The 144,179-nt window shown below is 47.6% G+C and overlaps 1 protein-coding gene across 1 annotated transcript; it reads right to left on the bottom strand.

Annotated features, from left to right (window-relative positions):
• Positions 1–37,329: 37,329 nt before the first annotated feature.
• On the bottom strand, positions 37,330–94,620 carry LOC142567981 (juvenile hormone acid O-methyltransferase-like). The gene is made up of 4 exons (XM_075678076.1): positions 94,562–94,620; positions 77,529–77,792; positions 37,871–38,237; positions 37,330–37,350 (listed from the first exon to the last, which is right to left on the bottom strand). The coding sequence occupies exons 1-4, from the start codon at positions 94,618–94,620 to the stop codon at positions 37,330–37,332; spliced, it is 711 nt and encodes a 236-aa protein (XP_075534191.1).
• Between the last annotated feature and the right edge of the window lie 49,559 nt (positions 94,621–144,179).

The following is a 144,179-nucleotide window of genomic DNA, read 5'->3' as shown; positions in this document are numbered from 1 at the left end:
TATAAGCCTGATGAAGTTTTCCTCCTTCATGACTCCCTTCTTGGTGGTAACGCGCTGGAGCAGTCTGCTGGCATTGGACGCCTTACCCACGATGCGGGTGATGGTGTCTTCGTTCCTGCCGAGCACTTCGATCGTCATGCCCAGGACTCGGATCTTGCTGACCGTCGGTATTGTGTTACCATCCCTGGTGCGGATCTTGATCTTTTCGTGTTTCCTTTGCTTCTTGATTCTGTGCGTTTTGATCGGTTGGTAAAGCAAGAGCTCCAACTTACTTGGGGAGCAACGCAGTCCCGTACCTTCCAAGCTTTCTTCGATCGTGTCGACTGCCGTCTGTGGCGTGGATTTTGTGCGGGCATCACTGCCCCCGTCCACCCACAGCGTAATGTCGTCCGCGTATATCGTGTGCTTCAGTCCTTCAAGCTGGCATAGTCTTTTGGCAACTTGAATCATAACAAGATTAAATAGCAAGGGTGAGATGACGGAGCCTTGGGAAGTGCCCTGGCTCCCTAATGTCTTCTCGTCCGTCTTCAGGTCGCCGGGTCTGAGCTGCGCCATCTGCCGGTGAGGAAGCCTTTCAATATTCGTACGACCTCTCGCCTAGGTTTAGATGCGATACCTGCGCGAGGATGGCAGAGTGCGTAACTTTGTCGAAGGCGCTTTCTACGTGGAGCCCGAGGACGGCTTTGGTGTCCCTGGTTTCGCCGTCGATGACCTGATGTTTGATAAGTAAAAAATATCAGTGCCCTCCCACTCTGTGGAGAAAGATGACCAGCAAAGCCGTGTATGTGGGCCCCTTAATGGCGAACGGCACCTCCGCCCTATGTCGGCACCGCGTAGCACTGTCTTCGGGATCGGCCCACGTATGGGGAGTGCTTAATGCGTGCTTCACCTCCGCCGCTGGTCGGCCTGGCATGGCGTTACATTCGGGATCAGCCCACGTATGGGGAGAGCTGAACGCTTGCTGCACCTCTGCTGCGGGTCAGGCCGGTATTACGCTATCTTCGGGATATTGCTCTATACGCGGACGCGATAGTGGGGAAAGTAGCCCTTAAGAGGAACCTTTAGCTCTGGTGGTCCTATATAAATACATGTAAAAGGAGAATTCGGTTTTCTCCACAACCACTGCATCAAATTTTACAAGGTTTGTTGCACTTAAAGGAAATACTTAAAATCTAGTGACTGTTGGTTTAGAATTTTTTATTTTGGTGATCATTTGTTTATATAAAATTGGCAAAAATAACAAATTTTCAGAGAACGAAACCACGTTTACAACTATGTCGTTCGGCAATCAAAACTGATATCACAATTCTGTACATTGCATCTAACAGCACATCTAAAGCGGACAAAATTGATATATTACGCATGAATCTAAAAAAATTTAGTAATGTGGAAATACAGCTTTTCCACAACCCTTGTTCACAACGTAACGACTTCACGTAAGATATAAATCGGCATATTGGATTTGTCCGCTTTGAATTGTCTAAAGGATTCTGTTTACATAACCGCGATATCAGTTCTTGATGCGGAGTTATTAATTTCTAAACTTCGTGCTTCTGTATTTTTCGCACTTTCGAATTTCTGAAAATCTTTTACCAGAATTCAAGCCCTAAATAGAAATTCCGCTTCTAATAGTCACTAGAGTTTACCTTTCTCTCCGGAATCCAGCAAATTTGATTAAAATCGGCCCAGGGGTTATCTCAGAAAATCGTTTCGGCGTTTTACATTTATGTGAATAGGCCACGTCGGAGTTGGACCCGAGTTAAAGCATCCTCTTAACGACTTCGCTGTAAAAAAAAGTAATAGAAGAAAAAAATCGCCTCAGCCGTCAATATCGCCGCCGCAGATTTTGTCATGATGGCACCGCCACCATCGCCACGGCTGCCTGAGCAGCTACCAAGCTGTTCACTTTCGTTATCTTCCTTCCCTCGGCGGCAGTGCACTGTCTTGATGCCGACGACACGCTAAATCTGCACCATCATTCCGTCATGCATCGCTTCTGTGACCAAGCAAGCTTTTGGCGGCACACGTTCACTGCCGTATTGACACTAAAACTTTAAAATGCTTGCCTTCGAGAAAGCAGCGTGAATAAAAATGGAACGCGACTACGTGACCATGGGGAACATGTTCACAGGGCCATACTATTGATAACAGCATCACAAAAGGCTAGATGTGGTCAGGTTGACTTTACAGGTTTGGAAGGAATGACTGACGGGCTAGTTGCTTCATTATCACATAAAGAACAGCGCTTAATGTTAGCGCAGTTTGTGTGTGGTTTCCCCTGTGTGCGTCCCGTCGTGAAGTGCTGTTCTTTCTTTGACTTTACAGATGTTCTTTTTCTGCGTCAGTTAAGTCTTCCAAGAGTGTTTACTTTGAAAATTTTTGTTCGCATTGCTCTTACAGAAACACATTTAGTCGAAATTTGTTCGCTTGGCTGCTTAATCTCGAGGACGGGCTCCAAACTGCTCATTTTCTTTAACCACGTAAAAACTATTACTGAAAATTTAATTAACGTAGCTTTGTTAATTACGCAAACAACTTCTCAACTTACTCCGCATCTAGAGGTTACCGATCTGAACACTTCAATGATAAAATGATGTTAACATTGTTTGCATCGTTCGAATAGTTTTGTTTCGTGCAGTTAAAAGCAGCCGGCATATTGATGGTGCTGTAGACTTCTTATAAAGTAAGTGTGAAAGTTTGGACATGTTATCTTGGCACAAATCAACTTCATGAGCTTAAGCACATGACCCAACCTTGCACGTCTGTCTTTACAACCGATTCTCATACATTATACAAGAAGCACCTCAGCGCTACGGTACATCCCACAAGGTGTGCGAGAACATTGTGCGCGCTCCCGATTAGGTTTCTGAGCGTTGGTGGCATCAGACTCGCATTCCTGGCATCATGAGGAATAAAAACAGCTTCCTGGAGGAAAGCATTGGGTACATTTTCGGCACTTTGTAACATATGGATCAGCACGGATATGTACGTTAGAACGAAAAGTACTGAAATATTAGGGTGAGGGTGTCGCTGCATGTATTTTGGCTGTCTAATGTTAAGATCTAAAGAAAAAATGCTTTGATTTTGTGAAAATAATGCTGACATGTAATATGAGCTCCGACACAGTACCCGTGGTAGAACTGGCCCCTGGAATACAGGGCTACATTAAACCACGATATGCTGGTTTGATAAATACCAGTAATTGTAAAGTGGTTCGCTCTTGAGTTTCCTGTATATCAATCGGCGCCGCTGTGCAGTGTTGGGGGCCCTTTTTATACCACCAGCACTATGTTTCAGCTAATATTGAAAGCAACTGTATTCTTTCTTTTAAGGGGGGGGGGGGGGCTTTTTTTAGCGTCTAACCACAGTTCCAAAGTTATCAGCTCAAGATGCGCCTGCATGTGTTTCTAATATCCAGTATGTTGGCACGGATTCAATAGCGAAAGAGCGCTATCTTATCAGATTGCGCGCGTGAAGCGTATGCTGGCGTACATTCTCCATCACATTTCCCGACCCGAGATTGCGCTGCGATGTACGAGCATTCCAATCTGACGAACCGACGCCTTGATCCGTAGATCAGAATCAGAGGAAGAACTTTGCGCGCAGCCATCGGTATCTTTGAGTGTTATTTTCTTTTCCAGCGCAAGCTCATCTTATAATGAGTAACATTCGTGACTGACTCTTTTGAAAGTGTTTTGTTCTTGACATCACTACAAAGTGAGAGTATAGAGGTGCTCCATCTTCTTTGAGTGAACACTGGGAAATGGACTAGGCCTTTTCTTGCGTCTGCGTTAACACATTTACCGCACCAATTTATTTTTCATAACCTTTTTTTTAAATTTAGGGCGCTGTAAAGCACAGCAACCTTTTATTACCAGGATGTTTTAATAACACAGAAAACTTAAATGCTTATTAGTCGGCTTTCACATCATGGTAAGGAATTTCAATAAAGAAATACTTATGATAATTAAAAGCCTATCCGTTTGACAACGTTTCATCTGAGTTCCCCTTTGCAAGGTGATACAGACTCGCAGATTGTTCGTATTGGGCACCCTCGACATATGTCCAACCGCCAAAGGATTATTCCGAATGTTTCATTTCAGGAAGGCGTGTTACCCTCCTGTCTTTCATTCCCGTTCGCAAACACGCATAAGACGAAAGTGCTGCGTGAAGAGCGTCATTAGTCCAAGCCAACTAGCTACCGTAACTCACCTCGCCTATATCGCTGTCATTTAGGCTTAGATAAGAAATATTATTTTAGACCGACGCATCACGAATCCAAAAAGGGCAGCGCGCGACCAGCCCAGCTAGGTTTCTTTCATTTCGTACATCGTCGTAGCGGCTAATAGTAGCTCACGAAGCAGAGCACTGAGTGTGGATATGGCAGAGAAGGTGTTCTATATAATGTCTCGTCACCCACCGAAAATTGCCCGCCGTGCTACTGGCCATTCCTAGAAAATTGTATATGTGACGCCCAGCCATTTGGAACACAGCCACTTTGTTTTGCGATGGGAGAGTCCAGGTGAGAGACAGTGTGGTTATGGAGATAAAGACACGCTATTTTCTGCAGTAACTTAGGCATGCATGGATGAATGCCTTTATTTATTGAGAAAAAGGAGGAGCAAGCCTCAGTGGAAGCACGTCTCAGCAGACTGGGAAAGAAGCGGGGGACAAAGAGGAAAAGCTGGGGCCTGGGTGGCAGGCGAAGTCGCAGCTTAGAGGCGAGAGAATATAAGCAAGAGTTGGCGAAACCAGTTGAATTCCAGTGTAGATGTGTGATGTGCCCAGTAAATGATTGGAGTCACCGCCCAGCATCCGTACTTTGCGGCAGTATAAGCTCCCACCGTTCTTGGTAACAAACCTTTACTGAAAACCAATCTTCGCAATAATTCATCAGCCATGCCTAGCCACGTATTCCTTAGTGGCAGGGTCTGTGGATTACATCTACGCTGTCCCGACAAGTTACGACCATAACGTGGCGCTTGCGGTTACTGATGCCATACTCGTGACTCTTACTATACTACTACTATACTGCGCGAATACTATAAACATGGGTTTACTGCAAAAGTTAGTGAACAGACATTTTAGAACCGCGTTTTTCGCCTTACTTAAGCCCAACTCAAGCACCATTGTAGCATGTTACGGTGTGAGTCCCTTCAAGACAGAGACGCGAACGCAAACATAAGAACGTGTTAGAAGACAGGGTCTTGGGCCTCGTGCCAAACATATCCAAGCCAACAATATGTTAACAATCATGCCGTCGTTTCTATGAAAAGAGGGTGTGTATTTAATCTTCTGGAGTGACAGTCCAATCCGCCACCTACGGGAGCGCGTGAAGCCGCCGGGGGCTACATTGTTAGAGGAAAAGGAGCGCGGCCACAGTAGGTGGCTGCGGTATACGCGCGACGCAACCTGTGCTTGCGGTTCTGCGATGAAAAAATAAAATTAAACCCCTTTAGGAAGTATATCAGTCCGGCATTTTGTGTTGCAGTTGTCAAAAATAAAATGTCATGGTGGTGGGTGCCTTGTGTTCTGTGTGCAATATTGTTACGAGGAGTTGCGAAGAAATGGTTTTATTTACAGGAGAATGGGACGATGATGGTAGCGTGATCGTAGCGCAGCCCGGCCTCTCTAACTCCTCGTTTTCTTCGTCCTCTCTTTCTTCTCTTCTTGTCCGTGCCTTTCGTATCTGTTACATTTCCCCGCAAGCAGACGAAGCCCGTGGGGCGAGTCAGGATGTACAAGCAGGGTAGAAAGGCTTCAGGCGAGCAATATGAGTCAGCTGAGTTCTGCTTGATCGCCAACCATTGCACGGGAGGCGAGCTATGACGTAAATGAGTTCGCTCAGGCGGTCCACAACTACAAATGGGCCTGAATATTGTGACAAGAACTTTTGGCGCAATCCACGCTTGCGTTGCGGTGTCCAAAGGAGGAATAAGTCACCTTTTTGCAGCGATACTTGTACGTGACAGTCGTTGTATCGCTCTTTCGAATGACTTTGCGAGGCCAGAGTATGAAGACGAGCTATTCGACGCGCTTCTTCGGCGAGACACAAAGTTTTCGATAGAGAATCATCACTGTGCAGAACGAAGGGTAAGAAAGTGTCCAGAGGGCTTCGCGGTAACCTTGGATACAGGAGATAAAATGGGCTATAGTTCGTGGTTTCGTGCTTCGCAGTGTTGTATGCATAAGTGATGAAGGGCAGCACGTCGTACCAGTTCTTATGATTGGAGGAGACGTACATAGCAAGCATGTTAGTCAGCGTTCTGTTTGTCCTTTCAACGAGGCCATTGGTCTGTGGATGATACGGCGTGGAATGACGGAACTGTGAAGCGCACAAACGAAGTAACTCTTCAATGGCATCAGCCGTGAACTGGCGACCACGGCCGCTGATGATGACACGTGGTGGGCCATGACGAAGGACCACGGAACGGAGCAGGAAGGCCGCCACGCAAGCAGCGGTGGAAGACGGTATGGCTGCAGTTTCTGCATACCGTGTAAGATGGTCTACGCAGACAATTATCCAGCGGTTCCTGTTGTTAGATGATGGGAATGGACCCAAAAGGTCAATGCCTACTTGCTCGAACGGCGTACTGGGCGGTGTCAATGGCCGAAGGGGACCCGGGGCTGCGGTGGTCGGTCGCTTGTGACGTTGGCACGTTTCACAACTAGCGACATAGCGCTTGGTTGTTTCGTACATCTTGGGCCAGTAAAAGCGCTCCTGCGTGCGGTGCAGCGTTCGTACGAAGCCGAAATGGCCGGATATCACATCGTCATGCATGACGCGTAGAACGTCGGAGCGGAGACTCTCGGGGACAAGAAGCAGAAAACGCGCTCTATGCCCGGAGTAATTAGTTTTGTACAGCAATTTATCACGGACCGTAAAGCGACCGCTGCCTTTAGAAGTACGGGCGGCGACAAAAAGCGGATCAAGTGTAACATCATCCCGTTGTTCTCGCTGAAAGTCTGCCGCGTCAGGGAACGTAGGAGCAACAGCAGCGAGACAGTCGTCAAAATTCTCAGCATCGCAGTCGGTAGTCGCAAGAGAGGCAGTCTGCGTCAGCGTGACGACGGCCACTCTTGTACGATACCACAAAGTGTATTCCTGGAGGCGCAGCGCCTAACGTGCGAGGCGACCAGAGGGATCACGCAAACCGACCAGCCAGCATAAAGAATGATGGTCGTTGATAATCTTGAATGGTCTACCGTAAAGATAACATCGAAACTTTTGTACGGCGAAAACGTCTGCCAGGCATTCCTGTTCCGTAACCGTATAATTGCGTTCATATTTGCTCAGACAACGCCTGGCATATGCGACAACATGTTCTGCGCCACTGTGACGTTGTACAAGCACCGCTCCTATCCCGATTCCACTCGCATCAGTGTGAACTTCAGTCGGGCAAGATGGATCGAAGTGACGCAAGAGGAGTGCTGACGTTAGTATAAACTTCAGTTGAGAGAATGATGCGTCACACTCTGGTGTCCGATTGAAGGATGCATTTTGTCGCAAAATACTTGTCAACGAGTAAACGATGTCGGCAAACCAGGGAAGAAAACGACGAAAATGCGAACATTGGCCAATGAATGAGCGGAGTTCTCGTGCTGACTGCGGTGGCTTGAAGGAGCTCACTGCTTCAATCTTACGAGCATAGAATCTGACGCCATCCTTGTCGACTAAGTGTCCCAGGACCAGTGTTTGACGTTCGCCGAACCGACACTTTTTTGAGTTTAGGACCAGCCCAGCTTTCTCAATGCAGTCGAGAGCGAGGCTGAGGCGTTCGTTATGTTCTTCAAACGTGCGGCCAAAGATTACAACATCATCGAGGTAACACATGCATATCTCCTACTTTAGACCACGCAGTACTGTGTCCATGAATCTTTCAAAGGTGGCAGGAGCATTGCAAAGGACAAAAGGCACAACATTAAATTCGAATAAGCCATCTGGAGTCACGAAAGCGATCTTTTCCTTGTCGGCAGGGTCCATAGGTATTTGCCAGTACCCCGATCGCAAATCAAGTGTTGAGAAGTAAGAAGCAGCCAATGACGTCATCGATTCGCGGTATTGGATAGACATCCTTCTTCGTCACTGCGTTTAGATGTCTGCAATCCACGCAGAATCTCCAGGAACCATCTTTTTTTCGGACCACGATTACTGAGGCTGCCCATGGACTAGATGACTCTTGAACGACACCTTTGTTCATCATCCCCTTGACTTGCTCGGCAATAACTTTGAGCTCGGACGATGACACTCGGTAGGGTTTCTGACGGATGGGGTGTGCTGAGCCGGTATCTATTCTGTGACGAGCGCGGGACGACGGTAAATGAAGGGGTGCATCTCCATGCGTGAAGTCGAATGCGGCCTCATGGCTGGCAAGGACTTGTACCAGTGCTTGCCGTTCCGATGTACCGAGAGCCTTGCTGATCATGCGAAGCATTAGGTCTTCAGAATGGCGATTATCGCAAGGAAAGCAAGCTGTAGAGACGTCCGTAGTTAGTGCCGCTATTGAACTACATGCGGCTTCATCGAAAAGAGCGATTTTCATACCGCGAGGAAGGACAACCGGCGTGGCGGAACAGTTCAGCGCCCACAATGTGGCGACTCCTTTCGTCATTCACACGACAGAGCAGGGCACAAGTATATTTTTTTAGCACAGTTTATGCGCAGAGGCCTAACTACAAGGTCAACACAATCAGCATCAACAGTAGTTGTAGAAACACGAACGGGCGTCAGGCACCACGATGGTACAGTCACTTCATCAAGAACACTGAGTGTGTCTGTGTCCCCGTCTTCACCACCCAAGCTTTGTTCGGAATGTGCTGATATAAATAACTTGTTCAATGAGATTTCACCATAACCACAGTCCACGGAAGCGCCGCACTGTTCAAGAAAATCGATACCAAGAATAACGTCGTGCGAACAACGAGAAAGAACAAGGAATTCCGACACAAACACTTTCCCAGCCAACAAAACACTCACAGCACAAACACCAAGGCGATGAAGCCACTCGCCGCCTACTCCACGAAAAGTAATACCGTCGTTCCATGAAAAAACTTTGCGGCCTAGCCGGTTTTTGAAAGTGAGGCTCATCCCAGACACAGTCGCCCCAGTATCAACTAACGCCATGGTCGGTATTCAGTCAATCGAGACATTCACTGTGTTTTTGAGCATCACAACAGGCAGAGGTATTTCTTGCAAAGACCGTCCGGTGACCACACATCCACTGGCCACGGATGCTGTTTCCCGGGGGCGGTGAGGAAGAACGGCGCTGAGGGGACGGAGAGTGACGGGGACGGCTATTTGGTGGCGTCAAACTCCGCTCAGATGTTGGCGAATCGCTGCGTCTGGTCTCGTGTGAGAAGTGATCTCTTGGAAGCAAATCGGTCGTCCGCAGGTCATATGAAGTACGGGTTCTGGGTGGCGAGAACATCGATGGTGTCCTACGTGATTGACGGGCTTGGCGACAATACCGAACTATATGGCCGGTGGAACCGCAGTTGTAGCACACGGGAGGGTCGCGGTTCACAGCGTCTTCCTCGAAACGAATGGTAGACGGCTGCGGGCGGCGAGAAAGTTCGTGATCATGTGGATGACGTGTCTCTGCTGCTTGCTGAAATCCGTTATATCTTTCTTAAGTCGCGTCGTTGTAGTAGGGTTGGTGCTGTTCTTGTCGTGGCCTGACAGAAGTCGCAGGGCCTCGGGGGTAAAAATGCGGCTGCTCTCGTTGTGGCCGAGCGTCATAAGTAGGGCCCCTGTCGTAGAGACGTGACTGCTGTCGGGGCGCGAGTTCATAATCCTCAGTGCCCCTTGCCGCAGGATACGGGGAGTAGGATGCCACGTTTGGCTCAAAATCTGGTGGTAGGCGGAAGCTATGAGTGCCTGGATGTGTCACTTGCGCGTGCAGGCTGAGTTCTTCCCGAGCTATTTGTCGGATCGTTGATTCAAGATCAAGGGGCTGGTTGCTGTCCACGCTTGCAACTGTTGTTACATTGGCTAGCCTGCCAAACTTCGGCGTTATGCGCCTCGTCTTTAGTTGCTCGAAAGTACGACAGTGCCGAATGATGTCAGCGGCGGAAGCCAGGCTGTCTTTTGCAATTAGGACATTGTAAACATCCTTGGCAATTCCTTTTAGGATGTGCCCGACTTTGTCTTCCTCGGACATTCCTGAGTCCACCATCCTACACAGCTTTATTACTGCCTCAATGTAGGTCGTGCAGGTTTCGCCTGGTACTTGCGCACGTCGCAGTAGCGTCTGTTCTGCCCTTTTCTTTTTCGTCGCGGAGTCGCCGAATCGCTCTTTGATTTCCGAAACAAATCTTCCCCATGTTGTGAATGTTTCCTCGTGGTTGTCGAACCACACCAACGCAGTATCCGTTAGAAAGAACACGACGTTCGAAAGCTGAGAAGCGCTGTTCCACCTGTTGGCGGCACTCACCCGGTGATAATGGATGAGCCATTCCTCGACGTCTTCGTCCGATCTTCAGGCTAAGGGACGCGCATCTCTCAGTTGCAGAACAGAACTTGCCGGGGCAGCAGTTGGAATGGGCCGTTGTTCTTCTGCGTCGTGGGCCATGTTCAGCTCCGGTGAATTCGGTGGGAGTCCAGCAAGGCGATGGCTCCGTCGAAGAACTTGTGGTTCAGCCTCCGTCTTCGGGTGTCGATTACGCATCACCTTTCACCACATTGTTACGAGAAGCTGCGGAGAAATGGTTTTATTTACAGGAGAATTGGACGATCACGGTAGCGTGATCGTAGCGCAGCCCGGCCTCTCTAACTCCTAGTTTTCTTCGCCCTCTCTTTCTTCTCTTCTTGTGCGTGCCTTTCGTATCTGTTACAATATGTTGCGAGAACTGAAAAACAGTCGCTTCCTGTTTTCTTCATTCAGTAACCTGCCGCGTGCATCGGCACTGTGATGCCCTTTCGTCGATACGTGGTGCCGGCCCGTACTGACACAACGACATGACCTCGAAATGTAGTATCCTTATGCCATTTCTTGAAAAGATCACTATTTGTGTAAATCAGCGTTTTTGGTTGAAAGCAAGAAAACAAGAAAAAATATTCAAGCGGTAGGTATCATTTTTGTCCGGCATTTGAGTTCTAGCTGAAAAGAGTCGGTGAAAGCAAATTTACAATAAAGCTAAGGCGACCCACAATCTGCACACAACCGCAAGCCTACATGCGCTCCAATGAGAATAACCTGCCAAAGTTAAGGTCATGTGTCAGCTGGCCGCTCAAGCAATCTTTTACTTTTTTTTTCGTTTCTGCATCCATTCTGCCTGCGTCTGCGGCAAAAACGTGAAGTGGGAGGGTGGTGGTGGTGAATTGTAGCAGCAGGCGCGTTTAGCTTGGCGAACAAGTCCGGCAATTGCTCCAGGCAGATAAAAAAATTATGGGGTTTTACGTGCCAAAACCACTTTCTGATTATGAGGCACGCCGTAGTGAGGGACTCCGGAAATTTAGACCACCTGGGGTTCTTTAACGTGCACCTAAATCTAAGTACACGGGTGTTTTCGCATTTCGCCCCCACCGAAATGCGGCCGCCGTGGCCGGGATTCGATCCTGCGACCTCGTGCTCAGCAGCCCAACACCACAGCCACTGAGCAACCACGGCGGGTCCAGGCAGATAGATAAACAGAAATTGGTGGAGGCAGGTGGTAGCGTAATGGTTAGCGTGCCCATTTCCCAAATGCAAGATGGAGCATTTTGGAGATGGGCTCGAATCTCGGTGGTTTGTTTGTGAAGACAGCTTTCTGTGCTCTCTGGTGACTGCGAAGCTCAGAATGATGCGGCATCCTGACGACAACGGTCGCCGTCGACGTAACAGAATAAGCGGGCGTGCAAGGTCACGCCTAAAGCCGAAAGCACATTCAGAGGAAATACACTATACTCTTGCCGACAAAAAAAAAACGTGATGAGTAACGAGTGGTGTTGTTGAGCGAGGCTGTAGATGGATAATGTCACCATAGACAGGACAACGCTCCAATCCCGGTGCTCAGCGGAAATATACGTCGACAGTGTGTCAACTAGCGTGTAATTGATACTTCATTAAGGTCGTTGCATGTTTGTGTTGTGTCTAGCAGGAGCGAGTAGCGTAAGAGATGACACTGGAGAGAAGGCGGTGAGCGAAGTCCGCGAAAAGTAATTGAGGATAGCCATATTGAACGTCGGCGCCATGTTGAATAAAGCCTGCGACTTCAGTTGCTCAGCCGCCAGAAAGGCTTGTGTCGTAGCATACAGCTGGGCGTATTTGGTAACCACAGCGATAAACACACATTTTGCGGAAGTAAACAGAGGAAAGGGACGTAGTGAGTTGGCCGCCGTTTTCGAGCTCTGGCTTAGTTTAAAAAATGAATGTGGCGAAGTATGACGCACAAAATAGTATATGCAAACCCAAACGAATCAGCGTGGTCATACTTGCGCGACATGCCATGGTGGCCTGCCACCAATACATCATGAACTTGCAGCGATGAGAATTTTCATTGCCTACTTGAGAATAAAAACGAGCACATCGGAGACGTCCGAGCGACATTTCTAGGGTACAAGAGTACGACGCCCCTCCCCCCCCCCAAAAAAAAATCACGAATATAAGCTTACGAATATGGGCGTCGTAAGATCGAGCACTACGGCGCTTGTTGATCTTGTTTAGGATCACGTCAGCATTTCATTCAGCGTTTATTTCTGAGAAAAAGAGTTGAAGGCGCCCGTTTATTTGCATCACAATGGCAGGCGTAATCAGGCAAACAAACATTGACAGCATTTCATTAGAGAGTGCCTGTCTACTCTGTGGAGATTACGCATGACAATGACAACAAACGCAGAAAGCTTTGCTTACATCGATTCGCGCATACATAGGATTCGCATAATTTTTTCACTCATTGAATACAGTGCATTCTTCGGTGTCATTCTTCGACAGATGTTACCGATTTTCGCGCAATGAGGATTGGAACAAATTGTCTCACCTTGCGGCTGTCACCTTCCTCCTACTGCCAACATTCCTTCCCCTCCGTAGTTGCTTAGCTTTTATTGGGTTCGGCTGCTAATCACGAGGTCTCGAGATCGACTGCCAACCACGGCAGCGGTATTTCAATGGGTGTGAAATGCGAAAACCCGCGTACTTAGGGTTAGGCACACGTTAAAAAATCCCAAGTGGTCTAAATTATTCTCGAATCGTCCACTACGGCGTGCCTCCTAATGAAATCGTGGTTTTGGCAAGTAAACGAGGGTTGCAATGTGGGCTTGTTGTAATGCATCTTCAAAGGGAGTATGGTAGCGCGATTCAAAGACAGGACAAGAGAAGACACAAAGGGACACACACAGCGCTGTGTGTGTCCCTTTGTGTATTCTCTTGTCCCGTCTTTGAATCGCGCTACCATACTCCCTTTGAATTTGGCAAGTAAAACCTCACAATGTGTTATGTAACAATCGTTAAGGATGTCCTGGGCAGTCGCACAACTTTTGAATACAATTAAGCGTCAGGAGTTGTGCGCGAGGTGTTTGAGTATGTGGATAGCCTTTATGGCGTTCGATAGCTGCTAGTCTACATTGCGGCTATATAATACGGCAACATGGTAGAGAATGTGGAGAACACACAAATCCCGCATATATTACTGCACAATAATTTTAAATATCGTACTTGCTTCACGCACGTGGATAACCGCCATAGGAGACTACTTTGGAAACTAACCGCAAGTACTGTATATGTCGTACCCAATGGTGTACCTGGCCTGGTGGCTGGTAAATGGAGACGTAATATTGCGAACAGCTTCGCCTATAGCATGCTAACGGACGACGACCCAAACTGAAGTGACTAGTGCAAGAGTGGACAGGGAACACTAAAGACGCTACAAGGACACGCGCCCAGTTGGATGTTTGCGCTTATCCTTGTCGCCTCTAGTGTCCCGTGTCCACTCTTGCGCTAGTCACTTTAACATGGAATACCAACTAGCCCGGTCTCACACCCTGCGACGACACAGAGACAGTTTGCTCAACTCTTGTATCGTGACTTTTGCGTTAAGGTGAAAAACCAACTTTTCCATGTATATGTATTTATGCTTAAGCACATCTAGATTTGCAGCTGCGGCGGTGGCCCATGAGTGCGCATTCCAATGTCGCTAGTGAAATAATTGTGTGAACCTTAACGAATTCGATAGGGGAAAATCAAAATCCGTCCATGACGGCATCTCTAGTAGACGCTGTGCGATGTTCGGACGTTAACAATGTGTGCCGACTGAAGAAAGGCTGCCCCGATGTACTTCTGACGATTAGGCTAGCTTCTTTACTCCGTAGAATGAAAAAAAAAGAAAAAGAAAAGGAAAAGAAAAAAGAAAAAAAAAGAACTGCATCAAAAGCCCAGAATCAACCATTGTTCGTCGCGACTAAACGCTCTTAGGATGACGAGTAATTTCTAGGCGACGAGCGAATACGCTTGATCAAGACCACTGATAACACCGGCGGGACAAGCATTGTGGCGAAGTTCAATGCGCAGTGATAGCTTTTTTTTTTTATTTTTTTGGTTGACGTCATCACGTGTCACCGCGGGAAGTTTGAAAAGTTTAAGGTTAGTACGCCACGTGGTGGCACTCACGCGAACTAAACCCTCATGTCCAGAAAAGCTGGATACGTTTGCACTTCGTGCGAAATTGCACTGGTAGCAGGCAAGTACTATATAAGTTACACGATACATCGCGAACACTACGTAATAGTGTATAAACCCTCATTGGCACGGGTGATGTTTTGTGCAGGAATGGTTACGCTCTTCCTTCGGGGCGTCGAAAGCAATGTTCTACGAATAGCCACGCGTTGCAGGAACTATTTCGTGCCCGTCACTTTAGGAGCAGTTCCCGAGGGAAAAAAACAATGCTTTTATGCAGGCTGCACACGCATTTTAAATCAACGAGTGCGTCGCGTTTAAACATTTAAGAACTGTTGCTTGTTCCGTGCCCAACCGATACAACATATGGCTATTCATATTGTCACGTAGTAGCGAAGGTAAAGAACACAGTAGCAATACTGTGATTGACGAAACCAACTTTTTTTTTGGGTGAACCTGTTCCCACAAAAACAGGCTGCACTTAAAGCACAACGATAGCTGCGAACCCATTCGGCGATCTTCGAAATCTGATCTGCGGGCCAAGCGCGTAGGCTGTGATACACTAGTCATAGAAGGTTCCAGAATAATCGCTGGTGCCCGCGTGACTTTGAGAAAGTTCTACACAATTCGCGTCACGCAAACATGCAGCGAGATTACACAAGGTCCGGTGACGACAGACAGCAGATACAACCATCGACAACGCTCGAGGAACTTCCGATACATGCAGGCGCGTGTTTCCATAGAAAAAGAAATTCAACAAGAGGGGACATTCGGCAAAAACTGGCAACAGGAAACACGTCACGCCTAACGTTAATCCCATCGAATAACTGACACGACTATCGTAAAAAAAAAGTGAAATGAACTTAGACAACGCTTTTTTTTCTTTCCCGCTAAAACTACAAAGTTTTGAGTATAACTGAACTTACACTTTGCGACTTACTTTTCTTGCATCACCTAGCAACAAGCTAGCAGCACGCCAGACGCGCTATATGCATGCGTCATGCGCGAGACACGCCATGAAGGGAGCGAGGCCGGCTCCGCTTGTGAAGTTTGCCTCTTCGGCGACCCATTTCTTTTGGACGTAGCTTGTTTGTCAAGGTCCTGGCGTATTTTTGCGTTCCTTGTTCATTTCGACATAGCGTCACTGCTCTATTAAGTGATAGCGTTAGAGCCCCGTGTTGCAGTACGAAAATATGCCGCCGGTGTCCCGCGTCTGGCGTCCAGCGTCGAACGTCGTTTCGGTAAAATGATTTTGTACCGCACATATCCAGACCCTCCATGTGGCGCAAGGAAGCTACTGCACTAATTGAATTTCTCAAGCTAAAATACGTAGAAAAATCGTAAAGTACAACTTGCACACAACCTACAGACATAATAGTGTTGGATCGTAATATGAATATACGAGAAAACATAATTCTGTTACGCGTAAACTGAAAGAAACCCCTTTTCCAGCGTTTCTACAATCCAGAGAAACGGTCACGGCGTCGGCCATGTACACGCGCCAGCGCATGAGTATCTTTGGGACCACGGCGTGGTGCGCCTGATTCCTTGCAATCTCTCCAGATGGCGCTCACCTCCGCCGCATCGCGGCGCACGCAAGGGGCCGCGTTTCTATTAAAAAGCCCACCTTCGTGCATGGCGTTCGCGGCAAGCATTCCGCGGTAAACATTACGGTTTCATACGCTCCAGTTGCCGGGAGGCGCGAGAAGCAGTCAGGGATTTTTGAATTCTACTGTGTTCCACTCTTAAAGGCGAAGCTTAAAGGCCCAACCACACGCAGCACGGGATACGCGTCTCGCTACGCGTACACGTAAGCGTACGCGGGTGATGAAGGGAAGGGCGTCCAGCCACACGATATGCGCTCACGTGCGCGCTTCGTTGCGCGTAGCACAGGGCTGACAGACCAGCGGACCAGCGATGGCGGAAACGTTTGTCTTTGGCCTAGAAAAAAGTTTATCCTTAATTACATTATGGCTAGCCTTTTTTATTTAATTTATCTATGTTACAGCTAGAACCATAGTTTTTCAGTTGAGAAATGTATGCCATTTGTATCTACACATCCTTATGGCAAGAAAAGCTACATCAATGATCAACATCACGCGCGATAGAGTCTGCTTGCCTACGACTGCAGCTGACACACACGACGTTGCTGCCGAGCTTTTGCTTAGCCGCTTGCTTCGCCGGCATCAGCGTTCTCTTCCCGCAATGTACCACATGAGAAAGAAGCTTTTGCTGCTGCTGCTCTTGCAAAGGCGGTGGAAGCGCAGAAAGCATCTGCGGCGACGTTGGTGGGTCCCGCCAGTCTTTCAACGGCGTAAAGAAGAAGGACTTTACGGCTGTGAGCAACTTCCTTCCTTTCGATGATCTACAGCGGTAGAACTAGGAGCCAGTGTTTGGACATGGGGTCTTATCTTCATCAGGACAGCAATTACTTATCAGCGTTTTTAAGTGCGCGCATATAGGAGCCATACGTGAAGGTTAATGTAGTAATGCGGGGATCTTACTCGCAGCGCGCGAACGCCCAATTCGCAGAAGAGCATCGCGTCGTCGTTACAAGGTTCGTCCAGGTTGACAGCACCGATCAAAACGATAACGTGACGTACGCGAACAGAGGGAACGACAAGAGCAGGGAGTAGTTCGGGAAGCGCGAAAGCATTGGAGAAGATCGGGCTGATTAGCCGCCGGAAGCACACAGATCGTATATTGGATATGTAGCGACGACACCTCACGACGTTTCAACAGCCGTCTGTCTAACCTGTGTAGGCACTACAACATACCATCACTGTTTCTTCGGCTTCAGAGGGGAAGAAGCACTTGATTCTATTTAACAGACGATATGTAATACTGATTTGGAACTTCCTTCATTATTAACAGTAGACAACACTGTTTATACAGAGCTTGTGTAGCACCCTCTTGCACCAAATTTGTAATAATTAAGTTTTGTAATAAATTTTCTGCTAGTCGCTATTTTGTTGGATGTTCAGGTTATTTTTTCTTCATTTAATTCTATATTCGATTCTAAATCTGCTTTTCGGTATTAGCACACCCCTACAGAAAGTTAAGGACTGCCAGTTATATTTGTGCCATGAGTATAGCACATAGATTGAAGAACACCTTTTTACACGTGTTGGTTGTCAAATATGAAGCTTGGGGACGAGATACGATTTCCTATATTTTCTGTGTCTCAGAAGTCTGACTGCAGAATATGAACTTTAATGTAATTAAATTGTGACCAGGCAGGTTAAAATGCTGTGCGACTAATTTCAGAGGTTTCTTGGTAGTGGCCGCACGATTTTTGTTTAATATACCGTTGACTGGCTCTCCTGTTTTGCCTACACAGTGTTTGTATTCAAGCATATAAACAAAGCAGGGGGTAAAGTTAATCATGGCTAGTGGCTATGCGTGTGTGTCAGTGAACAGTGTACAGCTCCCGATACCGGCGCGTGTATGTGGGCAGGGCATGGTCTTGCTGCCAGGTAATAATGCACCATTTTTACAGATGCAACGGATACGTCAGGATGACCACGGATTTTTCTACAAGTTCTTCCGCAAGACGCCGAAGCTCTTTGACAAGCTATTGAGCTTTGTCGCAGAGGACCTCAAACGGCAGCCCCACATTCGAGAAACCCTTGGAGCTTGGAGAACGACTTGCTGTAGAATTGAGGTTTGTAAAGGATAGTTGCCCTAGGGTAATATAGTGCGATGGGAGGAATACAGAAGAACACCGTTTCTTTGTCATTTAATGTATCATCTATATTATTTTATTTGCATAATACTGCCCACCGCCTTTTGGCAGCCAAATCAGGAAGGGGTCACAAAACATTGAAGCAAAACAAAAGAAAGAATGAAACAACTGACAATGAGCGTGCATAAAAATACTAATACATAATGTAGTTCATTATACACAACTAAATATTTATGAACTCATAACAAATAAAAAATGGGACACAAAGTGCTGATACGAACCAAGTGAAATAGTAATGAAGGTACTGACAATGCGTGTGAAAAGAAGTACCAGAAAAAATGATCACATGGAGACTGAAAGTTTCCACTTAGTGCATCACCAGTGCAGCAGTTATGGCTAACTTAATAAAAAAACTGCTATCGAATGGCATCGCACATAAGTTACCTCAGTGCTTTTGACCTTGCGCAACCTGTAAAACATGCAATGAGGAATGCTTGCACATGTAGCATAAATAAAGGTAGTAGCTAACCTACACAAATGAATTTTAATTGTATGTCACCCAAAGAGGGCCCCCACAGCCATGGAGATCATGGTAAAAAAAAGTGATGTCATCATAATTAGTATGCAAACAATTGAGACATGGGTACTAATTTTTTTTCAACTTGCATTCAAGCTACTTGGCAGCCGGGCAAGACATAAAAGACGTTGCCTTTGCTTACTGTGTGAGGACTGAGGCAGCTAGACTGTGTGCGAGTCGTATTGTGGCGATCGTTCCTGCAAAGTATTAAACTGCAGAACAGCACGACCAGCAGCAGAAATTCCTCACGTTTTTTTTTCAGCTTAAGAAATTTTTTAAAGCTCACATGCTGTTCACGGCTCCAGTCAGGTATCCCTGCTTCCTGCCAGAGAAGAAGGGTCGTACGTATAAATGCCTCATTTATGCACTGCCTTCAATGTACTATCGGCCAAAAAAGTAAACGGACCGCGGCTTAGGTGGCCGGAGCGGCTGCAGGGCCACACCGGGGCGCTGCTATCTCGCTCCGCGCGCTGACGGCGAGAGTGCTCCGAGTGACGCCAGACTTCGCCCTCACTCTCACGGGGGGTCTCATCACGCTTGATAAGTTTCTAGTGCGCCGTTCGGTTGCTGTGCTGCTGACGGTCGCGACGAAGGGGACCGTGCATCGCCAGTAATCCAGCACATGGCCCTGTCGTGCAGTAGCGGGTGGCCGCAGGGCATCCAACCGCGGCACTGAGAAGGAACGAAGACCCGTTGTGATTGCTGTTTTGCTTATATTCACCTTATCTTTCATATTAGTGCATGTCGCCGGCGTCAACCACTGCTCGATTTTAGGCAACATCGCGCAAGCAGCCGCAACGGCGGCTACGGTAACGCGCGCTCTTTCACATCGGCGTGATAGAGTGTGGGAAGCGCTGCACGCACGCACGGATGTCCGAAGCTATAGCGGCGGGGCTCTCGATGCCAAGGCGACTAAGCCAAGTAAGTCACCGCGGTCGGCGGCAACTTTTCATCGCACTGAGGACCCCTTCAGGCCATGGAATGCTTCCGTGAATAAACTTTCACGACTGGCTAGTTTTTCCGATTCGTCGTCCCAATCATCTCTTCCTGGCCATACTTTTGTAAAGTTTCATAATGGTCTATGTATTGTAGTAGCTAATTAAAGCAGTTTTCAGAGGAGTCGCTGATATAAACAATGAACGCACTGCTGGAGACAATGCCGGAAAAGTAATTTCGATAGAAAAGCCGTGCCCTCAGCAAAGCTTGGCACCTGCAACTTATCACACCGGCGTGAAAGAGCGCGCATCACCGTAGCCGCCGTTGTGGCTACTTGCGTTATGTTGCCTAAAATCGAGCAGCGGTGGACATCGGCGACATGCACTAATATGAAGGATACGGTGAATATAAGCAAAACAACAATCAGAACGGGCCTTTGTTCCTTCTCAATGCCGCGGTTTAATACCCGGCGGCCGTCCGTTACTGTGCGACAGCGCCATGTGCTGGATTACTGGCGATGCACGGTCCCCTTCGTCGCGACCGTCAGCACCTAACTAACCGAACGGCGCACTGGAAATTTATCAAGTATGGTAAGGCCCCGCGTGAGAGTGAGGGCGAAGTCTGGCGTCACTCGGGGCACTCTCGCCGTCAGCGCGCGCAGCGCGATAGCAGCGCCCCGGTGTGGTCCCGCAGCCGCTCCGGCCACCTAAGCCATGGTCCGTTTACTTTTTTGGCCGATAGTACACAAAGCGTACAAAGACTTTGAGTACAAAGACTTTGGCCAAACATCCAATGCAGAACATGCAAAACCAACTCTTGAACTGAGCCACGCAATACATACAAAAATATGCAAGAAATGTGGCTTGTGGACGATAGTTGTGGGAGGGGTAGAAGCATTTTTCAAAACAATTTCAAAAATGCTTGCGCTGCTAGAACGCCCCGATACGCTTTGCAACTTGCAGCATATAACCAAAATTTTCAATGGGGACTGTTTGAAGGTCCATTACATTTATTTTTCGTTACAGGCATGTACAGGCATCCATAGATGCATGCACGAACTCTACATGCACAGGTGGTGAACTCAAAAAGGTTCATTGCTGCAAGACAGGCTGAATGAGTAAGGACAGATGACAGCGATAAACATCTGTCTTGAAACAACAAACCTTTAGTTGCAAGTCAGTGCATGTTTCTCTATCGTAGGTGTGTTGCTAAAACATGTTCACACATCTCTACAGCAGCTATGGCCAACCAACCAGGCCCACAGATACCAACTTCATGAAATTCTTGAATAATAACGTACAAGTATACGAATACAACACAATGTAAAATAAGCAAAAAAGAAGAGCTTAGGGGCTTTGATGTGACAACAACAGACAAGGAAACGTAGTAAAGGATAAAGGAAAATAACTGTCGTTTTATTTGTAATGTTGCCATCACAAGGAGCAGGGATATGAAAGTGGACAAAATATAACTTGCCAGTAGTGGGAGATAAACCCAAAGCAAACTGAGGTACAGTGGAGGCTATTCCACCATCAATTTCCTAGAATGTTTATGTGTACTAGATTAGACTCTGGGGGTGTTCTTGCACGAGTAAACTGGCTAACACTACCAGGGCGAGATCTAGTACATGCACATACATGCTCAAAAAAGTTTGTAGAGGGATAGCCATTGCTGCAGCTCTACTGGTAAACCAATGCAAGCATAATTCAAAGGTTGTGGGTTCGTATCCCATCAGTGGGAAGGTACCTTTTCATATACTTTTATTTTCCTCCTTATTTCTCCATTCCAATATAAAGTAATTAAATTCATCCATCATTTCCTTTTGTTTCGTTGTCTTTTGACTTTGTTTTACAAAAGGTATACATTAAAAAGAATAATCTTTGAATTACTTTACTACTTGCATCAATTTCATTTTCATATCGAGATGCTTATCCTCACTGACCTCTCTCATGTGTTTGAGTAGAGAGACGACAAAAGTTTGAGGTCGTCCTGTGGTTTGCATCTTTTGATTGCACTTGAAACATTGCCTAATTTCTCTGATATTAACTGACTCTCATCTTTCTTTTTCCTTTTCCTCCCTCTTGACGTTGTCGCTTCAGAAGCAATGCTACGCAACGTATCCAGCCTGCGACAGCCTGCTCAAGCCAGCGATTCTTGTGACTGCGGCCTGCTGTGGTGTGCCTCAGAAGTCTCAGTAACCAGAAGTTCTTGAAGCATCGGTGATTCAAGAGATTTCAAAATGTCCTGAGACTCCACAGACTCGTGTGACGCCAAAGACAGAGTCGATGCTCGCACTTGCGACTCTTCACCTGACGGTGATGGCACTTCAAGTGTATCCAGATCGGAAAACTGGCACATTTTTCGTTAAGTTGTCTGCAGCGCTTACCTCCTCACTCGATGGGGGCACTGGTGTAAGGTTGGCAGACGTCCTGCATGTGCGCGTCATAACGTTTGCACATATTGTCAATGTGTAAATAATGTGCCAGTCTGAATGCAACAATATATGAAGGCTCAAGTCCGTCCACATTTGTTTTAAGGTGTCATTTTATTAGAGAATGCCGAAGCTCTGAATCAGTTCTGTAGGGACAAAAGTGACTTGCCTACACAACCAGAATGAACAGTTTCTGAATGCGCTTAAGTGTAGCTTTTGTATTTCTTTCTGTTATTGCTTCTGATGCATTTAGGCAGTTCTTATGAGATCTGCATGCCTAAAGCCTAGTGATACCTTCTACTCTAAACAGTGCATATTTGGAATGTTTCAGTTTCGAAATAATTAGCAGCAAGCATTCCACTACATTTAATCAGTAAAGCCACTTAATAAATTTAACGTTGAAAGACCTACGCTTGGACTTTCTAAACATAAAGTAGTATTATTGTTAGGTCTTGTTTTAGCATAAGGCTCTCTCCTGTTCCAGTTTTTCTACTTGAAACGTTCTTGGCTTGTAACTTTGTTTTCCTTTCATTCGTTTTTAAACTTCATCTCATTCTAAACTGTTTTTCTTAACTGAATGTATGTCTAAACACAGTGTGAAGCTGTGTACGTAGCAGTCAGTGTATCGGTTGTTTGTATTGAGGAAGTTACGTATAATCATGTTTATTATCTTGCGATCTGCCTTGTAAAGTGTGTTTTGGCCCAGTAAAGCTGATCTTAGCGAGCAAACTCTTCCAGAAGGTTTCTTAAAGCTAAACTTTTTTTGCCCCTTCTCTGGACTTACCCACTGCTGCTGCTACTGTCTTCCCAAATAGCTCTTACTGAATGCCTCATACTGATATCAATGTAGTCGTTGAACCGTTCTCATCCCAGCTGACTACTGGCTACTGTCTTGCACGAGCGACCAGTACCGGACATAGTGCAAATACCAAATATAATAATGTAACTAGATCGTGGTTTTGGCTTGTAAAATTTCAGTAATAATTTTTTGCACAGTGAAAATGTATTTAACTGAACCGTCTAGTCTTTCCTTGGAAATTTTGCTAAGCAGGAACAGCGTTCTCCACAAACATTGTGAAAGCTTCGCTTAAACCAGCAACCCCAGCACTTGGTATCTGCAGAATAACCGCAAGCTGATAATTAGTAAAGACACTGCTGAGCAGACACAAAAACAAGCATTACCAATTACACAGCTGACAATGTCGTCAGTACTATGGTGCATTTATTCCTACAGCATGATGGCACTGAATGAATCCTTAAGCAAGCTAGGTAAAATTTGAGGGTCTGTGATGAAGCAGAGATTTGCACACTGCTGGCAAGCAATAAAATGCAAAATTAAAGCTGTTCATTGTAGTGCCCAAGACACATGTGAATATGGCAACATTCAATACTCGGCTAAATACTGCTCATTGACTTGCATGCTCCCTTTTAGTATCAGTGCACCGAATCAAAGGAAACTACTTGCATCTTTTGTCCTTTGTTTTTGCGTGTGCATCATGCAAGTCCTTTTCTTTTTATTCATCCTGCTAGTTTGTATGTTATATTCTTTGTACTTCTATAATATGATCTATTGTTAGGTTTTCATGTGCTATTTTACTTATATTATACCTGTGTTTCTGCTTTCTCTGCTCCCCACTGCAAAGCCAAACTGGCTTTGTGGGTACCTAAATAAATAAATTACAAAGCAATCCTTGTACTGCCTATATGTCCCTTTACCGGATCAAATTTTACGAAATATGCGATAATCGGAGCAGCTATGCCGCATAAATCTATTATCGCCAATTAGACAAAGCTGAATATAATGCATACCGCGCGTCGATTTGCTTGTGTAAGCACAATTTTGAGTCGATCCCCATAAATGCGGCGCATTGCCAGCTATAATACAAACATGCGGCATCGCCGGTCGACGTGCTAAGGGAAAGCCCTAGCATCCCGTGTTTCATTTTTAACACGCCGGCCAAGATGGGAACTTCAAAATCACTTACGGCCTACACTCCATTGTGTAGCGCAGGAACGTCATCTGGTCGAAAAGCAGCCAGATGACGTCGTCTGGCACGGCGCGGCTCTTTTCTTTCTGAAGCGTCTTCCAAGGCGCCGAAATTTATTCGCCAAGGACTTCCATCACTTCTGCAGCGCTCTGATAACGTCATCTGCACAGATGAAACGCGTTTTCGACATCTGCGAGTCGGCTGATAAGAGAGGCAGCTTACACCGGTTCCACACAGGCTTCCGATCGCGATCGAGCGGGATCAAATTTCTCGATCATGACCGGTTCTACGCAGATTACGCAGTACAGGCAATCGTGATCACAAAATCCGATCCCGATCGGGCTCGATCGCGATTGAAACTGCTCCGGTATGACGCGCCCGTATAAAATTCCGAGCACTCACCAGTTAGGCAGCGTTGGGCATGACGATCCACGAGCACCTCGTCAAGTGCTTGTACTTGTGGCGCTTGCGTTTCGCCTGCCACCAAAGCGCAGGTCGAGCCTCAACGCAGGCGATCAGCGCTTCGTTGTTTATCGTCTCCATAGCCTCTGTGCTCTAGCGACACGAAACCAGCAGCGACTCCTGGCGTCTCCGCACGATTCTGAAACTTCAACAACCTTTCCGAACCGCCGGAAGTGAGCATGCGGCCCACGTGACGTCGGGGCACAAGCTTCCACTTCCGTCGCGTACGCTCAAAATGACGCCCAGGATCAAGACCTCCTTCACGCGCGCGATTCCTGCGCGTCTCCGCTCTAGACGCGTAGGAACGGCGCGCACAGCCTCGCAGACACGTGACGCATAGCCAGGCGCGCACGATTAACCGCGTGTGGTTGGGTTAGAAACGCGGCGCGCGCTTATTTCCTTAAGTGAGGACGCACCTTATTGCCGCCTACTCACGACTTTCGCACCTTTCATCTCTACGCGCAGTATTTCAAAAAGGTCTAAACATCGAAATTACACATGCTTGTAATTCTTTCAGCTGATGCCGTCCGGTGGAGCTTCGTAGGAAAACTACTGCTGCTTACCTGGTGCCACATCGTTGGATGAACGCACAAAAACCCGGAACGGGCATTCATATAGAGCACACTGAATGTTTGCTCATTTACAGGGTGCCTTGCGTCTGCGTTATGAAATTGCAGGTGGTACGGAATCGGTGGAGGCTTGTAAAGATCGTTCGCAATCATTTGTACTAAATGAAACGCGCGGTTGAGGAGCAAAAGGAAAAAAATAAAATAAATAAAAATGCCGCGCCGATTAGCTGAGCCCGCGACACGCGTGCAAGGTAGCGTTGCGTGCCTAAAACCATAGCCGGGAGATGTTAATACCATCAGCTTGGTGCGCTACAGCCAATTTGGCCGCTGGGCTCTGTGGGAATGGCGGCTCTTGTTGAATGTCTTTCTCTATGGCCCTCCGCAGAGCGATAACATTTCTGATACGGTGAAACGCGGTCATCCAATAAACACGTGTGAATGACTCCCTCCTAGAAAGCATCGTCTCGATGCTACCAACAAACATGAAAGCGAAAACAAAACCACGCACGATAAAAAGAAACAATAGTAAAATAATGGAGAAACGAAGCCCCTAAGTTCGTCAGCGGGCATAGAAAGCCTTCAGACGCACCACGTGGAAGACTTCAGGTCGTGTGCGGCACCGCTGTGATTGCGAAATGCCGTCCAGCACGCACTCATAGTCCAGTACTAATGCGCCGGATGATTTTATAGGGTGCCAAATAGCGGCGTCACAGTCTCTCGCTAAGCCCTCGACGGCGTATTGTAGTCCAGGCCCAAGCACGGTCACCGGGCTGGTACTCGACGTAGCGTCGTCGAAGATTGTAGTGTTGGCAGTCGGTCCTCTGCTGGTCCTTGATGCGGAGGTGGGCGAGCTGTCGGGCTTCTTCGGCGCGCTGGAGATAGGCGGCGACGTCGGCATTCTCTTCGTCGGTGACGTGCGGAAGCATGGCGTCGAGGGTCGTCGTAGAGTTGCTGCTGTAAACTAACTTGAACGGCGTGATCTGCGTTGTTTCTTGCACCGCCGTGTTGTAAGCGAAAGTCATGTACGGAAGGACGGCACCCACGTCTTGCGCTTGACGTCGACGTACATTACCAGCACCTCGGCGAAGGTCTTGTTTAGCCTCTCCGTACGACCATTCGTATGCGAGTGGTAGGCAGTTGTCCTCCTGCGGATTATCTGGCTGTATTGCAGAATGGCTTGCCTGAGCTCCGCTGTAAGAGCCGTTACTCGGTCGGTGATGAGCACTTCCGGGGCACCATTTCGTAGCAATATGTTCTCGATGAAAAAATTTGCTTTCCCTGCACTACCTTTAGGTAGGGCTTTTCTCGCGACGTAGCGTGTAAGGTAGTCGGTGACCGCGACGATCCACTTGTTTCCAGATATTCATGTCGAAAAGGTTCCAAATAATTGCGTCCCGATCAGCTGAAACAGTCGTCAAGGAGTCTCGATCGGTTACAGTAAACCCGCTGGCCTTGTCGGTGGTGTCTTGAGTCGCTAGCAGCCACTGCTTGTCTTGACGTAGCGGGCGACGTCAGCGGTCAGGTGCGGCCAGAAGTACTTCTTTTGTATTCTTACAAGCGTTACGCTAAAACACAAGGCGCCCGGCTGTCTGATCATCGTTCAGGGTGTGGAAGGCTTCTGACCTTGTACAACGAGAAGATAGTTTACGTGGCCTGGGGAGAAGTTCTTCTTTACGAGGACGTCGTTCCGCAAGCAAAACGGAGACAGTCCACGCCAAACTGCCATAGGGAGAACGTCGGTCTTGCCTTCCAAGTACTCCACAAGGCTACTTACGTCGGTGTGTATTTCCATCTCGGCGTCTACGTCGAACATTAAAGCACCGGCGTCGACCGTAGGCTTCGTTTCAGCTTCGCAAATGCGTCATCTTGCCATGTTTCCCATTTAAAAACGACGTCGGCTTTTGTAAGATTAGTTAACGGTCCCGCAATGCTTCAGAAGTCTCTTACAAAGCGACTGCAATAGGTACACAGGCCAAGACATCTGCTCGCTGTCTTTTTGTCGATGGGCCACGCAAACTTAGCTACAGCGACTGTATTCTGCGGGTCGGGATGGACTCCTGACTTACTGATGACGTGGCCTAGGAACAGAAGCTCTTCGTAAGCGAAGCGGCACTTTTCCGGCTGCAGAGTGAGCTCTGATGACTTGATGGCCTCTAGTACTGTCGCAAGCCGCCTAAGGTGATCGTCGAAATTTCCCGCGATGACGATAACGTCATCTAAGTAAACAAGACAGGTCTGCTACTTCAATTCTGCTAATACCACGTCCATCACACACTGGAACGTTGCAGGCACCGAGTACAGTCCGAATGGCACCGCCTTGAACTCGAAGAGGCTGTCTGGCGTGATAAACGTGGTTTCCTCTCGATACCTTTCGTCGACTTCAATTTGGCAGTAACCACTCTTGAGATCTATCAACGAAAATTGCTTAGTATTGCAGAGTCGGTGTAATGCGTCGTCTGTCCGTGGGAGAGAGTACACGTCCTTCTTCGGTGATCTTGTTGAAGCGGCGATAATCGACGCAGAAGTGCAGAATACAATCTTTCTTCACTAAGACCACAGGGGAGGACCGCGCGTTTTTCGATGGCTGGATGATGTCGCGCAGCATTTCGTCGACTTGTTGCCTTATAGCTTTTCATCGTCGCGTCGACCGCCGGAAGGGCCCTGGAAGAGTGGTCGAGTGTATTCTTTGGTTATTATGACATGCTTCGCCACTGGTCTTTGCCAAATCCTCGATGAGGTCGAAAAGCAGTTTTTGTATCGCTGGAGAAGACTTTCGAGCTGTTGTTGCTTACTCAAGGGGAGGCTTGGATTTATGTCGAATATTGGTTTGGAAGCTGTGGTCATCGAGGTAGATGCGGCAAAATCCGAATGTACAAACGTATTGGTCGTCTCCACAATTTCCTTGAGGTGTGCGATCATCGCGTCCTTGTTTATCTGCTTAAACTCTTGGCTGACATTTGTCAGCAAGATTTTCGCTTTTCCTCCTTACGGTCGAGCGATCCTTTTCACGAAGCAAATTTCACAGTCGAGTAGTAGACGTTGGTCACCCTCGATGACGCCTTCTAGGTCTGCAGGTGTTTCGGTGGCGAAGGAAATCACAACGCTGAAACGAGGCGGGATGCTGACCTGATCTTTGAGCACACTCAAGGCATGGTGACTACGAGAACTCTGCGGCGGTATCGTTTGGTTTTCGGATAGAGTTATCCACTTCGACTTCAGAGAGATGATTCCGCGGTGTTGGATCAGGAAGTCATTATCGAGAATGGCGTCTGGTAGACATTGTTGGAGGATAACGAATGTGGCAGGGTAGGTGCGGTCATGAAGGGTACTTCCAGTCGGCGTTATTAGGTATCCTCCAGCGGTCCGAATTTGAGGGCCTTCCCATGCAGTCTTAACTTTCTTCAACTGGCTGGCGACGGGTTCACTAATGACCGAGTAGTCGGCTCCTGTGTCCACTAAAGCGGTGACAAAGCGGTGAAGTTCCGTGGTTCTTTGGCATGCGTTGTAGTTTAGTCGTGGCGTCGGATCAAGCTGCGTCGTGTTGACCTGTGGCTGGAACCTCGAGTCGTCAGCTCTTCTTTTCTCGGCGTGTTCCTTGCTTCCAGGCTTCGTGGGGATGGCGGCGTGTTGTGGATATGTCATCGAGATAGTCTTGTCAGCGTCTTCGTTGGTGGCGAAGGATCTTCGTCAGTTCGACGAACAGCAACTGGACATCCATCGATTGCTTCGTTTAGTTTTCCGGATATGGCCTTACGGACCGGCTCCGGGCTGGACCAGCGTACGGTCGGTGCTGTGACAGTGAACATCGCGGTCATTGAGGACTCCACTGAGTGGCTACGATGTAATCGGCGATATAAGAGGGTGGTGGTGGTGGTGGTAAACTTTATTGAAAATGGGAAGGGGAAAGGGGGAAGTGGCTGAGGGATCGGGCTCAAGTAAAGCCCTGGGCCTGCTTGGCCTTCTCAGGTGGTCGTTCACCTTGCATCGGAGGAGGTGCGTTGATGGCAAACCCTCGTAGGCCCATCTCGCAGTATGGGCATCGGTGGTACACGCGGCCCGCTTTTCCGCAGCGATTGCAGAGCGGCCGGCGGTCAGGGCTGTAGCGGTGGCGTAGAGGTAGAACACCCGCCTCGCGTGCAAGAGATCCGTGGTTCGAATCCCGGTGCCGCGCAATTTTCCACCGGATTAAAAAAAAAGAACAAAGAATTCCGCGTGCTGACAAACAGGCCTGGAGTGTGGCCTGATCCCGGTGGCCAGAACCGGTAACGCACTCCCTCATCAGAGCAGGATTGGCCACCCTGGGGCAGTATTTGGCCATAACCTCCTATATGAACACAACAATCAAACCCCGGCCCTCAGTCCCTAGCAGCTGCGAAGCAACTGACCACGGCGGCGGTCAGACCAGCGACGCAACAGTGGGTGCTAAGAATCCCTGGCTCCGGACAGGCCGCCATTGGAATATGAACGTGGCAACGTTTAACGCCAGAGCGTTACCTAGTGAGGCGAGTCTAGCAGTGCTATTGGATGAATTAGAGGACAGTAAATGGGATGTAATAGGGCGCAGTGAAGTTAGTAGGCCAAAAGAAGCATATACAGTGCTGAAAAGCGGGCACGTCCTGTGCTACCGGGGCTTAGAGGAGAGACGAGAACTAGGAGTCGGATTCCTGAATAATAAGAATATAGCTGGCAACATACAGAAATTCTATAGCATTAACGAGAGGGTGGCAGGTCTTGTTGTGAAACTTAATAAGATGTACAAATTGAAGGTCGTACAGGTCTACGCCCCTACATCCAGTCATCATGACCAGGAAGTCGAAAGCTTCTATGAAGACGTGGAATCGGCGATGGATAAAGTCAAAACAATATACACTATACCGATTGGCGACTTCAATGCCAAGGTAGACAAAAAGCAGGCTGGAGACAAGGCAGTGGGGTAATATGGCATTGGCACTAGGAATAGCAGGGGAGAGTTATTAGTAGAGTTGGCAGAACAGAATAATCTGCGGATAATGAATACCTTCTTCCGCAAGCGGGATAGCCGAAAGTAGACGTGGAGGAGCCCGAACGGCGAGACTAGAAATGAAATAGACTTCATACTCTGCGCTAACCCTCGCATCATAAAAGATGTGGACGTGCTCGGCAAGGTGCGCTGCAGTGACCATAGGATGGTAAGAACTCGAATTAGCCTAGACCTGAGGAGGGAACGGAAGAAACTGGTACATAGAAAGCCGATCAATGAGTTAGCGGTAAGAGGAAAAATAGAGGAATTGCAGATCAAGCTACAGAACAGGTATTCGGCTTTAACTCAGGAAGAGGACCTTAGTGTTGAAGCAATGAACGACAATCTTGTGGGCATCATTAAGGAGTGTGCAATAGAAGTCGGTGGTAACTCCGTTAGACAGGATACCAGTAAGCTATCGCAGGAGACGAAAGATCTGATCAAGAAACGCCAATGTATGAAAGCCTCTAACCCTACAGCTAGAATATAGCTGGCAGAGCTTTCGAAGTTAATCAACAAGCGTAAGACAGCTGACATAAGGAAGTATAATATTGATAGAATTGAACACGCTCTCAGGAACGGAGGAAGCCTAAAAGCAGTGAAGAAGAAACTAGGAATTGGCAAGAATCGGATGTATGCGTTAAGAGACAAAGCTCGTAATATCATTACTAATATGGATGAGATAGTTCCAGTGGCTCAGGAGTTCTATAGAGATATTACAGTTCCAGTGGCACCCACGAGGATAATGGAAGAGAGAGTAGTCTAGAGGAATTCGAAATCCCACAGGTAGCGCCGGAAGAAGTAAAGACAGCATTGGGAGCTATGCAAAGGGGTAAGGCAGCTGGGGAGGATCAGGTAACAGCAGATTTGTTGAAGGATGGTGGGCAGATTGTTCTAGAGAAACTGGCCACCCTGTATACGCAATGCCTCATGACCTCGAGCGTACCGGAATCTTGGAAGAACGCTAACATAATCCTAATCCATAAGAAAGGGGACGCCAAAGACTTGAAAAATACGCACGAGACTGACCCGATTCGGGCTAGTTCGAAGCGCGGGCGGCCATCTTCTCCACGGGCAGGGTCACCGGCTGTCCGGCTCGTCACGTCGGTTTAGAGTGCGCGCCTGTTGGCGGAGGCTCCTGTGCAGCCGCCTTGGAGGAGTAGACGCGCCCTTTTTTAAAGTTGTACCCGACTATAGTATTATTGCTGGACGAAGTCAGCAAATTTTGTTTTTCATCACGATGTCGCTATAATGTCGATGACGGCTGGTCCGTGACTTCGGGACCAACTTTAGTAAAGAATTCAAATTATTCCTATAAGCGTTTTTCCAACCTTCATGCTAAGTCATCCATTTGGGCGTGATATGCCTGTTGTATAGAGTTCCTGTTGTATCAAAAACGTTTGCGAGTACTCTTCGTTTCTGTGGTAAACGCATCTAACGGAAAGAGACCTGATGACGCTGTAGAAATTGAAGTCTCCAACCTAAAGGGCGCTTGCAACAAAATTGTGGGAACGGATAAAAAAAAGTCTAGTTTAAGGCAGCGTAGGTATAGAGGAACCTACGTTCGAAACTTCACGTTTGAAATACGAACGGAAGTGTCACAAAATGCTCGCAAAATATAGCTGTTCTTGGAACTGAAAGAAAAGGCGCCGCCATTACCGCTCGCCAGAAGTGACAGACGATCCAGAACGCGTGGCTCTTGGACATGACCTTCGGGATGAGGCGGCGCCTTCGGCCGGTGTAGTAACGTCTGCTGCCGGGCTAGTCGGCACATGGCTCTAAGAAATGGTTTTAGGCGCAAAAAATAAGACGCGAGCAACAGCATAAAAGGCATGGACGTGCGCACAACGCACAATCTTTGACACGCGCTTGGCATGTCCCAAAGATGGTCTCACGCAACCGAACAGGTTCGCCACTTCCCCGGGAAGAAAGCCGTTATTTAGGCAGTACGAAATACTCCTTGCTCTGCATGACGTAGCAGCGATGACGGTTACAATAGTGCGCCTGTCTGTGTCTTTTATTCTGTTGTCCGCGTCTTATTTTTTGAGCCTAAATCCATTTCTAAAAGCCCTCGGCTGGCTGCTCGCGGCACGCCAAGAAATTTCGGAGGCGGCGTGCTTGGAAATCAGTTTATAGAATCTACCGCCAAGTCCATCCGTCCTCTAAGTGCTATTTAAAGGCTGCTAACAACTAGAAAAAAACTATAGAATTATCAGCCCTGCGGCTTTGCCAAGATTGCTTCAGCGCTGTATACAACTTGTTTGTATTAGATTTAGTCAGAAAATGATATTTCGTTGCACCTAGCCTTTAATCAGAGTTTTCGAGAGCGCACCGAACGCCTAGCTCACACTCTTGACATTTCGTTGCTGCTCCCAGAGATTAGGGCAATGCATCTTGTACGACGCACCATTCTGGTACATTTTCCTCAAGAACAAGGGACTGGAAGATTGCTTTCATTTTAAACCATGCTTCTGAACACGTTCGTGGGACACACACAAAAAAGTGAACTGTTTAGCTAGCATATTGTCATGATATCGCGCTCTGCTGTATCCGCAGCTATACGGCAGCTGACCGCATCAAGGAAGGACGGATGTGCACGTGAAAAGCCCTTTTGCACATTGACACAAGAAGAGTCGGCACACTTACGAAGCGGCGCTTTTATTTTGGATGCTTGGAAAATAGAAAGGCGTATGATTTCTATAGTAAGAGGGCAGTTTTGAAGAGGAAGACAGATCCGCTGAATTAAGAATTTCCACGTGAAAATTATGAAAAAAGTACAAGCAATTCTTTCATCTTGTTTTTCAGCTGGTAGACTTGTAGGCGTGAATGGCGAGCATTATCTGTGTTTCGTAAGTGTTGGTCCTGTGCTTGCGGAGAAAATCGACCATGAACTTCTTCAGTTCAGCTTTCTCACCTTCCTCTAACAGGGGATAGACCGGATTCAGCATGGTGAAGAAATCTGAAAAGCCAAAACACCATAGAATAAAAAGTGAAATTTCCATATGTGAAACACCAAACTTGCCGCTAGGCTAATTAAAATTCTGCATTTTAGCGAAATGTAAAGGTCCGAGGGCCTGAGTTACACCCAGGCAAACCGTGCTTGCTGGCGCTATCCTGCAGTGGTGCGAGCTATATACAATGTGCCACCTGAGTGCGCCGGTGTGCAGTTCGTCACATTCGACATCCTGTGCCACAGCTGTGCATTGCGAATAGGCCAGAAGCGTCGGCTGAGCGCCTAAAGGGCATTGCGCAGTTTGTATCGTTTTGCCGCACTGCACCTGTTGCAGTTATCTACGACAGCATTCGGGTGATCACGCAATTCAGCTTTGCTCACAGTGGTGCGCGCACTGCAAACATCATAATATGAAACTCTCGCAACAGCAAGAAAACCACAAAAGCTGTGTTTCCACGAACTCGGCAACTGCAGGTTGAGTCAGTTCGCTTGCCTGGTTTATGTAATACTCGCCAGTCGGCAGGGTGCGCATGCGCACGGGAAATCAGTCCTGCGGAATAGGGCCAGATGGAGACAAAGGTTCGTGAAATCAATGAATGAATTTTGGGATTTTACTAGCCAAAACGACGATTCGATTATAAGGCACGCCGTGGTGGGAGACTCCAGATTAATTTAGACCATCAGCGTATGTTTAACGGGACCCGGGTGTTTTTGCATTTCTTTTGCATTTCATGAAAGGGAAAAAGAATTGACATGCACCCGACTGTAGCAGGAAGCTAGAAAGAAAACCCATACGGGTTTCTCAGGCAGAAAAGCTTTGCAGTTCAGGAAAAATTCGTTGCTCACGTGCTCACTTGGCTATCTGTCTGTCTGTGCATCAGTCCACCCGCTTGTCTGTGTCGGAGTTGATTTGTGAAAGAAACGCACTGTACGTATCTCACGCAGTGTCGCCACCTCACATCGCACCGAAGATTCTGAAGCTAAAGGCATGTGAAAAAAAACACCCTGTAAACTTGTCTGTCAGCTCCAGTAAAGCAGTTCTCCTCTGTAGAGACCAGCAACCGGCTCAGACTAGACAGCCTTTGTTGAGGTAAAATGTGATGCGGCTTCCCGCGGAAAGTTTCCTCGGGCCTCGCGCACCTTGCTCACCACCACCTCATGCGAATGCGTACCAGATCTGTTGCGCCTGCGACTTTGAACCTGGAACCACTCGCGATTGTCCCCCCCACGTGCAACTTTAAACTTTCTCGAGAACGTTTTTTCAAAGGCACACTTTATTCCTACCAAATTTTAGCTTGGTGATAATACTAGTTCTGCAAGCGCACTATGTCCGAAAACTCGTACAGCTGAACAGCTCTATGAACAAAGGTAACTTTGCGCAATTCTTTTATTTAACCCACCCCCCTCCCCAACAAAGAACGTTGGCCTCGCGTCACCATTGACTTTTTCAGCATTGTGCCAGCTACATATTGGCTCCAATAGTTCTGTGAACACGATTTGCGCTGAGATTTTGTGCGAATATTCTACACCGCTTCTAGTTGCACTAACAGCTTTCCTATATAGTTCTGTGAGTAAGAAGGTAAACAGAAATACAGAAAACAATAGAAACGTCCGCCAAACGAATTACAATACGCCAATGATAATGCGATGGCGCAAGAATGGGCAGATGTGCTTATATCAAGTTGAAATTGCGCTAATTTTAAAAAAGCTTTAAAAAGAAAGGGCATTTCGTCCAAGTCGAACGCAATTTGCCAGACATTCTGAGCAGTGTATTTGCAATTCCCAGATAGCTTGTCCTTATGAGGGCTAGCTTCCCCTTTATCTGCCTTAAAACAAGGATGCACTAATGAGAAAAGTACCGCGAGGATCGCTGCGATGACCGCGTGACGACGGCGGCCTGACGACAGTGTGATTGCGACTGCGCGACGACCACGGCATCATGAGAAAGGCTTGATGAGGAGGACGTGAGGACGGCCGCCTGCCCACGATGGCATGGCGACGGCTATAGATGACGACGACGGCGCACGCATCGGTTGACGACGGAGAGCGGACCAATCCGGGGTGGCGTTTTTACAATTGCTAGTAGGTACAGCGGGGCGTGGCGCTTTTGACGGCGCTCGGCGTTTCTGCGCAGGCGCGACTAAGAGCGGGCGCGAGAGAGAAAATCTGGGGGCCTTTGCTCATTGAATATGTGACTCTGCCTAGGCACTACGGTGGAGAAGTTTCTTTGATCGTGTAGCGCGCGTTTGTGCCTAGGCGTGCCGTCATGGCAGGGGGGGGTCGAGTTTACGCTCCGCCGCTGACTGCCCGCGCGGTGAGGCAGTAGGCACGGACGCCCCATTTGGTGATCACTGTCTCTGAAGGGGCAAGGTTTTGACTGGTGTTGTATAAGACGCGGGTCGCTTTGTTAGTCGCCACGATAGATTGCATTTTTTACAAGCACTGCTCCAAGAGGGTACATGTAACCGGCAAACCGAGGCCTCAGGAGAGCACCCGAGGTTATATTAAAGCAAGGGGCGCAGGATCTCCGGGGCACCCAAGCGGTAGCGGGGGGATCAAAGCTGGAAGCAAGGCGGCCCGTGGGTTGAGGCCGCGGAGGCCGAAGCGTGCCAGGCGGTGTTCGCATAAAAAATTGGCTGTTCGCGATAGCGTACAGCCGATCTGATGCTCCCCTGGCAGGCGTAGGCCTATGCGAGCCCCGACCAACGGACCAGTCCGGCTTCTAGCTTTGATGTCCCCGTTGCCGCTTTGGTGTGCTGGAGGCGCCGCCAATAATGCGAAATAGTGATACGTTGTTTTAATTAGCAAACAACACGACTGAATAAATATAATTGCTTCGAGCCGCCTACTTGTGATGCTAGGTTGAGCACTACCGCGCCCCGCGACTTCTGCCGGTGCGCCTAGGGAAAAGCGCATAAAAAACGCACTAAGAAACTCCTCCGCAGAGTCGTATATTGAAGGAAGTCCCCACATTTCCTCTCTCGCACCCGCTCTTACTCGCGCATGCGCGCAAACGTCCGTCGTCTCCGCAAGTGCCACGCCCCGCTCTACATACTAGCCATTGGAAATGCGCAACCGGATGCGCCTATGATCCTATAGAGTTCCCCCCTCTCTCTCCTTTTTCCTCACTGTCGGCGCGCCGGTTGGCGGGAGAAAGAGCCGCTCAATAGCCTGATAAAGCTGAAGCCCGGTACGGTTATGTAGAATGCAACCGCGCGTCCGGCTGACCACTCTGCAACAGGGAGAGGGAATGAGGGAATAAAAGGAGAAGGCAAAAAGAGGCAGTTCACTCGCACAGTAATAAAGGCACGGTGTGTATAACTGTTTTCTCAGGTGCGCTGGTTTCAAATTGACTATTAGAGCACGCGTAGCTTCCCCGATCGATCATGCATACTTGATTGATAATTGCAGCTGCGATTGCCCCCAAACGTTTCCCGATGTGACAATGAACTGCTGTGGCGCCTACCACTGGGTATAACCTTTACAAATTCACACTTCTTTGAAATGGCTGACTCCCCCATGTGCGACCACTGTCGATGTGAGGAGACAATCAAGCCTCTCCTCTACCACAACCCGCTTTGACGCCCAGCGACAGTCTCTTCGGAGCGCGCTCAGCCGACTGGACGGTCGGCCCTTTAGACAGGCACAGTTCCTGAGCGGGTGATGGTCATAAGTGGGCGCCTGTTCCACTTACCTGGAGATTTTTTCGGGCTGAGTTTCATGATGGCCTTGGTTCGAATCACTTCGCCAGCAAGCAGAGTGAGGTTTGTAGCGCTCACAATGCTAGCCAGGTGCGAGCGCAGAGACATAACATCTTTCATTCCAGCAGTCTCTGGGATGTACGCTTTTAAAATCTGTTGGAAAAAAATAGGATTGAACATAACCTTTAAAGTTTCTGCAGGTGCAAGTTTATTTTGTGATATGTGCGTTCTGGCAAACGAACCCTGCAGTGCCGCAGTGCCAAAATTGCAACGTTTATGTCCTCAATCCATGTCAGGAGCGCTTATGAGGGTACGGATAAGAGAGGTCGTTCACGCGACAGATGAAAGCATAAAACAGTACTTTCTTAATGGTCCCGGAGAAGCCACTGAGAATTCTTGTTATAATAATGCTTCATGAATCCAGCCACCGAGTGCGGCTATCATATATCACCGAAAGCGGCCTGGATTTGCATATGCCCCGAGGCAAAATTCCAAAGCAATGAATCAATGTATGATCAATCGTTATTTAACGTTCCCAGTAACCACCCAAATGTTTGAACACTGACTGATTGGTACACTAACAGAAATTGTGCGGACAACTGCAAAGTAAGTAAGAACGAACGAAATGACAAACACAACAGTACATGTTTGGTAATAATAATAATAATAATAATAATAATAATAATAATAATAATAATAATAATAATAATAATAATATATGTAATATAATAATATTCTTTATTACAAATAATAATAAATAAATAATAATAATAATAATAATAATTTCAAGTAAAGCTTGAATCCCTTGCGTTCCTGCCTCGTAATATTGCGATGCCGGTTGCCGAAAGAATGAATACGGGATTCACTAAAAAAGTTACACTCAAAAGTTGCTTTTTCCCCGACTGCAGGGGCTTGATCAGACCTAAAAACTCGTCTGCGGGCCGTCCCTCCTCTCCGCAATGCAACTTCTCGAGTACTGACCTCTGAGTACTTCGACCAGCGCGGCTCAGTCATCATGGCCTTGAAGATGTCGAACAGCACTATGGTGTCCGAGAACACGAGGAAGCACTCGCCGCCAGGGGTCATTAGCGTCTCGATGTTCCGCATGGCGCGACGCTGGTCGGCCATCCAGTGTATCGTCAGGAACGAGTAGACCCTTTGGAAACGTCCCTGCTCGCGTACAAATCGAGCGACGTCTTCTTCTGCCGCCAGGTCCAGGGTTAGATACTCGATCCGCGGGTGAGCTCTGTGCTCTCGCGCGAACTCCAACATGGCCTCGGAGTTGTCGACCGCCACGAGCCTCTGGCACCGCGACGGCAGACGGGGCAGCAGCTGTTTAAGCGTGAAACTGCGTGAAGGCGCATTTTGTTAACCAGGCGTAAAGGGCCACTCCACGCTACACAGGAGTATGCGCGACGCTGTCTTCTGTCACACCTCATGTGTCACCATGAGGCGATTGGCACCTTTGAAATTTGTTAAAGCCTGATCCTTTCCGCTTAGTGAACACTCGGGAAAAGCGTGTACATGGTACGGACAGTTTTAATTAGGAGCTGGGTCACCACTAGATTTGACTTTAGGTAGGATAAATACTTATTTTACGATCAGAACGCCTATTGCTCCGTCAAAAAAAAAAGCAGAAGAGTGTCGTGCCATATCGTGTGCAACAAGAAAAATGTCACAGTTCAGCATTACATTCTAAAAACCAGGGAGGGTATCGCAGGAGTGAAGCGGCCGATCTACTCTACAAAGCCTGTTTTACTCTCGCAAAATGTCAAATGGAGTGAAATGCATTGTTCACTCCGTCCCCAAGGAGAGAGTGAAATGTGCTTTTCACTCTGTCCTCCTGAGAGAGAGTAGAATGCCCGTTCTACTCTTGCGGCAATAGACGACAAAACGTAGCGTAATATTCTGCTTCAACTGTAGGCAGTTGACCCCGCACATGGCAAAGTATCACTCACGCACGCTGAACAAAGAGCACACCGTTCTGCTTCTAAGAGAACAGGCAGCTACGGTTCAAAGGAACGCGGCGCGAGCGCTCTACTTTTTCACTCGGAGTTGCTCAACCGTGCGCGCACTCAACCTCGCGGAACAGCACAACACCGGAGAAAGTTGATCCGTCCAGCGAGCAGCAACGGAGGCCATCCAAGGGAGATCGTGCGAGCCATCTCGCGTCGCCGCGAAAATACGACAGTCGTTCGTCATTCGTTGGATATAACAACAAATCCTCCACGGTAAGTGAATTCTGACTTAGGTGCACATTCTGCGTAAATGACATGCTATCGCCAGGAAGTCGTCGCGGCGCTTAGCCTAGGCGATTGACAAGGGACTAGGCAAGCACGCCGTGTCTCGATGTCAATCGAAAAAGCCAGTCGTCGTGATAACTACATGTGAATTTATCACTTGCCACTATCCGTAAGTGCTTTGAAAATCGCAAACGCTGCGAGAACCATGGTATGTTCAATAAGACGTGAGGCGAAAGGACGCTTAAAATGGTTTGTTCACCAGCCCATGATTCCGAACCTATGCGGAGCGTGCTTAGCGTACGTTTTGTGTGTTTGAATGTATTCAGTTTGGCAGTCTACTGTGTACGGAAAGCTGTTGAAATAAGGAATCACATAACAGAACGCGCCATTTTGCTGGCGGCATGCTTTCGTTATAAATAAGCCACGTGCTTGACGGCGTCTCGCCCATTGGTAATCTGCGAGCACTGAAGTTATGTGCAGCACCAGTGCTACTTAGAAACTTTGCCGCAGGCATTCAGCTGCAAGGTGCAAGAGGTCAATCGGGCGCGTTAACTTGAGCTTACTGAAAATGCAAGAATGAGGAATCCATTTTTTATGCTGAATTAAGCATAAACCCCATCTAAGCGATCTTCCGCGCGACAGCTACAAGCGATACGATGGAGATGGCTGTCGCGTTCGCTCGTGGCCTACAAGTCTGCTCCGTCTGAGCGACGATTTTGAGCGACGCCTCCCCGGTGTTGCCGGTATGAGGGCTGCAAATACGCGTCGAAACTAGTGTGACACGTGCTTTAGTAATTAAGTTGATGTATTTTACTGTAAAAAGTAGCATAAAATATTTCCGAAGGTCTTGCAGTAGGTTCTTATCATTGCTCGTATAAAAATTCAATCTTTTGCTCGTTCCGCTCGACAATCGGTCGTATTTGAGCGATGTACATACATGCAGTTCCGGCTTTGCGCTATTGGCTAGTCCCTCATAACACTTCCGGGAGACGAGCGGCGATTTCTAGATTCCAGAACCGAGCGATGTGTTCAAGCGACCGCCCGTTTTGTCGGTCGTCGCCGTCACGCACTAAATCGCTGTCATGGTGTTTAGCCCTAAGACAACTGTTTTTGCTCATGTATTGAAATGGTGTGTTTATATGTCTCCTGTTGTGATTTTCGAGCCCTCTGCGAATTTGAAAGGGTGCTTATGTCTAGGAACTCGGTGAATTGTCAAGGCGCGAGTTGTGCATCGGCATCGAATATAACGGCTGCTGTGTGGAATTACAATTGCAGGGGCGCTTTGCATACGCTTATTGTTTTGGACATGCCTGTGCATTTGCTATTATGAGTTGGCGTTTCAGAGTTATATCATATGAACAGCTAAAGCACCCTCTTCCTCTTGGGGTTACAAGCGTTATGTGTGCCTGTTGCTACTGTATGGCAGATCAAACTGTTTACCGCTTTAATATATTTAGTACAGAAATAAAGTGTAAAAATAAAACGTTGCTTTAATTCCGTGTTACCAGTCGTCTGTCGTACACAAAACGAAGAGTTGGTCTAATAAACTAATAACTGCGGTCTAACTGCAACTTTTACATGCCTTGAAGAATGTAAAATGCTAGATTTCAAACTGCAGCAGTAGTCGAGTCTGTCAAAAATGAACTCGACTACGCACCTCATAAATGAAAGTAAGCTCATGCCTTTGTGTAAGCTTAGATCCAGGCCGCAGTGAACTTTCTTGTTATCATTGAATTGTGGGTAAGCTTGCCATAACAAGCCAGGTTGCCCTTTATTATAGGCACATCCAGTCATAACCATTGAACTGGAAGACCATATTTTCATCCCTACTGAACATCATGTTTGCAGATATGATCCTCAAATTATGGCTTGAGCAGTGACAAACCAGAGATGGTGCGGGGGGCACACTGGGCACGTGCTGAGGATGCGTCACAAGTGGTCTTTGCGACACACCAGACTAATGACAGACCTATGACATCTGACAATGACCAATATTCTGTTTATAAGCAAGATGATTTTAACATTGATGCCGAACGAGGACGAACTTTCGGTTATTTATTTTTTGTTTAAATCTAAAAATGGAAGTTAGTTCAGCCGTTGACGGTTGCAGTGATCTAAATGTTTCGCATGCGTTTCAATAGGGAGACTAAGAGCTACGACTTTCTTTTATTGACATGATTTTGACTGTCTTGATGTTGTTTTACTTTATGTCCTCGTGTTGACTTTTTCACACGATCTTTTTCAGGCACCCGCTTTATATAACGCAAGAAGGCAGCTGCAAGAACACAAGGATGTCAAAAAGCCAGCCATCGCGACTTCACGTAGTGCAGAGGAGGGCACGCCAAAGAATCAAAATACATTGCCATGCAGTTTGGACAAGAAAACTAGAATGTGGGTATATTGGGTGTACCGTTTGACTAAATGTCAACAAAATCAAAAAAGAGTATGCCACACCAAGATGAAAATTCTCATGTGCAGTCATCTTAACATGATATACCTATGTAATGTCTCCAATGGGAAAGTCAGAATCAAGTATGCTCTCTGGAGACAAACATATAGGAGCAAGTGTCATTGAAAAGTTAGAAATGTGTTTAAACAAAGCTGATTAGTTGTGAGAAGTGACTGCTTTTTGCCTTGCCTATCAACGGATATATTCACGTGATAAAAGAATAGTGGCACAATGAAATTTCATATTTGCTTAGTGACATGACACATACTTGCAATGAACCTGGTGCGGTGTGTTCACTATAAAAAGCAACATCTAATGCTTCCCTAGGTGCTTACATACATTTACCAGCTTTAATAGCTTGCATTTAACAGCACGTGAATGCAAGGGTGCAAATACAAACCACTGATTCTCTATTTTAAATGCTGACATGAAGCAGACAAATTTTCATGTCTTCCTTTTTATCTATTTTACGCCTAATTTTAGAATTATGGCTTACTTTTAGGTTCCAGAAAGGGGAAGCATTGGGGGCAGAGAATCCGATGTTTAAGAAGTCTATCGTTTACGTGCATGCTCACGAAACCAGGTCATTAGAACCGCTCGTGCCTCCCGAAGTGAAAGCAAGGAGCAATTAGGACCTTTAACAGTGTACACCATGGTGCAAACCTTACGTCTTAGAAGATGGAGAGTCACTTGGAAATGAAAATTATTTTAAAAATGTAAAATTGTGGTTTCTCCAATCTACTTGCCAGCCAAGTATGCTAGTGGAGGTAGAGATGCATACAATGCAAAGAACTGAGAGCATCTGAGTAGAAGACTTGTTCATCAATTGGCGGATGTGAACATATAGTGTTAAGCAAAAGCACCTTAGTTTCATGGCTTCTGTAGACATTATTCTTCTGGACTTAAGATAGAGTGCCACAGTGAAGCGACGTATTAATCTTCCTAGACAGATATGTACCTATTTTGATAAGACGATTCTGTGAAGTGCAATAATTTTTCTTTAATGCATCTTAACCACATGAGTAGGAAAAAAGCTTTGGTTTCAGGTAGTTGGTTCATTGTGAAAGTATATGCATTGTCGCATGCAAAATCCATGTGCATGTAAGGGATATGTGAAACAGGATGGTGCTATTCTCAATGTATGTTTGGCTTCTTTGTTTATCTTTTTCGCGCACTCTCCTGCCTGTACTTATGCTTATCTCACCTTTGATGCATCATATTCATCACATCTGATTTTTGGTTCACATCTGAAGCCATGCTATACTTAAGTTAGAATGCATATTCAAAGAGTCACAATAATTGATTATGTAATTATGAAAGGTGCTCCTCAGAAGCGTGGCATTCTTACCTTAATGGGAACGAAAAGCTACCATATATCACAGGAAATTTGATGCGCAAGATTTTGATGCCAGTGATCCTTGCAGTTTTATACTCATTTGCTACACACTAGATAATATTGTAAATTTAATTTTATTTCTTTGTGAGAAAGTGTAACGAATGAATCCCAACAGCACCGGAAAACTACTTTCGTGAGGAGGCCAACCAAATAAGAAATAGAATATGTATCTGTACCAGTTTGAGACCGGGCAGGAAATTGCTGCAGAACCACGACAAGACACACTTATCAACAATGGGGTGCAGCCCATACATGAATAACTTTATGTGAAATATTAGCAAACCGAGCTAGACCTGCAGCCTCATGAGAATATACAACACATTTCTAAATGCACTTTACTCTCGGACAGGAACATCCATACGATGTACAGGACGTTATCAAATGAGCTGCTGCCTTAGAATATGGCACACAAAGGTTTCTTGCACTATTTATCTACATTACCAGCCCCATGCTTAGCATTTCAACTGGTAATCTGCCGCATAAGTGCATGCGTTTTGTGCCAGAAATGCGTTTGCTGGCCAGTAATGTGGCGCATATTTCTCTTCAATCATAGTGTCAATACTTTGTGAGTTTGCACATGTTTGTTCTATGTTTAACTCCCCCCCCCATTGTATGCTTTATTTTTGAAAAGAAGGATCCAATTTAAATTAAAGGATATTTCTACACTGTACTACTGATGAAACTTTTGAGAATATAAGTATGTTTCCTTACAAGATTTGTTCTAAACTCATGGGCATCATTGTAATCTGATTTTATGTTTGTGAGTATGTTTCTCAAATTATTATTCAGTTTGTCTTGTGATTGATCAATAATGATTTTTATCATTAAGAGAAAATGTTTCATTTGAGTAACTCGGCGACTACACATTACATCCCATTCACCAAGCATAAGTGCAGGAGCGGCTTATGAAGGAATCAAATATTCCCCACATGTATGTATTGCGAATCCCTTCAAAGGTGACCATGGATCTAAATCGTGCGTCCACACTATTGGGAAGAGTACTAGCACTCTGTTCTGAAGGAGTACAAGCACTCTGTTTGGGGGAGTAGAAACATTTGGCTTGGAGGCGTAGTACTCGGTTTGGAGGAGTAGAAGCACTCGGTCTGGGGGAGTACTTTTACGCCTGTGGGGAGAGTATTAGCACTCTGCGGAAGAGTACCAGCACTCCCTGTGGGCAGAGTATTAGCACTCTGCGGAAGAGTACTTGCACTCTCTTGCGATGGTGTAACTAAACTCTCTCGGGAGGAGCTGTCCTACTCTCTCTCAACGAGGGTCGATCTACTATGGGACAAGCAGGTACTCCTTAAAAGAGAGTGCCCGGAACTCTCTTTGTTTTTAGAGTAGATATCGATAAAGGAGCGTTAAAAGGACACTTAAGCAAAACACTAAATCAGTTAAAACGGATAAAGCGATCATTTTAAACACGGTTATCGTTAACTTAGAACTAACGGGTTCATTATTGTAAGAGAAAATAAAGGTCAAAGTATCACTTTAAGAATTTAGCGCAGAATCCCTAAGGCCGGTACGTTTCTGGGACGTCAAACATTCCAAAGTATATTTTTTTTCGTATTTAGGCCTCGTTAGCCCAGCAAAAGTTCCCGAAACTCGCCATGTTGAATCTTTGGCCCATTTAGAACACAGTGTAGTTTACGTTTATCGCTAAAGAATTAGCTGGGCCGTAGGAGACGCTGTAAAAATTCATCATGTCACAGCAAGCTCGTGCGGGAACTTAAAGAAGGCGTCGCCGCTTGTCTTTCGCGCTTTTTCTCGCTTAACAAGCGTCTTACCGTGGTAAGGGTGGCTTTTCGATTTGAAAGAAGGAAATTTACTGATACAGAAGAAATCATTTTCTCCTTGTAGTGTTCCTTTAATGTATTTAACAACACGGTTATTGAAACCTAGATAGGGCATGTCATATTGTTGCGTCTTCAGGATGCGAGAGGATGCATTAATGATGACCAGTGAAGGCGGCTTGGTTAAGTTCACGATTGCTATTGTTAAATAGAGGTGATTCACGGCAAATGTGTAAAGTCTTGCGCGACACGTGCTAGCAGAAATTACGTTCAAGAAGGAATAGAAAGGAATAAAAAAAATCACCAACCGTTCCCCTACCGGAAAATGGGGCTAAGCGAAGCATTTCCTGCGTGCACCTGACCTTCGTCACGGTTAAGTAACCCATGAGTAACGCTAAAGCATTGCCTCGGCCTCCCGTTCTCTGAGCTCGAGATGGTCTTCTCGTTGCTATCGGATTGCCTAGGCTCGGGCGGCTCTACCGCCTGGTCGGCGCGCCGACGGCGATCCCTTTCACGGGAGAGTTCTCACCGCCGCTCGTCAAAGGCTGCCCGTTACTCGGCGGAACGCACAACGCGTAGCCATCCGCTCTGTTTTCCAAGACTGAACTCAACAGAAACGAAGCTGGCGCAGCGCGCGCGAAGCGCCTCTAACAGCGCGCAGACAGCGAGCCCATTCACGAACGAGTTCTCGCCGCTCCTCGTAGAAGGCTGCGTGTTTCTCGGGGGAACGCACAACGCGTGGCGGTTCCATTCTTTTTCCCAAACTGAAGTGATCCGAAACGAACCCGGCGCAATGTACGTGAAAACTTTACTGCCCATTTCCCTCCCCGACAGAAGTGAAACAGCACTGACTGGTTGCCCGCGTGGCGTGGCGCGTCCCTATGCAGCTGAAATCCTTGCTAATTACTCATACTTCCGCGCCAGCGAAGCGGTTAACTCATCAAACCGCCTTTTTTCGCAGCTCACCTGCCCTGGTAGCAACTGTTTTATTTTGCTTCGCCACGACGCCACCGAAACTTGTGAGCCAATACAAGCTTCGCTTGAAAAGGAATGCAAAAGATTGGCCGAAAACTGTGAATGAAGTGTAGGGCCAAATGTAATACTGCGTTGGTACAGCTTACCGTCGAGGAGAAACGGCTCTCCAGAGGGAACGATCGCACACACTTGTTTGGATCTAGCAGTGGGCCGGTACTACACATGCCGGTTACTGCTTGATACGTTGCGAGCGTATGCTGATTTAAAGGGCAACTCCATTGATTTCTGACCATGTCCAGATAATCAAATATTTAGGTTCCTGAGACCCCTGTTACGTATCAATGCGGCGATGAGCATTCTTTAGACTCCTACCACAAGGCAACGCGCTGTTGCGCCCCGAATTGGCAGTGCGCACTCTTGGGGTGCTTCCCCCAAGGCAGCCCCCTACAGCGGCGCCCGCTTACCTGGCGACGGGGCCCGACACCGTGAGTGAGGGGCAAACAAGCGGCTCACTTGTGAGCGACCGCATCCGCCGCCTTCCGTGGAAGAGGTAACGAGCGCGAAGAGCAACCTCCCGACTCTGACAAGGTGATCACCATGGAGAGAAATGAACGCAGTCGACGACTTCCGCAGAGTGAGAGTGAGCTGTTTCGTGGAAGGAGCGCGAACAAAATCTGTATTCAGATTGCCTCGCCCTTGCTTCGAAGGTTGGATATCAGAGACCCAGGTCTGTGAACTACACGATCCCTCTTATTGGCCGCAACAACGTCATCGAATTCCCTGTGTAGGGAACTAGGGAATAACGTTTTAAAGCGGACCTTTGGTGCCGTGAGTGCATTGATGAGGAGTCCTCACCTCTGCAGACACGTGTGAGATCTGACTATAATCTGACAACTTGTTTCCATATGTGAATAATGCAAAATAAACCCCCTAGCTTTCACTCCTACTGCCGGACGTGCTCATCCATCATACCTTGGTGGTAAAGCAGCGCACTGACAAGGAGAAGGCAAATATACACAAGACTTGTCCGTGTCAGTGCGCTGCTTCACCCTCAAGGTATGATGATTAATCACCAACCCGCCCAACTTTCCACATTACTGTACTCATCTATGTGGCTCAAAGAATTCCTTGCCTGCACGCAACCCTGAGTCTCAACACCCCCGATTCATCAGCGCCTATCCAAATGTCGACGCAGTGTTAATGTCTACTGTTGACAAGTCATCAAAAGACCCCTCTACCTGAATCTGACAACTTGAACTAACTGATGAAAGGGCCAACGTCGAAGGCTACCGTGGGAATTGCTTGGACCTCGGATTCCCAGATTCCTACGCGCTTGCGCCTTATGCCTGAGCGAAAGTGCAACACTGGAGGCGGAGTTCGGAGGAACGGTGCCATATCATGGGCGGGATTTTGTGACCAAGATTGGCCGCGATACAGTAATCAGATTTCCTAGTCTAGACGACTGGGGAAGACGAGGGTATTAAAATTGGAGACATTTGGTGTAGAGGGGTGTGCTGAAGTGTTGTCATGTGAACTGAGACGTTTAATATGCTACTACATGAGTGGGCTTCCGTATGAGGAGCCAGTGTAAATAATGTAAAACTAACCCCTTTTTGTTCATTCTTACTGCCAGACATACTCGTCAGCGGGCTTGGTAGATTTCTGGCCCAAGCGCTACATCGAGCCTCAACATCCCCTCATGCGTTTGATAGCTGAATTGTTTCGCAAATTCGAATACAATTTTTAAATAAGCAAGATAGCGCGGAAGCGCAACCTAAACCTGACCGAGCAGCCGACTGAGCCTCTTCGTGTGACTTCATGAGAGGCACAACAGAGGGGAAGGCGCTCAAGGCATGCCGGTCTCGCCCGCAAGGCGACCGAAAGCGACGAAAAGCAGACGCTCAGCTGATTCATAATCACGCCGGACATTAGGGTGACAATATCAGCGGCACCAGCTCTTCGTATCTGTGAAAAAATGAGAGTTGCGATTCCTAGGAACGCAATAGCCACGAATCTTCGTTCGAATTCGACCAGCCACCACGAAAGCCAATGGACAATGCGCAACATATCGTGCTGCAACATGAAGGCCAATAGTAGCCCTAAGCACTGACTTTATAGGCGCTACTTGATTTCTGCCCATTGCTCTAAATGTCAACGTGACGAAATGGAGGAAGGTACGGGTAAACAACAGGAGTGCCTATGACTCCCTTGAGGTGCGGCTAGAGCAGTACGGCTTTGCACTGTCCGGTGTGCTTCACCTGGCATGGACCAGGGGAATCCGACTCTGCAATTAAAGCAAAGCATTGCGAGGGCCGTTGATCATGGCTAGAGCAGTGCGGCTTTGCGCTCTCCGGTGTGCTTCTACTGGCATGAACCGAGGGAATCCGACTGTCAAAAAAGAGCATTGCGTTGGCCGTTGATCATGCAGAAGCAATGTGATTTCTGCCCAGTGCTCTAAATGTCAACGTGAGGAAATGCAAAAAGGTATGGGTAAACTACAGAAGTGACTATGACTCCCATGAGGTGCGGCTAGAGCAGTGCGGCTTTGCACTGTCCGGTGTGCTTCACCTGGCATGGACCAGGGGAATCCGACTCTCCAATTAAAAAAAAGCATTGCGAGGGCCGTTGACCATGGCTAGAGCAGTGCAGCTTTGCGCTCTGTGTGCTTCTACTGGCATGAACCGAGGGAATCCGACTGTCTAAAAGCAGAGCATTGCGTTTGCCGTTGATAATGCTGACGCAATGTGATTTCTGCCCAGTGCTCTAAATGTCAACGCGAGGAAATGCAACAAGGTACTGGTAAACTACAGGATTTGTAAGGTCGCTCTGATTGTTCGTGCACTTAGTGTCGCGAACCGGCCACGTGCTTTGTGCATAGAGTGGGGGTTCACTCCCCCCGCCCCCATGTCAGCGGGGCAACCGTTTCTGTGTTATGAGGGGTCACAGGGACCGCGCGGTGTTGGGTGACGCGTAGCGGCAGCCGCCAGGAGGGCGATTGGCGATTCCGGGAAGTCGGTATTGTGCGCACGGTGTTGGCAGTCCGCTGATGGTCACACGAGTCCACACAGACCAGCCTGGAAGGGGACCGCTGTACGCGGTATTGTGGTTCTGGTTCCCGAATACCTGACTAATTGGAGGCGCCGCCGAGGTTAAGAAGGGATTAGCAACCTTGACCGCGTGCCGCATATACGGAGCGGGGATCTATTCTTCCACGCGTCCTGAAGGCAATCGGCAGCCTTGGGTGTTGGGTGCGATTGCTTGTGTAGTGTCGAAAGCCAGCTTACAGTTTACCCTGTAGAGATGCGGTGCGCATGTGAGGAGTGCATTCGGACGGCGGCGTCTTGTAAACACGCACTCGGAGAACTTTGTCCTGTAGAAAATAAGTTTGAAGGACAAGGACGGTCATCAGTCTCCCACGCGGACAAACCTTGAGTGCAGCTGCACTACGTGGTGTCGATGCCCCTGCTTCCAAGACATTTGCGGCCTAGAAACGCCCGTGGGGTTTGAGGCGGCCTAGCGATAACTTGTTCGGGCCTGGCGTGTTTTGCTGAGCCCGTCACTAACTACGTAGAAATGAGAGGGCAACGGAGTTTTAGGGAAGAAGGAAAAGACCTTTGTTTTCCAATATGTTAATTTTTAAGAGTAAGCCCAACCCTTTGGGTTGTGGCTTAAAGAAACGGTTGACTCTGATTGGCAACTGAACCTGTGGGACGGGCCAACGGACCTACCGCCTTTTTTTTCTTTGTATATTTGGGCTATAAAAATCGGGACGACATGCTGTCCCTCAGACTTGGCTGAAATCAGGATTACTGATAGATCAGTGAGGCTCCGTACCATGTACGTTAGACTTGGCTGAGATCAGAATTGCTGATAGATCAGTGAGCTTCCATACTATGTACGTTAAAACGAGTCTGGGCTCTAACAGTCATTGAGACAGTCGAAGAGCGAGACTTTGTTTCTCAATTGTACAAGTTTGTAAGGTATTTGTTTTACCTGCCATGTATATAGAAAAGTTCAACTATAAATATTTCTTGTACATCTGATCTCCATCGCTTCCTGTCTGCATTTGATCACCAACTGCCTATCATCGTCCGAGAAGCTGCATAATAATAATATTTGGGGTTTTACGTGCCAAAACCACTTTCTGATTATGAGGCACGCCGTAGTGGAAGACTCCAGAAATTTTGACCACCTGGGGTTCTTTAACGTGCACCTAAATCTAAGCACACGGGTGTTTCCGCATTTCGCCCCCATCGAAATGCGGCCACCGTGGCCGGGATTCGATCCCGCGACCTCGTGCTCAGCAGCCCAACACCATAGCCACTGCGCAACCACGGCGGGTCGAGAAGCTTCAAGTACCAACGGAGAAGCGAGGACAACAACGAACGAACGAAACTTTACGGGCGCAGCGCGACAGGATCGGCGAGCCCGACAACGAGCAGCGAGCCCGGCGCAAGGCATCAGAGGGCCACCAGCCAATTCCGCAAGGGTTGCAATTCAACTGGACGAGGACTGCAGGCGGCGCCCCCAGCAGCAACGGGTGAGCGGGATTCCTTGCGTTTTGTCTAGGTTGGCATAGCTGTTGTTCAGTGAGGTTGATGGTGTTCACGCGCAGAACAGCAAACGCGATTGAGGCTAACGTAAACATTGATACTGCATCTGAACAAACAGAGGGTCAGAGACGGCAGGAACTGCAACGCGTCGGAGAGACCGAGTCTGAGACGTCGGATACTGAAATGGATAGTGAGATGCAAGGCGCTGCGCAGGCTCCGAGCACGACAGATCCAGAGGCCATGGCGGTGAGACGCATGGAGCTAGAGCTGGAAAAGGTGCGCCTGCAGCTAGAGTGCGAGCGCATTGCTCTACGGAGAGTGGAGCTTGAGCAGTCGGGCAGGCCGCCTTCGGTGTCGGAAGGAAGCTATCTCCGCCGTGCCAGCACGGATGGAATGTCACAATGTGCTAAAGTGCTTAAGGCATACCGGTTGCCGTGTGACGCTGACGTTCCGATATGGTTTGATGAGGTTGAAAAGTTATTTTCATCTTTTGAAGTACCAGAACACAGCCGTGTACATTTGATAATGCCTGCGCTGACGGAGCGGGTCCGTTATCTGTTGCGTAGCCTCAATGATGAGGAATGTAGAGATTACGAGAATGTAAAGAAGGCGGTATTAGATGAACTTAAGCTCACGCCAGCTGAATACTTGGGGAGGTATGAAAAAGCATCTAAACGAAAGGAGGAAACTTGGGCTCAGTTCGCGTCCCGCGCTAGAACTTATTTGGCCTATTACCTTCAATCTCGCAATGCAAACTCAAAAGAAGCTATGACGGAGCTTATGGTCGCTGACCGTATGAGAGAAGCTCAGAAGCTCTTGTATATGTTCTTTTGCGGGAGGGCGAAGATTGGTTTAAGCCAGTGGAGGTGGCGAAAGTGCTGGAGACTTTCGAGCAAGCTAAAGGGAAAGGACGAGCAACTAAGCCAGCCGCAACAGCCTCATTGACGCAGCAAGCAAAACTAGCTAGCCCGCAGAGGACAAATTTATATTCCACGAGTGTCATATACAGGGACACCTAGCCAGAGACTGCCCAAAAGCTTCAAATAAAGAACAGCAGGGGAAGGCACCGACTGTGCAAAAACAAAGGGTACAGAAGGTTGCTGTTGTAAGTGAAGAACCTCCACCAGAGCAAGAAAGGGTGCTTAGCGCTAGAGTAGAAATCAAAGCTCAAAATGCTAGCTCAGGGAGGTCAAAGTTGGACCTTATCCCTATCATGTGCGGGGATATAGCAACGGAAGCTGTGTTGGACACAGGTAGTGAGATAACGGTCGTCCGTAAAAGCATGTTGCCCGTCTTTTTACAGGAGCCATCACGAACAGTAAGACTTGAGTCGGCATTCGGAAACACCATTCGAGCTAACCTAGCTACGCTGCCCGTAGGTATGCATCGCCCGGGGGCTGTGATACAACCGCAGAGGATCGATCTGGTGTGCGCGGCTACAGACGAACTTGCAAAGGGGATTGACTGCCTGTTGTCAAAGGAAGATTGGGAACTACTACAGGCGCAGGAAAAAGACGAGTTTGGACGAGAAAATATTCCGCGGGTAGCCAATTCCGTGGGAGTTTGATCAGTCGAAATAGTAGATAACACTGAGCCAGACTGTGGTCTAGGTTGCGAAGCAACGACAGACGAAATCCCTGTATTGCAAGAGAATAGTTTGATACAAGATGTCACTGGGGTGCCCAGTCAGCGGGAGGAATTTCGAGCTGTTCAGCTTGCCGATGGAAGCCTGAAAAAGGCCTGGAATGATTCAAGAAACGGTAAATCTGGCATGTTCGTGTCAGACGGACTTTTGTACCATTGGGATTCCTTAGTGGGAATCAAGGTCAGACAACTGGTCCTACCAGAAGAAAAGCGCAATGAGGTATTGCAGCTTGCGCATGAGTCATTGTGGGGTGGACACTTAGGGCCGAAAAAGACAAAGCTCCAGATAAAGTACAGTTTCTTCTCGCCAGGAATGGAGAAGGAAATCGCTGGGCATTGTCAGACGTGCCACCAGTGTCAAACGCGTTCAGATAGCCGTCAGAGCGATGAAGTGCCCATCACGCCGCTTACGCGACCGGAGCATCCATTTCAGGTGGTCAATGTAGACGTCATTGGGCCTTTTGAGGTGCCATCTGCGAGGGGTCACAAATATGCTTTGTGCCTTGTCGATCTTTGCACGAGATGGCCTGAGGTAGTGCCGCTCCGATCCCTGACAGCGAGGGCCACATGCGAGGCTCTCCTGGAAATTTTCAGTCGTACTGGAGTGCCGGAAAAGATCTGTTCAGACCAAGGTACGAATTTTAAAGCTTAACTGACACAGTTAATGTTAGAAAAACTGGGTTGTTCACCCAGGTTCTCCACTGCCGAACACCCTGAGAGCAATGAATTGGTTGAGAGATGGAACAGAGTCCTCAAAAATATGTTGTATCATGTAATGGAACGGGACCGAAGAAACTGGGACAAGCTCATCCCATTTGTTCTGTGGGCTTATCGCGAGGTGCCGCATGATACCACTGGGGTGGCGCCGTTCAGACCATTGTACGGTAGAAACCCAAATGGGCCCCTATCAATATTGCAGCAAACATGGACGGGGGAGATCATGGTGCCCCAAGTCTGAGAGAGAAACCTACCAAGTATTTGCAGCAGCTGCGGGAGCAACTAGAACTAGCCGCGAGTGTAGCTGAGTTGGCAAGCACCGAGCGCCAGAGGAAATATGCTGAAGTTTACAATAGGAGGGCGGGGATTAAAGAATTTAAGGTCGGGGACCAAGTACTCCTCTTCGATACAGATCGGGCAACCAAGATGGCTGCCAGGTGGTTGGGTACTTTCACAGTTATTGGGAAAGAGAGGGAACAGTCATATCCGCTATTTGGGACACATAGTTGGCTCTGGAACTCATGCACCAGACCCTGAGAAGACAGCTGCCATAGAAGGCCTTGTGCCACTTCACATAAAGAAAGAGTTGCGAAGTCTATTGGGGCTTTGCGGGTATTATCGGGACTATGTCTCAAACTACGCCGACGTGGCGAGCCCGCTTACAGCTTTGACAAGGCGAGGGGTTCCTAATTCAATTCCATGGTCGGAAGATGCGCAGTGCACGTTCGAAAGTCTAAAATTAGCTGTCTGTCAGGCTGTCGCCATGAACGTTCTGAGCCTCATCAGCCGTACTGGCTATTCACTGATGCGTCGGCGACGGCTACCGGTGCCTGTTTAGCTCAAATGTCAGCGGACGGAAAAGAAAAGCCGATCGCCTTTGCTAGCCATCGCTTTAACCCGACACAGGCGCGCTGGTCGACTATAGAGAGAGAAGCCTTTGCTATTATTTGGGCACTCAAGAAATTTGACTACTGTCTTTTCGGAGCAGTGATGAACGTTGGCTCTGATCATAACCCATTGCCATATTTGACAACATGCACCCCGCAGGGGGCCAAGTTAGCAAGATGGGCGCTTTCACTACAGCGCTACAATGTAACGGTGCCTCACCGGAAAGGAACATGTAAAGCCAATGCTGATGCATTCTCAAGGCTCTCTAATCGTTCATGGGAGCCAATCGAGTAAAGAGCAGAAAAGAAAGGATAGACAGAAACAGCCATGCCAGCTGGGACAGGCGTGAATGTTCCCGTTCACCCGAAGGATGTGTGCGTGGGACAGTTCAGCCTTGGTGGAACTTTCTGTGGCTGTTGTCGTCCATGTGTGTGAGGGTTATAAGACTGTGGACATACTATGTATAGAACCTGCATATGTCACTTTTCTGCTGTTGTGCTGTGTATTCCGTTGGAAAGTGTTCCTGTACATTCATGAGTATTTTTTTTGCATGCTCACTGCCATGAATGTGCTGAGCTTTCGCCCTTTTCTTTTATCGGTGTGAGAAAATTGCATTTCTTTTGTCGTCCTTTCAGTTCATTTCTCTGTTCCTTGCGGGCTTCGCAGCACCCGTGTTGGGCAGCGTATGTCAATTTTCTTTGACGGCAACTTCAGAGCCTAAATTCTAGGATACAGCGCCCTTTGGCTCTTGTAGTATAGCTGGGCACATTGTGAGCCCAGTATACTCTTTAGTAGGGACGTGTAAGATCACTCTGATTGTTCGTGTTCTTAAGTGTCGCGAATCGGCCACGTGCTTTGTGCATAGAGAGGGGGTTCACTCCCCCCCCATGTCAGCGGGGCAACCGTTTCTGTGTTTTGAGGGGTCACAGGGACCGCGCGGTGTTGGGTGACGCGTCGCGGCTGGCGCCAGGAGGGCGAGTGGCGATTCCGGGAAGTCGGTATTGTGCGCACGGTGTTGGCAGTCCGCCGACGGCCACACGAGTCCACACAGACCAGCCTGGAAGGGGACCGCTGTACGCGGTATTGTAGTTCTGGTTCCCGAATACCTGACTAATTGGAGGCGCCGCCGAGGTTAAGAAGGGATTAGCAACCTTGACCACGTGCCGCATATACGGAGCGGGGATCTATTCTTCCACGCGTCCGGAAGGCAATCGGCAGCCTTGGATGTTGGGTGCGATTGCCTGTGTGATGTCGAAGGCCAGCTTACAGTTTACGCTATAGAGACGCGGTGCGCACGTGAGGAGTGCATTCGGACGGCGGCGTCTTGTAAACACGCACTAGGAGAACTTTGTCCTGTAGAAAATAAGTTTGAAGGACAAGGACGGTCATCAGTCTCCCACGCGGACAAACCTTGAGTGCAGCTGCACTACGTGGTGTCGATGCCCCTGCTTCCAAGACATTTGCGGCCTAGAGACGCCCGTGGGGTTTGAGGAGGCCTAGCGATAACTTGTTCGGGCCTGACGTGTTTTGCTGAGCCCGTCACTAACTACGTACAAATGAGAGGGCAACGGAGTTTTAGGGAAGAAGGAAAAGACCTTTGTTTTCCAATATGTTAATCTTTAAGAGTAAGCCACAACCTTTGGGTTGTGGCTTAAAGAAACGGTTGACTCTGATTGGCAACTGAACCTGTGGGATGGGGCAACGGAGCGACCGCCTTTTTTTCTTTGTATATTTGGGCTATAAGAATCAGGACGACATGCTGTCCCTCAGACTTGGCTGAAATCAGGATTACTGATAGATCAGTGAGGCTCCGTACCATGTACGTTAGACTTGGCTGAGATCAGAATTGCTGATAGATCAGTGAGCCTCCATACTATGTACGTTAAAACGAGTCTGGGCTCTAACAGTCATTGAGACAGTCGAAGAGTAAGACTTTGTTTCTCAATTGTTAAAGATTGTAATGTATTTGTTTTACCTGCCATGTATATAGAAAAGTTCAAGTATAAAATATTTCTTGTACATCTGATCTCCATCGCTTACTGTCTGCATTTGATCAAGAACTGCCGATCATCGTCCGAGAAGGTTCAAGTTCCAACGGAGAAGCGAGAAGAACAGAGAACGAACGAAACTTTACTGGAGTGACTATGACTCCCTTGAGGTGCGGCTAGTGCCGGCGGTTTTGCACTGTCCGGTGTGCTTCAACTCGCATGGACCGGGGGAATCTGACTCTCCAATTAAAACAAAGCATTGCGAGGGCCGTTGACCATGGCTAGAGCAGTGCGGCTTTGCGCTCTCCGGTGTGCTTCTACTGGCATGGACCGGGGGAATCCGACTGTCTAAACAAAAAAGAGCATTGCGTTGACCGTTGATCATGCAGAAGCAATGTGATTTCTGCCCAGTTCTCTAAATTTCAACGTGAGGAAATGCACAATGCACGGGTAAACGACAGGAGTAACTATGACTATGGTGATTTACCTTTTATCATGGTAGTCCTTCGCATGTGGAGCATGACTTACATCATTTGTACCCCTTAAGAACGCCTCTGACAGCTGAAAGCGCCCATCGGTCCATTTGTTTACATTATCAGATACAGCAACCGCTCGTAGTTCGATTGCGATATAATGCTAGCCACTTATCAGTGACATCAAATAATATAAGGACATACCATAACACACAGATTTTTTGTATGTAGGCACCGTTGTATAACTTTGAGTGGCGCTGATATGAACGACCACGCTACATAGAAAACAGCGAGCGGGAAACTGCTATAGTACTGGAGCGTTGTTATGCTGCCTACTAATCATTCTTCGTATTCTCTCATGCACACACTTAACGCGTTCTCTAAAGTGGAGATAGATTAGGACATCGCGCTTATAAGCGTTCATTTATAGAACGCCCAGTTTTCTCCAGGAAACGTCGATGCCAGTATTGACACGTTTGGCAGCTGAACGAGGCAGTTGTTTACGCTGCTGTATCCAAGGGGCCTCCGCTTGCTGTCCATTTGGGATGCGAGGCAAACAGTACACCTCGGATGCTAAATAATGAGTCAGCATAATAATACGTACGGATGCACACATGTACGTGGTAGTCACATACAATCCAGGTACGTGCGAGCGGCAGCATTCGAGAACAGCCAAACACTAGCTGAATCCTCGGCCCTGTCATCTGCCATTCATTATCAGCATGTTCTGCGTATACCTCCTTTTACGTCATAACACAATGTGGCCAGTAGCTGAATAGCAGGCAAGGCAGGTGGTTCGGAGGAATGAACGCAATTTTTTTTGTAAATCATCTGCGCAGCTCTCAAGCCTGATGTTTTCATGAAACGACCGAAGGGTGCAGAAGAATGCGTTCAGCAAATTTCGTTCATATACGTTGATCTTGATATATTACCGGAGTTGCCCTCTAAAGGCATGAACGCCACAGTGGATATGTTTATATAGCAGTGAAACGCACAGAAGCCTATTGACCTAATCGACAAGTTTCAGAGGCTCTGTGGGTAATAAGGAATGCAAAATTAATGATGCTTAAAGTTAGCTGGAAGCTCCTCCCACTGAAAGCAACCGGCATGTCAATGCGCCAGCTTGTGACTTCACAAAGCACCTATTTTCCCCCTTCCCCTCCCAAGTGTTGCGTAGCCAACCGGGCACGTCCTTGGTTAACCTCCCTATACCTTTCTCTTTTTATTTCTCGTTCTCTCAAGCGTGGCCTTCCGACACATCGTCTGCAATATGCATGGCCACTAGGTTGTGAGAAACTGTTGACACGCTATAAAACAGTGATCAGAAGTGTGCATTATTACTTAGTCTGCAGAAGATCCTGGTGCTTCTCGCCATATAAGAGAATATGGCACCAATGCCGACACAAAGCAGACGTCAGTGATTGGCCGATCTAGAGTCAGCCTCATCGAAATACCAGCTTCTGCTTCTGCGTCGGCAATCACGGGAACAGGGCTGATAAGGCGAAGTCTCTCGTGGGTTTTTATGCGTGCCTACGACATCCACAAATTGAATGTGCGCACTGTCGTCGCGGACCTCAGCAAATCGGCCGCTCAGGGAAGCCTTCACACAACGTGAACATTTCCTGGTTGCAGCTCCAATTGTACTAGCATCCTTTGTGCTCCAAACAAATGGAAACAAACTTCTGAAGCTCCAAAATATAGACTCCAGAATTTGCACGTCACAGCATGACTGAGATTTTTCTGATGTCGCCACTGCACGTTGCTTATAGCCTCTGAATTATGCTCTGACTTTAATCGTTCACGCCCTATGAATTTTACTAGCCGTGCTGTGGCTTCTGCGCACAGCTTAGGCAAATGAACTGGAACTGGTGAAGACAACTTCTTTTGAAGATTACTTATTCATAATGATGAAAAAAATAGTAATTGCCCATACTGGTCAAAATAAACCATTTTTATTTCACACTAAGTGCGTAAGCAAGGGCGGCCTGTTTACGTGCTGTCAACATTCACATTATAGCCGTCGTCGTATCTGACCGGTTGCACTCCGCGGTAATTATCCGAGTGGCATATGGAGGGGGGAGGCGAGTGCTGAGTTGACGCGCTACTAACGGCGAATTCGGCAAATGGCACCGGTGCTCGCCGGGGCGCCCCAATGCGCTGATTCATCCAATCATCGTCGCCCCAGGGTGATTCGCCGAATTTGCCATTAATTTTGGCAGATCAGGGTTTCTGTTTCTTAACAAGCGAATGCAGTTAAATAAGCGGGAACAGCGACAGACGCCACGAAGATAAAGGGACGTGCTTTATGAGATGTCGGTGGCTGATAACCTACGACAGTTGCCGGAGTATCAAGACACTCAGAGAAAATGAAAATATGTAATTAATAAAATTATTAGCATAATGAGCAGGCGGTGTTGCAAAGCGCCAGGGCAATATCGTCACCGGTGGTTTCATTTTCAGCGCAGTTATGCTGGCGCATAATGCATTCCATTTGCTTACCGAAAAATTAAATTCCGGGGCGTTTAAGCCTCCCCATTAAGAGTGGAACGAGATAGCGTTCAAAGATCCCCGACTGCTTCTCAAGCTTCCCGGCAAGGGCAGCTTCTGTAACCGTGATGTTTACCGGGAAGCGCTGGCAGCAAACGCTATGCACGAAGGCGACCTTTATGGTAGAAACGTGGCCTCTTGCGCGAGACGATCTCGTCCCGCCCAAGAGAAACGGCACGTTAAAGAAACAGCTGCGTCAAAACAGAAAAAAAAAACATTATTTTTAAGTTTCTGTTATCGTTTCGCACTTACTAGTATTTAAGCTTCAGAAGATTTAACATAAAAGGCACGCGCTCTCGGTGTTTTATGTCACGACATTTGCTGGTGGGCTGTCATTGACTTTGCAGTGGCGAAGACGTGGTGCGAAAAACTCCTGAAGCTCTCTTTTGCCTTTCTACAGATTACGTTCTGCGCCGCTACGCAGAACACCCCGAAGGAATCGCGGAGCAGAGCGCACGCCACCACTTGCTTCCGTCGCCGATACGCCCTAGGAAAAAAAAGAGAGAAATAATCCTAGCCATTTCACTCTGCGCAGGTGCGAAACCAGTAAAGCTGTCTACAGGGTGTCCCAGCTAACTTTAGCCAGAGTTAAAAAATAGGCGAATGCCACGTAAGTGGACACAGAACCGAGGTAACTTTGTTTCCCGTCGCTTGGAGATACTCAGATTATTTGTTTATTTCTATCTAACTACGTAAGTAGTCCCAATTAATTAATAAACTTATCAAATACTATACTTGGATGAAAAGTGTCAGTGCGAAAATTCCAGAATGACATGAAAAACTGCCGATAGAGCTTTCTGTTCTTCAATACATGGAAGCTCTAGGGAGTAGGCCAGGCGGGCAGAGGACGGGGGACTAAGAAGCACCTCCACCACTTCGTACGTCACAGTAAGGGTCGACTTTTATTAAGCCCGAGAGACGCGGCGAAGGACCCTCGGCCCAGTCTACTATGATGACGCGCCGGTCGTGAAGACTGCTTTTGGTCTCGTCAACCCCAGTTGTTGTACATGCTACCTACAAGAAGCTGAAGTAAAGCATTCACTCATTCATTCATTCATTCATTCATTCATTCATTCATTCATTCATTCATTCATTCATTCATTCATTCATTCATTCAAATTCCGAGGAATAACTCTGTAAAGAATGTAAGACCAGGTATGAGCAACGTCCTTGACAGAATGGTGTGGCAATACAACCCGCAAATACTGCATGTCATAAAGCAAGGTGTGGCGTATCATCATCATCAGCCTAGTTACGCCCACTGCAGGGCAAAGGCCTCTCCCATACTTCTCCAACTACCCCGGTCATGTACTAATTGTGGCCATGTTGTCCCTGCAGACGTCTTAATGTCATCCGCCCACCTAACTTTCTGCCGCCCCCTGCTACGCATCCCTTCCCTTGGAATCCAGTCCGTAACCCTTAGTGACCATCGGTTATCTTCCCTCCTCATTACATGTCCGGCCCATGCCCATTTCTTTTTCTTGATTTCAACTAAGATGTCGTTTACCCGCGTTTGTTGCCTCACCCAATCTGCTCTTTTCTTATCCCTTAATGTCACACCCATCATTCTTCTTTCCATAGCTCGTTGCGTCGTCTTCAATTTCAGCAGAACCCTTTTCGTAAGTCTCCAGGTTTCTGCCCCATATGTGAGTACTGGTAACACACAGCTGTTATACACTTTCCTTTTGAGGGATAGTGGCATCCTGCTGTTCATGATTTGAGAATGCCTGCCAAACGCACCCCAGCCCATTCTTATTCTTCTGGTTATTTCAGCCTCATGATCCGGATCCGTGGTCACTACCTGCCCTAAGTAGATGTAGTCCCTTACCCCTTCCAGTGCTTCGCTACCTATCGTAAACTGCTGTTCTCTTCCGAGCCTGTTAAACATTACTTTAGTTTTCTGCAGATTAATTTTCAGACCCACCCTTCTGCTTTGCCTCTCCAGGTCAGTGAGCATGCATTGCAATTGGTCTCCTGAGTTACTAAGCAAGGCAATATCATCAGCGAATCGCAAGTTGCTAAGGTATTCCCCATCAACTTTTATCCCCAATTCTTCCCACTCCAGGCCTCTGAATACCTCCTGTAAACATGCTGTGAATAACATTGGAGATATCGTATCTCCCTGTCTGACGCCTTTCTTTATAGGGATTTTGTTGCTTTCTTTGTGGAGGACTACGGTGGCTGTGGAGCCGCTATAGATATCTTCCAGTATCTTTACATATGGCTCATCTACACCCTGATTCCGTAATGCCTCCATGACTGCTGAGGTTTCGACTGAATCAAACGCTTTCTCGTAATCAATGAAAGCTATATATAACGGTTGGTTATATTCTGCACATTTCTCTATCACTTGATTGATAGTGTGAATATGGTCTATTGTTGAGTAGCCTTTACGGAATCCTGCCTCGTCCTTTGGTTGACAGAAGTCTAAGGAGGGCGCGTAGTGCCTCTCTCCCCATGTCTACGCCGGCGCGACCCGTCGCCACGTGCGAACGGGACGCCGCGGGTACGCGGGAGGAAATGGAGGCGGGTGCTCCCCACAACAGAAGTCTAAGGTGTTCCTGATTTTATTTGCGATTACCTTAGTAAATATTTTCTAAGCAACGGACAGTAAGCTGATCGGTCTATAATTTTTCAAGTCTTTGGCGTCCCCTTTCTTATGGATTAGGATTATGTTAGCGTTCTTCCAAGATTCCGGTACGCTCGAGGTTATGAGGCATTGCGTATACAGGGTGGCCAGTTTCTCTAGAACAATCTGACCACCATCCTTCAACAAATCTGCTGTTACCTGATCCTCCCCAGCTGCCTTCCCCCTTTGCATAGCTCCTAAGGCTTTCTTTACTTCTTCTGGCGTTACCTGTGGGATTTCGAATTCCTCTAGGCTATTCTCTCTTCCACTATCGTCGTGGGTGCCACTGGTACTGTATAAATCTCTATAGAACTCCTCAGCCACTTGAACTATCTCATCCATATTAGTAACGATATTGCCGGCTTTGTCTCTTAACGCACACATCTGATTCTTGCCAATTCCTAGTTTCTTCTTCACTGTTTTTAGGCTTCGTCCGTTCCTGAGAGCCTGTTCAATTCTATCCATATTATAGTTCCTGATGTCCGCTGTCTTACGCTTGTTGATTAACTTAGAAAGTTCTGCCAGTTCTATTCTAGCTGTAGGGTTAGAGGCTTTCATACATTGGCGTTTCTTGATCAGATCTTTCGTCTCCTGCGATAGCTTACTGGTTTCCTGTCTAACAGAGTTACCACCGACTTCTATTGCGCACTCCTTAATGGTTCCCATGAGATAGTCGTTCATTGCTTCAACACTAAGGTCCTCTTCCTGAGTTAAAGCCGAATACCTGTTCTGTAGCTTGATCCGGAATTCCTCTAGTTTCCCTCTTACCGCTAACTCATTGATTGGCTTCTTGTGTACCAGTTTCTTCCGTTCCCTCCTCAAGTCTAGGCTAATTCGAGTTCTTACCATCCTATGGTCACTGCAGCGTACCTTGCCGAGTACGTCTACATCTTGTATGATGGGTTCGCGCAGAGTATGAAGTCGATTTCATTTCTAGTCTCACCATTCGGGCTCCTCCACGTCCACTTTCGACTAACCCGCTTGCGGAAAAAGGTGTTCATTATCCGCATATTATTCTGTTCTGCAAACTCTACTAATAATTCTCCTCTGCTATTCCTAGAGCCTATGCCATATTCCCCCACTGACTTGTCTCCAGCCTGCTTCTTGCCTACCCTGGCATTGAAGTCGCCCATCAGTATAGTGTATTTTGTTTTGACTTTACCCATCGCCGATTCCACGTCTTCATAAAAGCTTTCGACTTCCTGGTCATCATGACTGCATGTAGGGGCATAGAATTGTACCACCTTCAATTTGTACCTCTTATTAAGTTTCACAACAAGACCTGCCACCCTCTCGTTAATGCTATAGGATTCCTGTATGTTACCAGCTATTTCCTTATTAATCAGGAATCCGACTCCTAGTTCTCGTCTCTCCGCTAAGCCCCGGTAACACAGTACATGCCCGCTTTTTAGCACTGTATATGCTTCTTTTGTCCTCCTAACCTCACTGAGCCCTATTATATCCCATTTACTACCCTCTAATTCCTCCAATAACACTGCTAGACTCGCCTCACTAGATAGCGTTCTAACGTTAAACGTTGCCAGGTTCAGATTCCAATGGCGGCCTGTCCGGAGCCAGGTATTCTTAGCACCCTCTGCAGCGTTACAGATCTGACCGCCGCCGTGGTCAGTTGCTTCGCGGCTGCTGGGGACTGAGGGCCGGGGTTTGATTGTTGTATTCATATAGGAGGTTGTGGCCAAGTACTGCACCAGGGTGGCCAATCCTGCTCTGGTGAGAGAGTGCGTTACCGGTTCTGGTCACCGGGATCAGGCCGCACTCCAGGCCTGTTTGTGCAATTTTCTCAACACACGGTTTTTTTTTGTATTTCCCGGTGGAGAATTGCGCGGCACCGGGATTTGAATCACGGTCCTCTTGCACTGGAGACGGATACTCTACCGTCCCCGCAGGAGTTAAATTAAAAATTGAATTATGGTGTTTTGCGTGGCAAAACCACTTTCTGATTCTGCACGCCGTAGTGGAGGACTCCGAAAATTTCGACCACCTGGGGTTCTTTAACGTGCACCTAATTCTAAGTACACGGGTGTTTTCGCATTTCGCCCCCATCGAAATGCGGCCGCCGTGGCCGGGGTCCGATCCCGCGACCTCGTGCTCAGCAGTCTAACACCATGACCACTGAGCAACCACGGCGGGTCCCGCAGGAGTTGTACGCCTCATTTAACCTACAGTGGTGCCATATTTGATCAGTCAAGGTGGACCAATCTGAGCTCGGTTATACCGCATGGATGGCACTCGGCTAGAGAACCTGGTATTTATGACCTGCACATGTGTGGCCACACATAATTGAGGATATATAATTTTTTTTTTAGGAGGGTTTCCGTACAGTGATAAAAGGAAGGAAAATACACTTAAAAAAAACAGGAACATAACATGTGATTTGAACTCGTGATCCTTCAATGTTGCCCGGAAAGGTAGTTCAGTCGGTTGGTTCGTCAAGCCAACGGTTACTTTCAAGCGCCAAAGCTCCTGCTCCGAGCCTCATACTTATGTGGAAAGGGACTGATGTTGTCCGCGGCAGTCGAATTCGAAGTCGAAAATAGAGAAGAAAAAGAAAAGGCTCAGAAGGCTATACTACGAGAGCTATGACTGATACTTTTCTATATATATGTATTCATCTCATCTATGGGATCGCATGCGTGCGCTGTTGGTTTTAAAGCGCAACCGTGGTAGGGAAACGGAAGGCGATATAGGCATGCGTGTCCATGATACGCACACGACAAACTGCCTTACAATATTTAGAATTGATATATATATACACACACAAAAGCCAATATAGGCTGCTCGACACTATCTCGCGCGTTTTTATAGCGAAGTACATCAGAACCGACTCGTCGTTCCACAACAACCATTTCCTGAGTGATCGCCAGATATATGCCGAATAACTTCCTGTCATTCAATAAGAATGTCTCTCTTTCATGCAGCCTACCAATTCGCGCTGTTTCGGTTTAGACAAGACAATTTATCATTCGAGGCGCACTTGCCAAGTTTGCCTCCAATTAAAACTGCCTGCGATGCCTATAGTGCAGCTCTTATCTCGCTCAACATACACAGTTCTATATACGTGCATCCGGTGCAATGCTTTCCGTTGTATCAGCAATTTCAATGTCATGGCCGATCATGTAAGCAAAAGTAGCTGTTTACTATTTACAATATCCAGAATTGATCAAACGTGAAGTTGTCACCGGCATTCTGAGTGGTTGGAAGGCATAATTTCTTGGAAAAATGGCCGCCAGAGGAGCAGCGTGAACTCGAGCGGCTTTATAGACTAGGAAAACTGCCTTAAAATATTTAGACTTGAGGGGAAGCTTCGTTAACAAACTATAACACGGCAATCAGCACTCGTATACGACGAGAGAAATTATTGAGACGTGGGAAATTCCCTTGAAATAAATCTGGTTTGCGAGACAAATGCTTGTATGTATTGAATCTCTTAAAAGATGAGGGGGGAAATATGCGCTCACCGAGAGGGCATCTTCAGCACGAGACCACCGCGAGGCACCTTACTGAGATGTAGAGAGCTTCGCGGCCGGAACGAAATCTCCCCTCTCCGCCGGCCCAGGGTGGAAAACGCGCTTTCCGATCGCTCAAGGTTGCGCGGATATTGTATAGCTCTAGCGTCTAGGAAAAAGCTTAAACAGGTGCGGGGGCGGCACGCATAGCGTGGGAAGCTAGCCGCCGGAATAGCTATCTCAAGTACTGCTGCTGGCGAGGGCGAAATACCTTCGTGTAATTATAATAACCCTAATAGGACTTCTTTCAAAGAAAAATAGAGAAGAAAAAGAAAAGGGAAACGGCTCAGAAGGCTATTCTACGAGAGCTATGACTGATACTTTTCTATATATATGTATTCATCTCATCTATGGGATCGCATGCGCGCGCTGTTGGTTTTAAAGCGCAACCGTGGTAGGGAAACGGAAGGCGATATAGGCATGCGTGTCCATGATACGCACACGACAAACTGCCTTACAATATTTAGAATTGATATATATATACACACACAAAAGCCAATATAGGCTGCTCGACACTATCTCGCGCGTTTTTATAGCGAAGTACATCAGAACCGACTCGTCGTTCCACAACAACCATTTCCTGAGTGATCGCCAGATATATGCCGAATAACTTCCTGTCATTCAATAAGAATGTCTCTCTTTCATGCAGCCTACCAATTCGCGCTGTTTCGGTTTAGACAAGACAATTTATCATTCGAGGCGCACTTGCCAAGTTTGCCTCCAATTAAAACTGCCTGCGATGCCTATAGTGCAGCTCTTATCTCGCTCAACATACACAGTTCTATATACGTGCATCCGGTGCAATGCTTTCCGTTGTATCAGCAATTTCAATGTCATGGCCGATCATGTAAGCAAAAGTAGCTGTTTACTATTTACAATATACGTATACATATACATATACATACATATACATACGTATACATATACCGAAATGTATACAGAAATGTTCGCTCACGGAGAACTCCGCCGACGTTGACACCGGTGCCGACACCGGACTTTCTGCGCCACGGGGCGCTTAACGCTGTCGCGTTAAAACTAACCTGTAAAAGACGGACTCCCAAACTGTGGGGCGTCAACGCGTCAACGTTAGCTTCAGCGGAATGCGACAACTTTGCACCCAGAGCAGCAATCTTACAAATGCCGAGCTTCATCTCTGTGTTGTGTTGCTGAACGAGGACAAAAAAAAAAGAATAGTGTCGCTAGTTGCAAGGTGGCCTAGCAATGCAAAACCTGCCGTGTCAGCGGCTTTCTGCGCATCGAAAACGATGTTTAGAAATTCCGCTTCGAAATCTAAGACTGCGTTTATGCAGTGCTGTTATACCTCACTTCAAGAAACGGTATCAGGATGTGGTCACAGGAACGTGTGCCGAGCCATTTATAATTTCCTCTGTGACTAAAAAAATTCCTTATTAACATTTCACATTTCCCACGATATATTTATTTCTCCTTCAATAAATTATGCATTTGAAAACTCACAAAGTAAAAACAAATTCACACTTACGATATTATTAATACTATTCAAAATTTAACTTCCTCGTTTTGACGTCTACCTTTTACTTTATGTTTTATTAATAAGTTCGTGTCACTATTGCTATCTAGGCAATGCTGACTACCTTGTGATACACTACTAATTTCATTGACTGTCAGTTTATTTCTCATCTTCGATTATTCATTCAATTTCCTTTCATATTACTCATTTAATTGTTAACTAATTTATTTCATTTTTCAGTCATACTACCACCCGATTCGTGGTGTATCCACCACAGTGGGTTTGCGCCATTAACTGAGTCTTCTTCATCATCATCATCACCTGCCGGCAAATAACCGGCCCGAGCACCAGTTCCAAATATGGTAGGGTCTGTCACCTATCCTAATAGATACAGGGAGCACTAATGTTGCAGAAGACGGTTGAACCGGGTCGCAAGAGGCTGCGCACCATCCATCCCGCCTCACTCTGCTAGGCCGCTAGCGTCACTCACCATTCACTTTCCAGGTAAGCGTCCCAGAGGAATCCAAATGCTTCCCTCCTGAGTACCAAAATTCGTCGACAGTACACAACGTCCCTTTCTCCTATGTGCGGTGCCGCTATACGCTTCAGTCCATTTAGTGTGCTTTGCGCTATGTGTCAAATGTAGGGCACCCTTTGAAATAATAATCCGTGTCGCCAAGGTGTTGTGCATGCGACGATGACCTGTTACTTCCTATCGCTGACCCTGTCTCGATGCGACAACGACTGGCGGCACCAGCAGAGCCGTTGCATATTGCTGTCTGACCCGCGGTAGAAACATTACCAGGCTACGCGGAAACGCTAAGACATATGTTTGTTTGCTCTTTCTTTCTGTATTAATTATCATAAGGCTTTCCTTACGCGGAAGGCGCCGGGCACCGGTCGGTGCAGCTGCGCCACAACCCATAGAAATTTACAGAGGAGCTCACAGCGCTGTATTTTCAGGGTGGTGGCGTCACTGCCCTCGTAAGGTTACATTTATTTTTTCGCGTGCGAAAACTTTACTTTGTGTAAACATTGTCGCTGAGAAAGGCAGAAATTGAAATGCGTTTTACCCGAGGAAAAACAGCTCGGTCCATGGTAATGGTCCTCTAGGCTCCTATTCTCGAAGCGGCACTCGACTTAGAAGAAAAAAAGAGGAATAGAAGTGGTTGGCATACGCGCAAATTCATGCCCGGAGGACCCGTTTGTAGCCGCAAATCTAAGGCTTGACGCACTAATGTATTTCACCAGCTTGACAATACCTACTTTCAGTGTAGTTTAAAAAAGAAGCGTCCAGTTCGCCAAAAGTGTTCGAGATTCATCCACTGCAGCTTCCTACATGGCAAGGATGTAGCCTTGGTATGTGGAATCATATACACATTAAAAAAACAAAGTGTTTCGGGAACTCTCTTTGAGGGAGTATCTGCTTGTCCCACATTTAACTCCCTTTTCCAGAGTAGATCGAACCCTTCTGTGAGAGAGCAGAGTAACTCTCCCCGACAGAAGTTTAGTACTGCACCGCTAGTCATAGCTAGTACTCTTCCACAGAGTGCTAATACTCTCTCCCCACAAGAGTAGTCGCACTCCCCCCGAACAGTGTTTGTACTCCCCCAGACCGAGCGCTTCTACTCCTCCAAACCGAGTGTTTTTACTCTCGCATACAGAGCGCTTGTACGCCGCCTAACAGAGAGATTGTACTCCTTCAGAACAGAGTGCTAGTACTCTCCACAATAGTGTGAAAGCACTCGAAATGTAGAGCCATTGTTATGTTAGAACGTATGCGCAATACATACATGTCGGGAATACAGTTTAAACTCAATTTAACGAAGTGATAACCCCGCTCGAATTTTTTCGGTAAATCGAGAAATAAGTAAAATCGAGGAAATTTTTCGGTCCTTTGAAATCTAAAATTGTAACGTAGCGACACGCCAAGGTTATCGCGGCATTCAATTTGCCTCTAGTCCAGCCATCTGCCGCATAAAGCATGAAATAACGAAAGCAACCACCACCACCGCCCTTGCCGAGGTAGTGTTGAGTCAGTGGTTCCGTGCATGGGCGCGGTGTGCAACCTCGTTAAAATAAAGCTATGGATGAGACCATGGCGCCTAGGTGGTATAACACGATAGCTTTAGAGCGCACGCTCGAAGAACAACCCGTCTGTGTCAAAATTAAAAATAAATCACCACTATTTTTACTGATTTATTTCAGGAAATACTTTGTTAAATCGAGTTCCGCCAGGTTTCTTTTGTTCATTCGGGTTGATGATAACATTGAACCCTATGGATGCCTGCCGGGGGATGTAAATTTCTTCGTTAGATCAGGAACTTCGTAAAATGGGGTTTCGTTAGACCGAGTTTTAACTGTATTTGCTTCCTTCATAAGCAGCTCCTGCACTAATGCTTGGTGACTCAGATTTTATCTGTAGTCGCCTAGTCCCTCAAATGAAAAATTTTTTCTCTTAAGAGGTCAAAATCTTTATTGACCAGTCACAAGACAAACTGAATAACATTTCAAGAAACATAACGATACACACATAAAATCATACTACAATTATGTCCGTGATCTTCACAGCACATATTGCAATAAAACATACATTTTCTCTAAAGTTTCATCTCTAATGCGGTGTAGAAATACCTTGTATCTTCAATAGGCGCCATTTTTTTTTCAAAAATGATGGATACATTGGAAACTTGGAATAAACGTGCGCAAACTCACAAAGTATTGGTACTACGATTGAAGAGAAACTTGCGCCACATTACTGGCCAGCAAACTCATTTATCGCCCGAGACGCATACACTTATATGGCAGAGGTTGCCAGTTGAGCTGCTAAGCATGAGGCTGGTAATGTAGATAAATTACTTATTTTCGTGCCATATTGTAAGACAGCAGATCATTTGATAACGCCCTGCACAACGTATAGATGTTCCTGACTGGGAGTATTGTGCATTTAGAAATTTGTCGATTCTCATGTGAGGCCGCAGCTATAGTTTCACATAAATATTTCACATAAAGTTATTCATGTATGGGCTGGACCCCCGTGCTTCTAAGTGTATGTCTAGTCATGGTTGTGCAGCAATATCCCGCCCAGTTTTAAAAGCGATGCAGAGGCGTATCATGTCTTCTATTTCTCGCGTCCTCACAAAAGTAGTTTCCTGCTGTTGTCAGGATTTCGCCATTGCACTTTCAGCCAAATAACTAAAATTAAATTTACAATATTATCTCGTATGTAGCAAAATGATTATAAAACTGCAAGGAGCATTGGCGATAAAATCTTGTGCATCAAAATTCATATCAGATTTTTGATAGCTTTTCAGTCCATATTACGGGATGAACGCCATACTTATCAGGAGCAACTTGCACAATTACATGATAATTTAGTGCGACTAGTAGAAAATACAATCTATCTGAAGTGCAGCATGGCTTCAGACGTCAAACAAAAATCAGATGTATGAATGTGATGTGTCAATGACGACATAAGCATATGCACAGGCAGAGCGATGCACGAAAAAGACTAACCAAGAAGCAAATCATAAATCGGGATAGGTACCATCCTGTTTTATATATCCCTTCCATGCCCGTGGCTTTCGCATGCGGCTATGCATATATTTGAGCAATGAGCCAACTGCCTGAAACCAAGGCTTTTTTCTTACCGAAGTAGTTAACGGTACACTAAAGCCAAATACTAAGTCAACGTGGACTGTTTAAATACCGTTCCAGAAACCTCGCAACGCTTGTTTCGTGCCAAGAAAAGACTAAGCTTACGAGAAAATTGTATCTGAAGGGCCCGAATACCTTTTTCAAAATTCAAATCTCCCGCCATTCAACCGGGGTGAGTGGTGACGTTGCATACGCCATCACCGCCTTTTGCTGCCGTCGGTTAGTAAAACGGCGCCCGACAGACGGCGGCACCGAGCCAAGGCAGAGCGGCGGATTCGCCGCTGCAGCTTCTTTTTCAATTGCCGCAGACCGTTAAGGCAATCCGGCGACATCACATGGAAGTTTAATTCTCTCCTACTTGCAGTTTGTGCGAGTTTAGCGAGCCAGCAAAACAAGCGCAGCACTACGCGATCAGGAAAGTACTGAAACGCGAAAGCGTTGACGGCGCAGAGTCGAGCGAAAACGAAAGCTTTCAACCGCCCGCGTCGTTGTCAATGGTAATTTCAATGAGTTATTTTTTCTAAACATGAAATGGAGCTAGACAAATAGCATTTTATTTCATTTTATATTACAATACGAAGATGCTATTTGCAACGAGTAGCTGAGTATTAGTGACAGAATTTAACTGAGAAGTGCTTTTGTCATCGGGCAAGTGCTTGAATGTCCCCGGGGGGTTTCTAATCATGTCCTGCATTTACCTCAATTTCTCGATTATTAAGGCCCTATTCGCGATAATATTGATGCCTAAGAGATTCTCGAGCACTAATCAATCACTTTAGTTTGACTTAGTATTTCCTTTTAGGGTTCCTTTAAGCCGCACTAAAACAACAAAAATTATCGCACCTCACAGAATCTTGTCTTTGCCTCAAAACAAGTACATTTGTGACTGGGAAGACTTATACAGTGCCCAAAGCTACAATGGTTGTCAAAATGTGGCTATGCACTGGAAAAATCAGTTCTTAAGTAGTATTTTGTGCAATTTCTCTCCTTTGACAAGTGAAAAACCTGATTCTCATCTGACATTTATTATAAAACACAGAATGACTTTCTCACATTTTCCGTGCATTGTCTTGAATGCTCACTGCAGTTTCTTTTGACAGCATGGTCACATCGTCATTTAAATGTCCACAGCACTGTGACATGACTGCTGTATGACAATCACAGTGAACTTTGCAGAAGAAACTGGCATCATTCATCCCATTGAGACCACGCTGCCTTTTTTGCGCAATTTAACTAATTTTACTTTGTAACACCAGGAAATGTAGTTTTTCAGGTACAGATCAAGTTGGACCTTCATGCCATGGTTAATGGGATTTTGCATCTGTCAACGTCAATCTCTCGGCTATATTGAATATGACCGAGATCACAATAGGGAGCACGTCACACACAACGAAGGCCTTACACTTCTGTATTAGACACCTTTTTTAAACAATACAAGAAAGTAGACATTCCAGTTTATTCGTTCAGCTCACCCTTCTTTCTGCGATACTAGCATAAGTTGTAAGCTATGCACAGATTCTTGGGAACACAAGAATTTTACAGTGAGCGTGGAATTATACTTTGCGATGTCAGAATTAGTTCTTCCAGTGGTCGTTTAAGACTTCTAAAATGCTCAACAAGTGTTCGGTTCAATCATGAAAATGCAGCTTAAGAGGTCTCGAGTCTACACACACACACACACACACACACACACACACACACACACACACACATATATATATATATATATATATATATATATATATATATATATATATATATATATATATATATATATATATATATATATAGAGAGAGAGAGAGAGAGAGAGAGAGAGAGAGAGAGACCAACAAACAAGGACGCCAAGGACAACATAGGGGAAATTAGTTGTACTTACAGATAGAATTACAGAAACAATAAATTACTGACAATGAAGGTGGATGAAAAACCGACTTGCCACAGGTGGGGAACAATCCTCACGTGGTCGCATCACGCGTGCGTTGCTGATATATATATATATATATATATATATATATATATATATATATATATATATATATATATATATATATAATCTCCGTAAAGGCATGGTGTACGTTTAACCAGTCACAGGAAATCAACCAAACAAGATAGAAATGGGAACTCGTTCTGGAATAAAAAAAAACTCTGGAAGTTTGTTACCTGTTCAGTGCAGTTCGATGCGGCCTCCATTTGTTGCCCTACACACATCTAGACCATGTTCAAGTTCTTCCCACACACGGTTAAGGACGTCTGCTTAAATGAGTGAATAATGTGTGCGATTCTCTGTTCTAAGTGATTAAATGGTGGCGCTTCGTTGAACACGCAACGATATTCACGTTGCACTTTGGTAACGGATTCGAATATAGCAAGCCACAGAACATTCTGAACTTTCCTCTGTACTGTCCACACCTCAGTTGGTGTGGCTGCGCAGTTCGGGGTGCTGCGCCCTCTACTGTGTGTGCACACCCTTGCACGTAGTACTACGGAAACTTGGAGAGTGCTCCTTTTATTTCGTGGAGATTAAACATTGCTATCTTGTTCTGTAGCTTTTCTGTTACCGGTCAAAATTGCACCATCACTTTACGGACACGCTATATATATACATACATATATATATATATATATATATATATATATATATATATATATATATATATATATATATATATATATATATATATATATATATATATATATATATATATAGGGGTTTTCTTCAAAGTTCAGCACGCAGGACCCGACGTAACATACACAGGAAAGAGACGACGAACTTTTTGGGAGACTTCTTTTACTTAACGTTTTCGGCTGGTGGACCAGCCTTCGTCAGAGTACAGTGCTCTGTACACTGTACTCTGACGAAGGCTGGTCCACCAGCCGAAAACGTTAAGTAAAAGAAGTCTCCCAAAAAGTTCGTCGTCTCTTTCCTGTGTATATATATATATATATATATATATATATATATATATATATATATATATATATATGTGTGTGTGTGACTCATATTAGCAGCCATGCGAGTCGGAGTCCATAAGACTTGGCCACGAATTGGTTGAGAATAAGGGCGGCACCGCTCTCCCACCTAATGGGAAACACTCTTTGCATTGTTTCTCACCTCACTCTGCACTCTATCTTAAGTGCGGAAATTTGCTATGCGGGGGAAATGCTTTAATTTTATTTTGCCACATAAAAATTTTGCCCACATAAGCCATCAGTCTAACGCGTTTTTCTTTTTGCTTGATTAACATTATATGTTCACATCCACCAATTGTTCAAGTGTTCCACGCTGATATTCTCACAGTTCTTTAAATGGAACACATACCTGCCTCCACTAGCATACATGGCTGGCGAGTAGATTGAGTCACCCTAATCAAAATCTCAAATACATGCCAGAAGCACACATATGACTATACTACAGGAGAAACCACAGTTTTACATGCGCCAAATTATTTTTTCAGTTGCAAGCGACTCTGTGGCTTCTAATTAACACGTAGGGTGCACACCACGGTGTACGCTGCTGTTGAAGGCCTTGCTCCTTGCTCGTGCTTCTTGAGCCGCGAGCGGTTCTAATGAACTGGTCCCGTGAGCATGTACCTAAACGATAATGCCTTCTTAAACCTGCGGTACTCTGCCCCCAATGCTTCCCTTACTGGAACATAGGAGGAAGCGATAATTCTCAAATTAGGTGTAAAAATAGACACAAGAAAAGAAAAAAATGTGTCTCCTTCATGCTAGCGTTTAAAATAATGAATGGCAGTAGTTTTCGTTTACACCCTTGCATTTTCGTGCTGTTAAATGATGTCAGCAGCTAGCCAAGCATAAGTTATTGCTTTTTATAGTCAACACAGGCACCGTGCTCATTGCAAGTATAATGTTACTAAGCAAATCTACAATCTGATTGTAGCACTCTTTTTGTAACACGAATATATCTGTTGCGAGGCAAGACAAAGAGGGGTCACTTAATTGTCACAAAACTAAGCAGGTATTATTTAAAATGTATTTCTAAGTTTTCAGTGACACTTATTCCTATGTGTATAGTTCCAGAGAGGATACTTAATTTTGACTTTCCCATCAGGTATATTACAAAAAATGCTACGACAAGGTGACGTCAGGAACAAGGTGACGTCAGAGCACGGCAGGATTTTCATCTTGGTTTAGCATACTGCCTTTTGAAAGTTTTGCTGTAATTTATTCACATGGTACACCCAATATACCCACATTCTAGTTTTCTCATCCAAATTGCAGGGCAATACATTTTGATGCTTTGAAGTGCGCTCCTCTGAGCCATGTAGTCCTGCTAGGCTAGCTCCTTGACGTCCTCGTGTCCTTGCAGCTGGCTCCTTGCGTTATATAAGGCGGGTGCATGAAAACTATCGTGTGCAGAAGTCAACACGAGCACATGCTGTAAAACGATATCAAGACAGGCAAGAAAAAACCTAATTCTACTAAAGGAAGTCTGCGCTCTTAGTATTCCTACTGAAATGCATGTGAAACATCTAAATTACTGTAATAGTCAGGGAAAGCATATTTAGCGCCAGCGAACAGGGACAGAAGGGAGATGATACTACAATGCGCTAACTTCAACTTGATTTTCAGGAAACACCCACCTTTTTAACCCGTGCACAGTGGCGCGACCTCATGCAAATTTTAACCATCCAAAAATGCCGTCTCCTTATCTAACAAGTCGACCCAAGGGGCACTAACACGCGTATCACTATTGCCACAGATAGCCTGAGCCTCAATAATCTCTCGCACACCTTTATCTATGTGCCTCGCAAGAGCCCGGCAGGACCCGTACACCGGCGTACAGCCGCATTCTTGACAGTGAGTTGACAGATGACTGTATTGCTTATTTCTCACGTCTAGACTATGTTCTCTTAACCAGTCATTAAGACACCTTCCTGTCTGTCTTCCTGCTTGTGAGCTATCCTACACAGGTGCCCAGTGTGCCCCTCACGCCATCTCTTATTGCGCCACTGCGAAAGCCATAATTTAAGGATCATATCTGCAAACATGATGCTCAGTAGAGGTGAAAATAGGGTCCTCAAGTTCAATGAATATTACAAGTCGTGCATGTAAGCATGGGCAACAAGGCTTGTTGTTGTGGCAAACTTGCCCAAATTTGAAGACTAAGAAGAAGCAGTTGACTGCAGCCTGCATCTAAGGTTTCGAAAAGGCATGAACTTATTTTAACTTATAAATTACGCAGTGGAGTTCATTTCTGACACACTGGACTCTTGCTGCACTGTGAAATCTAGAATTTACATTCTTGAAAGCATGTAAATTTGCAGTTATACAACAGTTATTAGTTTATTAGACCTACTCTTTGTTTTGTGTATGACAGACAACTGGTAACACGCAAGGCAACGTCTTATTTTGACACTTTTTTTATCCACTAAAAATGTTAAAGCGCTACACACCTGTTGATCTGCCATGCAAGAGCAAAATTCACAGATTCCGCTTGTAATACCCACGGGAAGGGCGATTTAACTGTTCATACGACATAACTCTGAAGCGACAACTCATATCAGCGCATGCGCACTCGCGTCCAAAACAGGAAATGTATTAAAACGCCCCTGCAACTGCAAGTCCACGCATCAGCCGTTATATTGGATTCCGGTGCATAACTTGCCGTTTGACATGTCACCCAGTTCGTAGACATAAGCACCTTTTCACATTAACACCGTGCTAGAAAACCGCAACAGACATGAAATCAGACATATAATCACACCACTTGAATACATGAGAAAAAACAGCTGTGTCTTATTCAGCCCAGAATATATATTTCTAAAGTGTTTCCAGTAAGTTCACGATTACGCGCCTAACTGAGCTCACGCAGTGCAGCTGAATGCCTGCGGCAAATTTCTAACTAGCATTGGTGCTGCACGTAACTTCAGTGGTCGCTGATTACCCATGGGGGAAAAGCACTGTCAAGCGCGCGCCTTAATAAAACGAAAGCATGCCGCCAACAAAATGATGTCTTCTGTTTGTGACTCCTTATTTCAACAGCGTTCCGTACATAGTAGACTGCCAAACTGAATAAATTCACACACACAAAACGCACGCTAAGCACGCTCTGCATAGGCTCGGAATAATGGACTAGTAAACCAACCATTGTAAGTGTCCCCTTGCATCAGGTATTATTGAACATGCAATGGTTCCGCCAGCGTTTGCGATTTTCAAAGCTCTTACGGATAGTGGCAAGTGATAAAATCACATGCAGTTATCACGACGACTGGCTTTTTCGATTGACATCGAGATACGACACGCTTGCCTAGTCCGTTGTCCATCGCGGTGGCTAATCGCCGCGGCGACTTCCTGGCGAAAGCATGTCATATGCGCAGAATGCGCACGTAAGTGGAACTTCGCTTACATGGAGGATTTGTTGTTATATCCAACGGATAACGAACGACTGTCCTGTTTTCGCGGCGGCGTAAGATGGCTGACACAAGTTCTCCCTTGTATGGTCTTGTTTCCTTACCCGCTGTACGGATGGTCTTTCTCCGGTGCTGTGCTGTTCCGCGAAGCTGTGTGCGCGCGTGGTGGGAACTCCGAGTGAAAAAATAGAGCGCCGGCTCAGCTTCCGTTTGCACTGCGGTTACCTGCTCTCTTACAAGAAAAGTGGTGCGCTCTTTGATCTGCGACCGTGAGGGATACATCGGTACTTTCGAGTACAGGCATTCTGCAGTTGCAGCCAGAGCTTACGCTACGTTTTGTTCTCTACTGCCGCAAGAGTAGAAGGAGCATTCTACTCTCTCTCAGACGAGTAGAGTGAAAAGCACATTTCACTCCCTCCTTGCTGACGGAGTGATCAGTTTACTTCACTCCACTCGATATTTTGCGAGAGTAAAAAAATGATTTGAAGAGTAAATCGGCACCTTTACTCTTGCAATACTATCCCTTCTCTTTCGAGTGCATCCACTTGACATGACGCGAAGAAGCCTGAAGTCAAGATGTGTTATCGGAACCGTTCTGGATCTCACTTTGGGTTACAGGCAAATTATGTGAAAACTTGAGAAGAAAACGCGTTGGGAAAAAGGGAGGGGCTTGTGAAAAATTTATTTCGAATATTTTAAGTGCCTTTTGTTTCAACACGAAGTCACGCGCCTTTGCAAGCAGTATGTGATTATAATGCGCTATATTGAGAAAAAAAAGCGACTGCCGAAACTGAACCATTTCGTTGTTTGAACGCTACTTTACCATGACACATCAGTATTAAATGCGGGAACATACTGCGGTTATATTGAGTGGGTTTTATATTCCTATAGGCTGCACTTTGGACTATGCATGAGTGACGCCGTGGAGGACTCTGGAATAATTTTTTGTGCACCTGTGGTTCGTTAACTTTCGCGCAATACTAAGCACACAGGTGTCACTCTTTTTTGGGGGGGCGGTGCAGCATTGCGCAACTGTCTTAATGCGGCCGCCACAGCCGAGATTCTAGCCAGCAACCTCGTTCTCAGTCGCATCACGGCAAAGCAACTGCGCCGACGGGTCGTCCACGGGTCCACCATGCTCCTTATTGTAGGGTCCGTGTAATTAAGACAGATATCTGCTGCAAACTGTACAGTGGCGCGCGCTCGCTGTAGAAAAGCTATTTCTGAGGAGGCCTCGAGTTACAATATAACTAGGGAAACGTACGCAGGAAAAATGCGGCAAAGCATGCGTCGTACCTTCCGGGTCCGCAGCCAACGTCGATGAATTGGCATCTATGTTGCTGCGGCTTCCCGTCTTGCTCCGCTGCAGCGTCAGGAAGGCCGTCCTCGCGCAGGAAGGCGCCCTCGAAGGATTCCAATATGGCCGTCATGGCAGCCTCGATTGTTTCGGCTGCCTCTTCGTAGATTTGGACGCTTTCGGGCGCAGCGAACCTGGCAGACTTGTATTTGGAAGAAACGGCGCTGCTGTCGGCGCTGGTATTTGCTGCGGTTGCGCTCATCCTGCAATGAGAGTAATTAATGAAAATGCAGAATTGGTAATAGCGATCACCTGCTTGACGAAAACTTACATTATTACATAGCCATATCGCTCATAGAGGAATGAGCGAGCATTACATCCCCATCTAACGTAGTACGCGACGGAAAGGGGGCGGCCGTACGTGAAACTGCTGCAGTCAGCTTAGTGACGCCTATTTGCGTAAGGTCTAAAATACACCGTACTTGACGTCCGAGATGAGGTAGCGACACGTTGCTGCAGGCATAGAGTTCGTAAACTGACTCCAGAGGAAAAGCTGGGCGAGGAACTTGCTGGGGCGCTGGGCGAATAGCTGTATTATTTATAGACTGCAGGAAAGCCTCTGACAAACTTTCGCATGGGATACTAATTTTTCAACTTGAATCCATAGCCCTTCTAAATTATATAATAAATGGTTACAGGCCCAATCTAAAGAATAGGAAATAATTCGTTGAAATTGATGGTACCGCTTCTGACATGCTTCCTCTTACCCCCTGCGTACCACAGGGGAGTGTTTTGGGGCCCATTGCTCTTTTAATCTATATGAATGATTTACCCACAGATGTGCCTAACTCTTTAACGATTAAACTCTTCGCAGATGATTGTACTATTCATAACTAACTGTTGTGTGATGAAGAACACAAGGTGATTTCTTGTTTGTTGAACGGTGGTGTCGAGAATTGGACGTGGAAATAAGTGTTCATGAAAGGGTGTTTTTAAGGATTACATGAAAAGAAAACCAGCCTAGTGTTGTTGCCTGTAATCTTAATAATTAGGAAATCACCCATCTAAGCAAATATAAGTATTCGGGTGTTACTCTTACCAGTAGCCTCTCCTGGTCAACAAGCATAAAAGAAGTTTCTTCTCCAGCTTTCACGAAGCTTTGCTTCATAAGGAGAGAACTAAGCAAGGCACCCAGTAAGTTGCTGGTGCACAACACCTACATCTGGCGCATCAATATGCGCCAGCAAGTTGACATTTCCACACAAAAAGAGAAATACACGACTTGGAACTCGTAGAGGGAAAAGTAGTACGATTTATTTATGGAAAGGGTAAAAGATGCGATTCTCTTACCTAACTAATGCCTGACAATCACATTCCAACCTTGGGAAAGCGCGGAAAACTTAACCAAATAGAAATTATTCATTATTGTTTGATAGCGTAACAAGACGTTGGTACATTCTCATATTTCAAACCTGTTACCTTATGAAAGACAGGTCATGCGTACGCAGTAACATGACTTAAAACAAATTTTTGCTAAAACAAATGCATTCAAAACAGCTTCCTTACACGGACTATTACTGATTGAAATGCACTTCCTCAGTGCATTTACGACGCCACTAATGTCAGTAAAGAAATTGAAAATTTATTGTTTTATTAACCCGCAAGCATACTGCGTAGTTCTGTCGTGATTTGTTTAGTGTACTAGAGTATGTATTCCTGTCATTATATTCGCATTTTTTGTGGTTGGTCTACTTCCTGCTGTTAGTTGATCTACTATTCGGTTTGTTGGTTGGTCTACTATACCATTTCTATTGTTGACTGTTTTCTTTATGGAACATAACCTTCATTTTTGTGTTTTAGTGGAACACGTTTTGTGCATATTCACTCATTCCTGCAGGGGCCAACTGGCCCGCAGTATTATGAGAAAAATAAATAACTAAAAATCGGCAACTGCAACTGCGCTGCTATGTAGCTACCTCCTGTTTGTGTAACGCTAAATATGGCAAAGATATGATGCAAAAACAATCATAAACGTACACGTAGTGCCGACGTGTGGACTATGCGTAAAGTTGAATCCGCTTATTTTTGAGAAAGATACGATGGCGATTTATAAACTTTGATGCAAAACTTCCTGAGCGCGAAAGGGTGCGTTTGCAGGCGCCTGAAATTGATGCACCAACATACCGAGGGAGACCCGGTATCGCGTTTCATTGCGCTTGTCGTCTGGATGGCATCTCATCACCTGCGCCTGCGCGCGTGCTCCGCGTAGCAACATGGCGGCATCCTTGCGGCTACCGATTCAAATGCATGCGCGCTATGAGCATTCCCCTAGAGTTCGCTCTATTAAGTCTATGGCAAAAGGACTTCCTTGCCACATAAAACCGTTGCGGATAGTCGAAAAATACTCGCCGTGCTTCCTTAGTGGCTATGATGTTGGGCTGCTAAGAATGAGCTTGCGGGATCGCATCCTGTCCACGGCGGCTGCATTTCGATGGTGCGGAAATGCGAAAATACCGTGTACTTATATATAAGGGCACCCTAGAGAACCCCTGGGGGTCCAAATTATTCCGCAGTCCCCCACTACGGCATGTCTCATAATCAGATTGTGCGTTTGGCAAGCGATACCCCATAATAATTTTCAGAGAGTCGAAATCAAAGGAGTTCCCCGGATGCCAGAGATAGTTTCCACAGGGAACAGACGAACGTTAGCTATCGGCCACACCGGTTCCTGTCTGCATCTAGGCTTTATTAAATCCATTAGCATCGCAACACGGACGCCATTGTCGCGTGTAAAAGATGGCGCGTTTCAATATCGCGACTAACCCAAATTTCGTTGGAATTGCCAAGAGAAAAAGGTATTCGCCCTTTCCAGGTCGCGCGGTAGAAATTTAACGTGGTGGCGTGTACAGGTTACATTTCATTTATTGACCCGAAGGCACTACTTAAGAGGAGGCTTGAGTACATGTTTTTATTGCTCACACGAAATTAATAGAAACGAAGAAAGTTAGAAAAAAAACGAAGAGATAAAGAAGGAAAAAGAGCGATTATCTATTAACAACGGTGGTGTAATAACACTACTATTGGTAAAGAAACGGTGTTTAGCTTTCAAACGGCCGGTACATAGGATCATGAAATGTTCAACATGAAATTGTGCTTAGATTTCACCATGAATAATAAAGTCAAAGAGAAGACATATATGTTATCTAAAGGACCGTTTTAGTTTATCAAGAAAACAATGTCTATCGCTGCATGTGACAATGTTATGAGGGAGTGAATTGAATTGCTAGGGCTATTGCACGTGGAAAGAATAAATTTGTCATTTTTAACGTGCGACCAGGGATGTACATTAAGGGTAGGCTATGACAGGCAAGCGCAAGTTCGCAAGGGCAGTTTTAGCAAAGCAAGTCCCGATAGCGGGGGCTAGTAGTATCGGGCGGGACGCATCTGGATCGCTTCAAGGCTGGAGGTGAGGTACAGTGCTCACGGAATGAAATGCGACAGGTGGCCTTTAGTATAACCCCGCATATGTGCCAAGTACTCGAGAGTACCATGTCATGTCACCATGAATCTGGTCACCAAAGATGACGCGGACTTCGATCTAAGTGCACGCGCCAAAATTACGTCGATACGATAGGAACTGCAGCCGGTGGAAACGAAAGTATGCGCATTAGTTAGCCCTAAATAGACGCGTTTCATTCCGTGAGCACTGTACACTTCAATTGGGTGCCTGACAGATCAGGCGTATTCGAATTTAGGTCTGATTAACGTGAGGTACCCAAGCTTCCTGATCTCCCGAGATGCTTTGCTGCGTTAGGTTGCGTTGCAAGGTTACGTTGCAAGTATCCGACTTGAGCGAAGCTTTAGAGCAGACGGTTTTGATGTGCGTTACCCAAGCAGTAAAGGGCTCATGGGATATACGCATCAAGGAAACGCGCGCTTCTAGAAAAGTAGGTAGCTCATGGGGCCATTACTATTGCTCAGTACAATGCCTGGCCCTTCTAAATAAATACATAGGTGTTTCATCAAAGGTGTGGCGGTGCATAATGCTAACCACTCCAGATAGTCAGCCACCGTAGAGCGGGTCGAGTCTCTTCTTTTGTAAACAAGCCCTGTAAAAAGCTCGCCCCATACGATAAAGGTTGAAGTCTGCAATGAAATTGGCGCCGTAAGTTTGAGCAAATCGTTTTTTTGCCCAGTCTTCTAATATATCTGTAATGAGTGGGAGTAGACATGCCGCAGTTAAGAGAGCGCTCATCACGGTGTCGCTCAAGGGTGAACAAAGATAGCACGCAATTAAAGTAATTTGCAGTCACACTCCTATCTAAATTTAAAGTGGCATGCATTCACATGGAATATTATGCTACTGGGCCAGTTTAGTCCTGATATGCTTGTTAAGGGTGATAAAATTACAAGTAGACCGTTTGGTAGTGCCAACAGGGACGATATGCATGAGGAGCAAGTTTGCCTGCGCCCACTGTCCTTGCAATCAATCAGTTCGATTAGCGTTTTCGGATGCTATAGGGAGATTTTGCGAAAGTCCCAAGCTTTAGGGTGTCATTTTTGACGACTCTCTCACGCCTAAATATTGTATTTATTTAAGATAGAACCTTCCTCTTCATTTAGATTCACGGGGGTTTGAACTCATTTTTAGCATTATTTCAGAATTAGCTAGTGAAATACTGACACATGTACTTGTTTATCTTTCACCGGTGACCGCTTTTCACCGGCTAAGAAGTGCTAAGCATTATCGCTCGGTGCAGGACGCGCCAGCATGTATAGGAAATTTCTCGAATGTTATCGATGGTTCTATCCATTGTCTATTTTCACTGAACCTTGTTTAATCTGATTGTACGCGTCACGCGAATTGCCTATTAATTTCTGGAAGACACGCGGGCGCCAGCTATTATTCTGGAACCTTCGATGACTCATGTATAAAAGCCGACGCACTTGTCCCGCAAAGGAGATTTCGACGATCGCTGACTGTGTTTGTCGCTGTCGTTCTGCCTTGAGTGTAGCCTGCATTTGTGGCTACCGGTTCGCCCAATGAAACTTAGTTTGGTCATTCACAGTTTTTTTCCTGTCTTCGTTACCGTCACTACCACGTGACATATGGTGTATGTGATTTTTTGTTTATGTACCGGATGCTCCGGACAAGCCGTGATCCAAGCCCGGACCCCAAAGACAACACCAACGTCGTCCCGCACCACCCAGCAAGCCGCCGGCTACAACAGCTGCCCCCGGAGCACGAACTTCTAACTGAGATGACGAAGAAGGTCGCGGCCAAGAGAAACCCAATGGCAGCCGCAGTGTCCCCCATTGTTCTGTAATAGCCCAGGGAGCCACCGGCCTTCCGCGGATCATGGTTTGAATACCCGGAAAACTGACTGGAAACATATGAAAGGTTCGCTGACTTCAAGAACTGGAACTCCGACAAGCTGCGGCATGTGTACTTCGGCTTAGAAGACGCAGACAGGACGTGGTTTAAGAACTGGGAATGGAACCTGACTACATGGGACCTGTTGCGAAACGGCTTCCTGCAGACCTTCAGGAGCGTCCTGCGCAAAGAGTGAGTCAACGCTCTACTGGAAACGCGCATGCAGCTACTGAACGAGAACATCGCAATCTTTGTGAAGAAGATGACTCTCTTCATCCGCCAAGCCGACCCCAACATGTCTGAAGAAAAGCAACTTCACTTCTTGATGCGGGGTGTGAAAGAACAACTACTCGTCGGATTGATGTGCAACCCGCCCAAGACTGTCGCTGGATTTGTTTGAGAGGCCAGAAAGATTGAGAAGACGCTTGAAATGTGCACCAGGCAATACAGTCGCAGTGCGCTGAAGCTCAAGCGCGATGAGAGCGGTCGTACAGGAAGAGCAATCGCTGACATAGTTAAAGAAGAGCTTCAGCGGTCACTAGAAGTACCAGAAGTTCCGGCATCACCGCAACCCGAGCCGGAAGCGATGACCTAGGCCGCCGTTACCCGCCGTCAAGGTACCCTTCCGCGACCGCGTGAGGGCCCCGTAACACTGGAATTCAGTCGTCCGCCGCCGCCGCTAGCGCACCCGTCCGTTGGCCAGTGCAGCTACCCGAGGAAGACGGATATTTGGCGCGTCCCCGACCATCGCCCCCTCTGCTATCACTGCGCCGAAGCCGGACATGTACCCCGCCGATGCCCACACCACGAAATGGGACTACGAGGGTTAGCCGCCAACGCTCCGCGCCCGCAGCAAGGTTAACGCCCTCGCGATATCGCCGGCTACCTCGCCGCTACTCGGTGGAGCCTTCATCGAGCGTCCCGTTCGCCGTCACCAGGCCGCTACCTGTTCACTGCAGCGCCGACCATACACTGGCTCAGCCCGGGGCCGGTCCGTCAGACCACATCTGGAAATCTAAAAGCAGCAACCGATGGAGGTGCGGTTGCTGTTCGTCGAAATGACGAATATCCATCGCCGCCGATGAAGACGTGCAAGGGACTATCTCGCCGACATAACAACGACACGCCGCCATCCCGACGAAGCCTGGAAACAAAGAATGCAGCTTCCAAGGACCTGACGACACGACGTGCTGTCCCCAGCTCAGCGCGACGCAGCCGTGATCCGACGCCAAGACCTCACTGCGAGGCAAAACAAAGAGCCACCAATTTCAACGTGTTGCTCAACGGCCACGCATTCACCGCATTAGTAGACACAGGAGCCGACTACTCAGTCATGAGTAGACCCTCAGCCGACAAGTTGAAGAAAGTTAAGACTTTGTGGGAAGGCCCCCAAACTCGCACCCCGGGAGGACAGCTAATAACGCCGACTGGAATCTGCATGGCAAGAATTGCCGTTCATGATCAGACCTACCCTGCGACGTTCGTTGCCCTCCAACAGTGTTCACGGGACGCCATTTTCGGCATGGACTTCCTGAACCAACACGGCTCGATCACCGACCTGAAGTCGAAGTGAATAACGCTATCCGATGTTTGGAATCTGACTGCTGGTACGATCTGTTGGGAACTCGGCGCTGACGCCCGTGGTTGTACCTGGGTCGCAAGCCCCAAGGGTAGCGTTGGCCTGGCGGCCTGGGGTACAACTGGAAGCATCCGAAGGTCCCGGCAAAGCATGAGTCGACTGGTAACAACGAAACAACTTGTTTATTTTAACATCGCAAAGAGTTGGCGGTCAGGTTTGACCGAAGTAGAGAGACGGGAGAGCACTTCACTCAACAGAAGAAATCGGAGCCCTCCTTTTGGCGTCCGGGGGCAGCTGTTTTTATACTCTCGCAGTTGAGGGCAAGAAGGAACCCCTCAAAAGACGAGCACGTGAATGTACAATGGGCTAATGGTGACGCACACTGTCGTGGCGCTGCGCACGATCTCGTAGCACCCTGTCGTGGCGCTGCGCACGATCTCGTAGCACCCTGTCGTGGCGCTGCGCACGATCTCGTAGCACTCTGTCGGGGCGCTGCGCACGATCTCGTAGCACTCTGTCGTGGCGCTGCGCACGATCTCGTAGCACCCTGTCGTGGCGCTGCCGGTCGGACACAATGACTGTAATGAGAGGCTGGTCCCTGCTTTGGCATCGCCTGTTTCGGGCACAATGACTGGAACGAGATCCCTGCTTTGGCATCGCCTGTTTCGGGCCCAATAACTGGAATGAGATCCCTGCTTTGGCATCGCCTGTTTCGGGCACAATGACTGGAACGAGATCCCTAGGCGGTCGCATCGCCGCAGACGCGCCTGGAAACACCTGGCGATGAGTGTTGCGGCGACGACGATCGGGCCAAAATGTCTGCCGCCCCGCCGCAGTCGCGCCGGCAAAACCACGTGTCGCAGGCGAAACGCAACACCGAAGATGAAGCGATACTGCCGGAGTGCGCTCGTAGTCACCGTGTCTTGAGTGTACTTGAGGACCAAATCAGCATCCTGCCTTGTCCCAGAGTTGTCATTTCCGTCGGCAGCCAAACGCCTGCAGACGTAGAAGGCGTCGTCGAGGGCCACCAACGTCTACTACTAGTCCGTGAAATTTGCGTCGCAAGAGGGATCGCTCAACTTCAGGGAGGGAAAGCGATAGTGATGCTTACAAATTTCAGCCAGGAGTTCAAGCACATCCACAAGGGCACGAAGATTGCATAGGTAGAGGGAATTGTGGAACCCAGCAACACCTTTGTCCTTTTGGATACTGCCGCATCTACCCCCCCCCCCCGACCATAGTTCCCGAACCAGACTTCGACATAAGTCCACGTCTCCCCATAAATAAACAGCAATAGCTCAGAAGTTTTCTCCGGCGATAAAAAGACTGCTTTTAGACGTCATCGAGGATTCGACAAACACCGGTTGCAAAGCAGCGAATAATAACCGAAGTGTGTGCTCGACCACTGCGGCAAAGCGCTTACCGAGTTTCGACGCGTGAACGTGAATCTATAAGGCAATAAGTCGAAGAAGCGCAGCGCGACGACATCATCCAGCCGTCTAAAAACCATGGGCATCTCCTGTAGTCTTGGTGAAGAAAAAGGACGGAACGCAGCGTTTCTGCGTCGATTATCCTCGATTGAACAAGATCACTAAGAAGGACGTATACCTCCTCCCACGGATAGACGACGCATTAGATCGGCTCTGCAACGCTGCATACTTCTCGTCGATGGATCTCGATCATCACTGGCTACTGGCAAATAGAATTCGACGAGAGGGATCGCAAATGACCGCCTTCATCACGCCAGACGGCCTCTATGAGTTCCAGGTCATGCCATTCGGACTGTACTCGGCGCCTGCAACGTTGCTGTGTGTGATGGACACGGTACTAGCAGAATTGAAGTGGCAGACCTGCCTTGCTTACTTGGATGACGTCGTCGTCTTCGCGGTAAATTTCGACGATCACCTTAGGCGGCTTGCGACAGTACTAGAGGCCATTGTTTGAATCCCACCGATGGCAACGGTTGTTGTGGTCGCACCGATGGTACGACCTGTTGGGAACTCGGCGCTGACGCCCGTTGTTGCACCTGGGTCGCAAGCCCCAAGGGTAGCGTTGGCCTGGCGGCCTGGGGTACAACTGGAAGCATCCGAAGGTCCCGGCAAAGCATGAGTCGACTGGTAACAACAAAACAACTTGTTTATTTTAACATCGCAAAGAGTTGGCGGTCAGGTTGACCGAAGTAGAGAGACGGGAGTGCACTTTACTCAACAGAAGAAATCGGAGCCCTCCTTTTTGGCGTCCGGGGGCAGCTGTTTTTATACTCTCGCAGTTGAGGGCAAGAAGGAACCCCTCAATAGACGAGCACGTGATTGTACAATGGGATAAGGTGACGCATACTGTCGTAGCGCCGCCGGTCGGGCACAAAGAGGAGAAGGTAACTCCTATTGTCGTATCGCCGCCGGTCGGGCACAATGGCTGGGAGGAGAAGGTGACTCCTACTGTCGTATCGCCTCCGGTCGGGCACAATGGCTGGGAGGAGAAGGTGACCCCTGCTGTCGTATCGCCTCCGGTCGGGCCCAATGGCTGGGAGGAGAAGGTGACTCCTACTGTCGTATCGCCTCCGGTCGGGCACAATGGCTGGGAGGAGAAGGTGACTTCTACTGTCGTATCGCCTCCGGTCGGGCACAGTGGCTGGGAGGAGAAGGTGACCCCTGCTGTCGTATCGCCGCCGGTCGGGCACAATGGCACATACACTCACACACGCACATGAAGACACGGGGCATCGGAACATGCCTGGACGCGCTTGGCGGGGAGCGTAGCGGCGACGCCGAACGGGCCAAAATGTCTGCCGCTTTGTTGCAGTCGCGCCGGCTAAACCGCGCGTCGTAGGCGAAACGTAACAGACCGCCCCGCCGGGGGAAGGAGATCCCGATGGACAGGGGACTGCATCCGCTGTCCGGAGGGATGTCGCTCGATGATGCTCATAACCGAAGTCGGGCGTCCCTCGACGTTTCTTGAGCGCAGCGCACAGAGAAGGCCTCGTTCTCTCGTTCAGGTTCGCACAGGACACTGCAAAGTGACTTCGGGAGAGTTCACATTCTTGTTCTCGTTCCCGGCAAGCGTTAGAACTACGCTGAAACTCAACCGCTCAGTCAGCAAGCACGGCACAACCCTCACTAAGCCCTGCCAGGCTCTTTCCCCTTTTATACCACTGCCTAGTTCCTTACAGTAGTCTAGCATCACTCAGAACGCGTCCACAAATTGGAAAATTGCACTAGAAAGCATATCATCACTTTGAAACACTAAACAAAAGCAATATGTTAAAAAAATCCTGCCTCAGGAAGAAAAACATCAGTAACAAACAATTTTGAGGCTGATTCCTACGTTAGGGGCTTCGACTTAAGCCATCGGCGTTACCGTTGAGACTCCCCTTTTTGTAACGCACCTCAAAGGAATATTGTTGCAAAGCGAGGCTCCAGCGCAGGAGGCGGCCATTTTTGGGAGAGATGGTCTGCAGCCATTGGAGAGGGCAGTGATCCGTCTCAATGATAAACCTCGAGCCGGCTAGATAGCATGACAATTTCTGAACGGCCCACACGAGACATGCACACTCTTTCTCGGTGGCGCTATACGCCTGCTCACGACTGGTCAGCTTACGACTAGCATACAGGACGGGGTGTTCTACTTCTCCATTTTCCCGTTGGCACAGTACAACGCCCATGCCTCGCTCACTAGCATCGCACTGAACAACGAACCCTTTTGTATAGTCTGGCGATCGTAGCACAGGCTGGCTTGTTAGGGCACTCTTTAGGGCTCTAAAAGCTCTTTCCTTTGTCTCGTCCCAGACGACTGTTTGGGGCTCTTTCTTAGAGCATCCGTCAGCGGAGCCGCGATATCAGAGTACCTGGGGATGTACCTCTGATAGTAGCCGGCGACACCTAAGAACGACCGAATATCGGTCTTCGTGCGCGGTTGCGGGAAGTCTCGCACAGCGGCCACCTTTATTTCAGAGGGGCGGCGACGACCCTGACCAATCACGTGACCGAGGTAGACAACCTCGGCCTGTGCTAACTGGCACTTAGGAGCCTTTACTGTCAAGCCCGCTTCGCGCAGGTGGGTTAGCACTGCCCGCAAGTGTGCCATATGCTCAGACCAGGATGCGGAGAATATCGCTACGTCGTCTAGATACGGTGAAGCGAATTCTTGCTGTCCCCGCAACACTTTATCCATGAGGCTTGAAAAACAGTATGGCGCGTTCTTCAAACCAAAACTCAACACTTTAGGACGGAATGTTCCCATTGGTGAAATGAACGCCGCATACCTACTAGCCTCTTCTGTAAGTGGAACCTGCCAATAACCCCTGACAAGATCTAGGGTGGAAATAAACTGAGCGCTACTAACTTTCTCAAGGCGCTCCTCGATGTTAGGGATCGGATAAATTTGATCCTTAGTGATGGAATTAAGCCTGCGGTAGTCGACGCAAGGACGAGGTTCCTTGCCCGGTACCTCAACTAAAATCAAAGGGGAGGTATAATCACTCTCACCTGCCTCAATAACACCGAGCTGTAGCATTTTCTTTACCTCAGCCTCCATAATATCACTCTGGCGGGGTGACACCCGATACGCCTTGGATCGTACTGGCTCTGGGGAGGTAAGTTCTATATCATGAGTAAGGACAGAAGTCCTACCAGGCCTCTCAGAGAACAGACCTTGAAACTCTTGTAAGAGCTGGTGTAGTTCGGTTTTCTGCTCACGCGACAGCGATGCTCCATTGACTAAGTCACTAATGACTTGACCGGTGTCTTCCCTGTTCGTCACTGAGCCTAGTCCCGGAAGCTCGACCGGAAGCTCTTCAGGAACGTTTACCATCATGCACACCACTGCTTCCCTTTGTCTATAAGGTTTGAGCAGATTACAGTGGTAAACTTGCTGTGCTTTCCGCTTTCCTGGCAGACTTACCACGTAGTTAACGTCCGACAGTTTCTGAACAATTCGTGCTGGGCCCTCCCACTGCACGTCTAGTTTGTTGTTTAGCGATGTGCGCAATATCATGACCTCATCGCCCACCTCAAAACGACGGGCCCTGGCGGTCCGATCATAATAAACCTTGGCCCTCTGCTGGGCCTTTGCCATTGCTTCACCTGACAACTCCTGTGCCCTTCTTAAGCGTTCGAGGAGCTTAAGCACGTACTCCACCACGACTGGGTCGTCGCCCCTGCCTTCCCACGATTCTCGAAGCATGCGAAGCGGAGACCGAAGCGAGCGACCGTACACCAGCTCAGCTGGCGAAAACCCCGTAGCCGCATGCGGCGCGGTCCTTAATGCAAACATCACCCCAGGCAGACACAGCTCCCAGTCAGTTCGATGTTCAAAACACAATGCTCTCAACACGCGCTTCATGACGGAGTGGAGCTTCTCAACGGAATTCGACTGTGGGTGGTACACTGAGCTGTGTAGCAGCTTTACCCCACACCTTTCGAGAAAAGTTGTCGTCAAAGCGCTAGTAAACACTGTGCCCTGATCTGATTGGATTTCCGCAGGAAAACCAACTCGCGCAAATATGGACAGTAGTGCATTGACTATCTCCACTGAGCTGAGTTCTTTAAGCGGCACTGCTTCAGGGAACTTTGTCGCTGGGCAGATCACAGTCAAAATGTGTCTGTACCCCGTGGCTGTTACCGGCAGAGGTCCCACTGTATCAATAACGAGCCGTCTACAAGGCTCCGTAATGATAGGTACCAATTTCAACGGCGCCCTTGATTTGTCCCCTGGTTTGCCCACCCGCTGACAAGTGTCACATGTCCTCACGAAATGGTCTGCGTCCCGAAAACACCCTGGCCAATAGTACTCTTGCAAGAGACGGTGCTTAGTTTTCTTAACTCCTAGGTGTCCGGACCACGAACCCCCGTGTGACAAGCGCAACAGATCCTGACGATAGCATTGAGGCACGATCAGCTGATCGAACTCCACTCCTCTGCGGTCTAGATACTTCCGGTACAGGACTCCACCTCTTTCCACAAAACGCGCATTTTTCCTGGCGATACCTTCCTTGACATTGCAGCGTATGTTTTCTAGGCTACCATCCTTCTTTTGCTCGGCTATCAAAGCCGACCGGCTGACTTTTAGCAACCTATCAAGTCCGTCTGACGTAGGCGCGATGAGCAAATCAGTAGATAGCTCTTCTAACTTTCCCTTATCGGGCATTTCCTCTCCAGTATCTGGCGCCTTCAACGCTACCGGCTCAATTTTATTCAGTTCGTCAGCTTGCTGCACCTCTGACCCTTTTTCATTGTTTGATAACGTCGGCCCCGCAACTACCGCCTTTGCAGCGAGCTCCCGAACCTTCGACCTGGTTAAGGCCTGAACGCTAGCCTCACCAAACAAAAGCCCCTTCTCGCGCAGGAGGTGATCGGACCTGTTCGAAAATAGGTACGGGTACTGGGGGGGCAGCATAGATGACACGGCCGCCTCCGTCTCAAGCGCTCCGAAAGCTCCTTCAATAAGCACTTTTGCTACTGGCAGACACACGCTATGAGCTTCCACGGCTTGCTAGATCCATGCGCACTCGCCCGTGAACATATGGGGTTCTACGTAAGACGGGTGAACTACATCCATCGTAGCTGCGGAATCGCGAAGCACTCGGCACTCTTTCCCGTTCACGAGGAGGTCTCGCATGTAAGGCTCGAGAAGCTTCATGTTCTCGTCAGTGCTGCATAATGAAAAAAACACAACTTTTGGTGTTGTTTCCGGACACTGCGCCGAAAAGTGACCCGGCTTCTGGCACGTAAACACACGCGCGCTTGCCTCATCTCGAACCGCTTTCTGCGTTCGGCTTCGGCTGCCGCCGTCTCTTTACGTTTGGTCGGACTGCTTTCACTCGCATCCTCACTACGCGTGTTCCCCTTTGCTCTCATGGGTGTGAACTTCGGCCTCTCAAACTTCGAGCCAAATTCACCCTTTTGACCGTCCTTAGCTCCGCGAGCCCGACGCGTCACAAACTCCTCGGCTAGCTCAGCGGCTTTAGCCACCGTACAAACGTCTGGCCTATCCAAGACCCAGTACCGCACGTTCTCCGGTAACCGACTATAAAACTGTTCTAGCCCGAAACACTGCAGAACTTTATCGTGGTCACCAAAGGCTTTCTCTTCTTTGAGCCACTCCTGCATGTTTGACATAAGCCTGTACGCAAACTCTTTATATGACTCACTTTTGCCTTTCTCATTTTCCCGAAACTTCCGACGGAACGCCTCCGCTGACAGCCGGTACTTTTTTAGAAGACTCGATTTCACTGTGTCGAAATCCTCTGCCTCCTCTCTATCCAAGCGAGCGACTACGTCGGCCGCCTCGCCGGGTAACAAAGTGAGCAAGCGCTGTGGCCACGTTTCCCGAGAGAACCCCTGCTTCTCGCACGTTCGCTCAAAGTTAACCAGGAACAAACCAATTTCCTCTCCAAGCTTAAACGGCCGCATCAGGTCAGTCATTTTGAACAATACGCGTTCTCCTGCACCGTGTGCCTGACTTCCATTACGAGCGCGTTCCATCTCTACCTCGAGACGCTTCATTTCCAAAGCGTGTTCGCGCTCTTCTTTTTCTTTCTGCTCTTTAAGTTCGCGCTCCTGTTTCTCTTTTTGCTCTTTAAGTTCGCGCTCATGTTTCTCTTTTTGCTCTTTAAGTTCGCGCTCCTGTCTTTTTGACCTCTCCTCAATAGTCTCAAGGCATTCCGACAGCTCGTCATCCTCAGCCTCTAACTCAAGAATAGCCTTTAGCAGTTCTGGTTTTCTGAGTTTGTCCGAGACATCCAGACCCAACTCTCTTGCAAGCTCCAACAATTTCGGTTTGCGCAACGACTTCAAATCCACGGCTGCTCTGAATGCTGCTTTCTCTACTGCCTATTATTGTCTTGCCGCAATCTAACCCGGCAGCAACGACAACCACAATTACCAGCTCTGTTTCTGACACTAACAAAAGCCTGGCAAAGCTCAGAAGAAGAAAGTCCCGCACTCACCAAACCTCGCAGCCAAGAGTTCAGCGCAGTCGTTCCGCTGCAGGCAACCAGTCATCACACAGGGCTCGTTGCACTGCTCCCGGATCGTTGTTGAGCTGCTCAGCATACCGTCAACTGCATATCTTCGCTGCTGGCCTCCGTTGTCGCGATCTCACCGCTGGCAGACAGTTGTTTGAATCCCACCGATGGCAACGGTTGTTGTGGTCGCACCGATGGTACGACCTGTTGGGAACTCGGCGCTGACGCCCGTTGTTGCACCTGGGTCGCAAGCCCCAAGGGTAGCGTTGGCCTGGCGGCCTGGGGTACAACTGGAAGCATCCGAAGGTCCCGGCAAAGCATGAGTCGACTGGTAACAACAAAACAACATGTTTATTTTATCATCGCAAAGAGTTGGCGGTCAGGTTGACCGAAGTAGAGAGACGGGAGTGCACTTTACTCAACAGAAGAAATCGGAGCCCTCCTTTTTGGCGTCCGGGGGCAGCTGTTTTTATACTCGCAGTTGAGGGCAAGAAGGAACCCCTCAATAGACGAGCACGTGATTGTACAATGGGATAAGGTGACGCATACTGTCGTAGCGCCGCCGGTCGGGCACAAAGAGGAGAAGGTAACTCCTATTGTCGTATCGCCGCCGGTCGGGCACAATGGCTGGGAGGAGAAGGTGACTCCTACTGTCGTATCGCCTCCGGTCGGGCACAATGGCTGGGAGGAGAAGGTGACCCCTGCTGTCGTATCGCCTCCGGTCGGGCACAATGGCTGGGAGGAGAAGGTGACTCCTACTGTCGTATCGCCTCCGGTCGGGCACAATGGCTGGGAGGAGAAGGTGACTTCTACTGTCGTATCGCCTCCGGTCGGGCACAATGGCTGGGAGGAGAAGGTGACCCCTGCTGTCGTATCGCCGCCGGTCGGGCACAATGGCACATACACTCACACACGCACATGAAGACACGGGGCATCGGAACATGCCTGGACGCGCTTGGCGGGGAGCGTAGCGGCGACGCCGAACGGGCCAAAATGTCTGCCGCTTTGTTGCAGTCGCGCCGGCTAAACCGCGCGTCGTAGGCGAAACGTAACACCATCAAGTCACCAGGGTTCACTCTGATGACGGAAAAATAGCGCTTCGCTTACAACGAGTTACTCTTCCTGGGTCACTTCATCAGCAAATCTGGAGTCCACCTAGACCCTCAGAAGACAGCTGCCATCGCAAAGTTCCCGCAGCGTATCGGCAAGAAGGCAGTGCGTAGATTTTTTGGCATGTGTGGCTACTAAAGGCGCTTGGTCAAGGACTTATCACACATCGCTGAGCCATTGACACAGCTATCTAAATGTGATGTCGAGTTCAAGTGAGAAACGCCGTAGACCGACGTATTTCAAGAACTCAAACAACGCATGCTGTCGACACCGGTACTTATGCACTTTGACGAGGACGCCGATCCAAATCCACATTGACGCCAATAGCCTAAACTTCGGTGTCATCGTCGTCCAAAGTCGGACTTCGAGGGGTTGCAGTTTACGCTAGCCCGTCGCTGTTGAAAGTGGAATGCAATTATTCTACAACCGAAAAGGAATGCCTTGTCACCATTTGGGTTACAGAAAAATTCAGTCCTTACCTATATGGCAGGCCGTTCACAGTCGTCAGCTGCCATCACGCGTTGTGTTGGCTAGCGAATTTAAAGGGCCCTTCAGGGCACCTGGCATGGTAGAGCCTCAGGCTGCAAGAAAATATCACTGTATTCTTCAAGCCCGCATAAAAAGAAATTGATGCCGTCTGCCTGTCTCGCGCTCCCGTGGACCCACCGTCGCTAGATGGCCAAGACGAGGATGCCATTTTAGGTACACTAAGTACAGACGACTTTGCGGAGCAGTAGCGAGCCGACCCGGAGCTCAAAAGCCTTGTTGAGTACTTGTAAGGCAAGACTGACTTTGTCTCGAAGGTATTTAGGCGCGGATTGTCTTCGTTTTTCTCATGAAACGACGTTCTAGTGCATAACTTTTCCTCATCCCATAGAAACTACCTTCTACTTGTGCCTGCAGCGCTCTGGTCAGGAGTGCTGCATGCCCTGCACGATGATGAGACAATCCAGCAGCTCGGGTTTTCCCGTATCCTCGCAAGAATAGAAGTATACTGTTACCGCACCTGTCCGCCGCCGTCGCCTGCAACCTGAAGACCTGCTGAGACTGCCAGCGACCAAACATACCACGGACAAGGCCGGCAGGATTATACTACAGCCGATCGAACCCGTTTGATCGAGCCTCCTTTCAGCAGATCGGGATGTATTTGTTGGGACCCTTTCCGATGTCAACACCTGGAAACAAGTGGGTCGTCGTGGCCACCGTCTGCCTGTCACTGGCGGACCACTGCACACCACACGCGGACAAGGCGCTCAAGACGCTCTCCGACATGTTAGCGATGTACGTCGACGTCGAACACAAGAGGTGCGTTGCCGTGCTCCCGTTTGTCACATTTGCTTACAACACGGCAGTGCAAGAAACAACGCAGATGACGCCCTGCAAACTGGTTTGCAGAAGGAATCCGACGACGACTCTCGACACCATGCTACCGCACGTCACCGGCGAAGAAAATGTCGACGTCGCTGCGAATCTCCAGTGAGCCGAAAACGCCCGACAACTCGCCCGCCTGCTCATCAATAACCAGCAGAGGACCGACAGCCGGCACTGCAATGTTCGATGACGTTACGTTGAATACCAGCCCGGCGACCGTGTTTCGGTCTGGGCTTTGATAGCCGACGAGGACTCAGCGAGAAACTTGCGACACTGTTTCGGACCTTACAAGACCATTAGACATATTGGAGCAGTGGACTATGAGGTCGTACCAGACGCCATTGTGTGTTGTCAGCGAACCTTGTTTGATCTGATCGTATGGATGACGCGAATTGTGTAGTATTTTTTGCAAGACACGCGGGCAACAGCGATTATTCTGGAACCTTCGAGGACTCGAATATAAAAGCCTACGCAAATGCCCCGCAAATCAGGTTTCGACGATCGCCGACGGTGTTCGACCATATCGTTGTGCCCCGAGTGTGGCCTGTTTTTGTGGGCACAGGTTCGCCAAATAAAACTTAGTTTCGTCATCGACAGTTTTTTTCTGTGTTCTTTAGCGTCAGTACCACGTGGAAATACTTAAATGAGAGTACTCAAGGCCGTTGAAAATTGAATAGCACCAACTAAGCTGGCCCCAATTAAGCATTTCTTCATAAAGGTTCGCGGCACATGATTATTTATTCGCTCACATTTTCTCATTCAGCAGCTTCATCACAAGTTATATATTTCGTTTCTTCTACTTCGGCGGCTTTTTTTTTCTCACAATATTGGACAATTAATGCATAGTGGCGCACTGCACATTCAGTTATTTTTGCCCGTTCATCTTTTGACAACATCCGAAATGTTAGTGAAACGCTGTGCGAACTGCGTGGTCCGGGAACCCCTTATCGCGGAACGGATTTAGAGAAAATCTGCGCGTGCGAAAAACTGAACTGAAAAGTGCGACGAGAAGCTGTGAACGAGTCAGTGAAAATGTTAAAAGAGCGCTTAGTTGGGTAGTATGACTTACAAGCAAAAAGGTAACTTGCAAGGGCAAAGGTAAACGTAGGAGGTACAGTGCAGCGCCGAGTGGACAAACCCTCGATTATGTTATGTTTACTGGCCTTCCTGTATAAGGTGCTACACATGGGTTGAACGCGCACAAGGAAATCCCATAGCTCACTGCTGAAAGGCGGCCTCCTCTTTCTCCCTGGACGCAGAGAGGTGAGCGAAGCAATAGTGATGCAGCTGATACGTTGTACAGTAAAATTTTGCGATTCATTAATCGTTTGAGCGATGTTTGCTTGTTATTTTTACCGTAGCGCACTGTGTGTTTTCTCGCCATGTGGTGTCGCTAAGCTGACTGAAGGCGACGCCACCTAAACTGTTGATGGACCCTGTTTGTTTGTCCAGTCTATTGGGGTGCAAACAGTTAACAGACAGTTTGCATGCACGCATCTCACCACTTTCATAAGTTCTGCGACACGCAAAATCCCGCACATTTAACAAGCACTTCAGCAGCGCTATGTCCGTAGTAGTAAAATATGTCCAGAACTCAACTGGGGGAGCCAAATACGGCAGGGAGACGAGTTCGAATCGTTGTGCAGGTGGTTCGCAAAGATGCGTTTTTTTCCTTCTCTGTTTTGTAAGGTGATGCCTAGGATAAGGAGGTGGTATCACGACTACTTGGCGATGACGATTGCCGTAGTAGGCGCAACGGTAAAACACACGCACAGGCAAACCATTTTTGAGCCTTTAACGAAGGTCGCAGTAAAAATGAAGGCGAGAATACAGCATGAGGATGCGTCTCCAGCGTCTGCCCTCCCTGACTCACAGCGCTGCCTACAGGTGCCACGGCTGTCGCGAGACTCGCGACAGCCGTGCCAGGTTACTGGCAGATAAAAGTCGACCAGTGCAACCTCAAGAAAACTGTATTCGTGACTCCCGATGGGCTATACGAATTCAAAGTCCTCCCATTTGGCCTGCGTTCTGCTCCTGTCACATTTCAGCGAAGGATAGACAATGTACTCACTGAATCGAAGAGGAAGACGTGCCTAGTCTACCTGGACGACGTCGTTGTGTTTTCAAGCACGCACGTTTGATGAACATCTCATATGGCTGAAAAGTGTTCTCAATGCTATCCGCAAGGTGAATCTCGCCATCAAGCCTGAAAAATGGCAGTTTGATTTTCTGGAACTCAAGTTTCTCGTACGCATAGTGAGCACCGAGGGCGTTCGGCCGGACCCTGGGAAGCTGACTGGCATCACTAAATTTCCTAGTCTTGAAGACAACCAAGCTGTTCAGTGGCTTTGGGGGCTCTGCCCCTGCTACCGTCGTTTGGTTGTATGGTTCTCAAAAATGGCAGAGTCTCTGACGAGACTAACACAGCAGGATGGGCCCTTCGCGTCGACGGAAGAGCAAGAACAGGCGTTCACAGAATTACGCAGAAGGCTTAACGCAGCTCCGGTGCTCGTGCATTTTGACGATGCTGCTAAAGCTGAAACTCACACGGACGCCAGCAACGCGAGACTTGCACCCATTCTTGTTCAATGCAAGGTGGTACAGAATGTGTAAACGCTTGCGCGAGCCGTAGTATCACAAAGGCAGAGGCTAACTACTTGACCAATGAAAAGGAGCGTTTAGCATGCGTTTGGGCCATCAGTAACTTTCGACCGTACGTACTAAATGGCCGGCCATTTATAATGGCCAGCGACCACCATACGCTTTGTTGGCCTGCTAATCTCACGGATACATCAAACGCCCTCGCTCGTTGGCGCCTCTGCCTTCTGAAGTACGACATAACTGTCGTCTACCGACCTGGACAAAAGCACAAACACGTTGACTGCCTGCCACGTGCTCCGATTCTATTGACATATCATCTGACTAGGAGCAAGGTTGGCTGTTTCTCGTCGTCGTTGACGCGGTGTGCATGGCTGAGCTACAACGTCCGCACACAGAACTTTATTCCTCTTAACAGTATCACCAAGGAGTTGGCATTGTTCTCCCACGGCCGCTGTCACGAGTATGGACGCACTGCCTGCCGAGAAACGTACTCTACAAGAAAGAAAAATTTAAACAAGGGAGAAAACATTCCTTCTCGTCGTCCCTACGACCCTGCGCGAGCAAATTTTGCAGACGTGTCAACACGACCCCTGTGCCACACACTTGCTAGGCTTCACCAGAACACCAGCGTGCGTGCGCCATAAATACTACTGGCCGGCGCTATTTTTGTCTGTTCAGTATTGTGTGAAAAACCTATTTTAACTGTCAGAGGCGCAAAGTACCACCCTTTCAGCCCGCCGGCCTGCTCCAACATCTGGACCCACCTCCAATGCTGCTACAAGTGAGAATGGATCCGCTATTTCAGTTCCTGACGTCATCTTCGGCAAACAAATGGATAATCGTCGCACCTGACTATTTAACCCGTTCGCCGAGACCAAAGCTGTACCCCTGGGAACCACTGCTGAAGTTGCCAAGTTTTTCGTCCACGACATTGTAATGCGTCATGGTTGGCCCGCTGTCCTCATTACTGATCTCTGTGCATCATTTCCTGTTGATTTAATAGAAGAAGTCGTCACGTTGACGCACAGCAACCATCGGGAAACCACGGCTTATCACTTTCAAACTAACGGATTGACAGAGCGCCTAAACAGAACATTGGCCGATATGCTGTCGATGTATGTGGATGTAGAGTAAAAGACATGGTCAGCCAAGCCATACGTGAAGTTCGCCTATAATACAGCTGTGCAGGTGACCATTCGGCTTACTCCTTTGAACTTGCCTAAGGACGTCGCGTCACGGCACCTTTAGACGCCGTGCTCTCAGTAGACGACGGCACCATGAGAAGCGACAGCGCTGATGACTTCATCCAGAAAGCCGAGGAAACATGCCAGCTTGGTCGGAACCGCATGCGCACCCTTCGTTACAACTAGGGCTCACGGAAAGCCGAGTACTACCGCGGCGACTACGTGTGGGTGCGGACACCTGTCCGCCACCATGGGCTCTCGGAGAAATTATCGCGGCGATACTACAGACCATACGAGGTTGTGAGCCGCCTTAGCGATGTAAATGTGAATTACGAGGTCGTGCCCCAAAATGTTGATCCTCGCTTTAATCGGCGACGTCCCCGTCCCAATGTTGTGCACATATAGTACGGATGAAGCCGTACAACGCCCGAGAGTAAAGTGCACCATTCAGATTCTTCGCCGTCCTGCACAGTGTTGGGGGTTACTCTTTGCTTTCGGCGACCACATCTGGCATTAGAGCTGTCCTATCACTATATGCACGTTATCGTAATGAGCCGACCGGCACGATAGCTTACGAGAAGGGAGACACGACGCCAGATAGAATGGCACCTGCGGCCGCCGGCCACTTGAATGAGAACGGCGAAGTGCGTAGTAATACGCGCGCTCTCCGAGTGTCAACCATTATTGCGCAAAAGAACGCCGTTTTGCGAACGCCTCTTTTGTTAACTCCGTGACAGTATACATATAGGATATTCTTACATTACGAAACATGTATGCTATTCTAAGCTCTCCCATCCCCTCTCTACCTCGGTGACGTGACCGGCTTCCCACGCTTCACACGCATACACTTTTTTCGACTCTGACACTCCTAATGCTGCGCTTTAAAAGAACAGATAGGTAATGAAAAAGTAAGTTAAGAAAAATAATGAAGAGGTAGCAAGAGTGAACACATTCGCCGATTAATGACCGCTCAATCGCAACAATGAATCTTTCCCCACGTGTATGCGCGGTTTTTACGTCATGTCTTGAAAAGAACATAAGCAGACTTTCTTCTCGTTCATCCTCCTCGTGAACAAAGCTTCCGTGAACATGAAGCCAAAGCGTCTTTTTATTTTTTATTTTAAGGTTGGCGCCAAACTTTCCACTACACACAGGTATTCAAGCTATTATAGTGGGAAGGTATGGAGCGTAGATGAACGGCGAATATATCAACCTATTTGGTCTGCAGATGACAGTGACAATGTTGACATCCCCAGTGAATTGAAAGAAGTGATTGAGGACCTTAGCCGAAAAATTGTAAGACTAGGGCAGAAAATTCACAATGCATAAGACAAAGGTAGTGTTCAACAGTCTGACAAGAGAATAAGAATTCACGATCGCCAGTCAGCCTCTAGAATCTGTGCAGAAGTAGGTTTATCTAGATCAATTACTTACAGCTGACCCTAATCATTACAAGGAAATGTATTGAGGAATAAAAGTTGGTTGAAATGCATACGGCAGGCATTACCAAATCTTGACTAGGAGCTTACTACTGTCATTGAAATAGAAAGTGTACAATCATTGCATTTTACCTGTGCTAAAATATGCGGTTCAAACTTGGAGGTTAACAAAGAAGCTGAAGAACAAGTGAACGACCGCGCAAAGAGCGATGGAACGAAAAATATTAGGCCAATTGAACGTTAAGAGACAGGGAGAGAGCGATGTGGTACCAGAGAGCAAATGGGGTTTGCAGATATTCTAGTCGACAGAGGAACAACGGAACGAAGGCTGGTCCACCAGCCGAAAACGTTAAGTAAAGAAGTCTTCCCAAAAATTCGTGGCCTCTTTCCTGTATATATATATATATATATATATATATATATATATATATATATATATATATATATATATATATATATATATATTTAATCTTAAGTTGCTATTCGGCTTTGTCATGAGATCAATCGTCACTTACAGCGCATACATAGACGAGGGACAAAAAAGACGACGAAGACAAGCGCTTGTCTTCGTCGTCCTCTTTCTCCCTCGTTTATGTATGCGCTGTAAGTGACGATTGATACCATGGAATACTAACTAACCCGTACCCAAACCTTGTCATGAGATACGGTATTCCGCATTAACCTTACCTTTCTGCTCGTTGCTGTCACGGGGGAGCCAAGCTAACGGAGAACAGAGGTGCCTTCTGGGCCACGCCTGCTTAAGGCTGAGATTTGTAACGCTCAGGTTTGCTTACTTTGTTCCACGCGATGGTGCGATTCGCTTTGGCAGCTTTTGAACTAACGTACTAGTTGGTTCCTGTAAGCTGCCAGCTCTGTGCTTCAACAAAAGATGAGGCTCGAAATAAGTGTGGTGAAAACAACAGACAAGCAGATAATAAAGCAGTGGTAGAACGTAAAATGAAGCACCTGCTTAACAATTGAGTGGATCGCTACAAATCGCAGAGCACGTGTGTGTCCGCACGTGTGTTTTATAAAACACAGGGGATGGACACTGCGAGCGGACAGGATGCGCATGATGAGTTTGCTTGGTTTGATAGCCGAATTAAACTACAGCGCTGTGGAGGCTGGGCTTGGCGCCAGAGCAACCGACGAGAGAAATTATCCATAATTTCCTGTGTAAGAACGCTTTGCGATTCACTGACACTCTCGTTAGTGAGCATTTCTTCACAGCCATAAGCCGTTGCTACGGAATAACAGTATTGTTATTCGTGGGGCGGAAGGGGGAAGAGGGGGTTTAGCCTGATGCTTCCGGCAATTAATGGTCACATCGTGCCGTGCTCAAACAGCGCCGTTGGATACTTTAAGAAAAAAAAGATGCAGTAAAAAAGAACGAAACGCAGTTTGAGAGGCGGGAAAAATGGGGCACAGGAAACAGAAATAGTGGTCCGGGCTTTTAAACAAACAAGACACTTTTCTGCGGTTAAGAAAAAAACCCAGAAAATTCTGTCTTTTTTTTTTTTTGTCGCCACCCGTGCAGTGCTCGTTGATGTTCTTTGATGCATGAACGATTGAGTCTGTTGGTGAAAAAGAAAAAAAAAACCTACTTGCATTCAGCCAAAGGAAATTACTTCCTCCATAAACTCGGGTGATATTCCTAAGCAGTGGTTGTACTCGTTGCACAGAGTACGATACATGTGGCAGCATGCGTTATCCTGGTAGTCCGGGTCGGCAACCGTGAGTCTTCAGCGTCTGTGGCCACTGCGCAAGCGCGTGTGTCCACGCGTGCTTTGCGCTGATGTCGGATAGAAACGCGAGAAACAGACGCGAGGCAACCTTTCGCGCTTTCCCTCGTCCTCCAGGACACAAGAGTTTCGACATGCACGCAGTTTTCTTCCCCTTTTGCTGTCAGCCTCTTCTTCACTACGTCTGAACGCGGTCAGAGACTAGTGAAACGCTCCGCCACAGTCAGTTCATTGCACTACTGCAAAACGGAGACAGAGCTGGCTTTCTCGTTGGCCACGCTGGAGTGTGCAGACCGATCTATCGCTGTTACAGCAGGTTCCCATTTTTGCCAATATCCTGATGGTTAATTTCAGTCCGAATCTAGTTCGCATGTTGCAATGCAAGATTACTTCTGCTGCCCCACCTTTCATACTTACAACGCAGGGCTCGAAACGCAGGGCTTTGGGGACCGAAATAATTGTAAGATGGCGACACATTTCCTTCGTAATGTGGTGGTGACTAATGGGTGCTCTAGGTAACGCAGTTTTCTATTATTTCGTGACATGATTTGAAATTATAAGTTGGCGCGTTCAGGTGGCACTGTTCGCTCCCCATAGGATACAAGATGAAGTCGCAAATTGTGCGAGAAAACAATAAATAAAGTTAGAAAGCATCCACACAAATTTTTTCACATGAGTCCTGGCAACCACATAAGGTACTCGGATAGAAAATCACAGAACATAAACTTCTATAGTTCCATAAGAAACAAATAATAGTACTTGGAATTTACTCAGGACACATTAAGAACTTCTGTTTTGCAGGCGAGTGGACGGACGCTAGTGCACATTCGTAACAAACTACATAGCTTCTTAACGAACGAGGAAAAGGGGAACCGAGTGGCCCAATGCTTGTTAATCGCAGCCAGATTTAGCAAGTAGACAATGAGCCAACGAAATCATATAGGGAAAATCAACTAGTTATATATCATAGGCAGGACTTATAAGGAAAAGGTAAACGAAAGTACAAGAAAAGACAACTTGCCGTGGATGGAAGCGCAACCCACATCTTGCGCACTACTCATGCGTTTCTCTGCCACATGAGCTATGGCGGTGGCTATCCCCCCGTCTTCTATCTCGAGTGTTTGCACATCGGTACTAAATCTTTTCCTGGTTGTGCTTATTGATTAGTTACTCAAATGCATTTGTTACTCCAGAAATGAGTACTAACTGCCACGAGGGCCCCAAGAAAGTACCTGAAGACAGAGAAAAAGAGCAGTAGCTGAATTTCGGGGCCGGACCGTAGCCTCAAAGGAACAATGACGTAGCTCGTCAGTGTAAGCGTGGGGATCGAAGATGAAGGGCCGGTACTCTGCGAGGATTCATTTCGCTCCGTTCTGTTCCTTTCTTCACGTCCCCCATTCACGGCCACCAGGCGCCGGTGATAACGTGCGCGATGCGTTGCTTGTATTGTATCGGCACATAATCGTTGATATCCCTGCAGTATTATTCAGCGAGTAACGATAAATTAGTACAAAGAACGGTTGGAGAAGTACTTAAAGCGTTGCATACTTAGTTCTTTGCGGAAGTGGCGACGATTCCCTTCTGGGTAGCAAATCCCTCCTGTGGTGTTTGCACTGCTATACGACGAGGGGATGTCTATATAAAATCCGGCTAACTTTTGGACACTTTCCTCCTGTAAGAGACTCCGACGCATGGTGGAAGACTCTCTTTCAACGGCGTCGTCTGTCTGCAGAGCGACCTGACTACGTCTGTGTCCATTTCCTCGCCGTCAGGAGCGCTGAGGCGTTAAAGTCATTAAAAGCATGCATAGCATATTCGAGTAACTCAAGCAGGCTACGCGACTATTTTCACTGCCCCGTTTCAAAGGGAATGTCAATGAATCATCAGCATCTTTAGCTAGCTCTTGCGATGCTTACTGCTTCACGTGGTATTTGCGAAGAAAAATTTAATATGCCACGATAAAGCTCCTGCTAAACTTGCTCTTGGGTCTTGATTTGCAGTGCAGTCTTCCATTGTAAAACAACGTCTTAGTTGGTACTTTTCGGCAAGTTTCTCGCCTGCTCTTGCCTAGATGTGCTTGTGTTGTGTCTCACGTACAAAGTACGGCAGCCTAGCCTTGATTGTGCGTATGCGTGCGCGCAGTGATAGAGATGTGCCGAGCTGTCGACGCTGTACGCACATCTTCCTTTGCATGTACGAGAAGAACTTACACCGCCTTGAAGAACCGTATACTTGCTCTTTTATTCCTCCAGTGCATGTGTTAAAAAAATACGCGCAATCTATAATTTCAATATATACCTGGCGGTCCGTATGTGCGCTCAAAACCTTGAGCGTTGCAAAAAGATTCGCAGTAAAAGAAGCACAGATATCGTGCCAATAAAAAGAAGCACAACTCAAAGAACCATTTTCCCATCGAAGCATTAATTGCTCGGAAGGTGTCTTTTTAACCCTCACAAATGTTTATGCCAAGGCATCGCACAGGCTGTTTGAGCGGACACTTTCAAACCTTTCTTTAAGCTGCCTGTGGCGGATAACACAAATTTTGTACATGACCTGGTATATTGGAAGACGCGCACATTACTCGCAAAAAAAATTGTAATGCATCATCGACTAATTAACAAAAAATCACAAATTAAAATTTAACCACTTACCTTATGGCACATGCAATTTACAAATATTAGCGGGTGAGTTCGCAAGGCGAATCCACTTGGAACGAATGCTCAGGATGACACCAGCTCCGAAAATTCATTCCCGATATTGGCGGAGAAATGCATTGGCGTTCCAGTTACTTTTGTGTATCAATGCATAAAAGGACGTTTCCTTAAGAAAGTGAGGGGAAGGACAGTGCATTTTTACGGCAAGTTCGGCGTCGCACGTGTCGTGAGTGGTGTCATCCACGCGATTCTTTTCAAGTGGATGTGCCTTGCAGTCTCAGCCGCTGGAATTTGTACATTCCAGTTTCAGATGTACATACGTCGCTTCTGTCTCACTTCGTCTTCGTTTTCTTAGTGCCACAACCTTTGCTTTGAAGATACCTACCTCAGACAAATAATGCCCGAGACAAAGGCGTGCACGAAGCAGCGATCGCCTTCCGTTAGCCGGAGCTCGTTTATTTGACATGCGTAGTTAGACAGCCTAGACGTGCGAATCGCGTGTACATAAAAGCCGCTTTCCAAGAATTTTGCATTCCGCAATAGGCGGATGGTTTTGCATTTGTACCAAAGTTGAGCACTTGTAAACACGCCTTCTATATGGAGTGGACTTTCACGAGTTGCGAAGCACGTTCAGGTCTGGATAGCACTGCTAAGCTTAGATATTTGAGAGAATATACGTAAGCTTGCTTCCCAAAAGCTCGCGAGAGGCTTATAGTGGTACGCAGGCATATATGGGACAATATACTAGCGATTCTTTTACGCGCGCGCGTGTTTAGGAGCCCCACACACCGCGCCTGCTGCATGTGTTTGATGGATGGATGGATGGATGCTACGAGCGTCCTTTTGAAACGGGGGGTTGGGTTGCACCACCAAGCTATTCTTATTATTTTGCCTAATGTCCTTATTACCTGAAAAAAAAAACAAGACACAAACTCAATGATCAGCGCCATCTGCCGAGATAGACGTAAACGACGGCTGAAAAAATCGTCGGCGTGGCAGCCTCATTCTATTCCATCCTTCCGCGGCGCTCCAACTAGTCTCTCGAGTTGTGGCTGTGGTTTTGTCCCTTAGCTTTCTTTTATTTTCATTACTTTTGATAAGTTCGCAGTCTACTTTGTTTTGTTTATTTATGGCATGAAAATAAAAGATTGAGCCGTAGCGATCCTATATGGTGACGGCCACACCTTCCCTGCATAATAGAAACCACAATAAAAAATATTCTAAGGTAAGATGAAACATCGTCAGAGGTTTTAAAGATCCGGAGCATGCAGTGGTATACGCACACGGACATACAGAGATAAAAGGCGAAGAGAAGTTGGATCACACTGAGTCCCAACATATACGCGTATACAGTTTCAAACACGTACACAGGGTGGCGATGTTTGTGTTATTTGACGTCGTCCTTAGGTAAATACTTCATCCTTCAATGACGAGCATGCACATTATTTTAATACGGTTGCTTCAGACGACAGAGACCGTGGCAATGCTGTACAGAACCAATTAAACTGGAAGTCTCGCAACATTTTTTCCAAGTGGTATGGCAACATCGGGCTACTGCCGTGACCAGGTCCGGTCGGTGCCGCTTTGGCTTGGCTGGTAATTCTGACTCGCGTATACGCCAGAAGTTACTGTGTCGTGGCCACCTGGTGTCCCGATGAAGTGTTCTCTTTCGAAACTTACCACCGGCACGAGAGGGATGTTTTTCTTTCTCTTCTTTTTTTTTTCTTTTCGTCGTTCGAGCCATTTAGTCCGTTCGAGCCATGTTTCCCTTTCACTAAGGGAATGACAGGAAATAGGTCGCGTTGTTTTCGGCGTAGTAGAGCATTGGAACGGCCGGATGAGCGAACGCACGCCTCATTTAGTTAGCGCATTTAAGGCATACATTGTGTACGTTTATTCAGAATGATTTACGATCGCGGGCAAAAGGCGCGAGAAGCTAGGCAGAATAAAAGGAGTTCTGTCGCAAGAAGTGGCGCTTGTTGTGCCTGCTCTACTCAGTCTACTTCACATTCGCGCTGCATAGCCATAAAAAACGTTATGAACCGATTTAAAAAATATAGCCCCCTCTTCTCTCATAGCATTGCTACCGAGTACAATTGTGCTGACTCTTTTACGCAGTTGCGCTGTAACCCTCGCACAGATTTCCGTATATTTACTGTATTCAGCAGCAAGCTTGTCATCCCCGTGAAATTGTCATTTACGTTGATGTCTATGGCCGCTAAACTGCCGTCATAAGTTAAATATTTAATATTTCACGTGTGTTTTCACATAACTTGCTTTTAGAAGCCTCGGAAACAGAACAGAGCCAAATATTTCAGGCAACACACCGCACTGTCTAATAAAGTGAACAATTGTCAATATTGCGAGACAGCTGTTTAGCTTCAACGGTTTATTTTGCAGCTCGCGCGCTGAAGAAGATGACGCTGGCCTTGATGATGAATATATACAGATGAAGAAGATGAAGGGGTAATATAATGCTCACACAATTCCCCCCGCGCGCGGAAGCGGCCAACCTGGCCGCTGGTTATGGCGGGAAACGCCGTATGAAGGGCTTTAAACGCGAAACATGCACAATCTCGGTGGCACGGCAGCGGCCGTCCAAAGGCGGAGCAACTGGAGTGACACGATAGTTCACTGGCGAAGTCTCTTCCTGAACAATGTAGGGCCCGATAAAACGGGACTGAAATTTCTCCCACAAGCCAGGAGCGCGAACTGGGGTCCGCAGTAACACTTCGTCTCCAGGGTGGAAGGAAACGACACGGTGAGATGCATCATAGCGAATTTTTCGGTCTTATTGACTGGCGTCGGTGTTTAGGCGGGCACGTTCCCGACACCGGGCAATGCGTGAAACGAACTGCTCACACATTGATGTGGACGAAGGCACGGGGACATCGAAGAAAGAAACGTCGAGGATAGGGAGCGGTTGGCGACCATACACAAGGAAAAAGGGCGAGTACCCCGTAGTGCGTTGACGGCCGTGTTGTATGCGAAAGTGACGAATGGTAGAACGACATCCCAAGTGGTGTGGTCAAGGTTGATGTACATTGATATCATGTCGGACAGCATGCGATGAAAGCGGTCTGTGAGACCATTAGTTTGAGGGTGGTAGCTGGAAGTCGTTTTATGAATGGTATTGGACGGACGGAGAACATCGTCGAGAAGATTAGAGAGACAGGTCCTGCCGCGGTCACTCAAAAGGACACGTGGGGCTCCGTGCCGTAAAAAGATGGTTTCCAAGAAAAAGGCTGCAACCGCCTCTACGGATCCCGAAGATAGTGCGGCTGTTTCAGCGTACCGTGTCAAGTGGTCGACAGCTGTGACGATCCATCGTTTACCGCCGGTGGTTAAGGGTAGCGGTCCATAGAGGTCGATACCAACGACCGCGAAAGGAGCTTCAGGACACGGGAAAGGTTGGAGCAGTCCAGCCGGAGGGGAGATCAGTCGTTTGCGGTGTTGGCAGAGCGAACAGGAAGCCACGTATTTCGCTACGCCGGTTGCAAGTCGAGGCCAAGAGAAGCGGCTGCGAATTCGCTCATAAGTTTTATAAGAAACCAAACCAAATTGACCATCGTGAAATGTCTCCAATATCTTGGCCCGAAGTGATCGGTGAACGACAGGAACCCAACGGTGTCCTTCGGGATGAAACACGCGCCGGTATAATATCGAATTTTCGACCTTGAAGTTCTTCAACTGCCGACGGAGCCGAGCGTTAGGTGGGCGAGATGATCCGCGAATACGTTCCATAACGGAGTGGCAGTAGGAGTCATTACGTTGGCTAGAGGCAAACGTATGAGAATGGCTGGATGGGAGCGGGTCGAGAGCAGCGAACGAAGGGAATGCAGGCGACGCGCCCTGCGGTTTTCTCACGAAAGGTGGTAAGAAAGCAGGGTTTGAAGACGGTGGTAGGGGACAACGAGAGAGAGCATCGGCATCCTGGTGTTTCTTTTCAAACTTGTAGGTGACGTCGAAGTCGTATTCTTGTAAACGAAGTATCCTATGGCCGAGACGTCCCGTTAAATTCTTTAGCGTCGCCAAGCAGCACAAGGCGTGGTGGTCAGTAGCGACCGTAATGTGGCGGCCGTGCAGATAAGGCCGAAATTTTTGGACGGACCAAACAACGGCGAGACACTCTTGCGCTGTAATTGTATAATTTTTCTCTGCAGCTGTTAGCGTGCGGCTTGCGTATGCAGCCACACGTTCTTCAGAATTTTGCTGCCGTTGCAGGAGAACAGCGCCGATACCGTGGTATGTAGAAGAGTGGGTGCGGTGTTGTCCAAATGACAAGGCACAGGTTCGAACATGAAGGCACGCTTGAGGGCGTCAACAGCAGTTTGGAATTCGTCCGACTATACGTCGGGAGCTCGAGAAGGAAGGAGTTGATGGAGCGGCGCCGCAATGGTCGCGAAGTTACGTATGAGGCGCCGGAAATACGAAGCTAGGCCAAGGAAGCTACGCAGGTCTTCGGTGCGTTGAGGCCTGTGGAAGCGGAGGACAGCGGTAATCTTTGTCGGGATCGGGTCTAAGGCCCTCCTTGCTGACAAGGTGTCCGAGCACTTTAATGGTTTTGCTGGCAAAGTGGCACTTTTTGTATTCAGCTGAAGGCCAGCAGCTGAGAGGCATGTCAGTACTTCGTCGAGGCGCTGCAAGTGCTGATGGAAGGTCGACGAAAATATGATGATGTCGTCAAGGTAGTATAAGCAAGTCTTCCACTTTACACCTCGTAGTACGGTGTCAATCATCCGCTCAAATGTGGCGGGAGCATTACACAGGCCGAACGGCATTACATTAAATTCATAAAATCTATCGGGTGTGGCAAAGGTGGTTTTCCCCTTGTCTGCTTCGTGCATGGGCATGTGCCAGTATCCGGAGCGTAGATCAAGGCTGGAGAAATACTCCGCGCCTTGTAATGAATGTAACGCATCATCGATTCGGGGCACTGAAAATACATCTTTGCGGTTTATTCTGTCCAAGGCACGGTAGTCTACGCAAAATCGCACTGAGCCGTCTTTCTTACGCACCCAAAACGACAGGTGACGACCAAAGGCTTGAGGATGGGCGGATTATGCTCCGTTTCAGCATGTAGGCAACGTGGTTATCGATGATCTGGCGTTCAGCGGAAGAAACGCGATATGGCAGCCGGCGCATGATGGAAGTTCCGTCTGTGTGTATGCAATGAACCGTCGCAGAAGTCTGTCCCAGAAGAGGAGAGTGAACGTCGAAGGAGTCTTTATGCTTGGATAACAACGCCAGTAGCCCCCCCGTCTGCTGTGGCGTTAAATCGGAGCTGATGGTACTAGAGAGAACAGAAACAGGGACCGGATCCATAGCAATGGGTGGTTGTGTAACAGCAGTAGTCGAGGTTAGCACAGAGGCAGGCTGTGTGTCCAAGACACACCTTTAGAACGCAGAACTAGCTCATTGTTTGTGTTGAGTACAGCCAAAGTGACCGTGCCGTTGGTAAAGCGAACAAGGCTGGGTGCTAGAGCAATCCCTTTGGATAAGCAACGGGCCGACGGTACAACTAAAACGTCACCATCGGCGATGTCAGAGTTAACTACAAGGAGTTGCTTGCCACCAGGGGGCACCATACAATCGTCAGCAGATCGTAAGCGAAGGTGTGGTTCATGCACGTCGTCGGAATGGTCGGTCTCTGTGAAGTTAACGAGGCATTGACGGCATGAGATGAAAGCAGATACCAAAGAGAGAAAGCCCCACCCTAGTATAAGCATGTGAGCACAGGAAGTCAACACTGCGAACTGGATATGGTGGCGTATGCCGCCGATCGAAACTCTAACGGTGCATTGCGTCGATGGCCGAATCACAACATTATTTGCATGACGAAGAAGAGCTCCACTGTAAGGTGTAGTAACTTTGCGTAGACGAGCGCACAAGCCAGCGTGAATAATGGAAATAGCTGCTCCCGTATCAAGCAATGCTAGGACTGGTACACCTTCTACACACACGAATAAAGTATTGGCCGGGCACGCTGGATGAATTGTAGTTTGTGCGAGCCATGGCAGCTTTCCCTCCAAAAACTGCACCATCTAGTTTTCCGAACGGTAGTCAGGAGTGTGGGTGGCCGGTTGCAGGGGTGAAGTCGAGCGTCGGACAGGGGAGGGCGAGCGGTGGCGACCTGGACGGTAGTTGCGAGGCGCCTCGGGAAGGGGAGAAAGTGAGCGTGGGGAGAGCCCGCGCTGGTAAGGACTCGGAGGAAGCAACGGGTCTCTCTCATAAATATCGTAGCCACGGCGTTCGTCCTGTTGTCTTCTTCGGCAAAAACGCGATATGTGCCCCCGAATACCGCAATAATAACAAATGGGGCGAGGTGTAGGCCGGGTAGTGTAAAATCCTGTGGCAGGCGGACGGGGTGGTAGAGTCGCCAGATGGTTGGGGCCAGTAGCAGGAGCAGGAGACGCTGTCCGAACGAACGCTGGTTGTATAGCCGTAACCTGAGCATACGCGGTGGATGGCGAAGGAGGGCCACAGCTCGCAGCGCAGGTCATGGAGTACAGCTCCTCTTTGATGTTGTCGTGCAGGCCAGGAATCGAAGGCTGAGGCTGGAGAACGGGAGGACTGAGCAGGCCACACGCTTGGAGCTCTTCGCGTATGAGAGTCTGAATCAGCAGACGCAGGTCGGTATCCCACGAAGGAGGCGCGTCACCGTCGACAGGTTGTAAACTGATGGCCTGCAGTGCATCCAGGTGTTGGCAAGTCGCGATCACATCGTTTACGGTATTTGGATTCTTGATCGCCAGTGCGTTGAACGCGACGTGAGCAATGCCCTTTAGGAGGTGACGGACACGATCAGATTCCGTCATTATGGAGTCAACACGGCGACAAAGGGTGGGGACAACCTCGATATAAGAGGTCTGTTTCCCCGGGAAGTTGCGTGCGTCTATCAAGCTTTTTCTCGGCGACCTCAGAGGGAACGTTGGGAGCGCCAAAAATCTGCCGAAGCTGGTGTTTGAATGCCACCCAGTCAGGCAAGGTGCTCTCGTGGTTGAGAAATCAAGTCCTGGGAACATCAGTGAGGTAGAATGCGAAGTTGCGAAGCTTGTGCATGTCATCCCACCGGTTAGACTCACTCACGCGGTCATAATTGTCCAGCCAGTCATCAACGCCGTCACTACGAAGGCCAGCAAACATGGTGGGATCGCGCTTCCGCGTGCTGACGGTCCATGAAGGAACGGCCGGTGGGGCAGAGACAGTGACGCCGGAGGCTCCTGGAGGATCTTCTTGGGGTATGCTGGCGGAAAGGCGGAGGAAGCGGCGGTCTGAACGAAGCTCCAGGGAAACTCGATGGCGAAGAGGACCGAGGGATCGAAAGCAGCCTCCACCACTTCCGAAACAGCTGTTAAGCTTCAATGGTTTACTTCGCAGCTCGCGCGCTGAAGATGACTCTGGCCATGATGATGAATATATACAGATGAAGAAGATGAAGGGTTCATATAATGCTCACAATATATACAGGGTGTTTCCCGTAACATGCGCCAAGGATTAAAAAAAAATGTGGTTAGCCGCAGCTGAATGAAACGAACGGCATATCGTTTGCCGTCATATGGCGCTCCTTAGAGTATTTTTTTTATATTCCGCTGAATTATTTAACTAAGATGAATGATGCAAAATTTTTAATGTTCACTGTAGGACAAGTGCGTTTCGTTCCGTTGTAGACGGTGTTTAGAAACTACCGATTTAATCTTTTGCGACAGCGGACATGGCTGCCTGGGCATCTTTTCCGACGTTTAAAGAAGGCCCGCGAAATGTGAAATAAAACCAAGTAATACAGGCTAAATTGCCTCGAGCGGCGAGTCGCGTGGCAATTTAGCATGCATTCTGGGGTGTCTTTCGCGCTCGGAAAAACACTTTTATGTAGCACGTATTGGGCAACAGAAAGCTGTATCGGGAGTTTTTCATGTTGTTCTACAATTTTCTCATTGACACTTTCCATCTATGTATAATATTTAAGAAGTTGATTAATTCGTTAAGAGTAATTATGTAATTAGATAGAATGCAAAAAATTGAGTATCTCAAAGCGAAGGCAAGCAACATTAACTTCCTTCGGTCCAGCTACGTAGCGTTTGGATATTTTACTGTCTGGCCCAAGTTAAGTGAAACACCCTGTTTCTGCTGGCAGGCCACGCACTGCATGCACAAATTGCCATCGCAACAGGCCAAATCAACAGTGAACAATGGGTCCATAGTTTGCAATGAGGGAAGTTGACTATATGCACCGCCTTTTTTAAGGTTTTGTCAGTTTCAGTCTGAATAAGCAGCGCCGTCTGCTTTCCTGCGTTGCTTACTGAAAAGATAAAATAAAGGAGTCTACGCCGTAAAGTGTGTCAGTGACGAAACCCCAATCGATAAGGTGTCAACTGGTCTTGCTTCAAATGAATTCAGTCTCCCGTGCGTAAGGGATATCATTTGTCGCCACTGTGCCCTACGTGCAGTGTACAGAAAAACACAGCTAATTTGATCTGTTCTTGCAGCGATTCATACTGAAAAGGATCACCATAAGGTCCACGCAGAATAAACGTCAGTAATCACCTCTGATTGCATGACTTTCACAGCGGCATGGGCTGTTTGGGGTGTTTCCGGATCATCAATCAACTATTGGTCCTCAATTTGATGCACAGAGCACATTGTTCCATGGCATTCTCACAACTGGACCGCCGACTTTTGTCTAAAGACAAGATATTCGAAACCAGCCCTCCCAGTTCATCGCCGCACAAGGCTCCGACTGAGTTATTGCTTTTTCTATAAGCGACTGGCCTGCAGCGATCGCCTTGACCACGTGATACTTTGATAGTGCGCACAATCGTTCAGAGAACCGTTACCAAGTAGTTTGACCAAGCTGACGAGGACGACCAATGGTTATTGAAGAACATGTCCAATTTTTTACAGTATATGCATGAGAAGGGTCCGCAGGTTTCAATTTACTTGCATCACAATGCCACATGCGAACATATACGAAATGAACAAAAGGATGAGTCTAAAGAACATGCACAATCCATGGTTTGACGGAGGCCGCGAAGCTATACCAAGAACTTTATAGCATCAACAGTTGGAGAATTATGCTTTAAGCAGTAATCTACAAAGATCTCAGAAATAAAAGTAGCCTAGCAGTCTTTATAAGACTAGAATAAAGTGATCTTTAAATGATGAATGTAAAATGGAAGCAGTTGTGGAGAATTGTTTATTTTAGGACACATGCGGCAAATGTTTCAGCTTGTGTTCATGCGGCGACAACGTAGGATAGACAAAGTTCACAGAGCGCCTGTCCGCATTTATCCATGCAGCCGTTTCATAACCTCAATACCTGGTGGAAATTTCTGCCGTATCAATGCGCCATCTACAGCCTGGAAAGAGTAATTCCTGTGCCTGCTAATTTTGATAGATGAGTTGAGTCTGATCTGCGTCATATTTACTACTCAGTTAATTCTTTAATTTTGTTGGCAAGACAAGCAGGAGTTTGTAGCTCCCCTATCTACATTTGAAGTAAGCAGCAGTAATACAACATTTTAGCGACTCTGGAACTACACTTCCGTCTATTTCCACCTTAAGTGCACATCGCATACCTAACGGCAGCCGGAAAATTCTCGACATCTACTCCATTTGTCCTCATTTTGACAATGACAATCTCTAAGCACGCGCTGTCGTAAGTAATAAACACACTATATGTTTGGGGCTCAGCCCGCAACAGATATGGTTTCTGAGCCAGACAACTGGCTGAGGCTCCCAGAGACGGATGCCAAGCACACAGAGGGGGCACCACCTCCGCTGCGGCGTGTCGAGGCACTAACTGCGGCAGCTGCTAGCGTATAACTGCCCCGGCAGGGCCGGCCCCGAGCCACGGATTCGTTCCCCGGAGCAGCATGGATCGCGTCCTACTCTGTACCTTACCCTCAGCCAATGGAGTGGGTACTAGTTCTCAGTATCGATGATGGCAAGGACGATGCCCTGTTGAAACGATGGATCTGGTGCGACCGGACAGGACTGGTCCGGAAGAAACTGGTGCCGCAGGAAGCGGGAGCGCGACAGCTGCCTCAGCCCTACTTGTCAAGCGCTGGGCGACGCGGGTCAGTGAGCCAGCACTGGGCGACGCAGCAGGCTCAAGGCAGCGGTGGTCAGCCGCGAGCGTTGCAGAGGGCTCGCATGATGTGCCCCCATGAGGTCACCGGCCCGTCACAGAGGAGGCAGAGATGCCGTGTCCTGCCCGGAGTCACCCGAGGAACGGGCTCCGACGGGTGACTGTCGTCAAGCAGGAAGCCGCGGAAAGGCTTGGAGGCGTCGCGGCACATAAGAAGCGTCGTACAGGAGAGGAAACCTCTAAGAGAACTCGCAGTGGAATCCTTTGCTTCTTGTGGCTTCGTTGAGGAACGCGCCAGCAGAAGGGTTAGCAGCAGAGCAACCACGTTAAAGCGAACCTTAACAGCGCTGGAGCTGGCCCGATCGAAGCAGCCGTTGTGCGATGTTTCAAACAATAGTAAAGTACTACGATAAACGGACCATCCCAACGAGGTTCTATCGATGCCGGAAAACCCCTGGATGTGTGACACAGTAGGTGCGTGCGGCGTAATACCAAGTCGCCAAGCTCGTACTGAACGTTGCTGCGACATGAATTATATTTGTCTGTCCGCAGCCATCAAGCTTGGTTTGAATGTTTGCAAGCAGCAGGGAGAGCGGCGCCAAGTCGTTTGCATAAAGCAGCACCGAAACTGAGGCTATCCCGGTGTGATGGGTGTGAGGAGACAAGCATGTTTGCTATAAAGAAAAGAAACATCCCTGCAAAAATTGGGAAAGGCAGGAGTGAAAGCAGTAGAATGGTTGATTGTGGTGCGCCTAGCGAACGCCATTTGGGGAAGTTTAGTTTGGCGTTCTATTCCTTCTGACTAGCAGTATGGGCAACAAGTCAAAGCCTTTAATTGGAATTTACGCGCGCAGTAATGTTAGCCGGCGGGTGGTATAGCGATGTTTTCTTGTGTGTGTGTGTGTGTGTGTGTGTGCGTGTGTGTGCGTGTGCGTGTGCGTGTGTGTGTGTGTGTGTGTGTGTGTGTGTGTGTGTGTGTGTGTGTGTGTGTGTGTGTGTGTGTGTGTGTGTGTGTGTGTGATACCCATGCCAGAACACGTCTGAGCGAATGTGCCACACGGGAAGTGTGTAGCGTTGTCCGTTATTAACTCTCCCTGGAAACCGAAAGGAAAAAAAAAACGTTAGCAGGAGGCAATTCCAGATGCTTTGCGAAGTCAGTGTACGAATGGGTGCAACTCAACCCACTTCCTGAAGTGGCAATAAATTCGCATGGTGTGTCCTCAAATGCTATTGCTATAAAGCAGCCAAAACATTAGAAACCTCAGACATGCTGCACTATGACAATTCAGTCATCGTCTCAACTAAAGAAAACGGAAAAACTAAAATTTACTGTCCCGTGGGTACGAAATCCGTCTTTTGCAACCAAATACAGCGGGGGCTACAGCTACGTCGGAGAGGACGAGTGCAGCAATGACTACGGTATCGACGATAACCATAACGATGACGGTCACAAGACGTCGTGGCTGAAACGTTGCGGACCAGGAATGGGATCCTGTTACGAAGTGAAACGTGCCTTTGTTGCGGCGGCAGCTGCTTTGATGACTCGATGATGATGCGTAGTGGAAACGCCATGAAAGTGACTTAAATTACCATTCAGAACTGAAGATGTACAAACAGGTAATGGCATAAAGCTGTGTACAATATCAATTTGTACTCTCCATACTTGCATGCACGCAAGATATATATTTCTTCGCAACGAGTTTCGCCGCTTGGCACCAAACTCTAATACGTCTCGTCGAGTGAGAGAAAGACGTGTCTTCGAAGTATAAGTTCTCTTAAAAAGTTTAGTTACCACTTACTTTAGAAATGTATAAAGGTCTTCAAAATGACGCGCATCTTTCATCTTGTACTAAGGTGCAGTTTATTCGCTGATATACTTCAGATGCTTCAACGCGGACGATCATTCTTCATTGAAGCAGTCACGTACAGGAAATTGCTAGGTCAAGTACCTGTCAGTTAGTGTAATGGAACAAAGAAAATAGCGGAAACGACACCAACAGGCTGACGATGTGTGCATTTGTTTTATATTAGTCGTTCTGTAACAATGTCAGTGCTATGCATTTAGGCAAGGCAGGAAAAGTTTTGCATTTCGACTGATTCGTTTCCGGAACATTGAACGCGGTACATTCACACTGTAAACGGATGCGGGTCTTTTATTTCACTGAGGCCTAATCACAGCTCCTCACTGTGTAGATTGAGATTCAAGCGAAGCCAGAGAGCATAGGAGCTTGTTTTTCTGTAAACCTGCAATACTGCAGAGGACAAATAGTGTGCCGGCTGTCGTGACGATAGCCATCATGATTGTTGAGGAACAGCGGAACTGTTGTAACGTGTGTGCGTTCTCTTGAGCTTTTTTCTTGAGCTGGACAACATCACCAAATAAGTTGTGTCGCCTGTTTGGTCAACTCGTACAATCATTCGAGCTTTGTGAAGTTGTTTATGCCAATGTGGGCGTAGTTTTAATGCGTTAGCCTTCTTAGGGCACTTCACGCACAATCCGGGATCTATCTATCTATCTATCTATCTATCTATCTATCTATCTATCTATCTATCTATCTATCTATCTATCTATCTATCTATCTATCTATCTATCTATCTATCTATCTATCTATCTATCTATCTATCTATCTATCTATCTATCTATCTATCTATCTATTTTTGTATATAACCGCTTTCCCGCCTACCTGGGTAACTCGGTAGTCAGTGGTCGAATGGGTAGCGCATCGGGCTGCCGTGCTGTGAGGGAACAGGGTTCGAAACCAACCCTTGGACCGACTTGAGTAACTGAGTATGTTGCATCGCGTACGTACGTACCGTTCTTCAACGAACACATGGTTCGTCGACATGGGTCACTGTAGATGCAGTACTGTGTAGGAACCTCTATGAAGGTCTTGGAGTAGTGCGTACGTGCCACTCTGCCTGAGCTGGTCTGCATTAAACATCTTTGATGCCAACACGGAAAACTGGGTATTTACGACTGGGAGTGCGGCACTGAGCAATGACGAAAAAGATCCCTTAAAATTTTCCAATGCTGAACGGAATCCAACCCGCGTGACAAGGGTTCCTCAAGCACACCAACCCGACGCATTAGGAGGCTGCGACATAAATGCGCTGGGTATGTGCCGCCTTTCCATGAAAGCCTTTCACGCCAAGCCTCCAGCGAACCGCACCATGAATTCACTGGCAATGTGCCACGCTTGAATGAAGCTCTCGCAAATTTAGGTCATTGAGTATGTGCCACTGTGTTTGCGACCAGTCAGGGGAAAATTCTCATCGTTCGAAGGCACCGGAGCGCCACACTTCTCGTCTCTGAGGCCGCGCCTGGACTTCTATGCAGTGCCACCAGACGGCGCAGTGTCTCGAGCAAGAAGCGCCAGAGGGGAGCCCATTTACCGCATGACGCGTTTCTCAGCGTTCGCAGGCACCGGCGCGCCATGTATTTCGGAGACCACGCGCTAGCTTCGCGGCAGCGGCGCTAGATGGCACCGAGCGTTCTTATAGGAAGCACAAAAAAGGAGCACCACTCGATTACACGCCTCATAAACAAGCCGTCCGAACGGTGGCAATACATTGTCTCGCTGTATTGATTCAAAGCTAACGCATTACCGTCGGCAGTCATCGCTTGGTGGGTTGTGCCACAAATTTGGGCGTTCATTGCTAGAATCCGAACAAATGCAAAGAACATCGAAGTTGTTTGGCAACGTAAGCGAATATCCCTAACGAATGAACAAACGAAGGCACGAGGGAGCGAACGAACGTATAAACGAACGAACGAAAGAACGTCTTTCTTGCTGAGGGCACTACTACCCCAACTAAATTTTGAGACACATCAAAGATCACGTGCCATAGCGCGTGCGTATCACACAGCTCTAAAGTTAGCGTTCGGCGAAGAACGCACCACGCAACTCGGTCGCACGATAGCACGTGACCTCTGCACCTGCGCCTTAGCGCAAGTCCGACTACCTACCATCGACCACCGACTACCGCCCGCAACTTCCAACCACGGACCGCTGACAACCACCCACCGCCAACGACGAGAACGACGAAAGAGATATAGAAAGCTGGTCGCCTTAAAAAAAATGACTGGAGCTCTGATGCTGTCCTGCTTTTGCCTTGCAGATGCGGGTTACTTCCGTTTTTCTTTACTCTTCTGCCGACGCCCACGTGTGGCAACCGATGGTGCTTATTGCTAATGTATTATGAATCGAAGCTCTCCAACTATGACTCTATAGCATGCAGCCGGCGAGTATAGTACGACTGCCATCAATGTGCGTATATAACGAATATAATGTGCGTATAAAAACGAAGCGGAACGCATTTACGTCTGCTGCCGCGTTGGTGTCACGCGAGGAAGAGGAAAGCGTGTAGTGTACTTGTCATACTCATTAGCTTTATTCAATAGATTCTTGAGCAATCCTCCACATTAAGTGTGATCGAACCTTGAAATCACTGGAAACCGAACACCGGCGTAATTCTGTCTCTACAGCTGAGAGACGTGATCACGCTAAATTTACGTGTAATGTGCGGCTTCCCAATTAGCTCTATTATACAGTCAACTTTCTAAATACTTACTTTTAACAGCATATTGAATGTGTCGAATCAGAGCCTGTCAGTTCTCTGGGCTGGACCATTTTACAGAAATACAGACTTGCATCCAGTTCGGAGAATCTTCCCGGAACGTGCGCGCATTGAACTTTAGTCTTTCCTTGATTATTTCTGAACAAATCTTGCTCTGCGCAGTCTGAGAAGAAACTATAGTCGGATACCCGCCGTTCTTTAGTGGCACCCTGCCTCCACGCAATTTTTCTACTCCTACGGGATTCACGCTGGTAGCTGCAAGGGTGCTCATGCAGTGGGAATGACGCGTGGTCACGGGTAACGAAGCGTGGCCTTTGTAACCTTTTTCTCCTCATGCACAATTAAGTCTGTGCTATCTTCTACAAAGAAACAAGGCAGTTGCGACATTAGTGTTTAGGAATGCGACAGGAACCAACCTGGTGCGTCAGTACTGATGATAACCCAGTAAACAAGAGTGTAAGTATTCAGAAAAAATGTTTTCATGCTCCAGCTATTCGTCTAAAAAACGGGTGTCGGGGGCCAATCGTGGTATTGAGCACATTAACGACAATGACAAACGACTCTTCTGAACGTAAAGCTTTGTGAATTCAGCCCCATGACAGCATAGACAGCAATGATTCGAGATACCATTGCTCGAGGTTATATTCGTCCCTCGAGACGATCTTGTGCATTTCTTGTTCTAGGATTACTAGGTGCCCAAATATAAGAAGGACTCGTGCATTTGCGTAAGTTATTGGCGCAATTATCTTTTAAAATGCACAGCAGAGATGTTATCAATCCATAAATTGTTCCTGAGCCAAGTGCCAAGCCGCAATACGTCTGCAAGCGAACGAGCACAGCGAAATACATAAGCGCGAACGCGGAGCGGGATATGAAAGCCGCGAGCTGCCAACGGCGGAGACCAATGAGAGAGGACTTTTCAGTGGCATGCGCGCGGAGAACAGGGGTCACGCGCACCCGCGCAACCACTGGATGCGTACTCGTAAGTGGTCGCAGACTTAGGGCCGTTTTGTACTATCGTCTGCTCGCGTCAGCTCTCGCTCGCACTTGTCATTCGAGCTTGTTTCGATTGTCATGGTTTGCGAGTGTTTTGCAATCTGATTGTACGCGCGGCATCAATTGAATAGTACTTTCTGGAAGCCATGCGGCACCAGCGATTATGCTGGAACCTTCGACGAGTCATGCATAAAGCCGACGCTCGTGACCTGCCGATAACACTTGGTACACGTCTCCCTCGAATTCTTTGCCTCAGTATATCGCGAAATGAAAATACCCATTGAGATGCGCTCAAATTTCGCATTTGGGAGTATCGTAATCGTCGTTGAACTTTTTTTTCAAGATGGATTTGGACAGAGAAGTCCCGGGTGGATGGATGGATGGATGGATGGAAAGATGTTATGAGCGTCCCCTTTGAAACGGGGCGGTGGGTCGCGCCACCAAGCTCTTGCTATTATACTACCTAATGTCATACCTAGGTTAACAAAAGAAATAGAGATAAAAACCAACATGAACTCGCACAGCCAAAATTTTCTGACCACCTATTGCGAACTTTGCTTCTGTACGTCTCCGTTTTCTGTCGTTTCCCTACTTCCACCAATCTTCCAATCATCTCTTACTAATCTCTATTACGGAAATTTTTACTTTTCTCCTGCTCTCGCTGAACCCAAGAGCTTCAAGGAGGCCAGTGCTGCCTAAATCGACCGCTAGGCAGATATCTTCACATTCTAATAAAACATGCTCCATCGTTTCCCCAGATTTACCGCAGCAAGCACATGCTTCTTCTTCCTTCTTATATCTCGCTTTTAGGTACGTGTTCTAAGGCATCCCGATCTCGCTTTAAAAAGTAATAAGCTTCCCTTTGAGTTATCATAAATTGTTTCTTTCCCGATTTTGTTTTTTGTTCTTAAGTAGTTACGCATGGCCGGTTTCTTTTCCATTGCCGTCACCCATCAGATTATTTCAGCATCTCTGACTTTCCGCTTGACGTTCCTTGTCGCTATGTTGCCCACCCTACAAGCCGCATACTTGCTGGTAAACTTCCTAGTTCTTTTCCTCCACTGTGAATCAATGCTTTTCCTGTACAGATACATCAACACTCTCCGAGCCTATTTACTTTCTTCCGTATTCCTCAGTCGTACTTCATAATCAATTTTACTGCGAGCTTCCCTCACTTCAAAACTGGTCCAGCACATATCACCCTGCACAGCTTCATTTGTAGTCTTCCCGTGAGCGCCCTATGTGAGGCGTCCCACTGATTTTTGGTTCCCATTGAGTCCTGATTGCACCTCTGATTTCAAGCGCAGAACAGCATTCGCAAAAGTAAATCCTGGAACCATTACACCTCTCCACATACCACGGAGCACCTCGTAGCTATTGTATCTGTGCTTCATTATGGCTGCATTTCTCTTCCCCTTTACTGTTATTGTTTCTTCTTGTGTTTCCATATGTCTATTGCCTTCGTTTATCGATATACCAAGGTCTTTATATTCTCTTACCCGAGATTTTTCCTGGCGCTCTATTGTCATGGTCTGTTCACTGTTTTCATTGAATGTCATAACAACTGATACTCCTTAACGCTATCGCGTTAAGAAGCTCGTGTCGCAGAAAAGCCGGTGTCGTCGGCATCGGTGTCGGCGTCCGCGGCGTTGGCCGTGAGCGATAAATCACGGCAGGCACTTCATAAATAAAAAGCAACTTCCAAGATGGGCTTGGTGGGAATCGAACCAGGGTCTCCGGAGTGTGAGACGGAGACGTTACCACTGAGCCACGAGTTTTTTTTTCTTTATTACCGACATGGCAACAAGGCTACAAAACAAGACATTTTAACAGTATACAACGGTCACGACAAAATCTCTGCCATTGGTTGGCAGTCACAGGGCTAAAAACGCTTGAAATTCGCTAGCTCAGTCATCACACTGAGCCATGTTGGTTTTTCGAGCCACGAGTTCGATGCTTCAAAGCGGTACAAAAGCGCCTCTAGTGAACGCAGTGTTGCCTTAGAAACGAGCTGTTTCTACGGCTCAGGCGTGCGTCGCTTGCTCAGGCGCTCATTTCGTTGTCGCGCCGAACGCTGCGTTGCTCGACGCTCACCGCGTCCGATGCGGGGCGCGTAGTCGCTGCGCCGTAGCCCAATACCCCTTGGCGGGTCGACGGGAACGCTGTCGCGCTCCACTCTTGAAGGCGAAGCTTAAGCGTCCTCCAATTTTTGTGACACTAAATCTGAAACCTAAATTCTTGCCTTCCTATCCGCAGATCTTAGCAAGACGTTGCAAATCACTTTGCTTGTTAGCTAGCAACACAATGTCGTCCGCATAACCTAAACCTGGAAGATGCTGCTGTATTACTGTACCCGCCTGTTTGTATGAGAGATTAAACCCGATATTACTTCCTTCTAGCGACCTCTCCATCCTCACCATGTACATCATAAACAGCAGTGGGGATAAAGGGCACCCTTGCCTCAGTGCCTTGTTGATATCAACTTTCTCCGTGCTGCTCATCCCTTCCCATTCAACGCAAACAGTATTTTCTAGGTAAATCTCTCTCAAATGCTGCAGACAATCGTCACCTAGGCCTTCCCCTTCCTAAACATACCGCGAAATGTTGCTGTCTACGTTGTCATACGCTCCTGTAATCTCTAAAAAGGCCACATATAACAGTCTGCCTTCTGCTCTTGATATTTCAATACACTGAGCAAGAACAAATTAGTTATCATCCATACGCCTACCTATTCTGAAGGCATTCTGAAGTTCTCCCAAAATGTCATTATTCTCTGCCCATGCTTGAAGCTTTAATTTGGTTGCCTGCATTGCTAGCCTGTAGATTACTGATGCAATGGTCAACGGTCTATACGAGTGAATTCTATCTTTCTCCCCCTTACCTTTATAAATTAAGTTCATTCTACTTTGTCGCCAAATGTCTGGTATTCATCTATCTTCTAAAGCTTTTTTCCACTGTTGTCATTGACAGTCGTGTAAAAAGCACTCCTGACGGTTCAAAAAGCTGCCAGTGTCACAGAATGGTTGATGATGGTTCAAGGTGGATGAATAACGTGCTAAAGAGCGATAAATGCTTATGATGGTAGGAGCGATTCTGATAAGGTTAATAAGCACCGATAAGGATTTATAAGGGTTGGATCAAGTTCGATAAGGTTTATAAGAAGCGATAACAGTTGATAATGGTCGGATCATATGCGATAAGGTTAAAAAGGACAGGTAAGGGTTGAGAAGGATCGGATCAATTGTGATAAGATTGCTATCGACGGATAACGCTTGATAAGGCTCGGATCGAGTCCGATAAGTTGGATAACAACCGATAAGGATTTATAAGGGACGGATCTAGTTCGACAGGGTTTATAACGACTAATAAGATTTTAGAAGGGTAAATATTGGTAGGATGAAGTTTCATAACGTTGATAATGGCACCGGTCTGCGTGCAGGTGAGGAACTGGCACAACGCTTACACATAATTAGACGACTCACAGAGGAGTTTCTGCGTGAATTTTTTTATGCTTTAGTATTCATAGGCCCGAACAACGAACTCTTCCTTTCCTTCCCGACTTCCTAACCTTACGTGAGGCCTCCTTTTAGCGAATTACCAATGGAACAAGCAAGCGTACTCTGAAAGCTCACTTCGCCAGTCCTCATGTATGTAACGGTTGGCGCACGCCTGGGTTCGAGATACTTCTTTATGAACTTTACTCGAATTTCGGAGCAACCTTGAGGTGAAGAAGCGCCACGGAAGCCTTCACCGACTACCCCACAGTAAGGAAGCTTTGATTGTTTGGGCCTCGGGGTGCATCATGGACTTTCCGCGGGCTATAATTGTATGTATGTATGTATGTATGTATGTATGTATGTATGCATGTATGTATGTATGTATGTATGTATGCATGTATGCATGTAGGCATGTAGGCATGTATGTACAGGGACCTGAATATTTGGTTGCGCATGTTGAAAAGCAGATTTTGCAATCGCAGCTGCACTGTTCTTGCTCAAATTTCGCAGAACGATCCCATTTTCTTGTCGACAGTCTTAGTGAAGTCCTGCATAAAAAACAGCTTATGTACCGGAACTCGGGATCAATTGTTTGCCGCTTGTACCTGGCCCTTTTAACCGGCCCACTGAGCAAACGTCAGATGGTTTATATGGTATAAAAATATACCGGAAATCGAGATAAAAATTTAGCCGCTTATACACGGGCAGATTAGGCGGCTCACGGAGTCAGCGGCCCGCCATGCAAGGGTGCTACCTAATATACGGCTCACGCTCTACTTGGCTAAAGTAAGCAGCCCACCGTGCAAGTGGTCTATGACTCAAGCGGCGAAGTGTTAATGAGGTTCACAAAACAAGCGGCTCATTCTTGCGTGTCTCAAAGCGTCGCTGGCCTGTCTTCTAAGCGACTCACAACAGGAATGGTTCGCCTCTATGTGGCCCGTAAATCATGTTGCCTGTACTGTAGCTCAAAAAGACAGCCCTTATAGGTGGCTGCGCGCCCCTTCCTAACCCGCGAAAATGCGTTGAAATACATCTAGGTATCAGTTTAGAAACATAGAAACAGAACTGAACAAACACGCACCAGTCAGGAATTGAATCCGGGTACACTGTATGGCAGACGGACATCTACACCACTACACAATGCCACCATAGCGATTGGCACTGAGTAAAAGGGTCCCAAAATATTTTGTGGGTTACGTTGCAATAGTGCACTGCAGGTTCGGTAAGTACTCTTAATAATATGCCAGTGCACAGCATTTTACAACCTATAACATAAGCACGTTTTATTTCAGGACACTTTTTGAACAAAGCGCACATTGAACCCGCCACGGCGGTTCAGTAATTATAATGCTCAACTGTTAATCTAGAAGAGTCGCGTTCGCTCCCGCCTGCGGTGACATTTTAATAGAAGTCAAATGCCACAGGCCCGTGTACTGTATGTCATTGCGCGTTGAAAAACCTCCATGCCATAAAATTTATCTGTAGCTCTCAGTTATGGCATTCCTGATATTCTGAGCAGACACGGGACGTTAAACCAAAAACCTCTCGCTGCTTAAATTAAAAAAAATTAAATTATGGGGTTTTACGTGCCAAAACGATTTTCTGATTATGAGGCACGCCGTAGTGGGGGACTACTGAAATTTCGACCACCTGGGGTTCTTTAAAGGTGCACCTAAATCTAAGTACACGGGTGTTTTCGGATTTTGCCTCCATCGAAATGCGGCCGCCGTGGCCGGGATTCGATACCGCGACCTCGTGCTCAGCAGCCCAACACCATAGCCACTGAGCAACCACGGCGGGTTACACCAATCATATATTATATATATATATATACATATATATATATATATATATATATATATATATATACACACCGGGTGTTCCAAATGAACCTTTGTGGTTACCTATTGTAACCTAACCGGACAAGGCTGCGCACATGCATTGAATTATTGGGTAAAAAAAAGATGCCATAATCAACGGAAGGATTAGCACCAGTGATGCGCTCGCAGTGGTAACAACAGTTAGACCCCGCTCGAACATCCTCGGCCGGTCACTGCTGCTTACCGCTCGATGAAAACTGAATGTGCTTAGGGCATCATTCAGTTCTTTGCGAGAAAACCAGGCTTTCTTTTTCACTGGAGTTCTCAAAAAAAGTGTATTTCCTTCGGTACAATTCCCTCTAGTAAAACAAGCACTGGGTCATACAAAATTTCTTTTGTCGAAAGAAAAAAATGGAATAGAGGTGAACACGCACTCTCCATTTATTCCAGACTCCTTGGACAGCTTACTTCTATCTGCAGCGCATGTACTTTCTTTTAGCTAGTCCATCTGTGCATTTGTCTCGCGTTCCGTCCTGAGAATGCATTTTCCATGCCGACTCGGCCGTGCACAGTCGGCCCTTTGCACCAGACATGTGCGGCAGGAACGAAACACTACAGGGCCAAACGATTCTTTAAAACCAGCTAATGAATGAACAGCCAGAGCATCGCCTGTCAAGGTCATGAGAGCGCCATAAAACGTTTCTGTGCCCCGGTTTGTGCGAAAGTTCATCCCTTCAGTGCTTAGAGCCTTTAGCACTGTTGTTAAATGATGAAAAAAATTCCAGACCTGCTATGTGTTGTTTCAAATGGGAAGCGTAGCCAACTCCTAGTAAAAATGTGTTGCTTAGCTTGGAGCGTTCATGAGGTGGGAGATTTAGAAGCGATACGTAGAACATACTGAGTTTTCCTCGGCTTCCTTTCTTCATATTAATAGGATTTGCTAATTCAATGTCGTCGTAGTAGAGGCTAAGCAGAATAATATTATTTTGTTTCTGAAAGATTGGGTGGGAACGAAATCTACTACCGTCACAAAAGTCTTCAAGTATGTAATCATGCTTGCTTTGACGAAGGTTTCTCGCGTGGGTCACAATCTCCGGGTGCTGCAAAATATTTGCATGGAGATCTTCAAGAATTACAATGTGTGCTTTTTTTGTTCCTTCGAGCTGCACTTCTATTGGAGCCACGTATATGCCAGCGTTCTCGTAGAAACGCTTCCTAAGCATGTCTGTTTTAATATTAGCTGTGTCTATGGGAAATTCACCTACGGCAAACATAGTGCTTACTTCTTGAACGACGTCGTCAATGCATGTTTTCGGGCACTTATGTCGGCCTTCTAGTCGCCGGCATAGACCCAACATCATACTGGATACGATGCCGTAGTTGTGCGGCTGCTGCTCTAGAGACACAGGGACGGGATCCCGATGAATTATTTCACCATCTGAATGAACTCTTTTTCGCGGCTTATTACTTTCCGAATGTTTACTCTTACATCTTCTGTGGTGCTTCTGATAATGTTTCAAAAAGAAATAATTACTTCCACACATGCTGCACACAAATGAAGTCACAGTGCCATTATGTACAGTTCTCGTATGTTGTACACACAAACTGAACGTGGTACGAAAAAATCCACACTTGGAGCAGACATGCTGCCCTACTAAACCAGCTGAAACATTTCTCATTCTATCCCCGCCGACAACCGAAGTTTCAGCTTGGTCGACAACTCGCTCGCTGGCAGAAGGCGTGTTACTCGGCCATGGATCTGCGTTGTTGAAAAACCAAACAAATGTTTACTAGCTGTGGTCCCGTCAAATCGGTATCTTCGCTGATAGTTACTGTACTACCTTCGGCACTAATTCCGTTCTGAAGATAAGTAGACATGCTTTATAGATAGAATATCATGTTTAGATAAAACATTATATTGAGGATGTTTTAGTTGCAATATATTTGCTGCGCCTTTCGGAGCCATTTCTTTCATTTAATATACGTCTGGATACATGTACTGAGATCTATTCGGTCTGCCAAAGCACCTGTACCGAGAGAACACCTTGATGGGTGAGTTGGTAGCTGTTCAATGTACCTATTAAAAGGTACCATAAAAATAGACACATGAGAAGAGACAAACGGACAGGGCATCATTTTATCAAGGAGGTATATGCAAGGTGGCTTAAGGCTTCATTGTACTTCTGCCAATACGGTTAGATCTGTACAGAAAATTTTGTGCTGCTGTTCTTGCTGTTGGCTATGCGCGTAAGAAAATTAACTTTTAAAAAAGGAGCCACTTAAATGGTTGTAATTTGATACAATTTCCATGGTTAATTGAGCGTCTGCGATAAAATGAGCTAGCATTTGAATACCGCATTATCCCATTGATGTAGCTATACAGATTTCAAGTAAAACGCACCAATTGTTACACTTATAAAAATTATTTGAGCTACAATATGCCGCTTGGCCGTGTCTACAAACAATTATCAGCACAAAATGGTTGTTGCATCGGATAATTACGTAAGTATGACTGGCTTGGCTAGTTTCAGTTCAGGGGGATGGCTAACTCGAGAAATCTTCAAAGAAGCTGCTAGATTTGCGACACCTACCTATTAGATCTGCGAGCTGCTTCATGCCCATCCGTGGGGCGGGCTGCATGACTTGCGGTTGGAGACGGCGTCCGCACGTTTGAAATGTCGCATACCGGATGATCCTCCTCCCCATCTGCAGAGCAAGAAGAAATCAGACTGTGTGATTTACTACTTTCTGAGATGCTAGGGTTAGTGCAAGTCTAAAGCTAATTCTAATGCCTTTTGATTTGAATGCGACATTGAAAGCAGTTTGACTATGGCCACGCGTCATAACTTTCTTTGGGCTAAGGCTAACTCTAAGGGAAATATATGGGCAAAGGTGTCGCGTTTACTCAATTGCAACAAGCGTTCTGTTTTTTTTTTTTGTTCTTGAAGATTTTTGTTGCTTCAAGCCATCCCCTGCGTTAAATACGAATAACAGAAAAATTCTGATTTCGCGGGACCACAAGAATTCTCCGAATTATGGTAGTGGGAACAGAGTTTGTTCTCTAATATTGATCATTATACTGTGCGGGAAACTGTGGGGCGGCATACGCTAAAACTTCGCGACACACCCAATGGCGGCCCGTGACGTATTGTCACCTGCGTCCGAAGCGAGCGTTTAACAGTATAGCGCGCACTTCCGATTATCTTACGCCTGATGAAGCTATAGCTTTATCAGGCGTAAGATTATATATGATAATATATGATAATATGCTGCCGTCGGCAAATATATTTGAAGATGGCAGCAACGAGATTCCGTGGAAGCAGCTCGGAAAAATTGCACGTTTTTACTTGCTGTTGCTCCCATTTTTTGCAGGGCGCACTCTCGTCGCGGAAGCAAAAAGAACAATAAAAGCGGCCGAAAGCGCTTGTCGTACTTTGCCAGAATGCGCGCGGCTTTTTAAATCACGTATTCGCCACCATCGTATCCATATTCCCGGTGCACCACGGTCGAGTGCCGCTCAATAGTTGTCACGCTAAATTCAATGTGTCAGTACGTGTAAGTACAGTAAAATATGTGTAAGTACATCAAATTCTTACCAATATTCGAAGCTCGGAACTCTTGCAACGATGCTTTTGTTTTCGCGCTGCACGTTGGCAAGGGCTGCTGGCTTGGGACTGCATGAGAAGAACACGTTGCAATAGGTGCATCAACACTGATTTCCTGGAAGTAGGAAATCCAGAGAACGAAACAGGACAGACCAGCGGTATGAATAAGTTTCAGGAAAGTTTTTTTTTTCTTGTGCGAAACCATCAAATGTCCCAATGAGCGAAAACGCCTGGAATCTGAAGCAGCCAAACCGCACGCAAATTCCCGCTCACAGCGACGCTACGCGACGAGCGCACCTCGACGGAGCCGAGAGCGGCCGAAACAGCCGTGGCGACCCATGCCGCGTCATCGGTCGCTCGTCATCGCAGGTCGCTGGTGGCATGCGGTGTTGGCACCGTAAGCTGCTGCCGCTTGCTGGGTCCGGCAGCACATACCGCCATGGTATGTGCTGCCCGCACTTATCCACAATAATAACCTCACAATAAATAAACGCGAATTTAATCGCAATAGTCCGTGAAATACCCCGCAGCACAACTGGAAAACACTAGACGCAGCGCAAAACCCGAAGGACGGCTCAGCGGCGTTTAATCGAACATTATTGCTTTTGCATTCACAACTCATAAGTGCTTAATTGTTCTCGGATTTATTTTTCTCTCACATGGCCTGATTTTAGCAGCGCGATGCACTAAAGCCCAGAAAGAAAAGGTAGCAGCGTTCGTGTTGGACCTTTTGCTCAACCTTGATGCTTTCTGCACTTTCGTACGTCGCGCTGCTCAAACCACGCCATCACCTTATACCTACTCTCCCACATCGCTATTCTTATACAGACTTCTATGTAACCGACATGCATGTCACCTCATTTGGGTCTGCTGCGTACAAACGACATATTCAATGTTGTCTTTGGCCTCAGTTCCTACTAATGGTCTGCGTCGTTGCTAAAGCTAACGGCCCTCGTCATGTATACTATGGGCTTTGTAACACGTTAAGGCGGTTACGCGTTATCGACAAAATGAACGGTTTTTTCTTATCAGAATTCGTAGCCTCTCGGATAGAGCAGAAAACGAACGTTATAACGCTTAAGAACACATTTAGAGTATACATCGAAACCACACGTACCGCTATTTCATTTTTAACTCGAAGCGCCTGCCTAGCTCGGGTGACATAAGCCTAGAAGCCGTATATAACAAAAGGCAGAAAAATTCAATAAAGGCACTCACCCATATGAGCATGGTGAACCGGGCTATATGTCCGCAGTAGGCACACTAGGATGCTTGGTGCGGTGCTGTCGGCTGGTAAGAACCATCAGTAGATCGGAAATAACCGTTGCACTCACAGCTGTCTTTAACGTTGCAGCGTCACCGCAAGACGCCTTTTACGTCGCAAGACGAAAACATGTTCCTCTACAAAAGCGGCCGTAACCCCCTTTAACGGAAGGGGCACCTACAGTACGTTGAATGCGAGACAACAAGCTTCGCAACAGCGTTAGAGCCAGTTCTAGTCTCGTGCACACGGTCGCGCTCGATGGTTTGCCCATCAATGTGTGGCACGTCAAACTAAACGCTATCGCTTTTTGAGCAGCAGACACACCCTTGCATTTCGGATCTACGGCGGCAGCCACCGGCAACGCTGCGCTGACACAGCAATTGGAGACGCATGGAATCGCTCGGTCACCCTCCCTAATGTGGCCGACGAAGGAGCAGTCCTATCGCATATGTGCTAAGAACGCGACGGAAAGTGTACGTAAGTTTCTTCAGTCCTCGCTAACCGCCCAGCAGCAGTCAAGAATTTCCAACTCAATCATATACAACATCCTTCCCTCAAGCAACCACTGTAACGGTTTAGGCGAGGACAAAGAATAATTTTAAGTACCCCATTCCAAAATAAGAGTAGCCAAAATATCTTCCTATGGTAATTGTCTTCGTATCCTACTTTTTGAGGGGTAACTAATACCGTTAACGTTTGTTACCTTCTGCCGTAATTGAACCATAGTATACCAAAAACTGTAGGTGACACATTCTCATTCTTCCTTCCAAGATGTAACTGCGGCTAATCACGGCTTCTGATGCAAAGGATTTAAGTATTCGCTCCAATCCAGTGGAGCCGTGCCAAGAAATGCACCGCATGGTCCTCGGCGGTCTATATTTGAGATAGGATCTACTGGCCGCATAATAGCATGCCGCGTTCTTATCACCTCTTATATGCGGATCTTCACTGCTGTTTGTGCCGTATATGACGCATGACCCTTCTTGCGAGGCCGCATATATGCCTTTAAACATGCGGCACGCCGATGAGTACCCCTTATATCCGGGAGGTTAACCAGGAGATGACTAAGAGTGTCCTTCGTTTATTATAACACTTGCGACGATTAGTCGCCTGCTTTTTAAGACAAAAATGAAGAATTCGCCAATGGCAAGAATAGCGTCTGAAAATCCGGCCCTGGCACATACTTGTGCCGCCGCCTGCCGGCAGAAGCAAGAAGGAGCTGCTTAGTAGACGAAACGGCATCTTGAAATCGGCCGCTTACGCGACAGCAGCTCCTTCCTGCTGCTGCCGGCAGGCAGCGACACAAGTCTGCGCCAGGCTAGGGTGGCTAGAATGGCCATCCTAGCCTGGCACTAGAATGACCACCCTAGCCCATTCTAGCCACCCTAGCCAGGCTGGCTTTTCAGACGCCATTTTTCCCATAGGCGAAAACAGTTTCTCATTTTTGTCTTAAAAATCAGGCAACTAATCGTGCCAAGTGTTATACTAAACGAAGTAGACAAGAAAATGCGATCGTTCTGCAAAATTTGAGCAACAAAGCAGCGGTGAGTGCAAAATGTTTTTTTGAACATGCGCAGCCAAATATACAAGACCATGTATGTATGTATGTAAGTATGTATGTATGTATGTATGTATGTATGTATGTATGTATGTATGTATGTATGTATGTATGTATGTATGTATGTATGTATGTATGTATGTATGTATAGAACTGTTTACCCACCAACCTGGCTAATGTGTAGTCCATGGTCGAATGGTTAAAGCTTCGGGATGCTTCGCTAAGAGAAGAGCATACGAAAGCAACCATCGGTCAAACTTGGGTCACTCAGTATGTAGCAATGCGCAACATATGCGTCGCTCTTCGATGAGTTTCTTTCACCTTGGCATGGGTCACTGTACATACGGGAATGAGTATGTACCACTCTTCACTGAAACTCTGATGCCGACTTGGAGCACTGGGTATTTGCCAATCGGTCTGTGCTGGACTTGAATAAACCTCTTTGACGCTTTGTGATCCGGATGTGGAGTTCGTGGTTCGGACTCAGGTGTCATACAGAAGGTCGCTTGCCTTCGCCGCTGGAGCGCCTAAAATATGCTAGCTGGCCTGTGCTATACCGGGGCATCGCACTAAGTTGGTTAAGTGAACCCATGCTGTCGTCATTATGAATTGGCGAGAGTTGCTTGTTGGTGAGGAGACGAGGCCGGAAGGTTGAAGGAAACGAGAAATGGGTTTATTTTACATATTTACACAACTGGCATCAGGTATGAGAGCACACATGTAGGAGCACTTTAAATGTCTGAGCTCACTACATTCCTGAGCACACCAATCAGCATATACACTGCACCAAAAGAGGCCCCTGTAAAGAGTTCCTTTCCCTACCTGCCTACACAACGGAATTCGATTATCTCGTTGCAGCCAACCAGAGGGGTCGTACTGTCCACAGACGTGCCCATTGTCACACCAGCTTACTGGACTCCGCCTCTGACGTCCGACCTTCGAAGCAATGACGACGCAATCCTGAAATAGGGCTTCACGCTCCTTCCACTAAAGTCGTCGACACTTGCTTCTTGCTCTCCGTGACCGTCAGATTGTTGGGGTCATGAGAATGGCCTTCGTTTTCGTTGCCGCTTTTAATGAGGGCGGCGGTTGTTGTCGCCTCAAAATGAGGTTCTTTGTTTGCGCGTCACAGTCGGTGTCGGGCCCCGTCGCCGTCTAGGCAGGCGCTGATGGATGGGGTGCCTCGTCGGGAGGACACAAAAAATGCGCACGACCGATTTCGGCTGCAACAAAGCCGAATGGGGTCAAATGGGGTGAGTGTATGTGCCAGTAGGTGTGTTCCGGTCTAAAATGACAAAAAAAAGCGGATCCCACGCACTGCGCGAATCAATGTCAGCGAAGCTTTCTGTGCTGTTAGCTTTGATTGGCGATAATTAGTGGTGATCTTGACGGCGAATGTTTAATTTATTCGACGTTTAGTCTAACATGAGAGTCGTGAGTTGATGTCAAACGTTACCGCACGGGCACCACTATGTCTGCATAGTACACAGAATACACAGAGGTGTTTGCTTGATGCGTTGTTGGGCGTCAAGCAAACCTCAGAGAGGGTTGAGCGTTGTCATTTCCTCGGATGGCACATACCATAGTGGCAGAAGTATTAACTTTAATTGCCAAAACCATTGTCGGATTATGAGGCACGCCATAGTGGCAGACTCCGGATTAATTTTGACACCGGGGTGTTAACGTGTCCCTGAATCTAAGTGCATGACTGTTTTTGTTTTTCTTTTTTTACTTCGCTCCGGTCGAACTGCCGCTACCGCGGTCCGGATCAAACCCGCGACCTCGAGCAATCCCATAGCTGCAAAGCTACCCCGGCGGGCACAGAAGTGTTGATTTGACGTATGACCGCTTCCCTAGCGTTTAATGCGGCTCTGTTTCTGCGCGCCCTGCATAAGTTTTCCGCTTACCACATTTGCATGGCGTTTATTTTTAGAAATATCAGAAACGTGACGTACTTTACCTTGAACATAAATTTTATCGAGTCTGCCCGCAACCATTGTCGTGTCTATAGTAGTAGCGTTTCTTTGCCTTCTCAAGTCAGTTTCTTCCTATGTATCTCCCCCTCCCTCTCTTGTATACGGGAACTGCGAGCGAAGGATTGCAAGACTGTTATTCACTTGTTTCGCGACTGCGTTGGTTCTACCCATTCTCTGCCGTCTCTGCCCCTCCTGTTATTAGAAAGATAAGCTCCGCAGTTTCTGCAATGCTTTTGGGTAGGGTCAGGGATAATTACAGCTGTCAAGGGGCTAATGTCGCGACGCCGATGTCGCTCCAGAGGGTAATGTGCACATGCGACACGACGGAAAGATCAAAATGAGTTTCTCGCGTCGCCTTACTGCTGTGCTTCTGTCATTTATACACATGCTCTGAACCACCCTCCTATGCGGAGTGCCAGACAGCCACATCAGCAGCAGCAGCAGTGGGAAAGCCGAAGGAAGAGGCCAAAAAAAAACATCGCTTTAAAATGGATCCTTTAAATGAGTTAGACGCTGGGCGGAATCGAACCCACAACACATGGGTTCCTCAAGGACAGCAGTCCTATGCTTTAGTAGGCTGCGCTTCAAATTCACGGCACCATGAATGCACCGGGTACGTACCTGTTACCAACTTGGGTGATTGAGTAGGTGCCGCAGGGTGTGCGGCAAGGGAGGTCACGATGCTCAGCGTTCGCAGGCACCAGCATGGCACGCTTCATGTCTTGGAGGCAACGTGCTGACCTCTCGGCAACGCCCCTTTTTTTAATGAATCAATACCAACTTGCCCAGCAAGAATTTCTCTTAAGCCACTGCGTGTTGCAGCGCGTCCAGAAGAAAGCGCGGGAAAAGAGCCCGGTTGTAGCATTTGCGTGTATAAGCGTTCGCACGCACTGGCGCGCCATGGTTTTCGCAGACCACACGCAGGCTTTACGGCTGCGGCACTAGTTGGCGCCGAGTGCTCTTAGGGAAGTGCGAAAGAGGCGTCCCGCTGCAGTGCACGCGTCATACATAACTCCATTCGACGAACGCAATGTGTTGTGTCGCTATAATGATGCAATGCTGAACGCATAAAACCAGAGATATGTGGTGAGATGTTCATTCGCACCAACAGCCACACCCAACACTCTCTCAACAAGTTCGGACAACATGAAGCGTCGGATCGCTCGCAGTGCGCGGGACCAATTCGCCGGACGTGGTCACGCCGGCTGGACGGCCACAGCGAATGACAGCGACCAACGTGTACATCACGGCCAATTGCGGCAGACCTGGCGGGGCGGGGCCAGCAAGCAAGTTGCTCGCCGCTCCGATCGTCCCGGGGCTGTTTCTTTCTCTCCCTGGTCGAGAGGCTGGACTCTTTCGGCGCTGACGGTGGCAGAAAAATGTCCACAATTTATGTCTTACTCGTAATAAGAAAGAAAAAAAACTGACAGAAAAAGACTGACCTAGAAAGTGTGCATGTTATCAAACATTGCGCGAAATAGTAAATCGTTGGCGTGATCTCGACTCCCAAACGGTCAGTGTAGAAGCCGCAGCATTCGTCTATGCGAATCTCCTCGCCTGGCCAGCCCGTTTTCATCGCTGGCAAAGGCGTCGAGAAAGTAATCGTATTTCCACTTACGAGTGGCACAAATGTGCAGACATCGATTGTGTTGACAAATATAGGTGCTTTATTACGATCTGCGGACGGATCGTAAGGGCAGTCGCATTCGACGGCTAGCGATCTATAGGGCCCACGGTCTGCCTGCCATCGCCAGATCGCCTGGCTTGCTCGTTCGCTACCGTCGGCATCGATAAGATCAAATGTATTGCAATTTAAGTACCACATAGGAGTGTACACGTTCTGCTGACCAACACTGTCGCTTCATTGCGAGCTTCATGCGGTTGCGTCGCAAGCGCCACCAGTCTCTGTTTCGATGGCCCAGCGAGTTAGGTCTACCGGCTTCTCACCATCGGCGGTTGTTTACGGAGCCTACACTCTGGACGCGGCCTTGTGGAAATACGTGTATGCTGCTCGCATAGACGCGTCCGAGAGGCCGTACGACGGATGACGCGCAAAATCCGACCATATGTCTCCCGCTTTACCGTCGACAGTCATTGTTAAACGGATTCTCTCTCTCTCTCTTTTTTTAATCCTGTACCAATCAGTCTTGCAGAGACTGTCTCCCTGGCTGGCCCTTTTCTTCATAGATAATGTTCTACTTTTCTTGTGGAGAAGCAAGGTAGCTGTGGAATCTTTGTAGGTATTTCCCAAGCTATTCACGTATACCTTGTCCCCTCCTTGATGACGCAATACCTCCATGGCTGCTGGTATCGCTACTGAATCAAATGCTAATTCATATTCTATCAAAGCCACACAGAGAAGTTTATTATACTCCGCACATTTCTCAATTACCTGATGAATGACATGGACGTGATCCGTTGCAGAATATCCTTTCCTTTAGCCGGACTGTTTTCCTGGTTGATTGAAGCCAAGTGCTGCACTGATTCTAATAAAGGTTATTTAGTCGATGTTTCCTACTCTGCTGAAATCAAGCTGCCGCCTCCCTTCTTATGGATTATTATACAGGGTGCTTTAGTCAAGTCGGGCCAAGCTTTAAAAAAATCATGTTTTAATTACGAGAATGCAGTCAACTTTGTACTTTTGCCTGTTCTCTTGAGAAAGTCAATGTATTTTTACTCTAAGCTCAGCTAATTATATTGCTACACGAGTGTGGTATTTGATTGTTTGAACGAGGCGCGTGGGTGCCATCACTCGAGAAAAGAGGAGGAAGAACGAACTGGGCTCGCGCTGTGAATCTAACCGGTCAGCGCTGCAACCACTATTGTAAATATAACCTTTGAATAGTTGCTTGTCTTACTGAATCGTCCTTCGCGTAACATTGTGGTGGATGTGGAACGTTCCCCGTCCTCACCACGGAGCTCCGAAGCCGCCGCACCGTCGTCTTCTCACCCATGGCTTCCGATGGAACCACCCCGTCGCCACCTACATCTGCGGCGCTAACCACAACGTACGTTACGTTTCCTAGTCTCCGTGATCCTGGGACATTCTCCGCCCAAAATGACGTTGACGTCGACGACTGGCTCAGCATGTATGAGCGTGTTAGCCAAAGCCGCCACAGGGGCCTTTCCATCATACATGTGATCTTTTATCTGGACGGGACACCGCGTGTAAAACAAGCATAGAAAACATATATTTATTACAAAAGAAATTTTTGCGCCTAATAGATAATGCACCATACCTTAGCCACACTGCCCCATTGTTTAGAAAGCATCAGCTGCTTACACTGTGGAATGTTATAAACAAAAAGTTAGCGTTAGCTAGTTACCTACAAATGCATTCCGATGCTGCGGCTTTTTTTCCTTAATATCTAACGAAAACACACACCTACAACACCCGGCACATATGCTACATTAAGGAAAAAATACGTACGAACTACGGCACCCAGAAACTTAGCTACAGAATTTCCAGTTTTTTAAACGATCACCATCCTGCTGTAAACATTATCCAGGAAAGTAAATCATTCAAAGCTTTCAAAAATAACATCAATATATATCTATTGTTACTGCAGGCATGACCACTCCTTTTCGTTTGTTTTTTCTGTTGTTTCTTACAGTATTTTTCCCAATTGTACATCAATGTCCAACATGAAATAACTCCCGTTTCAATGTTACCAACCACCCTGTATTTCCATCTCGTTTAGTGTTTATTTTCGGCTCTGAATGTCTTGTGCTCTCGAATGGGAGCAAGAAGGGCGCAGACTCCTTGTCAGGCATCCACTTGCCTTTCGGTCTGCGCCCTAGGCAACTGTACCATACGTTGTCTGAATAAACTCTTTGACTCTTGACTCTATGGTTTCGCACCCATGAGATCGAGCTCTCCAGCTGGGACATTTTGAAAGAGCGGCTTCGCGACCTATTTGGCAACCCGTCAGGTCGGCCACAGGCTGCGCGAAAACAGCTTGCCACCCGTGTGCGGTCGTCGACCGAATCGTATGTCTCCTACATACAGGAAGTGCTCGCGCTTCGCCCGAAAGTCGACGAGCACATGACCGAGGTTCACAAGGTGGGCCATATCCTAAAATGCATCGCGGACGACGCCTTCAATTCGCTCGTCTATAACGACGTTTCTACCGTAGACGCCATCGTCAAAGAATGCCGTCGCTTCGAGGTAGCCAAAAGCCGCCGCGTCGTTCCCCAGTTCTCCCGGCTCCCAAACATCTCTGCCATGTCCTGGTGCTCCGCTCTTACCGCCACACGACCATTTCAAGAGAACGTCACACGTATCGTTCGCCGTGATATTGAAGCGGCGAGTCCGGCCCCCCTTCATCCACGACCCCTTGACGGTACCTTTGACCAAGCGGCCTCCACTATTTCCGTCATTCAAGCAGTTGTTGCGGCAAGAAATTGCAAACCTTGTCATCCATATCGCCTGCTCTGTCTCCCGACCTGATTTGGCACCCATTCCCATGTCCACAACCTGTAATGAACAGTACTTTGCTCCCAGACCACGCAACCTTGCTGAATGGCTGAATCATTTCCAAGCAGCATCACAGAAATAAAACGGCACATATGTTTAGAAGATCTTTCGCTACGCCGTGTTGTTTCCCGCCTCTCTTTCCTTCGAGATATCGTCTTCAATCACACACCACTAAACAAAGAGACTTATCTACAACCACCAACATACATATCCGGGCGCCGCGACCACTTACTTAAGATAAAAGAAATATGCGCGCGCACAACAACATACCAAAACTCCTTTTTTCCCCGTACAATCCACGAATGGAACCTGCTGCCTCCTGAACTAATTGAAGTTGCTTCTGATGTCGCATTCCCCACTGCTCTCCAAGCATATGTTTGCAGATAAAAATGTACTCGCCATTTGAAATCTTCTTTGATGTTTGTTTTGCAATGTTAGCCAACGTGCTGTGAAAATAAGTGTATCTTATTACCTGGGCGAAACTAGTTCTCATGCGCTCCCTTAAAATGTAACGCATGTATGATTAGTATTGTACCCATGGTCTGAAGTGTTTAACCTTTTAAGAATGTGCAATCTGGTATTTTATATTGATTATCTGTCCTCCCTACTTTAATGCCCAATGGGCGAAGTAGGTATGTAAATAAATAAATAAATAAAATGGTGAACTCCAGACGGCAAACGCTTCCGCTGCCACCGCGTTGGTCATGTATCCCGAACTGTCGCACCACCTGGATGCCGCCGTACTGGAGCTCATTTCCTGCTCCTCGCCCATACGCCGACACTCGCCGTTATTCACCTCGCCGTCTGTACCCTACTTCTGATGCCCCTGACAGCCGCTCCAGCGTGTGATGGACGTCGCCTCAACGCCGTCGCTCCCCGTCACCCCAGCCTCGCCGCTTTTCCTCGCCAAACCGACGGACGGAAAACTAGGCCATGGAGCTCTTGGAGGTAGTGCTGCATCACGTTTGTCCTGTCCAAATCCGCCGTTGACGCTCCTCACCAACATGAACCTAATTGAAGTAGACGTAGATGCTGTTCCGTTGACGGCATTAATTGATACTGGAGCCGAAGAGTCCATAACGAGCGCTAACCGATGTCGTCGCCTCAAAAAAGTTCTTACGCCTGCCATCACTCGCGCCATACTCCTAGCCAATGGCGCCACTGTTGCCGTCAGGTGTATGTGCACTGCTCGCATAGGAATTGCTGGTCGCCAAGTTCCAGTCCTGTTCACCGTGATGACCAGTTGCCCTCATGACCTAATCTTCGGGCTCGACTTTCTGACGACGCATTCTGCCCTCATCGACTGTGCCACCGGTACGCTGCGCCTCGAGCTGCCTCTTCTTTCAGACGTTCGCCCTGAACAACCGAACACCCTCTGCACTACAGTGTTTCTTCGCTCACCAACAAAAGCCCTAACCTTCGTCGAATTGGCCTCAACGATAACAGTGCCTGATGGCGACTATGTCATCGCACCTATTCATGATGTCCTCCTGGCGCGCTACATCGATATGCCACACTCCATCGTAACCCTTGCCGCTAATCGGATGTGTCCCGCCGTTATAAATTTTGGCTTGACGAAGCAAGTGTTACCTGAAGGCATAGCGGTAGCCACACTCCGGTCAGTGATAGACGACTACGTCACTGCTTTTGCAGCCGACGCGTCTCCAGATCCTCCTGATTACCCGCAGGATGCCTTGAACCTCGACGGCCCATTACACCCCATGGTCGCTCCGGACCTCGCACCTGACCAATCAGCCGCCCTATATCGCCTTTTGCTTTCCTACCGCGGCATATTTGACACTGACAATCGACCACTTGGCCAGACGTCCCTTTCTAAGCATCGGATAAGCACTGGCGATGCTGTTCCCATTCACCGCCGGCCGTAGCGCGTATCCACGGCAGAGCGGCAAGTTATTCAGCAGTAAGTAAACAAGATGCTCGCCAGAAACATTGTGGAGCCCTCGTCGAGTCCTTGGGAGTCGCCGGTCGTGGCGACGCCCAAGGACTCGACGAGGGCCCAAGAAACGCCGCACGTGGCGTTTCTGCGGTGATTACCGCCACCTAAACAGAATTACTAAAAAGGACGTTTACCCTTTACCACGAATCGACAGCGCTCTTGATTGCCTTCATGGTGCCAAATGCGTTTCGTCCATCAACCTTCGATCTGGTTATTGGGAGGTTTCCGTCGATGAGCAAGACCAAGAAAACATCGATTTCGTCCCTCCAGATGGCCTCTACCAATTCAAGGTTATGCCGTTCGGTTTATGCAATGCCCCCGCCACGTTCGAACGGATGATCGACTCTCTACTTCAAGGTTTGAACTGGTCAACTTTCCTTTGTCACCTTGCGACGTCCTTGTGTTCTCTCCTATATTTGAGACGCACCTTGAGCGCGTCGCAACTATCCTTGACGTCTTCAGCAAGGCTGGGCTACAATTAAACTCATCGAAATGCCACTTCGAGCGCCGACAGATTACAGTGCTGGGACAACCTGTCGATGTTTCCGGAGTACAACGCGACCGGGAGAAGGTTCGAGCAGTAACGGCTTTTCCTGTACCTCAGTCTGTCAAAGACATCCGGAGTTTTGTGGGGCTCTGTTCTGATTTCCGACGGCTCGTGAAAGATTTCGCGGCAATCGTTCGATCAGTCACTGAACTTCTGAAGAAAGACGTGCCTTTTACGTGGGATTCCCCTCAGGCTGCCGCATTTTCACGCCTTATCACGATTCTCTCCAATCCACCGGTCTTAGGCCATTTTGATCCGTCCGCACTTACAGAAGTCCGAACCGATGCCAGTGGTTATGGGATCGGCGCCGTCTTATCGCAACGCCAACACGGACACGACCGCGTTATAGCCTACACTAGCCGGCTCCTGACAACTGCAGAGCGCAACTATTCGATTACCGAGCGCGAATGTCTTGCTCTCGTCTGGGCTGTTTCAACGTTCTGCCCATATTTATATGGCAAGCCCTTCTCAGTAATCACAGACCATCATGCACTCTGTTGGCTTTCGTCGCTCAAGGATCCTACTGGCCGACTCGGTCGTTGGGCCCTCCGACTACAACAATATCCCTACACACTGACTTACAAGTCGGGACGTCAACACCAGGATGCAGATTGCCTCTATCGCTACCCAGTCGAAGACGCGACCTCTACGTCTGATACTGACACCGACGCCGGTGTTCTCTCTGTTTTTCCACTGCTCCATGTCGTCGACGAGCAGCGCCGTGACCCGTCCTTGCGTATCATCACTGGCCGTCTGGAATCGTCACTTGCCGACAGTTCCCTTCGCTTATTCACATTTCAAGATGGCGTACTCTACCAGAACAACGTTCACCCCGACGGCCCTGCATTACTCCTTGTGATCCCTAAACGCCTTCGCTCGGCTGTTCTCCACGAACTTCACGACCTCCCCCCTGCCGGTCACCTGGGTGTGTACCTACGACCGGATCCAACGACGCTTCTTTTGGCCAGGGCTTGCTCGCTCCGTTCGAAGATACGTAGCTGCGTGTGAGAAATGCCAGCGACGCGAGACACCATCGACGCTCCCTGCTGGGTACCTTCAACCACTCGACATTCCCGCGGAACCGTTCTTTCGGGTTGGTTTGGACTTACTTGGCCTTTTTTCTCTTTCTGCCTCTGGGAACAGGTGAATCGCTGTGGCCACGGATTATGCCACGCGCTACGCCATCACCCGAGCGCTTCCTACAAGCTGCGTCACAGATGTCGCCGATTGTCTTCTGCGGGACGTGTTTTTATTACATGGAGCTCCGCGACAACTTGTCACAGACTGTGGCCGGACAGTACTATCAAAAGTTATCGCGGACATCCTGCAGTCCTGTGCCACGACGCACAAGCTATCCAAGTCATACCATCCGTAAACAAATGGCCTCACGGAACGTCTCAATCGCACTATCGCTCGCCAAATATATCTCTTCAGACCACACTGACTGGGACCTCGCTCTACCGTTTGTCGCACTTATAGTTCCTCGCGCCACGACACAGCCGGTTATTCCCCATTTTCCCTTCTGTTCGGCCGAGAACCAGCACTGCCCCTCGACACAACGATCCCTGTTCACGCAGCACCGAGCAGTGATATCCATTTGACGCCATCGCCTGCTGTGCCCACGCAAGAGAAACTGCCCGTGAACACCTTCTGAAATCCCAAGGGAGCCAAAGGCGTTTGTACGACCGGCAACACCGAGACGTGCCGCCTGGTTCTTTGGTGCTTCTATGGTATCCGTCGCGTCAGGTCGGCCTGTCAGAAAAACTGCTGTCTCGTTACACAGGCCCATACCGAGTGCTTCGTGCCGTGACTCCCGCCAGCTACGAGATCGCCCCTGGCGCCCCATCTGCTTCCCAGTCCAGTGATATCGTGCACGTTACACGACTGAAGCAGTATCACCTTCCCAGTGGTGACATTTAGACGCTCCGGGACGTCGCTTCTGCCGCCGGGGGGTTATGCTACACGCGTGTGGTATTTGATGCTTTGAACGAGGCGTGTGGGCGCCATCACTCGAGAAAAGAGGAGGAAGAACGAACTGGGCTCGCGCTGTGAATCTAACCGGTCGGCGCTGCAACTGCTGTTGTATATATAACCTGTAAATAGTCGCTCGTCTTACTGCCTCGTCCTTCGCGTAAAAATATTAACAAGAATTAACCAATGTTTAAAGCATTGATCTTGACGCAAAACCTTCAATTTAGGAAGTGTGGAGCATATGGAGAAATATCCAAAAAATTTCCTTTCCGTGATGATAGCTGCTGTGGTGTTATTTTACAGGGATGGAAAAAAAGCGCGCAAGACTTAAAAGAAATACCGCGTGACCACCCGCTTACGCGCTCCGATATTTGTGCACTCAAGCATGCTACTAGCGAAAGATTGATGCCGCACGCATACAGAAAGCGTGAATAGGCCAGGAAATAAAACAAAAGGCGACAACCACACATCCGATACATCGCCATCCGCCGCCAAAACCTCATCGCCTTTTAAGAAGCCTCAAAAAGTGCCACGTGCTATTTAACGCATATCCCATCGCTTCAAACGCCAGCAGATGTCGGCAAAAGTGGAAGCCAACACCATGGTATTCGATCCACCTTTCTTGCTCAAGGTCTGTTCGTTTCGTCGATCTACGTGCAGCACCGATCATTCGTTCACGGCACGCTTGAGGGCACTAATGTCGCAGGAGTGAACGCCTAGTCACGTTGTGCTGTTTCAAAACTGGCGCGCTTTCATAGCAGCAGGGAAAAATTAAAACCGCATCACTTATTATCGCGGAAAGAAATGATTTGGAAATTTCTCAATGAACTCTACAACTGCCACATTAAAGATTTTGCGTTTAAATCAACGCTTTAAAGTTGGTTATTTCATTCTTTGTAATTATTTACCTAAGGGCACACTAAAAGAACAATTTGAATTGCTGTGCAGGAGTACGATTACCTAGGCCAATTACTGACAGGGGCCCTGATCACAAGACGGTGATTTACAGAAAGAATAAAAGCGGGTTGCAGTGTATACGGGAAGGCTTACCAAATTTTAAATGCCAGATCGCCACTGTGGTTGAAAAGAAAACTTTGCAAGCATTGCATTGTAACGGTGCTTGCTAACATAAGGGGCAGAAACTTGGAGGTTAGCAAATAAGCTCGAGAGCAAGTTAAGGATCACACCAGGAGCGATGCAACGAAAAAATTTGGCAGAGCCACTTAAGACCGCGTACGTGTGGGAGTCGTTTGGGGAAAAGCTTTCGCTTAGGCATTCATTCATCCGTATGTCGTCGTGC

Source organism: Dermacentor variabilis, unplaced genomic scaffold, assembly GCF_050947875.1.
Source record: "Dermacentor variabilis isolate Ectoservices unplaced genomic scaffold, ASM5094787v1 scaffold_15, whole genome shotgun sequence".
Lineage (NCBI taxonomy): Eukaryota > Metazoa > Arthropoda > Arachnida > Ixodida > Ixodidae > Dermacentor > Dermacentor variabilis.
Note: the sequence above shows the minus strand (reverse complement) of the source record. Positions and strands in the feature narration are given on the sequence as shown.

Bases quoted from the DNA above. Each gene is read 5' to 3' on its own strand.
- LOC142567981 (XM_075678076.1), bottom strand. From the start codon at position 94,620: ATGTTTGGTCGCTGGCAGTCTCAGCAGGTCTTCAGGTTGCAGGCGACG. The intron at 77,793-94,561 runs GTGCGGTAACAG...CTCTCATTGCAG, and splicing joins CAGGCGACGGCGGCGGACAG to GATGAGCGCAACCGCAGCAA. The intron at 37,351-37,870 runs GTCAGTACTCGA...ATGCAAATCCAG, and splicing joins GCTGGTCGAAGTACTCAGAG to GCCGCTTTCGGTGATATATG.